Consider the following 144,179-nt stretch of genomic DNA (forward strand, 5'->3'; position numbering starts at 1 on the left):
GGACTCCACAGTAAAGTGGCAGCTTCCTCACACTCACCAGAGAGTTTTATGCTAAAGGGGCTTGGCTCAAATATCTAAGCCAGCTAAGGCTTTCCAATGTAAATCCTCAAAGAAGGGATCATTTAATCATTACCATCTTCATTTAGATTCCTGTTAGTCTTCTGCCTTGTACATTGGAACTCTGACTTGTCAGTTCCCTGAGCAATTTTCTCATGTTGAATTTGTTATTCCAAGTGCAGGAGAACTGTATTCATTAGTTAAACTTCTGTATAGCAGAAAGAACGATGCCAATGACAACTGATAGGGCTTTACTCTTCAAGACTGCACTTAGAATCTTCGCTGTCATTTGAGCACTAAATCACTTAAAAAGAAACAGAAAACTGGTTCCTAATTAAAGAAATGATAAATAAAAAGGTGATGATATCTTGCCTCTTCAAGCTAGAAAACTGAAAATAGAGACAGTCTAATAGGTTTGAAAGATGCAAACAGCTGGCTTTGATGTGCAGTGCAGGAGTATTTCCTCTCCTGATGTAGATTACACATGCATGTATTTCTAAACCTTCCCTCTTTCCTCTCAAGACAAATTCTGTTTCATCTTTTGGAAGTCCAGCAGTTCTTCCCAAAGCCTTAAACCAAAACATAGTAATCTGGAATATAATTTGCATTTTGTGAGGCAAAATAAGAATCCTCACTTTTTAGAGTCTCTTGAAATTCTGAAGTTCAGCTCAAAAAAATGCTATATATTGAGCTTTCACATCCCTAGGCAGTGTCCAGTTGTGTGGTTTTTTATTCCCCCCCCCCCCAATATTTTCTAAGCTTTCTTTCATATTGGCATCTCTTTTCCTGTGTCTTCCAGTTTCTCTAATAAACAAATGCCTGTCTGTTGCTTCTTTTATTCTGATTCTTGTGAGGGGTCTCCTAAACAGGTGATTACTCTGCAGAGGAAGAGGTAGCAAATTTCTCAAAGATTTTTGGAATGTAAGGATGTCAGCCAAGTCTCGGGGAACTTGCTGGGAGTTAAGGACAGCTCTAGCTTTGTTTTCTGATAAGATCTGTTTTAGAGGGATTTCCCTTCTAGAGACCTAAACAGTTGCTCATTAATCAGACCCATCAGGAAAACAAGAGAAATTAGCACTCCTCAGTCCAATCTCAAGACTAAACAAACTTACAAGGGGAGGCCAGTGTTACAAACAAATGCCAGCAGTTCACATGCTTATAATGGTTCAAGAATGGAAAACTAAGGCAGAAGAGACATCAGTCTCCAAAGCAAGTTGCGAAAATCTTTCACGTCTTCTAGAGAAAGGCAAAAATAATAACAAGACTGAAATTGGATTTGGTTTAACTCAAGGAAAGCGAGACAGTGATGCTTCACTGTCTGACCATCTTTGAAAGGACAGGAATGGACAAGGGAATCGCAAAAAACTACTGGCTTTTTAAAAGATACTATAACTAGTTGATTGAATTGCACATTGTTCAGTGGTAAGTTCCTTCAGGCAATCAATACTTAAAATTTTAGGAAGTGTCTGAGATTCTCCTTTTCAGCAAAAACATACGTGTTTGTAAATTAAATGCAAGTACAGAAATAACCAGGCTTAAAAGTTAGCAGAGGTGTGGAAGTTGATGAGGTTACCTTTCCATTTCTCTTAGAAAAAATAGGAGGTAATTAGTGAAATTGCATACAATTGCTAAGAAGGGAAAAATGCTATCTCTGAAAAAAATTGCTTGATTTTTTTTTCAAAAGATGAAAAAAGACATGGAACAGTCTCAGTTTTAAAAAAGGATGCTGCTTATATTTATTTCTTCCACTACTGAAAAAGCAGTGAGGAAGGCTGTATTTGTCAGTCCATGTGAAAAAAGACACAAAACATAATGTGATTTCTGTCAGACGTGCATGTGGGTTTGGCAGATGAATAGTCACGTATTATACAAATCTCTCTGGCAAATAATGAGAAGAAGAAAAGTCCTCATGTTGCATCCGCATTAAATTATTTCTGTTCTGGTTTACATGCCAAAAGTTTATGCTGCATTTAGATATTATTTCTTCTCTGTGTACTTCTGACCTCATCACTCTGAAGAGCCAGAAAATAACTTCCCTTTCCAGACTATAGCAATAACTCAGGTTGGAGTAGAAGAAGCTGTTTTAAATGGCTGATCTTCATTATGCATAATTCAAAACTGACCTCACCTAGACTGGTTGGTTCAAATGATCTTAGCTTTCCTTCTAATATTAATTTATACTCCAGAGGTGTTATGTTTGGTTAGACGTTTAGATGAGCCCCCAGTCCAGCTGGCACCCCTGGTGTGTGCCCTAACTCACTCCCTTTGGGCTCTCATAACACTCTCCCTCGCCATGTGTGCTTGGAACCTTGTCCCACCACAGGGTTACAAAGTGGCTGGTGGATGCACCTCTGCAGAAGAGCAGAGAAGCATTCTGGGTCATACAACACTGTCACTGCCTCCAGAGGCTCCAGCAACAGGACTATGCTGCAACAAAAATCCAATGTCCCTGTTTGAAACCTCACTCTTAAGAATGAAAACCAAAAGCAGTCATTTGTATAAATGCTTGGGTTTCCCCTCAGAAAATATTGTGTTGCAATCCTTTCTAACCCTGCTACTATCACAGAATGGCAGAATTTTGGCCTAGTTTTAGTTCTACTAAACTACTAAAGTATTAATCAAAGGGGTGTCTCTCCTTTTTTTTCTTCTTAAAATAAATTTTCCTTCTAAGAACCAACACTCAACTTTATCCTAAATAAATCCTGTTGAAAATGCAGCAGTATGAAGTATTTCAATATATCTTTTGAAGCAGTCATTTAACCATTGTGCCTCAATCTTCAGTACGTAAACAAGATATCAGCAATATGGAAAAAGAAATGGCTTTCTGAAGAATTTTGTGATATCTTATTATTAACCAACCCCTTTTCAAGGCCAGTATTGCAAGTTGCAAGCAGAGTGTTGCCCTTGATTTTAACAAATTTTACATTAATCAAATCACAACTTCTGTTTACCCAATTATCGCTTGCACAGATGTAGCCACCTTCCTCAATTCCTTGTATGTTCCCTGGAGAAACTGACTTTCATATCCCCTCTTTTAGAAGCCCTGTTATTACTGAGTGCCTGGTTTAGTCAGATAATTCTGGTTGCTTGTTACTGTCTTGGAAAGCTGGCAGGTAATTAATAGATTACACAAGTGTTGCATCATATGTTTTACCTTCCATATTTATATAAATTAATTTCTATTCCTTACATATATATTACTAGGGGTACTAGAAGCAACAGCTCATTTGGGCATTAAAGTTGCCTGGTGCTGTGTTTATTCCAGCCATGGAGGGCTGTAGGTGACTTCAATCTTAGAAGCTCTCTTCTGTTTCTTTGGTGTGCTTTAATATACATGACTTAGTTGAGTATATGTAAGGATAAAATTTAAATAGGCTCTCCTATTTAAGCAATAACCGAGGGAATTAAATAAACAATTTCTGTGATTATGACTGATGGTCTGTTGCATTGCAATTCAACTTCTTATACTGAGGTTCTGTTATCACAGTGGTTAGTTGCCGGCTTCCTTGAAGTGGAGAGTTTATGTTTTGGCTTTTAAGATACCACAGTTATCTACGTAATTATATTACTACAAAAGTCAAAACAGCATAACTTCCAGGGTCTTCTCCCTATTATCTCGGGGGTGGGGGGGTGGGCAGTATCCAAATAAGGGGGTTTTGTGGCTTTGACTGGATTTAGAGAAGCTAAACTAGTAAACTGATCAAACCCCCTTATGAAATATCTCCTCCAAATTCCAGTGAAGTTAGCTAGGAAAAAATGACCGTGTGCCTCCTGAGGATAGCAGCTGCTGGCATTCACAAGCAATACTAGCTAGATATCAGGTTTAATGTCATGCCTGCTGGGTTTTAACCATCACTATAAATGCCCTGTGAAACCTTGGTGGCTTTTCTGAACAAAGCCCTAGCTGCCTTCTGCCATTCACTCTGAATCCTGCGTTGCCACAGATGTTAGGGCAACATCCTTTCCCCTTCAAATTACTACGATTACAGGCTGAAGACTCTTATCTTTTCATTCACCTCTGCAGATTATCTATGCTAGACAATGCTCAAGGAAAATAGTCTAATGATCAGCTGATCCGTTTTTTGAAGTCACATTCATTTTTAGAAAAAAAAATACAGTGATTATGAGGTGACAGGGGCACATTCAACAGATCGTTCGTGCTAAAGTCACATGCTGAGGGCTTATGCACAATGCAAATATAAAGCCTGGGGACTTGCAAGAGCCTGTACTCACATGTGTGCTCAGCATTTCTTAAAACAAGGGTGAGTGTACACATAAAAAGATGGAACACATGGTCAACAGCTGGAATTTATGAGGATCTCTAATAAAACAGTAGTAACCACTTTGTGCTGCTGCTGCATTCTTTTCTTGGTGACAAAATGGTGGCACACCAGAAAAGCTGCGGTCTTAAGTAGAAAAAACATTTCCCAGGGGCTAAGGGGGTGGAGAGAACAATGCATGGTGTCTGATGAAAGTGCTCTTTTAAGTTGTTGGGTGGTGTTTCGTCTTTTTCTTTGTTTTCTTAAGTCTTGTGGGTGATAGCTCCTGTTGTCATATGTGGATGCTCAGACAGGACTTGAACTTACCTTTTTCTGAGGCTGACAAGGCTTGGTTGGAAAAAGCCATGGCTGACTCAATTTAAGGTTGTCTTGAGTCCTGTGTTGGACAGGTTGGAGTAGATGATTCATTAATTCTGTGCTAGATTTGAAAATTTGTATCAAGTAATAAGCAACTTCTCAATATAAAAATTGTCATGAGACCTTCAGCCACAGGAAAAAAAAAAGTATTCTCCGTTTTAAGTAAAACTAGGTAAGCTGTGCATTTTTCCAGATGTTGTTGAGGCTGCCTTCAAAATCACAGTCTTTCTCAATTAATTTCTTAAAAAATAATATGGGAAAGAATTTGTTTCAAATTTTACTCCTGCTTGCACCCAGTACAAACCAAAAACATCCATTTGGAGCTGGAGTCAGACCACTTTCAAAATTATGTAAGCAATGCCAGCTTTTGTTTGCAACAGGCATTTATAAACAGTTTGAAAGACAATTGTCATTCTTTCAGTATTGGCCTCATACTAAAGACCAGTAAACTTTTAAAGTGATGTGTGAGAGCTGTTCAGGGAGGCATTTTCTGATAGTGCAGCAAAGAGGAAAATAAGGTCTCTGTTCGAGTCTCACACAAACAGAAAAATCCGTGTTTGAAATAATACATAGATTTATATTGGAATATGAGAAGGCAATATTGAAAAATCCCTCATTACCTAATCCCAGTATTATTTTCAGCATATCACATTTTCTTTATCTACATGATCATGTGCAGCAGAATAAACATTGTATAAGTTTTAAACAGTAAAACGAAAATATAATTCCAGGTTCTCAAAGTATAAACATTAAAAACAATGTCATGGATCCAGAAGAATAATAATAAAAATTACTGAATAGGGGAGAAATAACGTAGAGCCAACAGTAGTCAATCTGAGAACGCCTCTGGAAATTAAAGATATAAAGGTGTGTTTTAAAAGTTAGGAGGGAATAAATAAAATCCAGGGATTGTAGTGCCCCCCACAGTTAAAAATACAGTCACTTGCCAATTTCTGAAGTGATAGCAGATTCTTGAAAGAGCAGGTGTCATGTTACTGTGTGTCTAAAATTCAGCCAGGCCCAACACCTTAACGACTTTCCAAATTAATAATCCCAATTTAAAGCCAACCAGCCACATTATAGTCAGTTGATGGAAAGAATGTAAGTGGAGCCTAATGTGATTTCAACAGCTCAGAGCATTATTTGTCCACATTAATTGCATTCTGGGCAAGCCCCAGTCACTGTCATATCCCCACCAAAGATTTGGAAAGAGGAAAAATTCCCTCAAACAGTACATTATCAAAAAAAACCAACCAACAACCAAGAGGAGTAGAGTAAATCCACAAATCTTTACTAAGTACATTTCTTACAATTTTCCACTGCGGGAATAGCCTCCCTGTGATGCTATTGCTGGTGTATTTTTCATCCCTACTGTGTTGAGTAGGATGTTCTGTTTTGTTGTTGTTTTTAGCTAAGATGTGACAAATTTGTGTAGCAGTGATACAGATTGTGCCTTCTGATTGCTTACTGTTAGTGAGAACTGATTACTTTAATGACATGAAGTGATATTTCCAATCTGCATTACCAAGGACTTTTGCTGGAAATAGCTTTCATGGGAGAAACCCTATCCTGTGATTCAAATATACTTGGCAATTCAGAGTTAAGTTGGTTGACTAAAGTTATGGAAATACTGAAAAAATGTTGCAATATTTAGTCAACCTCTTCATTCTATTGTACTCCGTTTCATGTCTGTTTCCCATTAATACAATAAAGAGAGAATTTTGAGTCAGAAATTATCACAGAAGCAATTCCACCAAATACTGGAGAATTCATATAGGATGCAATTTCTGCATTTGTGAATTAGTGTTCACAATTAATTTCTCACTTGAGTTTCATATCCACACTGCAGTGACAGAACTGACTTCCAGTAATACCTACTGTATCCTGTGTATATTTCTATAAAAATAGATATGCATGTATGTAGAGTGTAAGTTGAATATAGAAATCTATGTATACTCTGTAAGCAAATGCAACTGTTTTCTGAGATGAAAGCAAGCAGAAGCAGAATTGCCTGTGATAGTTATGTTTGCCAGGCCCATGAACTGTTTGACATTTCTCCAATGAAAAATCATAGCCAGACACCACACCAACAGGGCAGAGCATTAAAGGCCACCACCAAGTCAATTGTCCAATATACATTGCTTCTTTTCAGTAACATGTCACAGCTTGTGCATTCTGTTTAAAATGTAACTGGTGAGTTAAATGGAAATGGTATTAATTATATGCTAAAACTATGTCAACCTTCAAAACAGCTGTAGGCTTTTAGTCCAAGAGCAAAAAACCATAAAAGCGTTGTAAGCTTTTTTCCAAAGGGATGGGGTTAAGATATGACCACAAGACCTTTCGTTATCTCATGAGAAAATCTTCCAAGGAGTCCGTATTCACCCTTTTTTTCACCTCTCTTCTCATAGGCCTCAGTTCCCCCCTCCAGCAGAGAAAACTGCACATGCCCGGGAAGAAAAGGGACACAGGGAGTGAATTCGGGTCCAGATCCTTTTCCTTGTCTGCCCTGTGCTTTTTTTTTTTTTTTTTTTTTTTCTCTTTTTCCTCTCATCATATAAAGTCAGAAAAAAGCTGCCAAGTTTCTCATGATCTTTTAATTCTGGCTGTGTGCAGCTATATGAGCTTCACCTGCTGGTAGACTTGTCTGAAGCATGTGTGCACGCCCTGACCAAAAAGGAGTCTGTATGGCCTATGTTTAGATTTTGTGTTCTCTCTGGGTTTATCCTCTGATATAACGAGGCTCTTGAGGCCACTGGCACTAGCAGATCCCTGTTTTTCTAATAATCTTTCAACTGGGAAGGAAAGTGTTGACAGGCAGGGACATAACCACAAAGACACTGCATTTGAGGAATGGACAGGGCTTTTTTCTCCCCTTCCTTTATTTTATATCACTGATTGGCTGTTTTGTTCAAGCCCAGGCACATATTTTGATGATGACTGCATGATAATGAAAAACTTGTAAATATTTTACAGGCAACTTCATTGTTTTAGACCAACACACTTGGTTTCTTGTCTGCTATTTTGTTATTTTTAAGTCAGCAACATTTGGTCTGGCATTCAGATATCACCCAGAGTTTAGTTCTGTCCTGACACAGTTTTGAAGAGCAGTTGTTAGCACTTGGCTTTTTATTAAGCTCCCAGCCTCATCTTGTTGCTGCTAAGTGAGACATCATGAAAAGGGGATTTATGCACTCCTTGTGTGATGTAGGGATCCAGAGGAGCTACCAGCCTATTGAATGTGGTGAATCCAAACGCAGTGCAAGATCTAAGCCATTATCTAATTACATTTGACATTTCCAATTGAGAGGCCTCTGCAGTAATAACAATGTATTAATTCCTTACATTTCTCTCCCAGTCACTGCAGGTGTTTCTCGTTCTGCCTTCTACCCTCATTCTCTACACATCCAAATAGCTCTGAGTGTGCAACTCTATGTGCATGCATGGCATTGCTGACACAACACAAAGACTTTTTTGTGGATGTTCACTCTAACCAAATATGAGCAGCGTGGCCAATCACACAGTCGACATCTGCTACAGATAATACATGGAAGTCTAGAGATGAGTTTTCTGAAATAAGAATCAATATTTTATATTTTACTTTAAGGCAGACATGGTTTGGTTCAATTATCTGTAAAGATAAATGGGTTTTAATTTTTCAAAGTGCTGGAGTATTTTTGCCTAACTTCTTTATAAAAGTTTTATAAATCCCACACATCTTGGCCACATGCTTATTAACCCCCTTTGTGTGATGTTTCTTCAAAATAATATTACTGTGTTTCCTGCTGTTGGAAGATGTTAGTACTGTCCCAGATGTATCCATTTCACTATTTATCATTTCACAAAAGAAACCTTTCCCCAGCCTTGATCTATGGTCAAGCCGCTCAAGATTTGCACAAAAAATAATTCAAAGATTGCTCCTGTTGCTCAGAGGAACTACTAGTTTCAAAGGATTTTGTAGCAGTCTATCAATTGACTCATTTAGAAGATGATAAAATTCAGCAGTTTTTTTTCAGGGGAGCTGTTCTTACCTTCCATAAGTTGTGAAAAAGGAAGATTTTTGTTATTTTCAGTTTCCCATAAGCTTGACTTATAATAAACAGGAAGATATACTAGAATTAATGTGTAATTAAGATTTGGTTTTGAGCTGGAGGGGGGAAACCTTTTAGAAACAGTTTCTACCTGTGAAAAATATTTGCCCTTAGAATCAATCTGGAGTGTTGGATCCCAGTGCTGCCTCCTAATGGAAGATTCCTAATGCTGAATCACAACATCAGTCTTTGGAATCTTGAAACTAAGGAGGGGGCATTAGATCCTTCTCTAGATCAGATTTTTTGACCTTATCTCCACACTTCTTTTTTGCCACATTCTGCAGTAGAAATTTTGCAGGATATCCCATATGTAGCAGTTACAAACCAGCAATTGTTAGTTTGGCTGAGTACTGTGTTAACTCAGCTGTGCTATCCACATTAAGTTGATTTGTTCAGAGAGAGATCTCTGCTGTCACTAAGGGACAATCCACTACAGTGTGTAGCCAGACCCTGAGCAATGTCTGCAATGGAAAAAGAATGAAAACTTGTGGGACGTGTACTTTAAACTTACAAAACATGCTGAATGGTGCCTGTTGTAGTTTCTGAAGGTAGTAATAGATATATCATGCAATATGATGTATAAGCTATAGTGGAAAATAGTATATTGGTCCTGATATAATTAGCCAGTAAGGAGACACTCCTGAAAAAACAGTCCTAAAATGGACCATTTCCAGTGCTACTTCTTGTCCTGAACAAAGCTCTTTGGTGAAATCAAATCAATACTGACATTCTTTTTCATTTCAGTGAGGTCTAGTCTGGATGTATTGCATTTTGTTATGGGATATTAAAGGTCAGGACAAGTAGTCTTCCACATCAACAGTGTGCAGTGATGACTAGCTTCTAAAAACTCTTCAGTCATCTGGGTCTGGAGAGCCTCCAGTCACCATCACTCCCTTTGATGGTACTTAGAATTTTTCCTCTTGGTATTACTCTCTTCCTTGGGGAAATGCCCTTGAGAGCACACTAGTTCTCAAGATCAGTGTCTAGGATGCCATTAAGCCTTTCCAAAGAACACTGCCTAGCACAAAATAGCCTAGGTTAGAAGGAAGCTCAGAAGATCATCTGGTTCAAGCTCTTGTGGGAAAGGGAACCTACATGAGTTTATCTAGCGCCCTGTCTGAAGGTGTCTTGAAAACTTCCAGCAAGACTCTGCCATGTCCTTGGAGAGGTTGTTCCAGCAAATGATTGTTCTTACTGTAAAAAACTTCTTTTTTATGACTAGATGAAAAACCTCTCCCCAGACTTGTGCCTGTTGCGTTTTGTTTTCTACATGTGGCAACTTGTGAAGAAACCACTTCCATCCTCTTTGTAGCTGCAAACCTACATTAGGTCTGCCTGGCTTCTAGTGAAAACTCTTTATGGACAACTTGGCTGGAATGAAATAAGACTTAGGACAGAAAGTTTTTAGCCCCCAAAATATAAGTTTTAAAAACATGAGTTTCTTACCAATGCAAAGCAAGACCAAAATATCCTCCCTTCTGTGATATCAAGCTGGTTTGGACTTCTAAGAGAAGTAATTAAAGTAATGTCTTTCCTCTCTCATTGTTTGGAAAGGATTTATTAGGATGAACTAGTAAACTACTTTAAAAGCAATGACACCTGTCTAGGATCTCACCCAGCTCTTCATGTTTAGAGAGGTTTCAAGCATTTTTTTCTGTATCCTTCCGGAGAGCCTCATACTGTGTTATCTCTTCATATGTAACCTTGTCTTGGTCCCATAGCCAGCCCAAAGTAACCTTCTGATTTATACAGGTACATGCATAACATGTAAAATGCTAAATCCATTTTCCTTCTACATCTTAAGAATTATCAGCAACTGCAGACAAACACAGGTAGCAGGTCTTGTATTCCCTGAATTCTAAGTAAACCACAATTATTTATACTCTGCACATTCAATAATTTACATTACTGTGCAGATTTAAAGCCAGAAATTCAGAAAAGTATGCGTAGAGTCTATTTCCATTTTACTTCTCTGATCTGCTCTTTCTCATTGAAAAATTCCCAGAGGTGGTGACTTTTTTCCTCTCACTGTAATTCACAGATGATAGGGTTTGAAGTTGACATGTACACAGCCTTTGATCGTGGCTATTTAAAAAAAAAGAAATAAAGAATATAAAATGAGAGAGTACTTTTCTCTGTGGAGGATAACTGCCATTTGAGGCTTTAACTGTTAGTAATTATAACATGGTTTAGTTATGATATCAAATAATAGCTTTCTAATGCCCTTAATGTAGCATAAGTTATTTCTTTTTCTTTTTTCCAAAGCTTATTTCTTATTTGTTATGCATTTGGATCATGAGTTGACGACTGTATCATTTACATGATCTTACAGAAGTCTACAGCAAACAAAAACTTGGACAAATATAGCCTTATTTGATTAATAGTTTTGGTTCTTTCTTGTTGTGTTGTTTTGTTTGTTTGTTTTGGTTTTGGTTTGTGGTTTTATTTGTTGTTGGTTTGTTGTTGTTTTTTCCCCTCTTCTATATTTTTCCTTCATTGTTGCTTTACAATAAAAGAGAATGGCTTGCGAAGCTGAGCTTGAGAGATTAAGAAAAAGAAATTAAACCTGATGAGATGCAGTTCAGTAATTTGCATTGATACAAATGGCGTCTGACTTTGAGACTCCATTTCTACCAAGGGAGAGAGATTTGTATTCCTCTTTCTTTTTTGAATGTGCTGCATTAAAAAGCAACTGAACCAATTCAAACAGGAACAAGAATTCTGGTACACACAATTTAACAAAGAAAAGGGGAATTTTTGAGTTTTGGGTTGTTTTGGGGTTTGTTTTTTTTTACTACTGAGTAGGAATGAGCAAAAGCCATAAGCTGTTTATTCTGCCGTCAGCACTTGAAATTGGTGTTCAAATGAAACAAAACTCAGATGGAATTACTCTCTGATCTCGATTTGCAAAATTCAAATCCAATCAAGAAATATTATAAACTCCAGATTACTTCTTTGCTATTAGGCTGCTACTTTTCAGCATATGTATATGTTCTAACTTTTTTAGATATGTGGCAGGAGTAAGTCAACTGGTTAAGATCAGAATCAGCTTGAACCTTTGTATGCTTTATGAATAGACTGTATTGTAGACAGCAGTTAAAAACTTCAGTTTAAAACCGGGAAAAGTGAGTGCTTTTAATCTCTCTCTTCAGCTGTCTCAAGAAAGAGGAAATGATGAAATAACTTGGAAAGGTTCTCCTTACGTAATTCCTGATATGGATGAGGCTGGGAAGTGCTGTAGGTAAAACTCTTGTGTTGGTAAAGTGAATGTAAACTGGATTTTCCTATGTAACTTCTTAAAATGGAATTACAGCATTACAAATTAAGAAGAAAATCTGCTAGGCATATTCCATTTACTTGGGTCTCCAGTCAAACAGATCCATCTGAAGGACTGAAGAACTATTCAAACCAAGGTAGACAACTTCTATCTAAATGTTTCTCTGGTCATTTTAACTGGTGAATACAAGAATGAGAGAAGAAGCTATAGAAGGGGATATGGCTACATTTCTATTTTAAGAACAAGAGCCCAGTGATACTTTACAGTCTCCCCCTTGTGTAAAACTTTGTTCATCTTCCCTGCAGGAGGGAAAGAAAAAAAAATTCTTGTGATTTTGTAATCCAAACTGTTTTGATCTCAGTGATTGTGAACTCTGCTAGGAATCTTTTTGTGGCTTTTCAGTACAACCATCAGTAGCTTTTATGTTTCACCATCTTTTCCTTTCCACACAGAGCAGAAAGAAAAGGGAGTAAAAGAGAGAAGGGGATCTGCTATCCAAGGATTTCATTGAATTCTCTTTTATTTCATTGTATTTGTAGCAAGTATTAATCAGGATATATGTATGTGAAATGAAATTTTTGTGGGAGAAACAGATTTGATAGATATGGTATCAGATGGTAACAGCAAGATCTCTCCCTTCAAGCAGAGTGATACAATGTCATCAAGTTCTGGAGAAGGTGATGTTTAGAAATTGAAACCCATACCTGTGAACTGTTAGCTGGGCTGAAGACATTTGTCATTCCTATGCATGAAAAGGAAAAAGCAGAGATTTTCAATTTTTTTAGGTTCCATGGTTTGGCCTAACGGCAATTCAGACTCTAGAGATTATACCAGTGTGAAACCACCATTCTCAGACAGGATACCTGAGGCATCATTAAGCATTCAAAGCACTGTGGGAGCCTGCTCCTGCTCAGAAACCTGATCTTTCAAAGACATCCTGAGAGCCATTTCTCAGTTTGGCTGCACCTGCAAAACAAATGGAAACTACATCTGTAGGTCTGGTAGTATCAAGCATGAGGCAAACAGCCGTGCCAAGATGACATGTTTCTGTGCCTTGTCTGTGTTCTCAGTGTGTTACTGCTATGTGGGCACTGATCTGTTGGCAGTACATAATTTAACTACAACATGATGTTTGGCATGTGAGAGACAGGTCTAGAACTTCTTGGATGACACCTGTCTTGGAAGGCTGGGTTTGGTTTTGGTTAAAGGAAAATATGAAGAAATTATTCTTTTTTAAATGAACCAAAGAAAAAAATTGTGAAGAAAATTTCCAAATTAATTTAAACCTTGAAGCTCAGGCTCTGGGGTCCTATGCCAAAAATGCTCTAGTAAAGCTACCAAGGCGTAGCGAAGGTAACAAATATGACCAAAGACCAAAAGTGTCATCCATGGAAGAAAGTCCATAGGGAAGATACATTGTATATAAAATAGGTGAAATGCAGAGGAAACAAATTAAATGGAATTCAGCTAAGAAAAGAAAAAAAAAGGGGGGGTAGGGGGGGAGATGGATGATAGACATCTACACTAGGCAAGCTCAGTGCAGGCTTTTTTAAAGTCCTCTTTTAATTGCAGTCTGTGTGTTAGGGAACAGGGCATAAACCTGGGCTCCCCAGCAGCTTCCCACTCAAACCTTGTTTGAAACAGTTTGAGCTTTCTACTACTTCAGGTTGATACATTTGCTCAGATGGGACTGTATTTTCTGATGGAAATTTTTCCCAATTTTTTCCATTGTAAGCTAAGTGAGTGCATGTTGCTTTTCCTTTACCCGTGTCTTTTCCCATTACCTGCTGACCCATTACCTGAGCTGATGGTTGTCATCTGTTGAGGCAGCAGAAAGCATCCCTTCAGTGGAGACTAGTATCTCTGCTAAGTTCTTATTACTTGCAAGACCTCTGTATATCCTACACACTTGTCAGGGAATTAATTGTTTTCCATGAAAAACTTCACAGCTTTTGTCATCATGATTCCCCGAAGTCCCTGTTAGCATAGCAGGGGTTGTAGGGGTTTCTTTTCTTCACTTTCCTTTTGAAAATAAGGCACTATGGGAATTGTCTCATTTTTAATTGAAGTAGAGCATCAAATGCTGCAGGATGAGAAAAATATACACGTGGTATATAGCAAAGCAACATTAGAGGACATCAGTTTAATCCTATGCAGTAGTGTTGGTTGATTTAACTGTGTTTAAATGAGTGACTGTAGTGGCTGCCATGAGGCAGCCACAGAATGCTCGACAGGGGAATTGGAGGAAACTCCGTATTTCTTTAATTTATATTCCAAGCAGCTCTTAGCTATTGAGCTTTTCCAGGCAAAACCATTTTGTACAAAAACAAAAGATCAGGAATATTTTTTGAGCATAATTCCATCTAATTATGTCAGCGATATGCTAATTAAAATTGGAGTCCCTGAATGATAGACACATTAAATCACATGAGACAAAGCACAATGAAATAAGCTGATTTACCCAGAAATACATGCTAATCTTTATATTCAATGCTTATTTGAGTTCTGACACTGGTTGCTTTGGGTTTTTTTTTTTGTTTGTTTGTTTGGTTTTTTTTCCCCTTCTTTTATATAAGTCATCCAGAAATACTGGACACCTTACCTAAAAGTCAGTTATGCCCATTTAGATACATATGTTCTCCCTCTCTTTTTATTGCGCTATGAGAAAACAAACTTGTTCTTGGTCTAAAGAAATGACACCTTACAAGTCAAAACCTAGAAATAAGGAAATTAATTTGTGTCTCTTTAGAAAGGCTTATCTTTTCCATTATTTTTGTGTCCATAACAACATCATCTACCAACAAAGATGACTAGACATATATCAATAGCAGCCAAAGGAACTGCCACAAATATTAATTAAATAACTGCCAAGTGTTAAAACCCTCCAAAATAAATCCAAATCAGTATTGCCAAGGACATTTGGTGGGGTTTGGATTAATTCCATAGTTGATTATACACCTGAGATAATGGTCTGCAGAGAAAGTAAAATAATGCTCATCTATGAAAAAGATGCAGAATTATTGAAAACAATGAAAAGAAATACTCAAAAGCCTGAGAAGATACACACAATATCACAATATTGCTGGTTCTGTTTAGTCTGCAGCCTTAATAGTTGTTGGCTTCCACAAATACAAACACATGGTGGAGGAGCCCCTCATTTCATGGGGAAATGAAGCCTTCAGGAGCATCCTGTTTGTCTGCCTTGTCACTATTACCTAATTTTAACCAAATGTGATTAAATGTGATGAATAGTGCTCTCCAAGATATTCTACTTCTATAAATGTCATAGTCATAGGCAGCTGAGCAGAGGAGATGGATGCTTTGTTGAGAGTGTCTCCTCAGAGAGCAAGGATCCATTGTGGGCAACCACATATTTGGTACCAAGGAATAATGTGCAGAGAGCTCATCTTTATGATACATGTCAGGCAAACTAAGCGCTCAGAACAGCTTGTTTCTGCCAGGCAAAATATGTTGATTTAGGTTTTCAGCACATCTTCAAGCACATCTATCCTACTCTTGATCAACTTTTAACAGTATGCATGATTTTTGACAATGGAGTTTTATGTGCTGAGATACTGTTGGGACAGGCCTATATACAGAGCAGAAACTGTTCTGTTTTGTACAGAAACAAAATAAGAGTTCAAGGGACTAGGTAATTTCTATCTACAGTGAAAAAAATGCAGAAAATAAAAAGAGGAAGAAAAATCAAATAATTTTTAAGGGTTTCAGACTCATGTGTGCTTCAATCAACATCACCTGCCACAGGTTTCCATGCAGTCAAGGTCCCTACTTTGTGAAAAGCAAATCTTCATAGTATTCCCCCTGTAAAACATAGCTCAATAGCTTATGTACAGAATTTCTAGGGAAATGCTCAAGTGTTTAAAAGCCTCTGAGCAAGTTGATAGATTTATACTGTAGCTTGAGTGCGATCTGAAATCCACACTTCCTTCACTGTCAGACTGTTTGGATTAGAGCTTTTAGATGTGTTCTAGACCATACCAGAGGAGAAGGCGTTGGCATGTGCCAGCCCTAAGCATGGTTCTTCAAATGTTTATTCCCCATGGGACAAAAAAATCTGAAGAAACCAGGTCTTCGCTATGTATCTCACATTGCCACGTGATTATGTCATTTGACCAACCTCCAGCAGGTAGGTCAGCAAGATACCTTCTCACCCTTCCACCCAAGGCAGGAAAGCATGTGGTAGCTGCTGCAGTAAAGACATTTCATAACCACATTTGTGCACATACACTGTGCTTCAGTTTGCTTCCTGACCAGTACACCAACAGACAACAGGGATACCATCTCTGCTGGGGCTCTCTGCATACAGATTGATCCAAGGTTCCCCACTGAAACCCAGCTGGATATCAGATGCTGGAGGATTTGTGGTCATGGATTGTAAACTGCAACATGATCAACAGCCTGCCTCTTCACACAGTTTCTGTTGGCATTGGAGAGAAAGTAAGCAGCAAAAACATTGCCATGTGCTGTCACATTGCCATTACTAATCAAGCAGTGAAGTTAAAGAGGTACTTCTAAAGAACATTTTGAGTCAATTTAAAAGGAAAGTATGCCTATATGGATGTATGTATTACTTTAACTACAAATAGATGGTTAGCATTGTTTTAAACAGTACTATAGGAGACATCTCACCTGGATAGAGTGGAGCAGCTGCCTCATTCAGCAGTGGTGTCACAGGCAGAATTATGCTTTTGACTGTAGTGTTTATTCATTCTTATCAGATTTAATGCCACATTTGGGACTTTTTTTATTTAGATGGACAGCTGTGATGTTCACTGTACATTCCAGTGAAAATGAAAACTGTCCCATTTGTGGGTCACTCAGATTTTCTCTTTCTTCTTTGATCTGATTTCACAGGCTCCCTGTTGTTGCTCTTCCCTTGCAAGGCTCTCCACAGTTCTTCACTTCTTTAGCAATGATCTTATTTTTCCCTCTTTACTTTGCTGTGAGTACATACTCAATCTCCTCATCATCCTTTTGATTACTTTTTTTTTAATTATTTTTTTTTCCTTCTTTCCCTGTGGTAATTGTTCTAACTTTTTTCCAGTGGGATTTCAAAATTAGAAAGAAAGGGTGATGGTTTTGGCTGTCTCAGCAGTCTATATTCTTTCCTGTCCACATCAACCCAAGCCAGGTGTAGAAGACAAGGAAGCACTGTTACAGAAATACCAGTTCTGGCTGAAGTCTAAGAAAGATTGATTTCCATTTGTGAGCAGAATTCAGGCACAACGACAATAGAACAAATGCTAATATCTGTCCTGTCTTTTGCCTGGAATTGTATTCACTGCACACTGAAACTTCCAAAAAAAAAGAGGAAGATTTGCACAAAGGGATACAGGATAGCCAATCTCTTTCTACTGAACTGTCAATTTGAAGACAGTGAACTCCAGAAGTAACAGAAGAGTATTGCAAGTTCCCCAGAACAGTTTTAGAGGAATTGAAAACAAGAAAAAAAATCAGCAATTGATACATTAGAGCACTAACCAAGTTGTCAACAAATAATAATTATGAACACAGTTGAATAGAAACATGCTAGAAATGTCTTCAAGTAATGCAGTGTTCTCAGTTGCTAACCTTTATTTGGTTAATATTTTAGCATATTTATAGTAGTGTTTTGAAAGTTTGAAAGGGCTTTTCACTTACTATTCACTTGCAATATTTTTACAGATGTAAGATTTTCTTTACAGATCACAAAACAGCAGCATAATTTGAGGGTTTATGATCAAGAACATTACTACAGGAGATTGAGTAGAAAAATAACTAGTGAGATATTTGAATTAATAATCAACTATAAAACATATGCTTAATGCATGCACAAGAAAAACGTGCTGAATTCTAGAAGGAATATGTTCTGTGGTCTTAAGGAATTTTGTTAAACTCCTGTACTTTTATGTATGGCCTAATCTTTTCCCCAACAAAGTTTATGTCAACATTTCTGTTGACGTCAGCAGGAAGTGATCAGAACAAATTAGTAAAGTTGATGATTTGTGCATCTTTAAATTGGCAGCTGTTAAAGTATATGAGATTGTAATATTATTAGCTTCCTGTTTTTCCTCTCAAAATTACATTTAATACATAATCCAATGAATACAAGTAACATTTTAAAAGGGTTTATATTTCAATGATCAGCTTTTCTGTAATTTTAATTTTAAAGGCTTTAAAGCTTTTTTATTTCATTTACATTTTCAAAGTATTCAGTCTCACCCTCTATTTTACAATTTTCCGTAGAAAGTTTCTCTCAAACTCCAACTGCAATGAAGACTATTCAGAGAAATGCTCATTCTAAAGAGTTTTTTAGCTGTTTAGCCAGTATTATTGTATAGTTCGAATAGACAGCAAACACTAAAAAATACAGGTAAAGTTGGAAAGGTCTGCTTCTTCTGGGATTAGAAAGTTGTGATCTTTCCAAGTTCCAGTATGCACATTAGAATCTCTAAAATATTTCTATTTCCAGTCATGGGAATGAAATTTTTCTCCATAAGTGTGTTTGCTTTGTACTTCACTCAGGTCTTGCTTACTTTCTCCTCTACCTTCCGAAATACACATAAGCTATGTGTAAGCTTCTGGCTGCGTGGCTAGTGCCACTATGGAATGGAATTATACTTTTAAGGTATAAAATAAAAATAGCCTAAGTTAAAACATATTTCCTTTGAACATTTTGGAAATGGTCCAGGGTTCAAAGGGGCTATTTTGAATGGCACCATCCACATAAGGCTGGTTATCACATTGACACTCTTATCCGTGATTAGTAACTCATGTATGAGTGCATACTCCAACCAATATAGAGAGCATATTATGGACTCCAGTGATTTCATTCCCAGAAAAATAAACTGTTAGATCTTTGTTTTCATTTGTATGTTTTTTTTTTTCCCTAGCTCTTTTTTGTCCTGTGTGATCTCCAAAAAGACTGTGCATATGGGAGGTGTACACTCCTGCTGCTTTACAGCAAGGCTTCCCACTGGCATAGACAGCAGTAATTAGCCAGAGAAACAATGGCCACATTTTAACACAGATGTGTTTGTGAGGAGGGCTTTTGCAGTTTAAAGGCTCAGTTAGAGCTGTTTGTTACACATGCTGCTTTATCAAATAGTTTGTTTGGACTCTGCAATCTGCCTTAATTTTAAACAGTTACTCAGAGCAATTGGGAAATATTGCGTGTTTGATAAATAGGATCATTTTTTGCATTTTTACAACATGCGTTACATTCTTTAACCCTTGAAAATAAACTTGAAATTGAAAGAATTTTTGAGATTAATAATCCAGTTCAGCCTCTTGTTTTACAATGGAGTGAACTCACCCTTCAAATAATGAACAAATTAACCTATGCAAGCCATAAAATTCCTACAAACTTAACAATGCCCATCAAAATTCTTCCAAACGTTCATGATTTGTATTCTAATGGATTTCAAACTCTGTTTAACGTTAGGCTTCTCTTTTCTCCTTTCCTTCTCTCTCGTCTCTTCTCTGCTCTTTCTGTTCCCAGAGCAGTGTTAGAACAAAATGCCTCTTAATTTTTCCTGACCTAACTTAGGTTTGAGTAGCATGTAGCAAATATTAGGAAACATTCAAATATTTAAATGTCAACTTTTCTTAAAATAGTCTGACTATGGTGACTAAGTCACCATAGGTGACTTAAATTGACTTCTTTTCCCTGAAACTCCAAGTAAAAGAGACTAAATTGATTATGATTATGACAAACTACTAACTTTTATTAAACTCTCTTTCTCTTTTTCCTGAGTAGATGTATATATCAGAGTTGTTTCCAAGTTTTGGCAGTTTCGTTTTGCTGAGGTTTGTGCCAATATTTCCTTCAGTTTTAGTCCAGATGGGTTCACACCCCTAAATGTAACTCCGACTTTCAGGATTGAGCAAACTCAGACTCTCAACTGAAATTTAAGGAAAATGACCTGCACTTGAGAGACATATGAAACCACTTACATGCAAAGCTTGAGTTGCCTCAGATTTGTTTGAAATTTAGGCCAAAGTTACTTACAAAGCCACAAAGCTTACCTGTCTTTTGTCAGATTGACCCAACTTTCAACTAAAACCCTGATGCTTTTTCTTAGTGAGTATTGAAATTGTTGCTTGTGGTAGCATCAGAGCCCATACCTGTTCTTTAGCACCGTGTAGAAGCAATTTAAATCCCTTGTTTGCTGAATAGCCAAAGGAACAATTTTGAGGGGAGGTTGCTGTCAGCTTCCTGTTGAAGATTATGAAATGAAAACTCGGCACAAATCAGAAAATGTTAACTGAAACAATAGGCTTAAGCCATACTGAAAGAAAAATCATGTAATGTTTTTTTTCCCCAGGTTGCTATCTTAACTCTGAACAGTTAGTTGACTCATTTGGAATGACATGTGGATAATGAAAATATATACTGAATTTATATTGAGGACAAATCTCATTATCAAGCAGTTTTCCTGTGGTACCTCTTGTCTTTCCCAAGTTTGGCTATAGAGAGTCTTAGAACCACCCTCTTTTCTTTCTTTCTTTCTTCAGTGTAACTGAGTGAACAGGGGAAGCACTAACGAGTGCATCTGGCAGACAACACTGTGAGCTTCATTCTACAATCAGTATTCCTTCCCAGACAAGGCGTGTGTTTTCTTGAGTAATTGCTGGACAAACCCTTTGTAGCCTTTTCTGACATTTGGGTTAATATCTTTCTTTAGCAGAGAATCCACTAGTAGCATGTATTCACCTTAGGACAGATGAGAAAGTCTGTCTTGAGAAGCTCTAACTCAGAACGTCTCCAGGTAAGGATTAGCTAACTACCCCATGGGGCACACATTTATCTTGCAGAAATCCCCAGAAGTGAATTGTCATGCACTTTGAAAGATTGCTTCATGAGAAATGGGAACCCTCCCACTTTCCTCAAGATATGGACCTTGACCTAGAAAACTCTATGACTTTATAGAATAAATTATAGGTAGGAACTGCTGCTTTTATTTCAGCAAATAATTCTCACATCTCTCTCTTGCTCCTGGTACATTGGAGCCCAACAGATCAAGTTTGTGTTTCCTCAACTCCACTCCTGAGTCGTAGCATCATTTGCTTTGTCTTTGCTTCAGTTCTTAGCTACCAGCTTGGAAAAGTAAATCTTCCCAAATGTGCACAATGAGCAGCCAGAAAAAAATTAATTCATGTTCCTCTAGAGGAGCAGAGCCCTGTGCACACACACATCTTGGCGCACACCCACACACAGAGGGAGGAGGTGGAACCTTTGGGAGAAACAAGAAACCTCTTGCTGCTCTCTTCTGATCCCCTTCTGATCCCATCACATGCATTAGAGAGGAGAAAACGGGTTTCCCCATCTCTAATTACCTCATACATCCATCTCCCACCACACACACTGCAGCCACTGATGTTGTATGTGTCCAAGAATATATTGGAAGAAACATATTCTGTCAATCAAATTAAGTCAAGGCTAGATGCCTGAAAAAATTGGATTTTTCTGGTGGATGCTTGGATAATACTCAGGGAGTCAGTGCATAAATCACATGTGAGACTTTGCAGGACTGACAGGTAATGTACACTTAAATTTCCTTATGTAGATGGTTTTGCGTGGCTGTTTTGGTATGTGTCTCATTTCCCAGTTAAATGATGTTTCCTAAGAGCAAAAAGAGCAGTATGGAGAATTGGGGGATGGCTGGAGTTAGTATCTTATTAAGTGCTGTTTAGCTTCTGCTTTAAGACTGACTACCACTAGCTATTGAGGAGTTTGGCCTATTTATGTTCATGCTAGGGAGCTGAAGTAAAAGATAGCCCATGAGTTTTCATAAATATCAAGGGACACCTATGTTGTACAGTAGTTTGTTAACAAACTCTGTGTTGATGAATGAGGCATGCCAGTCAGTGTTTAAAAAGGCAACTCCATGAACTTCACTGAAAAACAATCAGAATTTCTCACTCATTCATTCCTTAAGCTGCATTTGTGCAGCTGCATCTTCATTATGAACTGTCTCTTTGCAATTCTAAAACCACGAAAAGTATGGCTCATCCTCTGGCTGATTTTTTTGCAGCCATTACCAGGTCAGCTCTTAATGTGATAGCTATTTGTAGCTTGTTGCTGGTGGAGTTTCAGACTGGCTTCCTGTGTGTCTGAAGGGGCAGCTATTCAGCATGAGCAATCAATCCATGCTGAAGCTGGCGAGCCTTTACTGTACTGGCTGGCCCCAGAGTGAAGTACTGTATCTATTAAATGTTTTCAAGATCAAGATGAAGATAATGGTTCTACTACATCAATGGCAAATTTCTCAGTTCATTTGTGGGGCCAGGACTCCACACCTTCAGTTTTCCACAGAACATTCAGACTGGCTCATGTAAGATTTGAGTAGTGTTTAAGATGAAATAAGATCTGCCTGTGACAGCTTTAATGCATGTAATAGCATGGTATCTTGCTGCCTAATTCTGGTTATTATATAAAGTTTGTGAACAGATAATCTGCAACCACTATATTCTGCATTCCAACCACTGAATTCTGCATTCCTGGTTTGGTGCACCCTTGGACTTTGCATTAAATTGATTGCTCTGGGACCAAGAGAGATTCCATGTTGTACCTGTATGAGCTGTGTTCTAATTAGAGATTAGCAAACCTCCCTGGCAATTCCTTTCATTGTTGGAAAAGTTGTTTTTGCATCGTCAGAGAGCCACAGAACTGTTCTGAAAACTATCTTGTGAGAGGCTGAATAGCTTTTAGGACACTGCAAAAATCAGTTGGCTTCAGGCCCTAGAACAACTACAATAATGTTCCAAAACTCTTCATTGCTTTTTTCCCCTTTGAAAGCTTGAAAACGGACAGATTCAGTCTGAAAGTACATTCTCAGGTCTAACTGCATGTGAGCTATGTTTGTATGGATAAACTGTACAGTTCTCAAACTCCTTTTTGGTTTTTGAGCGTCTTTCACTTACATCTACAACATCCTGTATAAACTCCAGGCAATTTTCTAGTGTTGACAGCAGTTTTGCACCTAGTCTGCATGCTTAGGGGTCCTTCATGGCATGTCCTTCAAGGAGTTAGTTATTGGAATTGTTTTTGGCTTAAGTTTACGTAAAATGAACCTTTCTCCTTTTTTTTTTTTTTCTCCAAAATGTTTTATCCTTTTTAAGGTGAGGTCTTGGGGCACACTAGTGAATATACAGTATGAGAAACTGGTAAGACTTCTGCTGGCAACCTGGCTAGTTTATGAAGGCTGGAAGATTTTTTGCAGATTTTTTTTTTTTTTTTAGCAGTCTAACAAGAATGAACAGCAAGTTTTTATTCTTTATTGAAAACCTAACACATTTGGACAGGGAGAAGAAAGGTTTAGAAAGCTGGTAACTTAGGTTAACTGAATGCACTCCATTTCTAAGTTACTTTTCCACCTGGTGTAAGGTTGTTTAAGACACTTCTTCCAGTTTGGAAATAAGGTACCGTGCCATCCAAGTTCTGGTTAGTGATACACAGGAGCAGCAATAGCCACAATGGCTAAAAGGGCTAACAGAGTTAGGCTGTAAACTAATACGTTTGCTTCCAAGAGTATTTGAATACCAGAAGGGCCCGCTGATAGGAGCTTCAGAAAAAAAATGCCATCAGTATTATTTGATTATCCAAATATGTCTATTTTAGCTGTATGCCTCCAGTTACTGCAGTCTCACAACCTCAGTGCTTTTCTCTGACATACACATGAGAAAGAAAGAAAGAAGTAAAACAGCTTATGGTAGATCGGAGGTGATTACTTCTTCATCCACTTGTATAAGGCCAACTTTACCATGACTACAGTGCTGAAGTGCATGTTCACATGGTCTAAACTCAGCTAAATGCTCCAGGCTTTCTTTATCTGTTGGCTTTCTGAGGGAAGGAAGTATCAAAGAACAAGATTAATCAGACCTGGGTTCAATTCCTTGTTCTACTAATGAGCCCTACCCTTAGGATATGTCATCAGTGCATGACTCATTGATGTGAAAAGGTCATCTTCTAGTCCTGAAGATACAGCACACATGTCCTATGGCAGAGCAGTCTCTTGTGTCCTGAGGCAGTATGACCACTTGTTCTCTGTGAAGTTTGACTTGTAAATGGTGTGATGTAATTAGTTTCATTTTTCTAACCCAGCATGTTACTGAACTGTAAAACCATCCTCATTATCATGCTCAGTATTAGTTAACTTATTCTTCCCACAGCAGTGTGTTCTGTAAGACTCCAAAGGTGCTCTTTGTCAACAGGAAACAAAAATCCAGATGCTCCAGGCACACATTCAGTTCCACAGAGTGGGTTGTGTACCTGCAGGGTTAGTTGAGAGCCAGTTCCTAGTGGCTTCAAGGCTTACCTAAAATTTTTGTGACTGCCCTTGTGACAGTTTGAAAAAATCTTGTGTTATTGGTAAGTGCATTATTTATTCATCACCCCAATTCTCCAGCTTATCCACTGAGCTAAAGTAATACATTATAAGATTATCTACATTACTTTTACCCCAAAAGATTAGAGTTCTTTGAGTGAAGAAAGGTTTGGAAAGGCTATTTTTTATAATACCCATGTAGTGAAATTCTTATTAATGCTAAAGAAATTTTTCCTCTATATAATCCAAGAAGAAAAAAATAATTTTACAGCTGTATGAGACAAGAAATATGACTTAAAAGACTTTTCTGAGTGTTACAAGAACTTCTGGAGAAGTTAAAAAAAAGACAGAGAAATGTGTCTTAAGGGTCCTTCACATAAATGTTTTGCCTTAAATTTCACTCCTAAGATTAATCGTCTCCAGTCTCCAGCTTTACTTCCACTGCATCAGAGAACAGTCCAGAAGCAAACTCAGCATTTTTTTGCCTTCTTAGTGGAGCATTAATCTGTAATTTTTGTGATTTAATAACATACTTACAAAAGCTTTCTTGGCTAAAATCTGATACATAGTGCTGGTGACCTGCAGTGCCCTTCCCTTCTCTGAACCAAAGGCTTAACTGTTTGTCCTCTAATATGTACAGAGGGGCAACTCAGAAGGATGAAATCCAATATAAATAAATGACATTTGGTGATGAGGTCAACTTTCAATTTAAGATTTATTTTACCCAGATGCCTGAAATGAGTGGCTAGACTACATATCAAGATTCAGGAAAAACTTAATAGGTATTTATCAGTGAATTGAAAGAGTGACATGTAGAAGCATCTGTACTACACTACATTTTAGGGAGGCTACTCAGTCTTCAAACTCTTCAGGTCTTATGACATCGTCTTTCATGTAGAGAATTTCAAGTCTGAGAAGGTGGCTATCTGATAACTGAAAAGTAGATAATGATAAACAAGATCGAAGCCATAAATGTGTATTTGGATTCTGTAAGATGCTAGGCCTGCCAGATCATTTATCTGCTCCTACTATTGCCAAATGGATGCATGCTGACAGTTTTGGTGGCAATGGGCTGAGATTTCCACTGAATCTACCCTTAGGTAAACTCATTTAGCATGGAGATCACATTCATTATATGACTTTGAATCCTCCTCCCTCACACCCTTTACATAGCGTATAATTAAACTAACTTCAGATGTCCTGAAGACCTCTACAAAACGTAAAACCAACTGACTGTCCAGCTGTGTAAGAGTTAAATGCCAGTCAAACTAAATTTGTATAGTGCTTGAGGTTTTTGGTCTTAATTTTGCCATTAGTTTTCCTTGTAGTTCTGGTAAACATAGAAATCCATTCTTGTTCATAAACTATATAAGAAATCCTATTAAAATCTAATTTACTTCATGCTACTTATGACATGTTTATTTTCTCTAATTCACTTGGCTTTAGTGCCCAGGAAAGTACTCTAGTAAGTTCATTTTGGTTTATTTTCAGTTCTCACTGTAGAAATTTCATTGCAAAATGTCAGTAAAATGTTTATAGAAAATGTAAAAGAAAACAACTTTCCTTTTAAATGCTGAATATATCTTTATGTATAAAATACAATGCATAATTATAGGTATGCAGGTAATACCCCTTTACAAATCCATCTCTTCATTGTAGTCCTGTATTATGACTGAGAATACAGGTTTTGGTGGCTGGGATGCTACATCTTCATAAATGGCATATTTAAGCATTTAATCATCTTCAGGAAACAGTGCTTACTCAGGACTGTTCTTCCCCATCAGCTGGAGCTGACCTCTGTGGTATCTCCCAAGGCAAACAGGACTTTTTTCTCACCATATCCATATCACAGTTTGCTTTAGGAGGAGCTGCAAATGCTCAGACATCTGTCATGTATCCAGCAAATACCTTGCTTGGTATTTATCAGGCAGAACATTTTGACAGATAGATGACTAAGTGAAATGCATTTTAATTGTTAGACAAGTACACTAAAGAGTCAAAACATTTTCCACAAGAGGAGAAAATGAGTCAGAATTATTGCTGAGAATACTTGAGGTTTTTCTGTAATCACAGTGCTTTATTCTTCTTAAAGAATTACTGTCTGTATAAGGACATATTTACAAGGTGTCTGGTACTATAGATCTGTTTGCACGAAACTTACATTTATGCCACTTCACTCATAGGAGAGGCTGTAAAGTTAATTAAGAATAACACAAACTGCTGAACTCTATCCTACTTTGACTAACTGGCTTCAAGTATGATATTATTTCAACTGAGCTCAGATATTTCACAGCGTATGATGTTGGTGTGCACAGTATTAGGGACCCTATTCATCTGAAATCACTAGACCTTTAAAACTGATTTTCTTTTGCCATGTGGTGTTGACGTCTAATAATCAGGGTCTTGATATATCAGAATAGGTATTTCAGAGCATACGCCCTAAATTATCCCCTCTGATATTCTTACTTCTGTGTGTTCAGCTTCTGAGAGCATATGGAGAATAATGGGTCCTGGGAGAATAAATACACTGTGAAGCAATGACTGGTGCCATGATATAAATTCTGGGAAAATAAAGTGTTCTCTTAGCTGTGTTTAAACAGGGTAAGGGATGGGGGGGGGACGGGACGACAACACATTAAACAAAGTCAATGCAGTGAAATACTGAACAACTGCTTGCTAATCTGCCAGAGTTCCTGTGATTCAGTGAGGTCTGAGGAAAAAGAAAAATAATTCAGTAACCAACAGAACTAGACAAGGGGTCTGAAGTGAAATTACACCGAGAATCTCCCTTCTGGCATTTCCCATATTCTGAGTGCTTGGCTTGGACTGCTATTGTTCTTTTAACTTTGTTTAAAAAAGCAGTGTATCCACACGTCCTGTGTATAAAGCATTACTGCACACAGAGGGCTCTTTTAGCAGAGCTTTCTCGTGAGAACAGCTCCTCTTATTGCCGTGTGGAGAACTAGATGAGAAATCCCAATGCTCTTAAAGTCATTTCAGGTTTGCCACTGATTTCTACAGAATTTTACCTCTAGTATCGCTAAGGGTCAAAATACAGCTGAAGGAAATGAAAGCAAACGGTAGTAAAACATGAGCAGTAAACCTGTCCCACAAATTTCTTGTGGTTTTACAAGGATGTAGTTAATACATTAAGTTGTTGTTACCTAATTAGGTGACTTTTATTGTGTCATCAAACAGAAAACTGATACCAAATGGCATGTGCGTATGAAGGCATGAGAGAATGGAGACAATGTTAGCAGAGCACAAAATAGCCACTGCCTGAAGCATGACTTCCGTGTAGGAGCAGAGGCTTTCTGAAGGAGAACTTACTTATCTGGAGGAAATAATTAGTGAACAATAATTAGTAGAAAGTTACTGGGGTTTTGTCTTTATAGAAATCACAATCAAACTCATACTTGAAATACTGTTCTAAATAATGCCTGCATCAGTACTGTGGTTTATGTCTCCACTTTCTTCAAGAGTCACACGAAAAGCACCATGAACCATTCTTTGAGGTTTCTTCATCTCTCACTCTTTTTCATAGCTCAGCACCTGGGGTGACTCTCTTCGGGGGGAGGTGTCCTGTCGTTGTCCCTGTTCCCGTTGCAGGCTCCAGGACATCGCCAGAGTGGCAGGACAGCCTGTTTATATACACATACCTGCACTAACGGGCTGTTGAGGGAGAGGCTTCAGCTTTGTGCCTTGGCCGATTAACTCTGCTTATAGGTAGCTGCAACAAATCACAGGAAGGGATTTTTGATGTCATAACAGCCCTGGAAGTAGCAGCTATTTCCCACTGGCAGTGTGGCTGCATGGGATAGGACAGGGGGAAGCTCAGGAACAGCTGTGCAAGCACAACATCCTGAGCTGGCATTTCCCAAGCCTTTCTGGTAGCTTTGGGGAAGCTCTTTGAATGAAAATTTCACAATATCACCTGATTAGAAATGCTATAGGCGGTTGCTCTAGTGTTTTGAACCACTTATTTGCACAGGCTGTTTTTACTGTAAAACCTCTGTGTTTTTCTTTTGGCACTGAGCTTTTTCTAAAATGGAGAAAATTCTCAGTAGTTCCTTACTGTAACAGCAGAAAACAGCAAAAAATGGCCACTTGATTTTTCAGAAAAAAGAAAATAATTAAAAAAATCAATGAAAAACATGAAAGGAAGCTTTCCATATGGAGGCTACTGAAAAGTTGGACGAGAAGTCTTCATTCTATATTGTACTTTATAAGAATCAGATATAAACTACTACATATTCTGTAGTGATCTTTCTAGGAGACATTTACAAGGAGGAATAAAGCCAAACTCTCAAATAAAAAAAATTTACTTAGAGCAATTTATCAATCTCTAATAGCTTCCCTGCTACTTAATATCATGTTCTAGGAGACTCACCATGGGGTTGTGGACAAACATTTGTTAAACAACACAGACTGCTGCTTCTTTTAAACAATCAGGTTTCAAATACACCCAGAGTGTTTCATTTTCCAAGAAGCATTTCCAGTTGTTCTTAGAATTATTCACTTCTCTATCCCTATTTCTGTATATTGTAAAATGTAAAATGTGGTAGTTTAGGAATGACATTATGTAGAAGGGAACAGTGGTAACTAGTTATCTCTGATTATAGTATGTTACATGCTTCACCCTTTCATCTTTTATTTCCTAATGACAGAAATAGACCCCAAGCATTATGTCATACAAATAAGCAGAGGGACCATAATAACCCATTAACAGTTTGTGTGATCAAATTTTTAATTCAGTTACTGCTCTTTACAGGTGCTTGTTTAAAAAAAAACCACAACAAACTGGTACAAAGAAAATAGTAATATCATATTTAAATAATGTTGTTCAGAGAAGTACAAAAGAGCTTAGATGGGAAAAGAGAGTAGCTGATATGAGATGATCTAACACACATTTGAAAAGAGGGACAAGCAGCTGGATGATGCTGATTTTACTCTTGACATACATAAATAATTATAATTTTTAAGATTTTTTTTTTTTAATCTTTTATTACAGCTGTCTTCAGGAGCAGAGACAGGAAAGATCCTTTACCCCTCAATTAAACTGTAAATGTAATGCTGGATGTACACTTTATTAGGAAGGAGTGAACAGTTGCGTACATGAAAGCTGTTGTTGAAAAAGGCAGTAAGTCTAGCAGTACATGTTTATTTCTGAATTTCCTTGAGCACAGATGAAACTTCTTCTCAAAGCAAAATGATCTGTAATTCCTATTGGGTATGGGATTTATTTGAGGGGTTACATAAAGGGCAAGTGCATTAGTTTGTAAATGTCACACCACAGCAGACTTGGAAAAAGAGAATTAATGTCTAAGAAGAAAGCTTTCCTAATGCCACATGACACAAAGCTCAACAAAGTATCTTGACAGGTAGGGGGTGGAGGAGGAAAAAAATCCCATAGCCTGTCTGTCTCAGCAGGGGCATACAAGTAATGTGGTATGAGGCTTACAGGGAAAAATACTGAAAGATTGAAAAACGTGCACTACACAAACTATTCTGCTTTCTAGCACATGTTGTTCATGCTCATTCTTTAGCTCCTTTGGTGCAGTATCTTGCATAAGTGATAGCATGAGAAATATTTGCTAGTTTACAATGGTATCTGACATGCAGAAGTGCTAGGCTGCATGAAGATAATTCGATCAGTCAGCAAATCCTGTTGCCGCTCAGTTTGTAAATTCAAGTGATAATTCTGCTTTCAGCTAATTTCAGTCTGTGGCAAATGGCCCAAAATAAGGATTATAGCAAAGAAATTTTGTGTGTAAGAGGAGAGCAATTTTTGCTTTGCAAAGACTCCTCTCAGAATTGTGTTTAGGGAAAAAAATATGCATTAGCTTCTCCTCTCTAATACTTTTAACAATCCAATTTTTTTGTATGTGTTTAAAATAAAGTCAATGTAGACTTTGCATCAATGGTTGCTTTAGAGAGTCTTATCCTTCTGTCATCTCAGACTGCACAAAGCTGTAGCACTTTGTTAATATAACCTTTGCTAACCAAAGATTATATGTACTCATTGGGTTATCTACTCCTAATGCTCAGGCATTCTGCTCTTTTAAGCTTAGTTATGTTGGTATAATCAGTTTTAAAATTGTATGAGAGAAACCACCAGGCACTTTCACTGTTATGACTGACTCTGTTGAATTTCAACTACTGTAAGTACTGATGTAAAGAAACCAAAAAAGTTACAACTTTTTGGTTAGTTCAAATGGTAAAGGACTTCTTACATTTTTTACATCTGCCAGTGTCTTTCTATCATTCTCTGCAGAAATATGGGTCATTGTGTTGTGATGATAAAATGCCTCGGGTATATTTGCAGCCTCTTTAAAAAAATTAAATACCCATCAGTACTTTTATCCATGTGCATGCATAAGACGTTTAACGTCAAAACTCCCAGGCATAAGTTTTGCCTTTCCTTCCTCTGTACTCCTGGTTGCACACCAGAAATACAACATTAGTCTTATTGCTAAAAAAAAAGGTATGCATCTTAAACTGGCTAGTGTAAAAATGTGTAAGCAGAGAAAGTGAGTTGCTATGCAGTCTATCTTGAGCTTCAGTGACTAAGAGCTGGAAGGGCCACAACAGTGTTCAGACTTTTTTCACACTTATCAACACAAACTGCTGGAAAACGTGATAATGAACAGATAATCAGCTGCAGCTTTGCAACCCAAAACTTTCCTGTTTCTTAAATATCCCCTTTTTCACTTCCTTATAGAACAAGTCTAGCTTCACAGTCTATAAAAATATTTCTATTTCTTCGTGCAGACTCTGAGCCTGAGCAGCAGGCAGCATGATAGAAAAACAGGGTTAGTACAAAGGTGGTTTTGAGTCTCAGAAGAGCAGTTCACGGCTTGCCCAACTTTCTCTGCTCCTCTTGTCCCACTGCAGAGAGCAGTGGCAGCCGCACAGGTGAGGTCTACTTCCCATTACCACAGTCTGCTTAACTACAGCACAACCCTCGTGAGAAGTCTAAGGTGGTAGATGGCGTCCTGCCACATACATTGCCAACTTCTGCCATCTCAAGTGAAGCCTGTGGGAAACAGAGCATAGTCCAGATGAAATACAGTCAAGGTCTTTCAGCCTAGCTGGCCTAGATCTTGCACTGGGGCACTGGACCTCTGCCCTCCTGCATCTTGCCCCAGGGCAGAGGCCAGGGTGATATTCTTCTCCTGAAGTACCACCAAGAAGCAAATGAACAGGATTTGTGGCCACAGATTTTCATTCTCTCTTGTGCACCAGAGAAGAGGTTGACACATATAAGGCCTTTTTTGGTTTTTAATGCGTAACAGAAATATTGTTTGTCAAATGAGAACTTCTTTCTATAAGAAGAAAACACTGGATTTCCAACATAAATTTAATTCCATTTGAGGAGGAAGAGATGCCCAAATTTTCCTTCTCAAAATGGGACAATAAATATTTTATTTCAAAGTTTTAGGTCTTTCAATCCTAGGTTGCTCTCTAACCCATCATTTTTTTTTTTATTTATTTTTTTTTTTCCCCCCTAATAGCTCCCCAAACATACACAGTGTGCAGGGGAGTTTCTATTACAGTTATTTACAGAAAAATATTGTTTGATTTATGAATTATACAGATTGCTTCATGTGTTTATGGTCATGAAAGAAATTCTTGTTGCTGGCGTGTTATGCAGCTGTAGCTAAATGGTTCTCTGTGCTGCTACTGTTCTCTAGGCAGTGGCGTAGAAATTGAATAGAAGTTGTACAGAGAAGATGAAGTTTAGCATAGTTCTCCTGCAGATACATACTGACAATTTCTCTTTATTTACACAGAATTGCCAGTAGTGGATAGGACAGTTTGTGACCATATGATGTGCTTGAAAGTGTCTGTGCTTCACATCTGTAGCCTTCACTCACACCGCCTTTTGTCCGGGAAGCCTGTGTTTGGTGCATCTCTAAAAGAATAGTTAAAAATTTACATCCTTTTCCTTTGGGAGACTTTTGTGCACAACTGTAATTTTCTAATTGTCTTTGGGCATCTTACAGAGCATGTAGTACTCAAATACAGGAATCATGGTAGTGATTTCACTGAGGGTTGTTAGCACAAGAGCTTATTTTGAACAGAAAGCAGATCGTCATGGCCTTGACACTTAGAAACCAGGGGAAACATCGTCTATATTGAAACTGTTAATAGTGAAATATCTCCCGTTTGTGTGTGTGCATGCACACAGATTTAATTTGCTGTGATTGGATTAGTGGATAATTCCAATTATCTGGTATCCAGGCAAGGACTGACATTGTGCCCACATGTTACCAGTGTTGCAGCTATTTGAAGCAGACATGTTTCCTGACAAAGCACTTCACTTCATTGGAGTTCCTCATGGCTGAAGTGCTTTTCCTAATGAGTCAGTCATTGTGAAATAAGGTCTGTTCAATGTGAGTTGTTTGGACCTTGATACTTTCTGGTTGTGTGTTGCCAGCTTCATTTAGTCAATGTTCCTTTTCTGCCAGCTAAATACCATTTCAGCATAAATAAAATGTCTGAATCAAACCCTAGAAATAAGAAAGAATGTGGTTGTTTTAGCCTAACGTTTCTGAACTTCTCTACCAATCACTGGTGAGTAAGAGGAACTTCAGAAACTAAGATGAGCTGCCCAACAGGAATTTGTTGAATACTCCACCAAGCAAGGCAAGGAATATCTTGTAGATCCTCACTATGTCAGATATTGTAATTTGGGAGATAAATACAGCTAATTTAATGCCATGAACAGCACCACTCTGATTAATCCTAGCTGCATTTGTCACATTAAGCCAATGGAAACAAACATTAAAAATGTAAGTAGAGAGTTTTAAGAGCTCTACTGAAAGTAATAAAGGAAAATAATGTTCTACAAATATGAAAAAAATAATTAAAATCTTAGCCTGCTGCTTGGTACTTCTGGGTGGTGGGTGGTTGGTTTTTGTTTTGTTGGTGTTTTGCAGGTTTTTTATTTCCTTCAAAAATTTTATTCCGAAGCAAAGTGATCCATTAACTAGCAGAGCTTTCCATTAATTACGGTAGCTTTCTTCTCTCGTGCTCTTACAATGCCTGGCTGTACTGAGCTCCTACATCCTCACTTGTGCTGTCAGTGGCACAGATTTGCTCTAGCTCATCCTAGCAGTTTATCATTTCCTGTTGTTGTATTTTAAAAACTCTTATTTGTTATTGTAGTCTCCATGTTCTTAGAACCCACAACAAAGAGGGACATTTGGTGATGTTGGTCTTACTTAGAAAACAGATACAATCTAAAAAAACATAACTCTGGTTTTAAGAAAAAAACAACCCAAGAGTGAACAAAAGCAAACTGCTCATAAAGGAATGCATGACTTCTGGTGATCTTGGGCTTCCTTAGGAATAGAGTGTTACAGTCTGTTTTGAACTCAACATCGAAGGGCTACCACCTCTATACAAAAGCCCAGTTATTACATAGTGACAGAAAAACATTGCTATTTATTTATGTTTCTTGCTTTTCATTGCATTTTTGAAGTGCCCTTTGGAAGGCTGACTGAGAATAGCACTGAGGTCTTCTAACTACATAGTGACAGCCAAAACTTAATTATTCAAATCACATCACTTTTACACAAAATGTTACTCAATAGCAAGCACTGCATATTTCTGAGAATGGAATTATTTTCCATTAATTAAGAGTTCTCAAAAGTGTATCATGAAATACAAAACACATGCCTTTAATATTCACTTGGGGCTGAAGAACAGCTCCGATAATATCTGTACTCATTAAACTTTTCATTCCAACACTATCATACAGAGCTCTTGCATCACGAAATCGCTTGTTTCAGATGAACACACAGAAAACTTCCTTCTCTAAGGAGCAACTCTGCAACTATTACTCCCTTTTTTTTTCATGTAGTGGAGAGATGAAATGGAAAAAACCAAGATGTTCCACGTGCTTGAAGGAAGTTTCTAACATGCAGGGCTGCCAAAAGAAAGTACCTTTTTGAGCAGATGGTAGGAAGAAGTGCAATTGTCTACAGAGGACAATATGAGAAAAACAGCTTTTTTTGTCTTGTAGCTCATGACTGATAGTAATAGGGTCTGTACACAACTAATCTTCTATAATGTGTGTTCTATATTACTTTAAAGCTTTAAGCAAAAAATACTACTCATATGATTAACAAAACGTGATTAGTTTTTTTTAGAATAAACCTTTTCTGTATTACTCTGTTTTTTCTTAGAAGTCAGTTGTAGCAAACAGATGGTGAGTGAGGCCATGATAAGGCTTTCATGACTATTGCATGAGTATTTTCTCTAATCTCTTAAAACAAATAAGTTCCAGTATAAATCCTCAAGGCAATGCACACATATGTCCATACACACACACACGCATACATAAGTATACATAAATGTAAGAGAACAGATACACATTATCAAGAAGATATACATTATCACATATACATACATATATATGTGTGTGTATATATGTATATATAAAAGCAGATATCTGTTATCAAGAAGTTTCTACAGAATGTAATGGGCATGAAGTCTGTAGATTTATATAGAAATCCTGGTAAAATGTGCAAATAGTAATAATGGTGACTATCTTTTCTGTTAATTTTAGAACCATTCTTTAAAGTAGACTTTCTGTAGCTTACTACATTCCAGAAGAGTTTTAATAAAACAAGAGGGGAAAAAAAATCTTCTTTGGTTTGTTTTTGAAGTTGTTTTTTTTTAAGGGGATAGCACTTTCTTACATAGTTCTACTTTTTAATTCACCACTGCTATAATATAATGCACTCTTTTACTAGAATTAGTATATCTAGAATTTGTATTAAATATTTAAATACAGTCTGTAGCACTATTAAAGTAATAAATTTTAAGCAACATAAGAAGCTGGAACTGTCATGACTATAGTGAAGCAAATAATTGGAAAAATTAGCAAAAAAATATTGTTTCAGTAGCTTCTTAAGTGAGTTGTTACAGCCCTTCTTGTAATCATCCATGCTAATTGAGTTGTTGGCATGAACCCTGGAAAATCACTACATTTCGGACAAATCATCCATGGACACAGATCATTTCATCTGCAACTAAATTTTCACCGCTGTTCAGATATTTTCAGAAATCTTTTTGGATCTGCTTGTTCTTTGATTTTAAAGCTTCAGATACCACAATCATACTCCACGACTTGGGAAAACAATCTTGAAACATGAAAAATAAAGAAGAAAGAGTCATGAAATCTTGCAAACATCCCAGTTCATTGCTGAGTTTCTCCCCTCAGTGCTTTATTAAGCATCTCCAGCCAGAGCTGACCTGGCTTTAGGAGGTGCCCACTCACCTGCTTAGAGCTAGAAGTACCTTTGGATGTTGGGATTCATGTGGATTGGATATACCAGTGTTCATCAAACTAGTATTGATGTATTTATGGATAGGGAGCTCCTCAGAGAGTCCTGGCAGACACAGAGGTCTACCTTTTTAGGTACATCAAATAAATGCTTCTGCCTGCATTGCTCCATCTGCTCTGAACTGCTGTAGTTTTTGCTGTGTTTTGAAATTTTTGAAATTACTATAGTCATAGTCCTTTTGGTGGCTATGTTTTTCAGAGCCAGCCATTTAATTAAATTAAGAGCTACATCTTCATGTGCTGTAACACAGTATAGACACTGTTCAGTCAAGGGAAGAGCTGTACCAATTTCTATAAGCACAAGCAAACTGCAGCTTTAGGTTCCAACATCGCTTCCCTGATGCCAACAGGACTGCTTCTCCTTAGCACAGGGTTTTAAAACATCTGATATAAAATCACGACTGTGAAACATCTATTTTTTTAAAAGAATATCCTTTCAAACTTACTACTTTGTTTCTGTTTGGAAAATTGCAAGGGATTTCCTTCAGGATGCAGTTTTATAACTGAAGCACCAGTGTGGCATTAAAGGTACAAGCAAGGATAATTCTGAACCATCTGTCTTTAAAACAGTTCTGCCCTCTTTTGTGTTAATATTGTTGCATAAAGGGTTTGACTAAACCTGTCCTGCCCAAGAATCTGTATTGGTTTTGAGCTGTTTTACTAATTTTTTTTCTAAGAGCAATTATTAATATTGTCCAAAAAACGAGTAAAAAGCTATTAAAAACAACATTTAAATTGTTTGATCATAAAAAAGTTAGAGGCTCCCTGTTTCATTGACTGGGCTGTACTACAACTTTGTACATATTGATATGTTAAACCTGTTCCCAGGCATTGCAGAAGTAGCTGTTGTTCATAGATTATTATTTTTTTTTCCTAACAAAGTCAATATTTTATTGTTTATTGAAGATGCTTTAGTTCAAAATTGTCTTATAAAACTCTGTATTATGGACTCATAAAACAGCAGTAAAACATTCTCTGCAGTGTAACTTGATAAACTGTAAAAAGTTTTAACCTACAGGCAATTTTTAAGGTTTGAGGTAGGGGTCTTAGTGAAAAAACAATAAAAAAATCACAGGCATCTTTTTTTTATAGGATTCTATTAGAACATTCTACTATATTCCTAAGACATATGGTAGCCAAAGGCTAAGCAACACTGGAAGTGTCCTGTGATGAACTATCCTAAGCATTGAACCAGAATGTTTAATCACCCAATGTTTAATTTGATAGACTTTTTTTTCATTTATAGTTTGAATAATTTTTTAACTTCTTTCTCTTTAAAGGGAAGTACAAAGGTTTCTGGTAAATAGTGGTTTCAGGAGTTGTCTGTTTTCATGGCACGTTTTGCTTGCAAATACACCGACCAGGGGTGGGAGGGTGGCAAGTCTTTTTTTAGGGAGTTAGGAAGGCAGACAAACCCACCTGCATAAACAGTATTATTGTACAAATAATAGGATACCCATGAAAATTGTGCAGTTAGTTTATTTTCAAGATTTACACCACTTAATATTGAAATAACTGCTTTAAATAGATTTGAAAGAAACCTGTGCAAATGATCTCCTGCCCCGTGTTTGCAACATTCTCTTTTCAGTCTAAAAAGTAGGTGGCCAAGCTAGCTTTAGGCAATGGCATTTAGGTTTTTCACCTAAGCACAGGCTCTTGTTCTAGATATAGAAAGATTCTTGTAAATAGGATATTGTGCTGTTAGAAATGTTAATACAAAATACTAGTATGAAAATACAAATATCTGGTAAATGTATAACTATGTACATACCTGCATATGACTCTGTGTGTGCATGGTTTGCTACAATAATCTGTACATACCAGAGTTAGAGCAAGATGCTGATAGTTTGTGACTGTTAAATATTGGTTTTTAGTTACAATAATACAGATGAAAATAATTTAAAGAATATTTTAATAATTTAAAAGAGATAATTCAAGACATACCCATAATTTAATACTCTCAAAGACATTATTTATCTCTTTTTTTCCTAGCTTAATGCTTAAATATTGTTTCACAAAATAGATTATACTCCATCTTTGCCCAGATTTGGGGTTTGTTTTTGACAGTGTAATACCACAATTTTTATTTAAAATTTTTTAAAATACATATGTTTCATATGAAAGGATTTTCCCTTTGATTCTTCCCTGTTCCATATAAAGCCTTTTTACAGCTGTGGGAATTACTATCAATAATGGTCACATCTGGGTAAGGACATTGATATTGATAGTAATAACAAGACTAATGAGAGAACGACTAATGAGAGAAAAGAATCACTACTGAGAGAGTATTTATTTTACAGCTTAAAACTATTGTTTAGATGTTGAACGAGTCTCATCTCTGGAATAACTTTTCCATTTCCACTGTTATTACAACAGGGAACTTTATCCCTGGTGCAATCTTTTTATGTCTTAGTTAATAGCACTTCACAGCTTTTATTTTACCTATCCATAGTAACTTCTCCTTCCTACAGACATAAATCATCCCCCACCTTATCTCCACTTCTATTCAGAACTGCAGGAACACTTGTTTTGCAGTGTCACTTCAAATGCTGTGTTGTGGCTTTAAAGGAGCAAGTAGCACTGAAACCTTCCACTCCTGAAAGTCAGGTGTGAAATTGTTCATATAAAAACAACTTGAATCTTTTTTTCTTGCCTCTCACTTACTACTGGTTTCTTAGGAACCATGGATGGAGGGAAGACAAGGGGACAGGTAACGGGGTGGTTTAGAGTTTTATGTGTCACTTGGGACCTTCATAATGCTTGAGCAACTGTCCTAGTGAGACCCATTGGGAGCATGTGGTCCACTGTTTGGCTCCTTAGTGCAGGAGAAAGAAGGATGTACTGGAGCAAGCCCCAGGCAGGTCCACAGAGATGATGGAGGGATGGAAACATCTTCCCTACAAAAGGCTGAGAGCTGGGACTGATCAGCCTGGAGGAGAGAAGGCTCAAGGGGAATCTCATCAATGTGTGTAAATACCTAATGGGGAGGAGTAAAGAAGATAGAGCTGGATCCTTCTCCCTGGGGCCCAGGGACAGGTATAGAGGCAATGGGGACAAATTGAGACTCAGAATGTTCTCCATGAACATAAAAAATAAAATAAAATAATAATGTGAGGGTGCTCAAACAGTAGCACAGGTTTCCCAGTGAGGCTGTAGGATCTTGGCAATATGCAGAACCCACCTGGATGTGGTCCTGAGCAACCTGCTCTCGCTGACACTGCTTGAGCAGGGGCTTGGACTAGACAATCTCCATTGGGGCCTGTCAACCATTTGTGATGCTGCCATTTTGTGAGAGAAAACACTGCCCAGGCTACAAAAATTTTGCAGAGATGCCCCACACAATTTGGATTTGTCAGTGGCCGATCTGATGGGATGGGACCATCTCCAAGAGCAATGGGAGGAAGTCACTTTTCTTCCTTGATCATGACTTCTTGGGCTGTTTTCCCTCAGAGATAACTAGCCAAGGCTGTCATCCTGCAAGTCCTTAGGAGTGTGATAAACTATCAAAGGAGATACTCCATTAAAGCTAGTAACATTACTGATGTGGTTAAAGCTCAAACATATGCAAACATGTGAGGAAGATAAGGCCTCTAAAGAACTTTTTCTTTGAGTTGTGTTGGTGGTTTTGGTGGTAGGAGCATTGACCAATGGAATGCAGAAATTACCATCTCATTTCACTGTGCAGCAGCTGTCAGGTGCTGATAACACTATCACACCAGTGAATCCAGCACCATTTCAACCTTCAGCAACATCAGCTATTTGGAAGCTTTGAGTTTCAGGTCAGCTGTAAATCTCCAGTTGAACAATCACCATCAGGTGATGAAGAAAGAGGAGAAGGTTTCAAAGCCTCTCTGGTGCCAGGGCATCCGGCACACTGAAAGGAAAGGAGAACACAGAAAAGCTCTGGACTTCCTGCCGTTATTTAAAAAAGCCCTTCAACTGTCAAGCATGAAAGAAGTAAGCTATTGTAATAGCCAGCACTTTCACCTCCTGGGGGAAGAAATAGTTCAGAGCTTCATTACATATCCAGATACACAATTAGCTGAGCCTCTACTAAAATACCTGCCTGTTTTAATCCTTAGAAGCAGTCAAAGCTGAAAATTATGCCAATGCTTCTTGCAAAAAAATTAAAAAATAAAATAATCTGAGTCCCTTCAACTGTAAAATAATGTATTACTTTCTGATTATTGAAAGAGAGTTATCATTATAAAATGGGTGGATGTGCTGTTTCGGGAGATGGTTTAGTGGTTAGGGGTTGTAGGGTGAGTGGTTGAACTTGATGGTCTTGAAGGTTTTTTCCAGTCTTGATGATTCTATGATTGTAAATGAACTTTCACGAGAGCACCTATGATCATAGGATCCCCAAGCAGGGAAGCAGGTAGCCTATCCTGCCTATTGCTCTGTTTCACTACTTACATGTACTTCAAATAGGAGGTGAATCTGATATTTCATATTCCTTACATATTTGTATCTCAGTTATTAAGATATGTAACAAATGTAAGTAACATATAACTTAAGGAAAATTCATGTCATTTCCTTGAAAACAAGGAAGGCTTCTCCAGCCACAGCAGGTTGAGTGGTAGTAGCTCCTCTTAGATACTACTCACATGTTTACAGTTTTCTATTTGGTAGGACAGAAAGCTAGACTGAAGGCTTTTCCAATACAGCATAACAACTGCATATAAAGAAATAGCTATTGGGCACAAGCCAAGACCAAACAATAAATTGTGGGCAACACTAGATATAACACCCAAATATGATTCCTTTTCATAACTGGCTCACGAAGAAAGGCTGGCTAGGAAGCATGCAGAGCTCTTACTAGACAGCTGAGTAATTCTTGATCTTGTGTGTCACTCTGGGCAACTTTTAGAAAATACAGTGAGATCAATATTTAGCTGATTTAGCTTTTTATGTATTTGGATATAAATATCTCACTATTATGTCACTTTTTTTTTTTAAAGTTTCCATTTTTGTCATATCTCATTGGTTTACAGTGTGTGGTAGGGAAGCTAAAAGGATGAAAGTATTTTTTCTCTTCATTAGCTTTTTTAACCCAAATATTTGTTCTTTACAGAAAATAAATAACATGTAAGAAGAGCCATGCCAATTATCAAGACAAATATGTCTTACAGAAGATTTATTTTTTCCTGTACAGTTGTGAGCTTTAGCTGAATTTCTTGCATGAAAAAATATGTCAGTTTAAGTTTCAGAGCAAGAAGAAAATTACTGGCTAGGTCAATCTCCTCCAGAGATCTCCTGTTAGAAAAGATTTTCATGAACAAACAAAAAAGAGAGTGTGAGGCTGTAATGAAGTCAGTAAAAGCTACCTGAATATGAAGTAATCACCTGTTACTTGATTATTTAAAAGATCCACCAGCTAAAGTTATTTTATTTGCAGTTGTCCAAATTTTCCTTCAGCCACTTGCGGCTAAAAAAACGGTGAATGTTTGGCATATAAGTTCGAAACATTTTGGCTCTTTAGTTTTTTTAAAGAAACCCCTCCACTGAAATTTTGCTGATTAATGATTCATGAATTACTCATAAGTTAAATCATGTCACCTGTATTTAGCTGCAAATCCTAAATTAATTGGAAAAACTCCACAAGAGTGCCTGATACTCTGCTGTGCTGCTTAGCAGTGATGCTAGACTAATTCAAAAGCTCCTTTAAAAGAATTGTGGCACTCTTCCAAGGGAAAAAAAAAAAAAAAAAGGAGTAAAAGAAAAGCAGCCTGCTAGCTGTATGATGTTAAGAGTTAAGCCACTGTTAAAGAGAATTAAAATCATGGACTCTAGTTCTACAAACAATGAAACCCACTTGTTTTACTTGCAGTAGTTCTGTTGACTTCGGTGAGCCTCCTTGCACCCATTGCTTAAAGGTACTGAAATACTATATACAAGCCACAGGCAGTGTCTTACTGTGCTTTTTCTTTAAGTCCTCTCATCTCTGCTGTGCTCATGCAACAAAATCTGGGCAATTAATAATGGGAGGCATTGCTAAAAATCCTCACTGCCAGCTGAAAGCAGGGAACACCCACTCTATTATTATTTTTTTATTTTTTTTTCTACTTAAACAGAAATTATGTTATAGTAGACAGGAGCATGTACTTCCAAAATGACTTTTTCTACCCAGAAGGCTAGAGAGATGAGTAAAGAATATCCCAGCCTTTAATTCCACATACACTTTCCATTAGTTCTGATCCTAATTCATTGTGATGTTTCATATTAATGCAAGCGTATTACTTTCTATGTGTATAAAAGAGTCAGAAATATTTGTATACAAATTTATAGATATGAAACATCTTGTAGGTAAGAGGTATTCCTTTCCTTATGTCAAAATGGCACACAAATGCTCCCCTCTATTTCTTTTTTTTATCAAGTTAATATGAAAATATTGGGCAATTTAACTGACTGAAACAATTTCAGTCATGTCTGAGTGAATGACTGCCCACCTCTTCATGTGGAAATAAATGCTTTTATTAAAGTACAGATGAATTACTTAATTTAAACTCTGGGGGCGGAAATATTTTGGCTGTGCATTTGTTCATTAGATCCAGATGCACACGATCAACTGCCCATAGCTGGTTTTACTAATAAGTCATGCCTGACAGATTTTGATTTGCTAGATGACAGGAGAGGAGTGCTTTTGCTTGGTTTTTTGTTGTTGTTTTGTATCACAGTTGATTTACTTGGTTTGGTTTGGTTTCTACGTGGAACCTTCTGGCAATAATAGTACAATATTTGCTTTTCAGAACAGAAATGTATGTTGTGCTGAGAACCTACAGCTTACAGAACACAATGGGGATGGGAAAACTAAAAATGGACAAACCCAATGTCATAAATTGTCCAGCTCTTTTGTTACCACCTACCTAGTATCTGAGGCAAATATGTACATAGATGTACATACGTTATTTAATGCACATGCAAGAGCAGTCATTCTCCAGCCAGCCTGCAACTGCATTTAGTAGACAAGCCAAATGTCATCTCCTCCTCCCTCTTCTATGCAAGATGGGACAGAGGGATCCCCATCATCATTTTACATAATTTTTTTTCTAGCTGGGTGATGTATAAAGGGAACTCATCTATCCTGCTGTTCCACATAAATCCCAAACAGCATTTAGCTGAGTTGTCTGAGCCATCTGTCCATGGAAATACAGACTCATTTTTCCTTCTGAAACTGTTAAGGATGTAAAGAACTCTTATCTCCTATAAAAGCACTTATATGGAGGAATTTGCAGCCCTAGTGATAGCAGTAAGAGAGGAAGCTCTGCAACATCTTGCAGAATTGGACTTCACATCAGTCTATGCACATTCACTGTAATCTTGTCTTTTCAAAGACAAAATACTTCAGAGGATGGAGTGGATTTCTCATAGAGGATACTGTAACAGAAAATCCTTATGTTTACAGCATTTTTAACATGTTTAGTAATATTACACATACATCATGTGGTTATACAGTGTATTTATTACCCCAGTTTATTAAATAAAACCTGCCAGTTGGGATGCTTAGAAGGTATTGGACAGACCTATTCTTACTCTGCAAGAGACAACACTGTGGTTTTTCCTAATATACACAAATTTTATGACAACCACCTGTGTCCTAACTGAATTATTTTCCAGAGCTAAAGTCATAATTTTAATGAAACCTTCTGTTCACCTGCAAATATACATTTTTGAAACTTTTAAGACATATTTATTGCTTTGGTGGTGTTTATTTTCCTCTGCTTTGTTGACTGTATGAACAGACTATTAGTTTTTCACTCTCTTGCCTCTGCTACACTGGCACCAGTAATTAATAGACCACTTAATGAATTCTCAAGGTATATGGAACATATTGACTAAGACAACTGTTTCTACTCCCCTCAATTTCTAAGCTCCCAACACCCCCCCTGCACACACTCTGCTTTAAGACCCCTCTAATATGAAAACAGAATCAGAACAAAGGTGCTTTAGTTTCCATTTTCCTTTGTTGAAGGCTGTTTTACTTTGACACTACCTTTTCTATAGCATTAAAGCCATCCTTACCAGCAGTATTTGCCTTGCAGCACAGCCAGGCTGCATTTCTGTCATAACAAAATATGAAGTTCTGTTGCTAGAGCTGAAATTTGGCCTCATAGTCATGTGTAAAAAAAAATAATAAAAAAAACTAAGCAGCATCAGCAATGCTGAAGATCTCCATGGCCTATGTAGGTCCTGGATGCCCCTGCTTGAATCAGCTGGCTGAATGCTTCCTCCAGCTGCTGTGACACGTTTACACTGTAAAAAGCTGAAAGCTGCTGTCATGTTGTTTCATGGATAGAAGGAACAGTTGAAGTCTTCCATGTCAGTGAGAAAGACTTATTTTTCAGTCACAATGGCTCTTCTTTCATGCTTTTTAATAAGAATCCATGCCAGAGAGGATGGAGCTGCTTTAGCTGTAATTTAGAAGCTTTGAGAAGGCATAAATTATGGCTAATTCAAGTAGTTCAAAGAGAAAAGCTCTTATCCAGAATTGCCAAAGGACCATATGCACTGGCTTCACTCCTCTCCATGCCTTTCCTGGCAGTAGGATTGTGCGTATGCCAAGGAGAAAGGGCTCTTCTGAAAGAAGCCTTACAAAAGTAGCCTCAACTCTCCTTCCCCAAGAGCCCTCTCATGACTTCTGTATTGTCTCTTTTCCAAACCCATCATGGTGGGGATTAGCTGCACACAGGCAGGTATGAGGGAAAGGATGCCGAGCCGCTTAGGCTGCAAGTGCAACTTGCAGAAAGTGAGCAGCATCAACCCAGCCTGCCTTGTTATTTAAAACAAAAAAACCCACAACAAACCAAACAGAACAACAAAAAAGTGTGCTACAACACTTCCTTGTAATCTAGATTGTCCATGAAGGAATGAGCAGAGAGGTATGTCAAATTAAACATAATATAGAGAGGAGAACATTCTGCTTTGCAAAAATTGGCTAAGGCTAGGAATACTCATCTACCAGTGATATTTTCAGATGGAAAATTCTTTTGTCTTATCTTTTTCTGAACTCTTTGATTAAACCAGTAAAAAGCAATAGCAGCGAGTGTGTTAACTTGCTGAGATCATTGGAAACTTACTATTTTTCATTAGAAAAATAACATACTCCTTGTATGTATTTGCATTTTAGAATCTCTTAACTGTCTTTCGCAAAACAATAAGCATTGACTACTCCTGCAGCCTCTGTCAAATACTCAGATAGGTATAAGGTATTAACAGGTCCCCAGGTTGTTCAGAGAGCATGGTTGATGTATCAAGAAGTAATTAGTTTCACCCTTTAGAAACAAAAACATTTTTAAAAGGGCAAAGAAAATAAGACCTGCTAGATGTGATGTGTTTTATCTTTCACCACTTGCTGAATTCTTTAGCTCTGCTGTCCATGCATGGACAGTTGTGTTTGGCTGTCTTACCTCAAGCTGTAGTTTGGCCTCGATCTTGATTTTGAGGGATTTTGACATGTCACTGTTTATCACCCTACTTTACGCAGCAAGGAAACGTATTTACAGCCTCCTGACCCTTTGCATTGTCTCTCTAAATACAACATATAAATTTATGTGCATTCCAGGAATCCCTATGCATCTAGTGAAATCCACATGTAACTTTCTGTGCACATATTCCCTTGTATTTTCACATGAACACATGGCTTTTATAAGAGACCCTGCTCGTAATTTGAGGCCCTCCTTTTTCTGTGATCCAGGAATGGGACAGATTTTTCATTAACACGGCCCTTAGACTTTACACTTGACTCTGGAAAAAGAGCAGGCACTGATCCCAAGTTCTGAACTCTGCACTTATTATCATGCAGTCTGTTGTGTCACCCACATTCAAAAAATATAATTCTGGGAGAAACCAGAGTCCAGATCCTCCAATGGACCTTGGTGGGCAACAGGGATTGCTGTGCATTTGATGGCAGCAATCCTGGGCATGGTGCTGGGGATAACTGATGGCTCAGAGCAGATCTGTCAGTGTGCAAGAAGGGCATCTTGGGGGATTTTCTTCATCTAAATAAGTAGTGTGCAAAAAATTTTGTCAAAGTGCCTAAGTTTTAATCATTTAGCACAAAGGACATCCTTTTTGTGTCAATCCTTACTTCTTATTTCAAATAGACCTGTATGTGCTGTAATTCAAAGAAATCAGGGAAATGGGCAATACTGCCGACTGACTATCAATAATACCTTGAGTTGTCATAACACCTTCCATCACAGGGTCTTTTGACCTCTGGAGAAACATCAGTAAAGACTGTTTTCAAGTGCATCACATTTTCTTGAAGCACCTGTCTTCATCTTCAGCATTAAGTAGGTGTTGATAAACCTTTGTGGAATCCCTGTCATCTGTAGTTTCAGAATAAGCAACAGACACATGTTCTTACAGAGGAGACTTGAACTATGCAGAGTTAAGAAAAAGACAGGAAATCTACTGGCACCACTGAGGTAATTCTTACCCAGCCTACAGACACACTGCATTGCTGTTGCTTTAGATTAAACTGGTTTATATAATTGAATAGAGTTAAACAGATTTTACAGCTAGCTCTGATCTTAGAGAATGGTCTGTGCAGTGCCTGAGATGTGGGACATCATGAGATTAATAAACAAGTTGATGATAAATTAGGAGGAAGGCCTGTATCTCCTTCTAGGTACCTAATAAAGTTGTGCCTGGGTTTTGCGTTGGAACTGGCCGTCTTTCTGCAATTATCTTGTGAGAAAGCCATTTAAAAAGCACTTTATATTCTGGAAAAAGGGCTGAACTGACAGCTCCCAAAGTTGAAATTAATTGGCAAGTCATTGATAGTTTGGGCATTACGCATTAAGGCTTTACTGCACCAACCTGTCAGTGCTTCAAATGCTGCCCAGAGAGACCATTCGCAGAAGTGAGAGAATCAACATCTTTGATCTCCTTGGACGTAGTAGAGTGCCAATCAATGCTAACTCTGGTGATGGTTTATTTCACATACACTCCCTAACTGCCAGTCAGCAACAGGGCCAAAACCAACAACTTTTATTATCTGTTTATCATTATATGCATTTACAAGGTATGCATCATTGCAGCATCTGGACACACTTCGCAATTACATGGACCAGAACTGAATCCACTGGCCCTGTTAATATTGTGAAACATTTATTATATTCCAGCATTATTTCTATTGTCCCGTACACAGTGTGAAACTGCTGGACAGACAGACTTTGTCCTAGGGAGCTTGAAGTACAGGAAAGCTCATTTTTCCAAATAGCAGAGCAACGACATTATGGGGCTCAGTCCTAACTTTTAGTATTAATAAAACCACAATTCAAATTAATTTACTTTACTCTGTGAAAGCCAAGTCCAAAAAAAGACTCTGCCTTTTATCTAAATTTGAGAATGGAACATTTAATACTTAGCACAGATTCCCTGACATAAGACCATATATCAGGTATCAGAAGTATCTCTCTGTGATTTGTATTCTTTTAGAGAAGACAAACTTTGATACATACAACTAATAGATATTTCACTTTATCTCCAGGAGTTGCAGTGTATGTTTCTGAGTAGCTCCTGGGTTTCACATAGTCTGAGAACTATTATACTGCACGTAGCCATGGCATTATGGAGCTATTAACTCAAATATGCACTGTTCCTAGCTAGACAGCACCTAATTTCAGCATGTTATAGAAAATTTACATCAGGACTTGCATCGCTTTCTGGTATTTCCCAGGGAATATGGGAAAGAAATAAATGTAATAAATATTTCAGTGTGTCAGTATGGCTGAGGCATGTGGGTGCAGGCTGGGAAGGCAAAGCAAGGATGCTGGTCTGTGTGGTAGAGAGAAGTAAAAAAGAATCGAACACCTGTCAAATTTAGGATTGAAAGGCTGAAGTCAGGCAGCACTGATGAGGTAATATCTTTCTGGACATACTTTAAAATTTCTTTTGAAGTGTACAAGCTTTACTAGATTTTATTGTTTCATGGTGTGTGATATCACAAGAAATCTTGGATGGGAGTACATAAACTGATTCCTTTGCATTTTGAGAATGATTTTTTCCTTATGTATTTGTCATTTTTGACTGGATATCATCTTGGATTACACACATTTGGACATGTAACTGATTTTGCACCCCTATACTTACATCCCAGTAAAGCCCTTGAACATGTCAATTTTAGAGCCTCACATACAGCAGGATCTCACTGCTAAGGTTGCTTTGCTGTCCTCAGAAATCATTTAAGTGTGTTCTCTTTAAGTATATCAGTATTTCTCACAATGCACTTTAAGCCAAAACAAATAATATCTTTAGATTAAAAAGAAAAACAAAATTCAAACCTGCATTGGGTTTTGTTAAATTACAAGAATCTAAAATAAGGACAGTGGAATTAAGCCAATCCATAGAATGTGTTTTTGCCCTGTGAAATTTTCAGTTATCATCATGAATTGTAAATGGAAAGCTAATATTTGAGGCTGAAGTGTGTTCTATTATTATCTTGTAACATCCCAAAAGAGAGAACTAACAATAATGTGGAAAAGACAAGAATATCTGAAAAAATGCTGGGTCCAGATTCCCAGGTCTCTGTTAACAGAAACTCTGAAAGTGGATGAGTTGAAGCAGCTAGACTGAGACTCTGCAGCTAACCAGCAGGGCTTCTGTGTCCACCATAGGTTGACTGTGCCCATGTGTACAAGAACAGGGGTCAGCTCTTCTGAGCCCCATGTCCAGACATCTCCCACTGCCAGTAAAGGCTTCTGGTGCATGGCATCAAAAAGCAGGTCCAAAATAGGACCCACCACTCAACTTTTAAGCCCTGAAGTTGCATTTCTCCTGGGTATAGACTACTAGCTTGGATACTAGAGATGCATAGAAGTAACGTAGCAGCCACTGTGCCCCAAGATCCCTCTATCCTGTACACTGGCCTGCACTGTGAAATAAAACTTACAATAGTGTAGCAATTATAAAATTCAGAGGCTTGGGGCTGCTGCTTCATTGTTAGATGCAGAAGAAGCTCCCATTTATCTCCTATTGAAAACAAATTTCTAAACATCTCTACAAGGAAAGACATGAGTTATCTTACCTGTTGTAGTACTTCTTTGTTACAGGTTCGGGTTCTTGATATGCTTTTAAAAATGTAAGAAATAGCTGATTTGCCCAATTTACACTGTCACTTGACTCACAAGATATAATTTGTAAAGAGGGTGAGAATGTTGCTCCTTTTTGTATAGCTCTTCTCTCATGCCAAACAAGACACATGGCTGAATCTCTCCAAAATCTGCTTAAAGAAAAAAAAAAGTGTGTAAGTTACATTAGTTATATAAAATTGATGTACACAATAGAAATACTTATGCATATTTATGATTAAGATAAATCTTATCAGCAGCATCCACCCAAGATAACAGGAGTAAAGTTAAATGGATGTGCAAATCCAAGTGTTTTGCATTACATAATATGAATAGATAAGTCACACACAGGTACACAAACACACACACAAACACACACCTTTACGTCCATATGAGACTTTCAAAGGCCCAGTTAAACAAGTATCATTCTGCATAACCTAGCAAAACTTCTGGACACATTCTGTTTTCCAGAATTCCAGCTGACTGATATTTTGTTAGTGGGAAGTGACTGCAAGTAGGGGATTTGAATAAACATTTATTTATGTACAATTATGTCATCTGCTGGATGCTCTGTTATTTTTCTGGCAAAAGGACAGCTTAGATGGAAAGAGTAAAAATGCATGAATGAATGTATGACCTGTCACTGTTTTGTTTTTCTTACAGTGAAGCAAGAAGGCAGTGGCACAGAAACCCTCACCCACATCACTGGAGTGTCCTGCAGGACCTTGGTCTTACCACTGCCAACTGTATGTCCCACACATTTTTTTTTCCTCAAAAAGGGATTAAGCTGAAATAGTTCATTTTATAGATGATAATTGTTTGCAATTGCAACCTTTCCATATTACATGTACTCCAAGAATTAGGGACAATGTGTTGTTTATTAAACCCGTATTTTGCTAATAACTTTTGGCAAGAGTTCAGATGACACAGATCACGATTCTTTACTCCTTTTTAAGGAGGTGCTGTAATTTTGGAAAGCAACATATTCAAAGCAACACTTGAAGCCTGGGTTGCTATGGCAAATTCACATTTCAATTCAATTATATAGTAAATAATAACGTAAAATTGTTTGTAAATAGCCAGAGTGAAGGTTAAATAAGCCTCCCAGGCTGGAGGCAAGGTACTTCTTTCCTGTCAAACCTTACAATTCCTGTGACTCTCTCCCATACATGCATATCACATGCACTTCTAACTGCATTTTCATACTCTTGGTTGTTCTGAACTTCTTGGCTCACGGACAGTTTCTGGATAAGCTTCAAAGGAAGATCCTTGGGCCCTGATAAAGATGAATTTTATTAAGCAGTAGACTCCAGAACTGTCCAAACCAGCTGTATACTTTCAGGTACTACCTAATATCTCTCTGCATAGTCAAGTAATTGTTCTCCCCTGATACATGACATAGATGAGTGCTGTGGGGTAGAAGAAATCACTCGAAAACCCATCAGCTCTAGTAAAACCAGAGCTGCTAACACCACAGCCAGCCCACTCCACCTCTTCAAAATTTGTCATTTGGGACAAGCACTTGGACTTGCCCCCAATCTAATGTGACACTGGAGAATTCTTTGGCTTCCACAACCGAGAAGAGACTTGTGGTATTTTAAAAACAATTAGTAACAATATAAGAGATCTCCAAGGATGTTAGCTGATTACTCTTCTTGTACCATAGGTCAGCTTGCTTTGACATGCATTGTTTCTTTGTCAATGTTTAGCACATAACAGACAGTACAAGGATGGACTGAAGATACTGTCATATTCATAGAAGAATACAAAAATGTGTATTATTGTATGGTAAATATAAATACACTCTGAAGAGGGAACAGATCCTACTAATCACTATTGCCTTGCCTGCAAGGATGACAGAGATGAGAAGGCAGAAATGGGACTGTGAAAAAATGTGGCCCCATGTCTCCAGTATATCCAACCCTGTGGGCTTTTGTGCTTCTTTCATAAACACAGTTATTTTATACTAAGAGTTCAAAGGGAGAAAAGGAGGAAATATTTTTTCAAAAAACATAAAGGAAATAAGTTACCAACAGGTCATAGGAATAAAAACAGAAAACTAGACATCAGCAAAAAGTTCACAGAGAAATTAATTGGCTTGTCTAATTTACTGGTTTCCAAGGCTGAGATCACCTCATACACCTCTGTGCAGCCAAAAGATGGAGGCTGAAGGGCTCTTTCCAGGAGACAAAGCCAGGAAACACTAGGTTACATCCTTTGCTCCCTCTGCTTGTCTTTTTCTGGTCTCTCTTTCTGTCTTTTGGGTTTCTCTTCCCAGCAGGCACCTGGAGCTGCAGGGGCTGTTTCCTTGGCTGCAGACACAAGAGCCATCCCCTGGTGAAAGCCACAAGGGACAAGCTGGGTGAAGGGCTGCACGGCTCGACCTCCCACCTCCTCCCAGCTGGTCCTGTCCACATTGCCCTGTCATCCTGCTCCTTCAGAGAGGTTACCCAGGCCAAATAAATAATGCAGATATTGGCCACAGAAATGCAGAGATGGTGGTAGCCCAGAATTTCTGTCTTCTGGGAATGGCAATATTTTGAGACCTGTGTTTATGGTGTGCTGGAATGAAGCATTTTATTTAACTTCCATAAATACATCCTGAATCATGTTTTTAAAGTTGGATTTCTGGAAGAACAAAATGTTATATCAAAATTAAACTATCATTAGATCATCTTGCCACAGTTTTAATCTTCTTTCATTTTTCTTTTTTCTGCCACTGATAACCTGTATTAGCAAAGGGGCGGAAAAAATTACTAAAAATAATTGTAATTATTTTAATGATTTAAATTTATTCAAGTAATTTCATGTGGCATGTGATTTAGAACAGCATAACATACACTATCTCTCTTATTTTTTTCAATTGAAGTGCAGTTATAATGTTACTTAAGAAGACTGAAATTTGAGAGGATTCCAGCCTCTGTTGTAACAGTTTAAATATGAAAAAAATACACAGAAATAAGAAAAAACAAATTATAATAATGCAGTCAATTTTCACAGTACAGATGGCTCTTGAAAGTGATTTTCCACATAATTTTTTTTCTCAGAAACTGGGGGTGTTTCCCCATAAAAAATTAGAAACTACTACTTTCCCTATCCCTCCTGCCCCACACTTTTGACAACACCCATTTATACAAGGAAGGAAAACTGCAACTGATCTGAGCATTGCCTTGAGAAAAGAGAAAAAATGTTGGGTCATTGCCAGTTCTACTGTCTTGGAACAACCCTTGCTATAAAAGCTCACACCACTATTATTGCTATAAAAATTCTCTTAATATTGTCAAGACCTTTTCTCAGACCTTACTGATTTCAGTCTTTTCTTTAATAACCATGGGTTTTAAATCTCTGCAGGTCTGACCACCTGCAGAAGCTGTGCTAGCCATTGAAGCTGGGAAAAAAGAACAACAAGTAGACTTTATTTCCCATGATTTAATTCCAAAAATCTTGCACATGTGCTTAATTTAAAGTATGTGTGTATTCTCACTGGAATCAATGGGAATATGCAGATGACTAAAGGTAAGCAGATGTGTAAGTCGTCAGATCTGGGTCTGAAATTAAGACAAGCTTCAACAAGTGAAAGCTGCAACAGAAAGGGAAATCAAAGATGACAGAAGCAATAAACAGTAATAATGCTGTGGAGTCAGCCTAAGACATGTGTGCATCACGACTATCATCACACCATATTTCAAATTTAAAAAATAAATGTAAAGACTAATTCCCAATCACAAATCATTTTCTCTTCTTGAAGGGAGATACCTAAAGGCCTAGGAGCTAAGTCTTGAGGATGGAGCCAAATGAGGAGAAAGCAGGTTTGCAGGCTGGAGAAAAACGGCGTTTCAAATAGCATGTTAACTATACAACGTAGGAAAAAAGGCCTCAAAATGACACAGACCTCTATCTCCATAGCAAAGATGTTATGAAAGCAAAGAGTGGTTGGTTGAGAGTTGACCAAAGAAATCAAGAAAAGGTGAAGTTGATTTAGTCTTTTGACACTGAGGCGAAGAAGCAAGCTCCTCTAGTGCTGCAAATGATGAGTCAGTGGAAGGGTTCAGTGAAAGGGTGACCCCAATTGTAGGGGAAAGGAAGGAAGGTCATCTATGGCAGCTGTATTTGAGTGTTAGATAAGTCAGAGAAGAGACGACCATTGTCAAAGACAGAGATGATAAGGGCTTAGGTGAAGATCTCAGCTCTCTCAGCAGGGAAGCATTAATCTCAAAAAGATTTTAAAAATAATACAGCAGTATTTGACTAAGCATCAATAGAATAAGAAATCACCAAAACATTTTCTTCTACTTTGATTGATTTGAAAATTCCTCCTTGCCACTTATCTACTCAGTAGTTTCAGTCTACATTTAACATACACCCTGAAGAAGGGGGGAAGAAAAAACAAAAGTAGTACTGGAAATGTCATTACAGTATTTCCTGATCCACAGCTTCATTTTGGATGATGATACTGACCTGAGTGTTTTACATAAGCATCCCTGGTATCATGCTGATGTGTCAGAGCCGATGATGCACCTCCTGTTGATTCCTTCACAGCAGAATTCCTTCCCTCAAGTGTCCAATTTCCATCTCTCTATGGAGTCATCCCTCTGTTATTATATACCTAGCCAAGATTCAGGCATTTAGTAGGAAGTAAACACATAGCTGTCAATATTAATTGTATTCTAATTATAGTAATTGTATCTTTGACATCAAGTACCTTAAAGTGGTTGGGTTTTTTTTGGCTTAGAACCTATGCTCTTAGAATAATACCGAGAATGACAGGTGACCTCTAAAGGCCATGGGGTGAGTGGCTTGTGGGTGGTAACTGCAGGAGGTCTGGAAGGGGAAGGAGAAGGATATAGGAGCTTTGTAAGATTTTCAAAGGAAAAACCTCTTAAAAGCTAAATTTTCAGCTCAGATTTCTGATGTACACTACCTGTGTCTTGGAAGTTTTATGCTGACCTAGTCAGAGTGATTTCTCATGTCTAGCACTCAGTGGGACCTCACAGTAAAACTGACTGAGGCTTTTGTCCTTAATATTCATTTTGACAGTTACTGCAGTGGAGATGGGGCTGAGTCACAGCTTTCAGAGTCCTCACCACATTAGAAAACCCCTAAAGTTTGAGGGCACTTAAAATGATAGTTTTGGCTCAAATAATCTCTGATCATCCTGTAAACATTTTGACCTCCTTCCCATTTGTACTTACGCAGCAAATTATGTGAACCAGCAAAGAAAATAAGTATGCTAAAACAATCCTTCTTCCCCTGCCCCTTCCCCTCCCCAATGTGCATGTGACTGAAACTGAGTCCATCAGAAAGAAGGATATCTGCCAGTGTTTACAGGGACATTAATGTCTATGTTGTCTGCTAAGAAAATCCCAGTTAAGAGCCATTGTGGTGATATTCAGGGTTGTGGAAGGATGCCTTTCCACCATAGACCACCTGACTTTGTACCCACCTGACTTTTTCATTTGCTGGGTCTCTAAAACCATCCTACATGAAGAGCAGTAGCACCCCTGGAAAGACTAATTGGAACCACACTTGGCTTCATCATGACAGGACAGCATTCTTCTGGCACCGACGCTGCCAAGCAGATGCCAGCCTGATGCACTCACAAGCAGGACCGACCTCCGTGACATGGTTGTTGCTGATACCAAAGGTCTGGGCTGGATGACCCAGAACTGTCCTTTCAGTCGGCCTCTTTTCTGTCTCTGTGTTGCATCTATGTTCTCTTTCCACAAGTCTCCACCTGTAAAAAGGACAAGAAAAAAACAAAAGGAAGCCATGCTCTGTGTGTTTTCTCAACTGCCCAATGCCTCACATTTAGCAAATGGCCAACAGGTGAGAAAGAGGGAGGGAGCCAGAAGGCATGTATTTGTGTCCATGCCTGTTTATTCACATCTGCTCCCAAACTCCTGCTTTTGATTTCATATGAGCACAAACCACAAGCAACTGCTGAGGGCTAGAGGAGGAGCAGCATGAAATTAGTGCAGAGGAAATCAAGATCAGTCCTTAATATGGGACAGAGCAGCAGGATTCACAAACTCACAAGGAACAGCTTGCAAAAGGGAGGGGGGGGGAAAAGTCAATAATGACAACATTTTTTTTAAAAAAAAAGAAAGAGCAGGATCCCAAAATAAGAACCACGGCATTGGTGGTCACTAGTGCTGTGCTTAAGCTGTCATCTGTTGAATCTGGCAGTCTGCACGTCATTGAACAGATAAATGCCTTTACCAGAACCCTCTAGACAAGGAGAATATACAGCACACACATTTAAACAGACTGCTGAGGCTGGGGGAAACTCTGTTGGTGGTCACAGACACCAAAGAATCAGGTATAGGAAACTCTGAGTAAAGCAGACATACACTCAAGAGGAAAAAATGATGAGAGGCAAACCTTTTTTCCCCCCCCTCTCCTTATCCAACATTTTGGTAATCCAGGCTAATTGCCCAGTAATGTAGCCACTCATAAATTTAAGAATACACAGAGATTATGTTTGTGTGTCTAAAATGGAAGTGGTCTTTCCTTTCAGGTAGCTACAGAGCCATACAATTTGCTCTGGGAAAGCAGGACATATTTTATCTGCTCTCATCCCAGTTTCTGTAAGGAAGTACATATGCTTGAGATACTGCCTCTTCTGCAACCTATTAAAGATGCCACAGGAAAGTGGTTTCAACCATTCGCCATGTGGTGAGTCGCAGCAAAGCAAGAAATGGTGGGATTTTTTTTTTTCCAGATTATTATATGGGCTCAGAAATCCTGAGCCTGTGCAAACATTAAAAAAATACTCAAAATATTTGAACTGGAAAACACACTCGTTTGCTGTAATGCCTGTGGATTTCTTAAAAAAATACAGGATCTTCTTTTCCAGACATCCTCTCAAATGTGAAGTGGGATAATGAAGAAGAATTCTAAACAATTTTACTGTAGCATGTTTTCATAGGCTATTTACAGCCATTTCAGTTTATTCATTTATGTACATTTTGTCTCAGTTTTCAAACAAAACCAACCCTTTCCTGGGGGGTAGCTTCATCCAAGTTTTGTCCTCTGTTCCATTGTTCTTTGACATACTCCATGGAAACAGGCATATTGCTCGAACATCCTCTGTTGACATCAGGGCTGGCATGAAGTTTCAAGAGTAAGCAATTATGCCTGGGGCTTTTGAAGGGCATTTCTGGGGCGCTGCAGCCCCTGGCACTCCAGCAGGAATGCTCAGTTTTGTAACAAATCCACTGATTGTGTTAAGTTTTGAAGACTCGTCTGTGTGATATAGTAAGGCTTGAACATTCTCTCTCCCGTGTGTTTTCTGCCATCCCTGTGCCAATGCTCCTTGGGTATATTATCCAGATTTTTTACTTAAGTCTTGCTTTTTATCTTTCCTTCTCAACAGGCTATGACTGGGATTAGCATTTTCTATGTTATCTGCTACATACACTTGTAAAGGGACAAGAAAACTAAGCTTTTAATAATTAAGGGCAAAGAAACCTCTGCAGACTATTCACTCTTCACAAGATATTTTCCATCATATGAAGCAGAAGCAAAGTTATTAAAATGTTACTTCTACAGAATTTTCCAGTTCCTTTTGTTTATTCCTAATCTACATCACCCGGGCTTCCTGTGCTTTTGGGTGAGCAGTTGGTTTGTAGGCCAACGTATGAATTATCTTCACATGCCAAAGAAAGCTTCAGAATTGCCCAGTCTGTTTCAAAACCTAGAAAAAGTAGGAGGTTGTATCTGGCAGCAGCAATATGCATTAAACCTTCTCAAAGAAAGCTTTGTTATTAAGGAGAGGCAACTCGTTTGGACCAAGTGGGATCAACATAAATCTTCATTCAAGGCTTTAACCACACCAGGAACTATGCTGAAAATAAACAAGATTTTTTTTCTTTCTTCTTTTTCTTTTCATCCATAACCATTGTTTTTTCTGTATCTCTTCTTCACTTCTAGATTTTAACCCCTTAGGAAATCAAACACCTCTCTGATTATCCTTTGGAATTTACATACTGAATAAAGCAGAATCAAATGAAAACCCATTTTAGTTATGCATGAGATTGTTCCTAAAACCAGTGCACGCTTCAAGAGGTACTTTGGGTTGACTTTCCTGAAGAGGACAAACTCTGTGCCCCTGCAGGCAAAGGCAACAGAACAACTTCTGTTCTTGCTACACTAATTTATCCAATGGGAGGCCATTAGCCTCAGCCACCTTCCCTCTGTTGAATGGCCAGGACACAGTTACAAACCGCAATAATGAATCAGACCAGACCTCACTGGACCTTCGAGACATGAAAAGAATTGCTGTTTCTCATTGTTTCTCCACTTCTGTTTACATCCACTCTTGCCATAGAGGAGGTTTGGATGCTGTGTTGGAAAGCTTAGCCTTACGATGTATTGTTGAAAATTCTCTGGCTAGTTTTGCAAGAAGCTGCCCATCACAAAGTGTTCCTCCCAGAGAGAAGTGATGCAATGCTTTCAAAGAAATCTCTGGTTCCCAGAAGAGAAAACATAAACAACCCAGATGAACGAGTGTGTTAGAGAGCTGCCAGTTCTTCTGCTCCAACCTAGAGTACCCCAGTACTTCGGTGGTGTTAAGGTCCGGCTCTTAGAATTGTATACGATGTGGGAAACTATTTATAAATAATTAACTTCTAACCCTTGGGACAGCAGAGAAAAAAAAACAACAACACAACAACCAACAACAATACAAAAACCCCAAGGACTAGAATAATAGCACAGTAGAGGGGCAAACAAAATCCCCCCCCTGCATTCTTAATTGTAGCATGATTTTTGGAACAGTGTGACTTATTAAGGAGTTTCTGACTCATGATCTTGAACCACTTAGTGGTGGCAATGTGTATGTGACATGGATCCCCCCAGACACAGCAAGTGCCCTATGTTTGCTCAGCCAGGCCTGGGAGGGAGCAAAATGCCACCCTGCAGCCCCACACTGGGGAGGAACTGCAGCTGTCTGATGCTGTGTGTGCCACGTGGCTGCAGAACAACCACTGACAAGGATGCATTAAAAGTTCTGCTTAGGTAGGTAGGGCTTGGAGTATTTTATATTTTCTTTTACTTTCTTTTAATTCAGAATCTGAATAGCATCATTTAAAAAGAAAAAAAAAAAGTTTTGTTTTGTTCTGCCTGTTCTTCCAGCTGTATCAGTTTGGTCCTATGCATGCCTGGACTACTCTGGGGAAGCCCTTAGGCTGTGGCAGCACATCCAGCAACAGGCCACAGATGGTGAATAACTAATTCTCCTGCCCAAAAGGCCAATCTTGAAAATATTTTGGGTAGTAATCTGCTTATTTGCTGCATGGAAAGATGAGGGAAGGAAGATAAGCAGGAATTTGGAGATGGTGCCTCACATCTGCCTAAGAATCTAAAATCTATGGAATACTTTGAATTTCTGTGTTTGAAAGGGTCTAGAATGTGATGAAAATAATATGAAAATTTAAAAATAATGCTGAAGTGTTTGACTGAATGCACCTTCACTGAGCTGAGGCCAGCTGGGAATTTCCTTAAGCCCCAGAATGAAGTGAGGTTTCAGCTGCAGATAGCCCACAGTAGAGCAACAATGCTACTTGGATTTTATGAGTTTCAATAATTCTACTTTAATCAGAAAATTAGAAGCAACCAAGAAAACACCCCCAAGGCTCAATTTGCTACTCTATTAAACCAGTATAGCACCAGAGCAATATCATGGTTTTCAATGGAGTTATGCTGGCATAAAATTGATGTCAGAGGCGGGTGAATCAAGCCCCTAGACAGCTGTGAATTATTTTCTTTCTATCTGACATTTTAAAGTTCAAGTGAAAAAACATGGTGGAGTTGGGAATGAATCCCAAATGCAGTCAACCTGAAAGGCTTGATAGAGAAAAATGTGGTTTTACTGCTAGTTTAATCAGTCAAATACAGAGAATATAACTCTTCTTAACAGAAAGCACCACCTAAACAACCTGGCTGCCACAGTTCTTAATAAATTAGCAACCTGCATTTATGCACTGACATTAGTAAAACTTTGTAGGGTGTTACAATGGACAAATTCAAATGTTTGGATAAGACTTACTGATTATTATTTCATTTTTTCTGAACACAAAGCTAAAATATTTGCCCTCCAGTATTAGGAATAATCTTGTAAACTGTAAAGTGAGCTATGAATTTAGCAGTAGTTTTTCTGTGCTATGTATCTATATGAATATACATAACTGCATTAAATTGAAGAATGCTACACTAATACAAAACAATAAAAAGAATAGCCTTTACAGTGCAGTAAGATATTAAGTGAGCCAGTTCAGTTTTGCAGCATTTGAAAAATCACAGTATTTACTAAATATCTGCAAAATTACATGGAATTGCTTAAAAATGGAAATCTGCTAAATAAGCAGAAGGATAACATCTGTGAGTAATGTAATATCTGAACATAAAAATATTAACCAGGAGACAAATGTTGCCAAACATATACATAATTATTGTACTTCATTGGACCCAAGCCTGATGAATGTCAGTTAAACTTGCAAACAAATTTGAGATTCAATCCACTGTCACACCACTTTCACATCAAGGGAATCCTATTAACTGTAAGCCAGTGGAGACCTTCTGTCGGTGTATGAGAAAGGGGAAATCAGGCATCAGCTTTATAGTTCACCAGGAGAGACATAACCATTTATGATTGCAGTGTCTTAAGTAGAATGAATACAAAAACCCCGAAGTGCAATTTTTCCCGCCAGGAATTGTTCAACTCAAGCATGCAAAATGAAGCAATACGGTATTGTAGTGCCAAAGTAAGTTCACTTCAAATTTCTGAAAAACCACAGTTTGCCAACTCAATGTCTGCTGTGAACAACCGGGCAGTACTGAGGGATAAATCCAGGAAGGTAAATGGCCAGCTTCCTCTACAAATACTTGACTTCATCTGGAATATTCAGCTGAAATCCCCTCCCAGCCTTAATTCAAAACTGAATCTATTACTTTTTTTGCTCCATGGTTACATGGGGCTTTAGCATTTGTGCAACAGCTGGTATCACAGAAGGAGCTGAGGTCAGAATTGATCCTCTGCAACCATCAACATGTCTTAGGGAAGTCCAGAATGGTAGGACTTTTGTGCTCCATACCAGTGCCAGAACAGTTCATGCTCTTCTCCTTACTTTAGATTTGGGTGCTTACTTTGAGCTGGGGACAAAGCACCTAAGTTTGTTGGTGATGTACTTATCTGTGTGGTTCAGTAAATGTAGTATGGAGCAGAACTTCCTTTGTGTGTCACATACAAAGCATTTGGGACCTCCAGTGGCTTTGGGACTGCTCTAGGAAAAATATTCTGTGAAGTGTACACTGGTAGATGAATGTGGCTCTAAGTTTAATGTATTAAGTAGCTACCTGGGAAGAAAACTTGGGGTTACCTGCCCGTCACTTCATTTTGGCCTGTGCTGTCCATGTATTTCACAGATCAGTTAGTAATTCTTCAAAGCTGCAGCTCTTCCACTAAATTGCTGTTGTACCTAAATGAATAAGAAGAGCAACCAGCCAATCAGAATTAAAAAGACAAGCTCAAATGTTTCTCTGACACTCTCTTCCTCATCCCTTTGTTCATCACCATCTGCTGCCTCCCATCCCACCACACATACCAGCCATGAAGGTCTGGTTCCCAGTCTAGAGGAACCTCCAAGGGTCAGCAGAGACACGTTCACCTCAGGAAGAAAAATAAATCCACTTGATTTGGAACTATGTGGCACACTTCCAAGGAGAAATTCATGCTCACATAGCTGACCACCTAACAGGCACAAAGTGCTCAGCACTTTTCAAGCTGTTGCTGCCAGGAGATTCAGTCAGACTACTACTGATTGCTGTGACCAATGCTGGGGAAAAAAGCAAACAACTAAAAAGCCCCCATGAAACATCCAACTAGAATTGCCACATGCAAAAAAAAACCCCAACATGCACTTACTAATACCTAATTAGACAATAATGGAAAGTGTGTAGCACTGGTTGTGTGTTGTTGACACTGGAAATAGGAGCAAAGAGAAAAAGTACTATATCTTAAAAACATCACATGAAATACAGAAACAGGTTTTAAGGAAATTTCCTAAAGCAAATTTTGGCAGCACATCGCTGAAACAAAGTGTCCTTCCCTTTCTTTACAGTAATTTTGCTGACAGACAACTCTAAGCAAGGACTTACAGTCAGAAAAACAAATAAAAGGCAAGACAAAGCTGCAATCTTTTCAAAATTCCATGGGAATAGTTACTTAAAGACAAAGGAGAAAGACCCACACATCAAAGATGCTTTATATATAGTACTAAACTCTCTTTAGAGCTAGGCAACAAACTTGCTTGAAAAAAGAAGCAGAAAAGAAACTGCAGGAACAGGTTTCTGATTCTACCAAACAGATTGTGCACTAGCATGTATCTCTACAGTTTTCTACTATTGATGTTTCTACATGCAAGATATAGTTCAAAATTATTGGAGAGGGAAGCATTTAAAGGAGAGAGGAAGGAAGGGGGGAAGAATAAAAATTCAACGTTACCTAATAATGTCAATAATCAACTGGTTCACATAGGAATATATTCAGCAACATTTCAGCTATAATATTATAGCTATGTAGAAAGGAGACTACTGTTGCAGAAACCACGTCTGCCTTCTTAAAATGGATACTTAGATCAACCATCAGATCTCTGCTGTTCTTACTGAAAAAAAAACCCTCTTGCTCCATTGATAATAAACTGTAAATTGCTTTATCGTACTGTCATCAGCAAAGAATAAGAATGATGAGTGATGTTTACAATTAACTGTGCCATTTTCCTGACTTCAATCCCAGTATCTTGTGGAAAAAGGCCTTCACTAGAAGTTTCAGTGCCACAGGAAGTGATATCTCATTCTTAATCTAGTTGTCACTGAGTGGATCATTTTCCAAATCTCTGTGTTAATTTCCTTGATTTAGTAATTTAGCCCACTGGTTAAATCCATTAGTTCTCCAGTTACACAGTTTGGGTACGTAATGGTAAAGGAAGTTATCTCTAACTTTTTTAGAACATCCTTTATGTCCTTTGTTCAGGGGGATCGAAGATATTTTAACTTTCTTTTCCTTAATCTCCTGCCAAATTCTACAGCTTTCCTTTCCGTTCTCTACGCTTTCCTTGAAAACGATACAATGAACTAACATGTCACATCCCTGTGACACCTGACCTGTATAGACAGGATGATGCTACCAAGTTTTGCTGTACCCAGTTCCCTATCACTATTACTTGACATAGAAAGCTGTTGGCTGGTGAGAGGAAACCACTCTTTGCCTGCTTTTCTTGCTTTAGTGTCCAAAAAGGAAAGAAATGTTCCTTTTACAGCCTTATGAACCATTAAACAAATATGCCTTGATTAATGTATATATGCTAAGTGGTTCATGTTTTTGGAACAGATCGAGGCAGCAGCCAACTGGTCCTGTCAAGCCAGATACCTGAACTGGAAACAAAATCTCTTTCAATGGTTTAAATCCACAGGTCTTTCAGTTTGTCCAGAAAACTCATGTTGAGTCCTCTGGAAACCATTTCCTTTGCCTCAGAAATGTTTACAGTAAATAGATCACGTGCTGGATTAACAGAAAACCCATGTTAAGTTTTAGCTTGAGTCTTTAAGCTTGAGAGGTTACAAAGAGATTCAGCTAACTTTTTTTTTTTTTCATTGCTACCTAAGACCAAGTGAGAGAAATCAAGTCTCCAACAAAGACATGAGGGGTAATTTGATTTCATCACATGAGGAACCCTCCCCAAAATACTCTAAGAATCTTCACTTCACCAATTATACAGGAGACACAAGACCTCAAGTTTTTTGACTTCAGCTCTAATTCAGCAAAGGATGTTTCTTATCTTAATAATTTTGAGTATCCTTGTGTATGAGTTTCAGTACTATTAAGAGTATTGCTTCAATAATATGTTGACAAGACTCATTTCTCACAGAACCAGATGATACATACATCTCTGTATCACAACCCTTCCTCCCCAAGAGCTTTTATACCTTGTCCAATAACAACATGAAGACCTCTTGTGAAGAATACTTTGACAAGCCCCTGTGTCTAGAGTTTATTGAGCATAGTTTAGCTGACCTGGCAGTAAGTATTAATGCAAACAGTATCCTTAGGGCATGTGCAATTGTGATAACAATTACCAACTTCTTCCAGCTTAAAAGGATCAGTTGCTTTTGGAATCTCACAGCTCTTCCTATAGCTGACTTCTTTAGTTATTGAAGTTGCACAAGTTTGCCATAGATTCATCACCAGGTCAGTGAGAAAATACACTGGAGATAGTATAAAATACGTAGTAACTCAAAAAATTCTAACTATATACTAACTTTATCTGGATCTATTTTGACTTGCAGTATTCAGCCATTTAAAAAATTTAAAATGCTGAGTTATTGAAATTGACATTAGCCATACTGCTAAAGTAAACTTCCATTCCACACAATAAAATTGAAGCATCATTTTGAAATTCCAAAACAAAGTCTAATATATGTTATCAAAAGCTAATAAGCAATAAAGCTGGTTTTCTTTCCATCACTGTAAACTTAGACTGAAATTAAATACAGGCTGTATTTTTCTTTGTTTAATTATATATTATTTCTCACATACGTAAATTCAGGTTTTTCATCTTTTTGCTGCTACTATGTTATCACTAATCTAGTATAAGATTAGTAGCTGCTCTACCAAAGGTAAATATAATTTCATTTGACATAGAATACACAATTTGTTGTTTATTTAAAGCCTCTTTCTATATTGAGGGCTTATTGGTCTCAGACATTATCTGGCTTCTTGGATTTTTTTAGTCTTAAGCATGACATAAAACACCACCAAATACAGCTAAATATTTCTCAGTCTTTCTGTGAGGCATAGGACAGGTCTCTATCCTACTACCTCAAAATCTTATCCAATGACATTCTTGCATAGCTTTCTTTCACTTGGTCTTTTTTTTTTTTTTTTTTTAACTGTAGAATCTCCAGTCTTGCCCTGACATCCACAGCAATGCCAAAGTGGTCAGCATAAAGCTTTGCCACTTCTGAGCTGTTGGCTGTATCTCTGCTTGTGTCTGGGCACCTGTATAAATAATTTCCCTGTATTTTGTGCATGTTTAGAACAGACAGCATGCAACTTTGAGCAGGAATTAGATATTCATTGCAGTAGAGGGCAGCAGTATTCATCCACAAGCCAGACAGTGCTGTGCACAGTACATATAAATACCAGCGCAGATATTAGATAATTTAGGCAGATGGAGTGATGTGAAGGAAAAATAGTTCTTCCTTGGAAATGAATTGCATTTCTAAGACCTCGCTCAGAGTGCATAATGAACTCACATCACACTCTATACAGACAGAGATAGGTAATCAGATTGTGTAATCCCAATATTAAAATCATCCTACACGTGTTAAAATTAGTAACCTCTTAGGAAATCAGTCCAAATTTATGAGTGAGCAGAGTCTGCAACCACTTGTACTTCATGCAACAATATGTGTAATTTAAAAATCTGCAGTATTGAACTTGAGGCCATGCCTACCCCATTAAAAATAAAGGTCTCCTCCAAGCCAGTGGAAACTGGCAATCCTCACTGAGTAGCAACAGCTTACAGAAATATATCTACATTTGTAATCATTTCAGTGTATGGATGATGACATTTGGAAACATCTGGATCTGATGATGTCCATGGGAGATTCCAAAATGGTAGTGTCTAAATGTGATGATACAATAAATACAAGGTGTTTTATTTTAGATTGAAACAGCAGAATAAAGACAAGGGCAGATTTAGATAGAGCATTCAAGCATGGGACTTCAGGTGGCAGCGTGTGTGCCTCTTAACTCTCGAAAACATCTCCAACATCAGCCACCTTCTGTGATCTCGAAGCAGCTCTGCAGCTGCTCTCCAGCCAAAATTCTTAACAGGCTTGTGCTCACCAAACTATGTGGTCGTAATTCAAACCATGCACTGCTCTGCATAATTAAGAACCAATCTCTGAGTCCAGAACAATAGTCTGCTCAAGCACTAGCACATGGGAACGAAATAAGACTTTATGTCTTGGCTCATGTTCACTTTCATCGTGGTTTCTTTCCCCCCCTCTTCCAAACAAAATCTTAGCTTCCCTTCTCCTCCCTGAAGCACATCCGTGGGCAGTTTTCAGGTTACCATAGACTCCTTTAGACTTTCCTCACCACAGAAATGGAGCCACAAAATTATCCCAAATGTATTGTCATGCACGAGCGCTAAAGCAATACATTTAGGATCTCTGACTGGGAGATTGCTCACTTGGAGATGAGACACTGAAAACCAACAGGGCACTGTTATTTCTGGTCCACACCAGCTACTTTTGGTGTGGAACAGGAGGGGAAACAGTGGGCTTTACACAAATGTTGCTGTTGCTCAAACCCCTGATGACTGAAGAACTGCTTTATGCCTCAGCCTGACCAAGGGCAGCCTCGGGGACATCTCTGACAGCCAAGAACAGCTCGTATGGAGCAGCCCTAGGCGATTTCTGGTTTCCCACTACATTCCCTGCTCCACCATGCAAAGGCTGAGATAGCTGAGAGAAATTAAACGAGTTTTATGATACGGTTTTCCTCTCTCAGGCAAATTTCCTGCTAGACTGAGTGGGCGCTGCTCAACTCTGCAGCCGGGAGGTTTCCAGTGGCCAAAGGAAAGCACTCTCTCTGCTGGCAGAGGGTCTTCCTCATCCCTGAAGTGTCAGACACCACCAACCATGTCTGCACCAAGTCTTGGATTATGTACTCCTAATGACTCACGCCTTCCATGTACATTGAGGGTTTAAACGAAGAATGCAGAAAACAATTAACAGTGACAAAAGGGTAAGACTTTCTGAGCCACAAGCAGAAGGAAGAGCCACCCTGTAGTGGAAAAGAAGCAGAAATGAGCTCCTTTTCCTATTAGCATTGGGGCTTTTTAAAAAGGGCTTTTCCTACTTCAAGCTACTGACAAAGATAAAAGACCAGGAAATATTTTCTGTTTTGCAAAACAAAGTCCTGCAAAGGAGGCCAGGGAAGGAACATAAAATATATTTTGAGGATCTGAAATCAAAACCATGTGAAGACTTGAGGAAAAATACAGCAGAGAGGGGTTAACAAAGAGGAAACCTCAGCAAGGTTCATGTCATACTTTTTTGCTATTTATTCCTTACAAATGAAACACTGTCCTTCCCCACGGAAAGGCCACCGTAAGTCTCCACAGGTCTGGAATTTGCACAAAATAGAGGGATCAGCTGAAAAACTAAACAGCCTATGAGGGAGCCCTCACTGCTAATGATGTCTCCAGTTTCCCCAAGAAATGTGAGGTGTGGCAGCTCAGCTGAAGTCCCAAGGGATTAGAGATTGCTAAAATGCCTGAGGTTTTGGAGGTGGGAAGGGGGGAATTCCCCTGTAAGAATCTTGGGACCATAAACCCCCTCCAAACTTTGTGAAAGAAGGATATTGCTGCCAACATGCTAAACTTAGTGCATTTTGTGAGTGGGAAGGGAAGAACCACCATATGAGCTCCTCAGCGTGCTCCAGCTGGGCATGTTAGGGGGACCATGAGTTGGAGAAGCCAAAAATAATTGTTCTTGCATTTACAAATCCTTTACCCTCATCATGGGACACCACTCATATTTGCTTTCTCTCTAACTCCAGCTAATTATATTGAAACACAAAAGCATAATAGGTAGATTAAGTTTCAGCAGGGCCTTTCTATCCCCTAATTAACCCTTGCTATCGTTAAATTAGAAGTTTTTGAGATTGTCCTTGTAAGACATACACACTGAAGTGAAGCAGTCCCCATAGTTGCTTACTTAGATATTAAAAAACAGGATACATGCACAGTTTATGTCATCTTTCCATGGATGGCTCAGAAGGAATCACAGCCATCCACTTACCAGTCCATGGCTCATTTCTACTTGGGAAGCAAGGATTTGCTGCCAGAAGCGTTGATAGGAGCTTAGACACTGGTTTTATTCATTAAACTTGTTCCTAGACTTCCCCACTGCTCTGTGGTGTGTGATGGGATGTGCATGCTGCTGGCTTCTGCACATGGCCTGACACTTCTGCATATGGCTTAGCATGCAAAAGGAGGGAGAAAATCATAACTGTTAATGTCAATATTATTTCCTATTGGCACCACAACTGCTTCTCCTTAAAGTTAACATTTGCCTGCTGAAGGTATCCACACTCATCATGTGCCACAGCAAAGAAGCATTTCAAAGTCCAGACCCATCAGGCCAGCTTTTATTTTGTTGCAAACCTTGAAATCAATGGGTGATCATTGCCTAATGAATGCTTCTGTGTGTTTGAGCCAGAGGAACCACATTCAAATACTTCTTAGGTGTTAGAGCACAGAGTTCTTTGCTCACAGGTCCCCTTTTGCCTTCAGAATGCATACCTTTCAGAAATGCATCATTCTCCTCTTTTCCTTCAAAATCCAAATTTTAAACATCATATATTTACCCCAGATTCCATGCATTATATATGTTTTTGCACAGATGGTCTGAGTGAGAAAGCTAGTGTATGACATCAGAGTTTATCCTGCAACAATTTGTCTTTCTGCATAAACTATGGAAGAAAGAGGGGCCTCCTTTCCAGTTCTCTTATCTGGGGACTGTCATAAATATTATCAGGAAACTGGTGACCCACTTCCTTTGGTTTCTCATGGTAACTTTATTGGATTTGTTTAAACAAACTTGTGTCCCAGTCCTCTGATACACAAAGGTATTTGTTGTGGGATCACTGCAGCTGTTGGTAAATCATTTATCTTACAAGATGACGTTTAAGGTCAGATATGGCTTTGTGTCCTTGTCAGACTGAGCAGTGATTACAATGCCATCCTAATGAAAAAGGGCAAAATTCAGAGCAGGGAACAAAGGTCTTGTGTGTGTGTCTTTGCAAGAGAAGGGAAAAGAAAGAAGTGACAACACGAGCTTCATTAGAACACACCTAGATTTGACCTGACTGGGGTTGTACTTGTTTTTATCAACATAAAATGCAGTGGTCTCTTTTCTATTGTCTTAACTTATATATACATCCACCCCTCTTTTATTTGAGGTGGGTCACTTTATGCTCCTGCATTTTGATCAAAACAAAGCTGTTTAAATTAGTAAACATAACGCTGCTTAAGTGCTTCAAGTGAACACACTGCCTTAAATATATTTCTAATATATACTATTTCAGCAATTTTCCACTGTAGATCTCAGAACTTCAGCCTTGTGAATCTATATGGTCCATCTCACACTTTTTTAGCAAACAAGTCCCCTACTGCATTAAGCACTGTCCACGCTCAATAGCCCTCTTTGCTCCAAACGTGCAACCTGACCCACCCCAAAACTCTCTTGGCTTTTTGCTGAACAATTAACAATTCACACCATAGACTGTGGAAGTGCACATTGTCTTCCTCAGCCTGCCAGCACTCCACCACTGTTCTCCCTTGTTCCATGCTCACCCTAGGAAGCTAGTCCATGGACCCGATACCAGCCAGAAGCTCTGACAAAATTATGTGTGTCAGGCTTTGTAACCATGCTCTTATTTCTCAGTCATCTAACATCATGAGGTGTCTGCTGTGAGGAACATTCTCTTTTAAAAAAAAAGCTGGCCTCACAGTGCCCTGGCTGGGACAAATATCCGTACCCATTGTGCTGGGAATCACAGGTCAGCCAAGGATACTGCAGCTGCTGTGGGGCTCTTGGATGGGCAGCACCTTGTGCCGGGCACAGCATGTATTAAAGGTCTCCATCCAGGATGGGGAGAGATGCACTACGCCTTAGTGGCCCTGCTGGTAAGCCTAGGAGAAGGGATTTCTACTTTTCTCAACATGCTGTTTTTTTGCAGGTGAAAGTGACCAACCCTACTCCTCCTTTCCCTTTTCCTCCCCAGACTCCAAGGCGGTATTTCCCTTGCTGCTCTTATCAGTTCCCAGGCTCCACCCTGCTGAGTTGGAGGGACACTTCTTAGAAACCCTTTGCAACAGGAAAATTCCCTTGCAGCTCCCGATGATGCACAGAAGGTGCCTCCTTGGGGCTTAGGCCTGGGTTCTCCAGAGAAGGGTGATGGAAATACACTTTTCCGAAAGGCAGCTCATTTTACAGCCCATGCTTTCCTGCTTCTGATACCCATCAGTCCTGCTAAAGTTACTTGTGTGACATTTCCCTGGAGAAAGCAACCATACTTCTTTCCCATGGGATTTGCTAAACGGTTTAAAAAAGAAAACCCTGCAAATACCTAAAAAGCCTTTGCCAGGGCATTCTTGACCTAAATTATTTCATTGGAAAAGGATCGTGTTAATGAAGCAACAAATAGAAACTTAAAGAAAACAATAAATTTGGAAAAAGCAAACACTGCACATGAATTAGCTGGCAGTCAAGTAAATGTTTTAAGTTTCTGTTATGCTCACAGGCAGTTTTAATTCCAATTTTCTGCACTTAGCCATATACTAAATCTAGGTACCCTGTCAATCTCCTTTTTTAAAATTCTGGCTAATTTGCAGTTTCTGACTGAATATTTTGTAAATAATATATGCTGATTTATTTTTCTAAAGCTGTGAAAAGCTAATTCCTGCATCTCCTTTGGTATGTGGTATGGAAACTGAGAAGAGGGAGGAGTGCTGAAATGAGTACAGAAAATAAAAATTCACAAACGCCCTTCCTCTCAAGACAACAAACGGGAAGTGGAGAGACCTTTTCCACTATCTTAACTTGGGAGCTAGGAGGTATTCAGATAGCTGTAATTTTCTACAGAAATTGAGCTCAGACCTTTCCCAGGGCAAGGTGATTCTGTGCTTCTCGGCTAAACCTGGTTGGTTCTTCCTACGCAAGTGAACAGGACACCTTGCCCACTGCTGGTATAGAACATACACTCCCTGCCAACACCATAAGCTGTGAAAAGTGGACAATGGCTGAAATGTGTGAGGCTTTGCCTTTTTAAAAAAAATTGGTTGTGTGTGCTGTACACCTGCGGCGTAATGGAACATTTTACCGGCGATGGAAGGCATTCATACGGATTCCTGCAAACAGAGTAGCATATAACAAAAATTAAGACTCTCCTGGGCTTTTGCCAAAATAATTGGAAATCTCCATTTATAAGAGTCTTAAAACCCAGAACCAGCTGGCAGCTACTGTTTGTAGGGGATTAATTTGGGTTATGGTAACAAATAATTACATTTATTTTAAGGCAATAACAAACAGTAGTTTCAAGCTGAAATCCAGTAAGGCAAAACAACCTTGCACCAAAATACCTGTTACTACAGTATCTTGTGAAGAAAGATCACTGCTCCCACACAGCTGGTCCTAAGCAGACACCATGGAAGGGACAAGCATGCCTGGAGTTTGCAACTTTTAAAGTTAAATATCATTAAGAATAAGTACAATTATCTTCTAAATCCATCAGAGTGTTCTGTATACTCTGTCAGAGCTTTACATTTAAAATTAAACTCTAACTCTTGTCTGTCAATGCCAATGGCAGAGATTAATATCCTGTGCAGAAGGAAATTTGCATAAAGAAAACACTGTTCCAAGATCACTGGATACTCCTCTTCAGCTCCAGAAATAAACTGCGAAAGCGTGAAATTAAGAACTAAGAATATGGGATGTAACATTAAATGCCAAATCAGCATTTTTCAGAGACAGCTCCGCACCGTCTAGCTGGGTTGAAATCTCCTCCTCTCTGCTGCCTGAGTCACTTGGTCCTGACCCCCCCACCACTGAGCATATACTTGGGGAATTGTGTTTTCAAGTGAAACCACCGTCTGGATGGCCAGCACAAAACCTTCAGCAGGGTTATGTCTGGTTCACCTTTCATTGTTTTAGTCAGCACCTCTGAAAGTAGCAGTACAGCAAGGGCAAAGGCTTTTGAATCCTCCAAGAAAGCTGCCCTTGAAGGGGTCTTCAAGCAAGACTACCAACAGAACACGCCAGCTCTGAGCTTCATTACTGGCAACACAGTAGGAGAAAACCATCGTGTCAGTTCACCATCAAACCTCCTGAAGTCACTAAACTTTTTTTCTTTGTGGCTTGGCATCAGCTATATAGAATATCCTGGGAGATGTAAAAAATAATACCCAGTTTTCTGCAGAGACAGTGATTCTGAGGTACCAGAAGAAAAAGTGAAGCTCCTTTCTGAACTGCAAGATGATGGATCAGTCTGACTGGTGAGCAAAAAAGAGTATTTTGAATTGAACAAGAGGCAGCATGCTCAACAGTTCTGGCAGACAAGCCATTTTACCCAGATGGTGAAGTAAGCACTTTTTACCAGGGTGTGTAGTGATAGGACAAGGGGTAATGATTTTAAGCTGAAAGAGGATAGATTTAGGGTAGACATTAGGAAGAAATTCTTCAGTGTGAGGGTGGTGAGACAGTAGCACAGGTTGCCCAGGGAAGTTGTGGATGCCCCCTCCCTAGATGCCTTCAAGGATGGAGTTAGGACTTTGATCAGCCTGGTCTAGTGGGAGGTGTCCCTATCCACGCAGGGATGTTGGAACTAGTTTATCTTTAAGGTCCCTTCCAACCCTAGCCATTCTGTGAAGGATAAGAAAGGAAACTTTTGACACATTCAGGAAACAAATGGGTAATAAACAGCAGGAGAATTAGAAGGCTGAAGTAAAAAGAAGACACTATTAGACAGGAAGGATTCGTACATGTTAAGAATAAACCATCTTGTGGCTATTTGGTTGTAGACATTCGGTTGAACTACTGTGTATTTTCCGAACAGGATAATATACCAAAATCAGCCAGTGAATTACACTAACTACGCACTGCAAGACAACTTGGTAGAGTCTGTTTCAATTATTTTGATGTAGAAAAGGTAACTTTGTTTTTCAAAGACTTTTTCAAATTCCACTGACATACCAACCAACATAGATTTGTAAGCTAAAGGCACAGATGAAACATGATGGCTTGCACTCAGCTTCTTATCCTAGAGAAGTTTAGAGTTAGAGGCAACTAGGGAGCCTGAAGGAGGTAAAGTATTGGTGAGCAGATCACCTGCCCTTCATTAGGTGGGCTGGACATGAGCCTGATGAGAAACAGAGGGCAACAGTCCCAAGGTACTCAGCACAGATGGTTGCAAAAGATGTCAGTCTGAGAAATGGGGGGCAGTGAATACAAATGACAGGAATTACATCAGCTAAAAGCATGTGGAGGAATGGAAAAAAAAATATGGCAGCTGCCTGGTCTTGTAATTTAGACCAAGAGATGGGAAGAGGAAAATGCCACTGAAGGTACAGCTGCCACAGTAGCAGCTACTGGTCAGCAAAACAGGGAAAATAGGATATGAGCTCTGAAGAAGGAAGTGTGTATATGCTACAGAGGTTTTTTAAAGGGGAGTTTAATGTCTGAAAAGACTTTCAGGGCCCAGTACAGGGAAACTAAGTTTCATAGAAGAACTTAGTTAGAACTTGCTTTAAAATTTGTCACTCTCATTGGCTTTTATCCTACCCATCTGTAGGCAATCTCTTGCAGGCTGTGAAGAGTTTTTTGTCATCCCAGTTAAAATTATCTCCTACAGTGGATTTTATGCACTACTTTAGGGTCATAATTAATCACTCACTTGGACCAAAGTCTTGATGTTTCGCTAAATATATGCCCTGGAACTTGGAAACAATAGCACTAACAAACTTTGGGCACTGAGATAAATATTTCATCAACTACATCAAAGATTCAAGACCTTTTCAGAGTATTTGCCTGTCTCTCTAATAAATCAAAATAGACACATTGCATAGGCATGTGTATCTCTGAATCAAAACTGAGTTTTAAAAGTTTGTAAGCACATACTCCAATTGTTGAAACTTCAAGGGACCTCACAGTCAGCAAAGAAACACTTTATTTCAACTCTTTTGTGATGGAGCAGGTATTTTCCACATGAGAAAGGGTCATAAGCCACTGTTATGCTAAATAATGTTGCTGATGCAGTAGGAAATCTAGGAAACTATTGGGAAACAGATTGCAAGGAAAGCTTTCACAGCAGAGGACTGAGAGCTCGGCTGAGTGTTGTCTCCCTGAGATTTCATTATCATAACGTCAAACCTTTCAGTTTTTGTTGCAGTGAATGGGCTACACCTGCCAGCCAAAATAAATTCGGACCAGAAGACATGATGTGGAGAAATGCATTTTCAGTTGTCATTGATGTTTTAATAGAACCAGTTCTGTCCGCTTTACAAAGATCACATGTTGAGATACAGACAGTACATCATGATAAGACCCTGAAAGCTATTGTTTATTATCTCTCCATACTAAAACAAAGTTTTCAATGCTCCTCAAGCTGTTTCTATCTTTCCCTTGTTTGGCTTTGTATTTTGAGTGCCTTATCTGAGACTTGCCTTTTAACTTTCCTCAGGGAAATAAATATTGTGGAGTAGAGCTTTCACAAAAGCATTGCAACTGAACTCAAAATCTTCTACAAAGCACCTACATGAAATTTTCAACTGAAAGCATGAAATGAAGCTAAAGTTACTGTAATATTTTCTGAACCATAAGAGTCATACAGTCACTAAAAAAATGCCTAGCACCAGGTGTATCAGCAAACCTGGAAGAGTTAGCAGGTCTCTGGGGGTGGGCTGACGCTGGGCAGAGCTGTGTGTCCAAGGGGAGACAAAGAAACACAGCAATGGAAGAGGAAGGAGCCTTGCTGACAGAAGCAGCAATGAAGATCCTTGTCTCATTTTCTTTTTCTTTGTATTTGCATTTACCCCAAGCTAATGTCATAATGTGTTTTTAAAATAAAGAGATTAGCCTATGGTCTCGGGTCTACTCCCCATCCTGGGGCTAAATGGTCTTGTACTCAATGATCCGGGGACTCTTCTCAAGAAGAGGCAGTACACACACTGGCATCACTGGGATAACTTGCTGGTAGCTGGTAGTCTGAGTGACATCACACAGGGTCCTAAGTCTGTACTGGCAAATGTATGTGTGTGTGCCAGAACTTTCAGCCAGGTCTTTTGTCTCAGATTTGGAGCAAAGAGAAAAAAAAAGATTTTGTGGCATTCCAGGGATGTGACCAACAAAACTGTAATTTTTGTCTTAATTAGGAAACCAGAAAAGTTATTGTAATGAACTGAACATCTGAAAGAGAAGGGGAAAATTAAATCTGAATGTCCTTGATATAAGTCCTTTGATGTAAGGTTTAGTTCAGCTGAGAGATGTGATGTAAGTGTAGAAATGAGGGGTAGGATGGCTTATGTCTGTCAAGTCTTCTACCATAGCCGAAAAGAATGATCTGAACAGTCTGTTGTTAAAATGTCTGAGGCAGATGTTACTTTTACCACCACAGTCAAAGTAAGGGTCCTCAGTGTTTGACTTTTTAAATCCCCTCTAAGTTCCTTACAGAGATGTAAAATGGTTTGTTTATTAAATCTGTAATTTTACAAAACTTGTGAGGTCCAGAATGAAATGCCTGATTCTCTGCAATCTCTGGTGGGACATACATTTCCTTAATCTCTGTAAGAACACACCTCCTACAGTCCAGCACCAAGTGCTATATTTATAATCTAAGAAGACAGTAAAGATTCTTTTTTCCTTTCATTGTCATTTTTACTATACTCATCTTAAATAGTTACCAATATAGGCATTTTATTCTTGTGAATACATGGAATCAGTAGTGATATTCCACTTAGCATCATGTTTCTTTTTGAATGCCTGAATATATTGAAACTCACTTGCTGCTCTCTTTGTCTCAAAATATTTCAAAGGTGTTTTCAAATCTCATATACAAAAGACTCACTTTACCAGCCACAAAAGACTGACTCTCACTCAGTGGCAGAATGCAGTAAAACTAAACACTGCAGAACAGTTTGCGTCAAGAAATACAAGTAGAGGCTTCCCTGAAATCCATGTTCAGTTAGTAGATTTTTGTTTCCTCAGTGGTCTCAGTCACATCTTTATAAACCACAAATCAAAAATGGAATAAAAGCCCAGTGGCAACATCAGGAAACAATGCAGTTAAATGGAATTATTTTCTGTATTTAAATTTCTCAGTAGGAGAAGTAGTCATGAAGGAGAGACTCTGAACCCACTGAAGCTGAATAGAGCTTTAGCTCCCAAAGTCAATGGTAAAACTTCAGTGAAGCATAATTTAGTTTTAAGTATTTAAAAATACATTTTAAAGTGTGTTAATACCAGATTAAGTGGATCTGCCTCTCTTACGCCATGTCAGTATTTAACAAATTGACTCGTTCAAAATTTGAAAGAATTTCAAATAAAATTTTTTCTTTGCAATGTGCTGCATTGCACTCACCCACTGTTCCATGCCTGATGTCAAACAGGAGTTTAAAGATGCATACAGCAGCCTCTCAAGACCCCAACTCTCACCCAGGAGCTGCCCCTATCCCTGATACCGCACGAATCATCAGCCAGTTCTGAATGTTTAGAATCACTGCGACTAATTGAGATCGGGACCTGAACTCTGAAGAATGGTCTGAGAGGATCAACAGATGGGAAACACGTTAGCTAGTCACCATCAATCTGCAAACACCCCCACAATGTCACATGCTGATTGCCCAAACCAAATTGCCCAGAGTCAAACGCATGGCAGACTGTGATGGAAGGTGGGCTTAGAAAGGCAGAAGAAAGGGAACACAAAGTAGGGATCAGGAGGCATCTCACCTAGTCATGGTGGGCCTTGTATTGTCCCCAAAAAGGGGAAAAAGAAGACAATTAAAATAAAGCAAGAACCAGAACACGTGGGAAAGACAGGAAAAACTGGTTGGGTAAACTTCAAAATGTTTCCTACATGACCCTGAGACACTGAGTACAACCTGTAGAGAGTAAAGCAGGTCTGGAGTTTTCCCTGCTGTTACTCCAGCAAAAAGGAAAAAGTAACAGACCTGCTCAGGATGGGAGTTTTGTTGCTTTCTAAACATTGTACAGTTTTTTGTATGTCCTGGTAGAATCTGTACATAACTGTGCAAAAAAGTGAGCAGACAGATGCACAAGATAACATTCTTTTACATATTTATACAGCAATAAGCACACTCAGACACATAAAGAGGAGATATAGTGGCTCCTCAATATCAAGGCTTCCTCAAAATTCTCTCACTATTGGTAATTTGCCATATAATTTATGTTCATAAAAAATAGGAATACCTGTTATGCAGTGCACCGTACCTTTCTCAGTTCTTAGAAACCAATACAGAAGGAAAGCTTCTCCACTGATTCTAGGAAAAGGAAAATATTTGTTTAAAAAATTTCTAAGAACAGAAATTCTGTAGACGTGTAAGTTAAAACTACGTTTAATTAAAAGGATCAGTAAGGTCCTAATTTTCCTTGTTGCTGGGATCCATCCTGAAGGCTCTAAGAAGTGGTTAGCATTGAGTTTATGTTCCCTGGCAAAACGAAAGGAGTTTCCTGAAAATCTGTTCATAGAGTTACTACTGTGTTATCTGTTTCTGTCACTATGTCTGAAGAATATCAGTACTTGAAAACACCAATGCATTGTTCATCTCTCTCTCTCTGTCTTATTAACATCTGGCCAGAAAACATTGTACTTCCACAAGTCAATATTACATCCCTCTTCATAAAATATATTTGAGATGTATGAGAAGTACAACTTGTCCCTGATAGTGCCCAACGCCATATACTTACAAAAGAGTATGCAGAGAAGTCAAGTTCCCAGTTCCACGTTCCATCCTCTAGTCCTTGTATCTCCTGTACTTTGCAGAGAGTGATGTCACTGCTGAAGTCAGGACATAATTCACAGTGGTGACCTCTAAACATTCATAGAGACAGGGAGATAACAGCAGTAAATGCAATTCTTCAAAACACTGCTTTGGCGTTCAACGTTATTATGTGCTTAGACACATTGCAGTGCTCATCCTCCCTAACTGGCAGAATTTCAGCAAAAGCCTAATGCAATATATCACATTAAGCAAGAGGAAAGCCCAAACCAGTGTATTTCTCTGTACCTCTAACCAAAGCATTTGAAACCTGTGGGTTTTTTGAAAAAGAACATGACTTCTCAGTAGTTGTGATCTCTTTCAGTAGACTAGAAGCAAAGCATATTTTAATAATCTTTACATTCAGGTCTAACCATGACAATTTTTGGTCCCGTTCCAAATAATTTTACTTTTCTAGATGTGAAAAACTTCATTTCTACTAGGTTCGGCAAACAGAGGAGTTCAGAAAACATCACAGAGGAACCTCCTGTTGACAGAATCACAGCAGTTTTTATAGGCGAGCTTACATTTACAAGCAGGAGGATCACTGGGGTCACAGCCCTGCTTCGTGTCATGTGGCAACTGAACAAAGTTGAACACACACAGGCAGACATTGAGGTGGCCAGCTGGCATGGGAGGTAAGCGCTGCAAGATCATTTTGCCCACCCACATAGTCAGTGTTTTAAAACCAGTAAATAGAAATACAACAGTAGCTTTATAGAAAGGCCAGACCATAAATAACTAATCCATTGGATAAATATGTTTACATCAGACAGAAATGCAGAGCTCATCAGCCAAACTTTACCTTATATAAAATTTTTTTGAGCATGTGCTGTTGCCAAATGTCAGTAATAGAGAAAAATACACTCTGAAATTAGCCAAATTTTTTGTTGCCTCATGCAACCAACTCCAGAAATAGAAGCCCTTCTCAGGAGACATGCTATATTTTAATACGCAACTATCTTTGCACCATGAAAACAACTATGATATTGGTCACATAGAGTTTCCCTCAGGATTCAACTCATTCTGCAGTTTTCTTATTAATGTGATCATGATAATGATTGTATTAGCAAATATGAAAGCTGCCTGTGTTAGCAAGTTCACTTTGGTAACTGTATTTGAACATTAAAGGGAATTACGTTAAGATATTAGGAAGTGTGTTCTTATCTCTTTTATTCCCAACAATGTATCTGTGTAACTGTATCACAGTTGGAGAAAGCCATAGAATTCTTCATTATTAAATGAAAAATAATTTTAATTTTACACTTCAAAAGTAATATACTTTCATCATTTGCATTAACCTAACTGTGAGCTAGACAAGCACCCTTAGGGATATCAGAGCTCTAAGTAAATAGCAGTTAATAAAAATTATACTGAAAGTGGGTTTTGCCACTCAATTATAAAAATAATGCTTCAGTTTAATATTATTGAGGACAATTATTCTTTAAAATGTAGGAAAACTATTGAATAATACATTCACTTTTTTTTAAGAAGATGACATAAGCTCAATAATTTGAACTTTATATATTGAGTACAAACTATGTTTCCCTTTCCTATGCAACTGTTAGGTTTCAGCCACATTTCACTATGGTGACAGAAAAGATAAGGAAGGGGGCCAAGAGGTGGTCATCTTTCCCCTATACTGATCTGCTCTGAGATGAAATAGCAAAAAGTTTAAGTAAATTGTTCCTCATAAACCAGAGGAAGGAAATCAAAGCTAATACTGCATTGCTCTTCTAATCCCTGTCCAAGGACATTATATGGGTCACAAATCAAGTTTCTGGGGCAGCATGGGCCCCAGGAGGTGACACACAAAGAAACAAACTAGAATTAGAGTCAAATATCAACACCTACAAAAAAAATCCATTTTTTTCAGTGCTTTGAGGTTGATACAGTAAAAATATGGTTAATGGTGTAGAATTTCCTAAGCAACTGCCCTATGTGTTTCCACAACTTCTTTCTAAGCTATTTTCCTACAAGCTGTAAAAGAGGAAAACCAACCAAAACTTAATAACAACAATTAAAAAAAAAATAAATCAAGCTATTTTGGAGAGAAAACTTTATTACCCTTTCCTTATTATGTAGCTTTACAGGCAAAAGTAAACCATTCTTAATGAAGTGCACAACTAGCTTTTCCTTTGCAGCAAGATAGCATCAAAGCTAAGACTTTATTTGCATTCAAGAAAAGACTGGACAATTATAAGACAGCAAGAAGAGTCACCATCATATTGAAAGGGAAAAACATATTTTGCTCGAGTTATAAAAGAAAACTATATGTCTCAGAACATAATCTGGCCTGTACCAAGTCAGGGAATTACAAAAATCTTAGTCTCACTTGAGAGTTAATACTGAGTTTTACAGAGTATTTTTTCCCCCTGACACAAGGCAGTGGGCAGTATTTGATCCAGGTACCACAGAGCTGATTTGATTATAAAATGAGGTCTGCATTTGGCAAGTCCTGGAGAAACCAGGCCCACAGAGCCTGCAGTGCAGTGTTTTCTGCAGCTGCTCAGTAAATCCTGCTTGTCAGATTTGCTGCATATTTCTTACCCAGAGCCTCCCTGGTTTTTAAAATAACTCCACACCAAGAACTGAAGTTTGACTCTCTCAGTTCCCAGGTTGAGTCAGGAAGACTGCCAGTTACTTGTAACTCTGATTAGAAAATAATAGAGCTAGTAAGAGGGAAGCCACACAGGGTTCATCTGCATACCTCTGTATTTGAGAGAGAACAAACACATTTTCAGGTTCTGTTTGAGGTTTAGGCACAATTTCCCATCAATCCTAATTTCATGCTTTCTTAGTTTTCACCTGGTTTTACCAGAATTCCTAAAGTCTTACTTCATACATTTGCTCACTTACACTTTTATCTCCTTCAGCTGGCAGGTAGGGTTTTGTTCTCAGCAGGCCACGCATAGCTACTGAAGCATGTTAACAATTGGGGGAGTCCACGATCTGGCTGCAAGAAACAAAAGTTGCAGAGCTTTGCATGGGATGAAGATGGATCACAAGTGTAGCAGACAAGTGGCTCTCCAGAAACATTTTCCCACTGGGTATTTTATCAGAGCACATTGCTAAGGAAGAAAATAATCTACAGAAGCACGAGACTGCCATTGATGGCAGTCACCAGTCCCTCATGAAAAATCAGCATAGAGTTTAAAAAGGGCTTTGAAGTAAAAGGACATGCACACTAACAATAATCGGGTCTTAGCTTTCACTTTCCCTTCCTTGGACCTTTCCCTCACCTTTTTCCTCTGTCTCTCACTCCATTCTTCACTGAAGCCTCAGATTTTGACCACTGCCCCCATCTCCTCTCTATTTTATGCCACAAGTGAAAAAACGCCATGGCTTGACCTGCCTTACAGCTAGAACCAACATTTATTTCTTATTAGCACATATCAGATATAACTAAAATTTTCAGCGGTATGGGAAAATAATGTGAATGGGACCCATATGGCCAAAATAAAACTCAGTGTTTTGTTTACATACTTCCTGAATTAAGGCACTGGTTTTTTCTTAGCTTCTAGTAGGTTATCTTGGTTATCATGCACAATAGCTACTATTTGTCACTATGTAAAATTAAATTATCACATTTGGGGATTTTCTCTGTAGGAGAGTCACATCACAGGAAAATAATATGTATAAAAAAATCTCTTTGCTTTTTCATGAAGGAAATAAAAGTACCTGACTATAATTTTACCTGTATTACTATTGAATTCAAAATGAATAATAAAAACAATTTCCGAAACAAATCTTCACAGAAGCATGGTAGGATAAGTAACACAAGAGGACCATTAGGAATAGAAAAATCTATAAGGGAACTAATAATGAGATGGTTACAATTTGTATTTCAATATGAGTAGAAATGTCACCAAATAACTTTAATTACTGTAACAAGGTATTCAGTTTTCTTCTTTGAATGCAGAAGTTTGATTCTTAAAACAAATACCTGTTTGTTACCTACTTAAACATCTGAAAAGTCAAAAAGAATTATTAGATCATGTAGTTAAACTAGCGATGCAAATTATTTTTCTCTACTTTTGCTGAATTGTTCATAATAATTAATTTTCCTGGTTTTTGTCCTGATGGTGAAGTACATTTTAAATTAGTCATCTGGTGTTAAATAAGGGCTATTATAACCTGCACAGTAAAAGATTTATTTGGTGGTAATGTATTTTCTATTTTAGTAGTTAAAATGCAACTTTATATCTGGGTTGACTTGTACACCATGTCATCCAAAATTATTTCAGGTTCAACACCTCCATTGTTTGCAGTAATCCTTTTAATATTTAGCCTGGAGAGAGCCAACAGGTCACAAAAGTGACTTGCTCTTGTGCTGTGAAATTTCTTTTGGATTTGAAAAAAACCCTGAGCTCATGGGGCCATGACCTCAGTCAGGAAGTCTGTAATTTCTAGTGTTCATTGGCAGGGGGGCGACAAGCTCCTTCATCTCATGACCAACCTCAGAAACAGCCACATCCTCTGAGACCTGAGTTTTAGAAAGAGCAGCTTTGCAGCTCAGATGGTTAACATCTATGTAAAAAACTCTTCGTAGCCAAATCCCTAATAGTCCTGCACAGTGAGGTGGTTATATTTGCACATAATGGCAAATATGTTGTTCATATTGAGTTGCCTTTTGTCCATTAAAAAATAAGCACCTCTAAATGGAAGATGTTTTAACCCAGGGAATGAAGATGAGTTCTGAATTTATGATACCCTGCCCTCTAAGCCTCATTTTCTGTAGCAGTTTACATTTCCTTCATATCATTTGAAACAGCTCTCTCCCCCTCTTTAAGTTCTTTCTCTTTAAGATGGAAATAAGAGCCCTGTATGTGAAAAGGAGATAAATCTCCTAATGTTCTCCAGGTACCTAGCTGGTACATTGATGAATGTCTTAAATGAGACCAAAAGCAAACATAGAATTCCACATTTAACTCAAGCCTAGAAGATGTGAAAGTGCTCTGCAGTGAATAATGAAAAGAAAGAAGAAATAGTAGGAAACTGCCTAGAGTATGTGCAAACATGTAATTAAGGACTGTGCCTTAATGCAAAAGGCAGATGAATTAGAACTGCAAATCCACTTACACTTAGCACTCCTTGCTTCAGAGAACTTCACGGATTAATGTTCTTTTAATGTATTTCTGAGTAATAAGGTACAAGCCTACATATATATATTTAAGCATTGAATGAGCAATGGATCAAGTCTTTGATTCATGAGAGATTTCCTGTATAACAATTACATTAAATAAAATCTGGCTAAGAAATGTCTTTTGTACCAAAAATTAATTTCAAAAAAGTCATCAATTTATTAATAAATCTCTAACAAACAGGTCAGATATTGCTTTCCAAGTTAAAATTAAAACAGTCATCATTAAAAAGAACTCACACCATTATCCTAACCCCATTTTAACAAACTCAGTCAAAACCTGTGTTTAGTACAAACTGCAACTTTGCAGTCATATTATCTTTATTTCCCCACTGTTGTGGTGATTTACTCAACTGTCACCCTGCACCATACGTTCCCTCAGGGTGCATCTCCCCTACCCTTTTGGTGATCCCTGATGGCACCTGGTCCACCCACACTGCAAACCCCATGGTGCACATTTAAGCCCTGCTCCCAAGTTCGCCATGGACAGGGTTGAGGACAGGCTGGAAAACACACATAGATGGGGGAAACACCCAGTTTCAGTGTGGATTTGACCCCACCATACCTGCTGTTCCCTTATTTGATGGCTCACTTGACTTTCCTGAAGGTCTGGTGCCCTCGTGCAGCCCTCTGTACCCACACCTACAGGGACACTCTCCACTGAAGTTACCTGTGTTGGGGAAAAAAAAAGGCAAAATGGAGAAAAAAACCAAAATGAGAGTATGCACTTAAGCACAACTATAGTCTAGGGAGATAGTGACTCTTTTCCCACAAAGGCCTCCTCAGAAGCTACCCACTCTGCCCCTTCTCTCTCCTTACTCTAATGTGCATCCTGTTAGGATTGCACATTCGGATTAGCTATTCAGCTGATGTTAATTCAGCTCAGTTAATTCCAATTGCCAACAAAGGGAAGGAACAAAGGGTAAAATAAATAAAAATAATGAACCAATTGCTCAGTGAGTGTAATTGCATAGGCTTCAATAGAACTACACTAATTTCCAGCAGCTGGATTTCTGGCTCTTTATTTACTTTACCTCCTGTTCTTAATTTCCTACCCTCCTATTTGTTAGTTATTTTCATGTTCTATGGTGGCTTCATTTGGAGTGTAAATTCCTTGAGGAACCACATTTATTTTTTTAAACAACCACACAAGCCTAGGATGCAAAGTAAATGCACTCCACTATATGATAGGTTGTAGAGATGTGGTAGGTACAGAGACAGTGTAGAACTGGAATAAAAAATATGCCCACATATATTTTCGTCCTTGGACAAGATCTTATTACATAGACCATGTTCATCATTGCATTTTACAATCCATGACTTAGGAATAATTTTTTTGGTCAGGTTTTTGTATAAAATAGCCTTCATATGTTTCTAGGCCGACTTGCTCTCGTCCCTTGAAAACATAACAACTTAATAGACATGTTTCTTAATGACTATAATTTACATTGACTGAACAACAACCCCCTCCCCCACCAACTATTTGAGTAAGATTGGGGTGGACAACATGCAAAGGGCTGTTTGGAAAGTATCACAATACTCTCTGTTGCCTAAAGCTACTGCTGGTGAGTGGACATACTTAAAACCCCAACAATTTGACATTCTCTTCCACTTTTTAGACCTATTTCCTACTTCTCCAAAGACGGAGCTTTGAGAGAGCTGATAGCTATTTTTTAGCTGGTGGACGTTTTTTCATGATCTTTTCTTCTTTTATTTGTATCCCTAGCAAAGCAACCAACAGGCTAAATTAGCCAAGCAGCGTGATTTGATGAAAACTTTTTAAAGAGACCATCCTAATAACTCTTAAAAGTTTAAATCTGTTGAACCACAAAGCAATCAAAATACATAAAGATTAATGCCACAAACAGATACAGAGATACACTGAAATACACTACAATACTTCTGCAAGAGTTCCCTGGAGGCCTTGCTACTTGTTGACAACCAAAAAATATATTGCTAAGGATTATTATGACCAAGATCTTCAGAGCTCCTAAAAAAATATAAGTTAATAAATCAACCTCTGCTTGCAAGTTCTTTCCGAATAGCTGAGGAATATATTTAATAAAAATATTTTTGTGTTCTCATTTTTTCTCAGGAATTGTATTCTCTTAGACACTAGAGAATCAGGTATCAGGAAGTATTGTATGACTATCATTGCAAATTGCCATCTTATTTAACCCACTTGCATGTGAAATTAGTTTTATCTTTTTTTGGGGAAAAAAAAAAATCTATAAAGTAGTAACAATTACTAGTCAAATAGTTCTCTCAGTACCAGTTGCACAAAATACTTAGGACTAAGACTTTGCAATCTTATAGTGAAAACATTAGAGCTTGACAGGTCCCATGGGAAGGAAAGGCTTTTCTAATACAAAGTATGCCTGTAGCTGGCTGGCCAGTACACCTGCAGCCAGAGGGCTGGGCTTCAGCATGCAGCATCCCAGCACAGAAGTATGAAGTTTAATTTTTTTCCTCCAAATAACTCTGTATTATCTTTATACAGATAGAGATATAGGTTACAAAGGCTGTGATGGCTTTTTATTCTCAGTCTCTCTAGCAATTTTCAATGCTATTCCTCAGATCCATCTATCAGTAGCTAATACTGACATATGTTAAGTTATGACACAAAACAGTGTTTTACTTTCCCCTTACTTCCATCCTCTCTGTTTGTATTGCACTTCCATAGGGAAAGCAGAAACTTCAGGCTGCAATCTGTCAAGGTATTTTTAACATACAAGTTTTAACCTTGGAGTTGTATTATGTAGCCAGCATAATGATAAAATATCGTATCTTTATTTTCTAACAATGGGCACAGATGATGTCTTGAACACTGATTCAGGTCAAAGTAATCTTGTTTCACGATTTCTGTAGCAGAAGTTACCATCTGCCTCTATAAGCCAAACTCATTATCAAAGCAGAGGTATTCAGTACTGTAAAATGAAATTTTAAATACAAAGAAGAAATCATTTCTACATTTCAGTCCTAAAGCCAGACATGTTAGGCAAACCCGCTCATAATTTTCAAAATAACGTATTTGCAGTTAATTGGAAATATCAATGGATCTCTTCACAAAACCCCCAAACAAACACAGATTCAAATAGACTCTAAATTATTGTGTCACTCACACTTAAAGATTTTGCTTATAGTTATTTTGGCACATCATCTAAACAAAAATACTCCATAAACATTTTCCTACTAGGTTTCCATTTCCTTATGTACAAATGCTATTCTGAGATAAAACTGACGAAACACCATCCTGCTAAATTATACTGATGTGGCAGCCTAGGTAGAGGAAAGTGTGAAAAAAAATGGTTTGTGGAAGAAAGACTGACTGCCAAGGAATCTGGTGTTACTGTGTTTTAGAAGAGGACTCATATATTAGAAATTAGGTTATTTAAGTGTGAGGTATTGACTAGGTTTTTAACTGAAGGGTGTTACTGTTATTTTCACATTAATCTCGTTTCTAAGGTTTTGCATTAAAACTTGTGTAAGGAGCAAAAAATAATGCAAAACTCACCCCATCTCCCACAGATCAAAAGCCCCAGTATTCCCCCTGAGATTAAGCTAGCACTCATGTAGGATTTACCAAGGACAGTGGGTCAAAGACGGAGTTGAAGACGGAAGTTGAAATGGAAGTTGTAAAATTTGGTCTGGGGACTATTACAGAGCCAGTAGTTAAGGAGTTTAGTCCAGCAGTAAATCAGGAAAGCTTGAACAGCAAAGGGACTAAAGAGCTCAATGTTGTCCATAGTGGTGTTGTTCTATTTCAAGAGCTTTCACTCTCAAAGTCATCAGGGTAGATGAATTTGTTCTTTTGGGATTTGGTCTTTTACTATCAGTCAGGAAGAAGAGTCTTAACTTCTTCAGTGCAGGCTTTATCCAGTTTATGATTCCTCTGAAATGCCTTTGCCTACACATATTTATATATATTTACTGTGAGAACCCTTTCCATGAGAAAATATATAAGCAACTTTTTACCAATAATTCATTAAAATTTACAATAGCTTTATGCTGTAAATATCTCTATGAAAATGTTCCTAAAGAAAAAGTGATTTTATTGCTGACATAAAATGACTATCCATTTTTGAAATTAATTTCTCTTATCTCAACTATTTTGTGTTGGAGAGGTCTGCATGCACTTCTGATGTTAGTACTCATTAAAGTCTTAGTCTTAAATCCCTGGTTGGACAGACTGCTTTCCGGGGATGAAGTCCACCTAGATGAGAACAGACAGATCTGGTGAAACAGGAGACAGGGAACGTAGGAGTTCAGGGGTTTTTAGGTTTGTTTTGATCTTGTCTTCTGCTCTTGTACTAAACCTTTCAAAAATTTCATCTTCATGATCATCATAAAAAGCTCAGCCAAAAGTTTATCTTGGTACAACCTATGCAAGACCTCTAAATATACAAGTCTTATCATATTTCCTACTTAGTCTTAGTTTTCATCAGACAAAATACAAATCATAAAGAAAACTAAAAAGCCTATAAAACCCCAAAATACGCAGGGTTTTTTCTTCTTTTCAAATTAACAACTTGGCTTTTACATCACTAATAAACTGTACTGTGTTGAACAATGTTTAAAGATGACTCTTCAGCTTAAGGACAGGTTATGGAGTGTTTACTCAATTTATAGTTATAAAATTACAAGTTTAATTATAAATTTTCATATTCTAGTATCTCTGTAACTACCTTCAAAACCAGTCCAATTCAACTTGAGGATTAAGAGTTTATTCATAAATTGTTAATCCCATTGTCAGAAGCATTTTTCCTATAATGTATTTATTTTTACTGTTCTTGAAATCTGTGAAGTAAAAATATAATAAAAGCTTAAAAACAATTTCTCCTAGATAGTTTATCATGCTATAGATTCCTATCATACACACAACCCCCTGAAAGTATATTTTATAATGTGTATTTCCCAATTATTAATGATCGCTGTCATTATTAATTATTTTGTGCTGTCAGATAAGAACTGAAGTTATCAATTAAAGTAAAATGAGAACTCATCCCATTTAACTCAACCTGGTCACATAACTAGCACTCATTTATAGACTCCTCCATTAATGGTGTCACTCCATTTGCAGACTATCATAGCGAGGGGAAATAAATGTCCCAAATTGTTTCAGGCCTATATAATGTGTAAATTGCAATGTCAGGTAAAGCACTAATGCCATTCATAGCACAGTTCTATGGGGAAAAAAATGAATTCATTATAACTACACCATATATTTTTATTAAGTACTCCAGCTGAGGTACTGATGCCTATGCATCTTTAACAGTAAAGGCAGGAGACTCTGGATACTGATGTTTTTATATTATTATTTTTTAAAAAAATTTTAGGAAAGAAAATGAATTCTTTTCCAGCAACAGTAAAATTGGAGAAGCCCAGAGTGCAATTTTATAACCAGTTGACTGTAAGTGCCTCCAGTGCCACAAAATACAATGTTATCTGTTCCTGTAAAGTAAACATTATGTTACTGTAGCACACACCATTTTCCTTGTCCTGCTTGTCATTTAAAATAGATTCCTCACAAGTAGATAGGAGTCTTCATTCTTACTGCTCAATGACACTGACTAAAGAAAGATGGAAACCCTAAAATTTTTTCGTCTGATTTTTGCCTTTCCCAAAGGTAAAGCCATTTTCCATGGCACATATTATTTACTCGCTCACAAACTTTGGCTCGATCTAGGGGTTGAAGACAGTATAAACGGCTGTAACTAACAGTTTGCCTTGGAATGTCTTTTGCCCAGACTGTATTACTTGGAGGAAGAAGTCATACCTGCAAGTCACTCCTGTGCAAATGCTACGGACACTTACATTCCATTTAGTTTTTTCAGAGGGTGGAAAAGGAACAGAAGTAGGTTGCTGAACATCAAGGGTAGATTTTGTGGTATGTTAGCATTGCAAAGAAAAGAACTGTTAATGTATTCTGTTAAAATCGGAATAAATATTTAAAACTCCAGAAATTTGAAACTCAAGCCCATAATCCTAACATTTCTAGATTGCACAAGCATTAGCTGAATTTTATCAATTTACCTTTGAAAAGGGATAAATTATGCAAATGAAATATATATTTACAAACTGTGTTTTTTTGAAGTTCAGAATTTTAAAACTGAATATTAAGACTATGCTACAATTTTTAAAGACAAACAGGGAAACATCAGAAGGTATGGTTTTTTTCTCCTCTTTCAGATGGTGTGTGAAAACCCTTCAATAAATTTGTGCCTCTGCATTTGTACAACAGTTTCAAATTACAAACTGCATTCCCTAACTATTACAGAAAACCATTGTATTTGGTGGCAGTATTAAATTATTTTTCTGTTGGCCTAGGATGTGTACTAGTCAAGGCAGAACTATTTGGTCAACCACACATACAGGATTGTTTACCCATTATTAATACAGCACATATTAATCATGCACGAGCATATGTGTAGACAGATAAGGGGCTGACTGCAAGCCCCAAGTTTACCTCCACCATCTGTAAATTGTCTCCAGTCAACCATACAAATGTTTCCTCCAAGCACAAGGAGGTGGAAAGACAGATCGACTCTGAATAGGAAACAACTCAAGTTCTGAAAGAAGCTTCCCATATTTAAGGCTATTTTTGCCACCTTCTTCTCCCCAGCTTTCACAGCTTTGTCGACCTTACTGCTGCTTGACTTGGCCAGAGGAGGCAAACTTTCTTGTCTTTGTTTAGTGACTACATAAAGCAGAAGAAACCAGGGACCATAATTTTCAAGTACTCTGGAAACAGTACCAGTTACATTTTGTTCTAAATCAATAGAACTACAAAATTATTGTTGAAAACCCCTGAAATCCACAAAATCCACTTATGAAATTGGAAAAAAGGTAGGCAGAGGCATAATATACCCCAATATCCCTTTTCTCCTCCTGTCAGCGTCTACAGCAGAGTCAGAAGCTGGATGGAAATGAGTCTACAGTGCCAGAGAAAGAAACCCTCCACTGACTGAAATAACTGCTGCAAGGTGAACGGTGGCAAGATCTGCATGGACCTGAGAACACATTTGCCTTGAGTTTTGCAGGCACCATCATTCTATCACTGTTATTCTTCTCCACATAAAAAGAATGTAAAGGCTTTCCATGCTCAGCCTGACCTTATATGAATTTTGTAAAATGTTTGTCCTTGTGTTCTCTCAGACAGTAGTTAATACAAATCTAGAGGTCATACTCAAGAGATAAAATCATGTAAATAGCAGCAGAGTTTATTCATTAAAACTGTCTCCATCAATACAGCTCTTGCTGATTTTCAGATAAAGCAGAATCTGTGACTCAAAATATTTTAGACTTTGAATTTGGTGTAGTCATAAAATAACCCAAACCAAGGGAAATACTGTGTTATCTGACAGCAATTAAAGAATGTGTAAATGGTTTGTGTATCTTATAAGGCTGACACCTCCCAGAAGGCTGCCTGTAACACCTTCAGTGTTTTAATCCTAGGTCAAATCTAGTTTGCATTTCTCACATGAATATCCACTACATTTTAGGAAGCCTTTTATGCTGTTTCCCAACTTCGCTTCTAGTGGCAGAGAGAAAGGGACAAGCAAATTTTTCAAAACACCCTGTATGTGAGATTCTAGATGTGGTACTTGGAAATACCTCTAAAAAAGACATTTCATTAAAAATTCAAAATGTAAAAGCATTATGCTTCCATTTCTGCAGTGTCTGGGAAACTGTCCAAATAAAACCAAGGGTTGTACTATGCACATTTTGCAAATCTTTCCCAATGTTCTATGCTTTTTTCCACAAGTATTGTGGAAGCCAAACAATTTCTATCCAAATTAGCAACAGTCACTCAGCCAAAAAACAAAACAAAACAGAAAGTTAACATTTTGGAGCAGAAGAGTGTGAGGAAGAGAGAGATCTTTCTGTCCAATACCTACTTTTCTTGTGGATTATGTAGATGCTGGTTTCACCAACTCACAGTTGAAGCTCCACTGACACTGTAATAATAAAACTCTGTGCCTTTGTGCACCTTTAAGTAGGTGAGCCATTAAACAGAGAAATATACACATTCCTTCTAAGTCATATGAAACTGTTTGACTATAAAACACCAGCATTCCCCCTCTTTAGCATCAGACATAATCCCTTCTTTTTAGCGTGAAGCTTGGATAATTTCTGATTTTTTTTATCCCAGTTCCTTTTCCTCTAACATACCACCCAGAGAGGCTTTTGGTAGATCTTGTGTTTGGGTCACAGAAAAAGAAAATTAGTCCCTCTGCTTTTCATGTTATTGAGAGTTTCAGACCGCAGTGGATACCATTAATACTGACATTCCAGGATGTACAATTATTCTTCTTTGAATTTTGTTACTTATTACTAGTCAGGGCAACTAGAATTTGGACTTCTTCATGGACTTTAAAAAAGAATAATGGCAGGCTTGTTCCTGTTACCACTTAAGATAGCAAAACTTTTGCCATGACTTCAGCAGAGTCCCAGGCCCTCGAGGAGGACTTTTACAACATTCAGCTTCAGCTTTTGAAGTTCCACATGGTTCAACTCAAAAGTTGAGCCACTTAGGAGGAGCAATTTTTCAGATTCTTCTTTGCACACCAAAATTCACATTCAAAAAATTGTAGAGGACAGTTTAAAACAAAAATAATTTTACCAAACATGCCACTCTTACCAAACACACACACACACCCACACACCCATTTTTACATGGTACCTGCTGTTTACTGGGACCTTGGCAAGTTCACGTCACTTGCTGTGATTTCTGTGATTTCAAAAGGAGGCAGTCACTGTAAGAAAGAAGCAGCAATAATATGTTCTGTGTTACTGAGCAACAGCTGATATAAAAAATACAGGAGCTGGGGATCACTTTTATCTCCTTACAGTCTCACTATACTCTGGTTAAAATGTTATCTGAAAGTGAACTCCTTCCAGAACAAAAATATTCATGTTTGACTGGACCACCTTCTGTGCACATCATCTACCCACCGGTTGTACCCAGCTAGTGGAAAGCTCTTCTATTTAACCACCGGAATGTAGAATTACTACACCTTTGCTCTAGAGTGATCACATGCATCTTGTGACCCACACTTCCATTCAAAAAGAATTAAATAATATCATACTTAAAAGAAGTGTGAATAGTTATTTATACCATCTGAAGAAGTCACTTGCACATGAAAATCGTTTGTGCAATCATTTCCACTTCAGTGCAGGAACAGGATGATGTTCTCCCATGATGCCAAGCAAAACAGTGTGGCTGCTGTGGCAAGGGCAAAACAGCTTTCATTGGGGAAGCTGACATGTTATTCCTTTTGCAAAAGCTTTTAGAACTTTCTGAAAAGGGACTCAGTATTTGGTGAAGCATTAAGGACTTTTTGGAAAATGTGCTTCACTTCATAAGAAGTTGCTCAGAATGTGGTTCAAAATGTGTTTTTCTAACTAAAGAGAAACGTTTGGTGCATATGAAAAAATACAGAAACCCATGAAAGATATCTTTGTTAAATGTCAGTGATATGTGTCTGTTATTTTTCTGTCTAGCAAGCTAATAAACTTAAGACCAGTTGCTTTACAGACAGGGTAGTTATTAGCTCTCAGTAGAAAATAATGTACCACAGGGAATTTACAGTATAAGAAAAATGCTCTTAAATTTTTGGGGCCATCTGAGCCACCCAGGCTAAGTGTTTTCTGGCAGTAGAGGTGTTATTGTTGCCATATCCCTGCCACATGATGTTATTGTCCTTTGTAAAAAGTAGTTTTCCTATTAACAAGCTCTGCTTAAGCCCAACAGCAAGTAGATGATTTCATTCTCGTACCCTGGATGGAAGAGATGGTTTTGAGGATTGTGCAGCAGTGGTAAAGAAAAAGAGCAAAATTGCAATCTGTGGTTTAAATAAGCAGGTGGACTACAGTAGAAATGCACTTCATTTCTGATTATGCTCACAGAAAAAAAGAATAGCTGAAGGACTAGTTGATTATAGTGTAAAAGGCAAACTTGTTGCTTCTGCCGTTCAGAAAGAACAGAAGATTCCCAAACACAAAAAATAAGACACTACAAAACCAAATCTACATAAATCAACTGGAGTTTTTATTTTCATGGAATCTCCTTTTTGCTATTAGGTGTCTTCTGTTTTTTCTTAATTGTAATCTGAATCTAGTTATTGAACATCCAGACTGGTAGTAACAGCAGCTACCGTTAAAAGCCCAACAACCAGACTATGTGGTGATTGTCAGGATTTAGCAACCACCTTCCAGACAGAAAAATAAACATGAAATTATGTTTGCAAACCCCCAAACAATGTCTGGCTATACACATTCTTGGCCTTAAATTCTGCTCTTTAATAAAGCAAATATAAAACGATTCTGCATTGAAACTTGACAAAATTGCTTCATCCCTTATTTCAGGGTACCCATATGGAAGTTGAGGGTTTATGAGTGTAAGTAGATTAGACCTGCAATGTTATTTTCAATCATGTACTTATTAATGAGCAAAGGTCTTTTTAGATACAAACCAGATGCAGACCAGCTGCTTTGTGTATCTGCAAAAGTGGCCCCAAAGTGAACAAAAAAACTGCAGATACCTATCTTTGAATAATAGCATTTCTGTGTCATACAATTCCTCCACATTATTCTTGTGCAACATTTTTCCACAACTAAACAACTGGTGGGCTCCTCAGCTAAGGTCAAAACCCTGCGATACGATCTGCCTGAACACGTTGTTCCATAGTCAACAACAGGGCTGAACCTGCTCGTTCCCAGGTCCCTGGGCTGTCCCTGGGCAGCACAGGCACAGGGCTTCCCTTCTACCAGTGCCATCATGGGGACTAGGGTGGAGCACTGGGAAGAGGTGAGTCAGCCCCCCTGCCTGTCCCCTGCTTATTGCCACGTTCACCCGCAGCCAGGACGTGCTGACAGGGCTGTACAATAGCGGCCCAGATCGAAAAACAACAGATCATGCCAAACAAAACAGGCTGTTCGAGACAAGGACTGTAAATCCCAGAGGAGGTCAGTGTCTCCTTGACCATAAACAAATGATAATGATTAAAATTAACACATAAATTTGTGTATGGGGAGGGGAAGAGACGCCTTAAGGAAAGCTATGATACTTAGTAATAACCTAAACTCCACTGCATGTACCTCACAGTGATCTGCAAGTGGTAGCTTCTGAATAAGGGCCGGAAGCAGTATCTGATTGGAAAAATATTATGCCACCAGAAAGCAAGAACTGCAAGAAAAGAACCCACAGCACTTGAGACTAACGGCTGAAAGTTTAATCTGATAGAAAAATGAGTGCCTGTTGATCTGGGGAAAACATAATGTGAAACATGTTTGCTGAGTGAGAAAAATGTTGATTGGGCAAAATTAAAAGCAGCTGTGGTGTGACAGTGGAAAACCAATTAAATAAATGTGACATGGCAGCAAAGTAGTCCATGTGGATTGGGGTCTGTGATGTTAATAGAGGGGACAGTGATGTAAAAGTTACTTGCTAAGCTGTAACTGTGATAACAGGATCAGCGACCTGCCAAGGTGGGGGTAATAGGTGTATTACTCAGTGTTTCTACATATCTTACTCTTATAATTATGGTCCAACTCTCAGCTTCCCAGTTGACACTGCTTCTGATGAATCTTGATGGGATGTCACAGGCTATGGTGAAGAGAAGTGACCAACACATGTAGCCTTTGTCACCTAGCAGCTCCCTAATATTCTCCATTCCCTGGACTTCTCTTCATGTTGTTCGACACCAATCTTGAAAAAGCAAAGAAACAAACATCATAACACAAAAAGCCCAATTAAGCAGTGTGTTCTGCCCAACAAGAAGTGTTAAATTGACCATTTTGTGACTGTCAAGTCAATAAGAATATAATAAATAAGTACCAATAACCTATACTATCAAAAGCAGATCTTCTATAGCTGTCACTACTCTCCTTTGAAAGAACATGCAGTGTCTGTAATGGGATGGGGTTAATTTATTTTTGAGCTATTTCTACAACATAAATTGTTGTCCTGGCTGTAAAGACAGAAGATGACACATTGTATCACAGGCTGGAAGGGTGAGACACACTGGCCATAAATGTTTTGTAAAGGGGCATAGGATGAGAAACTGCTTTGCGTACTGGAAAATGCTGGAAAGCTGAAATCCAAACGCAGAGAGCAAGGCTTATGTAATTTTTTAACTTTTTTTTTTTTTTTGTGGGCTTCTTGAACAAAGAAACCAGTATTCAATTTTTCTGTTTATTTGAATCACTTAAAACATTTTGCCAATGAGTCACTGTCAAAAGACTAGATGAAAAGGCTTTATCATAAAGAGATAATGTGAGAAAGCAATGCAAGTTAGTGTTCCAGATTATTACACACTTTTAACCAGACTCCTCATTTTCCATGTATGCTTGGAACAGTTTGGTCAAACACAGGGTTTTTACGCCCTAGAAGGTGTCAACAGTTCTGGTTCCTAAAGCTTTCTACATTTCCATAGAAAGGGAGCAACTTTCATTCAAGCTTCCCTAACACTCTCCCACCTTTTCCTTAAGGGACCACTTCAGGATGAATGCATGGTTTAGTCTCCATGACCCACTCACTTGTTGGTGCCACTGTGCCTGCCAATAAGTGACTGAAATTAGCTTTAACTGCAAGGCGAACACTACAAGTAGTTAGACAGACACCAGTAATTCATCCTTCACTTAATGCATATTTCTGATACTGTTAATCTGCTTGAATCAGTGACCTACAGCTAATGGATTCAAAAGGCTTTTTGCTTAAGTCTGATCAAGCTATTACTAATACAGCTGGGCAAAATGTACAAAAACCCCCTTTGAATTTAAATATAATTTTCTTAATGACCTTCTCTAATGCCTACAAGTCCACTTGCTTCCAGGTCAGGCTAATGTCTAAAACAATCATCCCAAGCAGCAAAGGGTTATCTTTGGTGCCCACAAACCATTTCATTTGGTGTGCTTTCCTTTTTTTCAACAGCAGCTGGGAAAGTAATTGCTGGTGGAAACACATGGACACAGTGAGCTCTACCATTGCCAGGACTGCATTAGACCATGTGGTTAACTTGAATTGCATGTGTTTGGATTCTGTCTTAACTCTGAACCTACAACATAAGGGGAGCATATTTCCCTGCTCCCACATCATTAATTGCAATCACTGTTATCCAAATAATCTGGTTCATAGATAAAAATTGTTTAAAAAAAAAAAAATTGGGAAAGAGGCAATAGACCAGCTAACAATAGACCAGCTGATCATTTAGGAAAACTAATAAAAAATGTGACATATTAATAAACCATTCCAACTCCTGGCTTGTCAAGTATTTGGCCTATGAAGTAAAACAAATCCAAAATCCATCCGCTAAACTCTACTGACACCAAAATCTATAGGAACTCTGATTCTTGAGTAGGGTGACGGGTCAGTTCAGTGAGTTCAGCCAAGCACTAAGGCCTGAAATTTGGCTTCAGAACTTCTGACATTCCCCACCTCCGAGCAATCCCAAAGGTTTACCAAATGCTGTAAATAAGCCAAGCACAAGTCTCCGAACAAGCAAACGACACAAGAAGTAGCTACATTAGGTTTTAGCAATAAAAATGTTGTTACCTTCTGCCTTACACAGATTTCCTACGTGACAAACATCAGAATTAAACAGTTGCAATATTCAGCACATTTTTATCCAGATAAATATTAGAAACATATTTAATGCAATATTGAAGGGATTACTGAATTCAGAAAAGGGAAAGTCTGACTAATGCTGCAGCTGTGCAGCATTCCAGTGAATCCAAGCCATTGCCAGCATTTATTAGCCACTCAGCCTTTGACAATAAACAATCTTCAGCTCATGATCACATATCCAGACAGAGAGATGTACAGTATTGCTTACACAGACACATTAACACTGTCCTGTCTGTGTGCCATGAACACTCTCAACCATCAACTTTAATTCAGTGAGACTGTTAGAAGAGGTGTAGTCCAATTTTAATTTAATATTCTTTGATGATTATAGATAAATACAGTACTGTATGTTTCATTGTACATTTACTTTTGTTTTCTGGAAGAATTTATTTGGGCTGAAATTTGTGAAGACTATTTATTGCTGACATTAAAGACTTTAGTCATTTTACAAATATCAAACATTAAGTTGGAAAAGATATTTTTCCCCATAGGATTTGGAATCAAACTTCTTAAAGTAATGATAGTAATCTCAATAGGGAGCAGGTTTTCATCCATTGTGGTAAGCATGCTTTGAAAAATAAAATATCAGTCCATATGACTATTTTTGTGTTCCTCCAGAGAAAAAAAGTACAATATTAGGAGTATCAAAGAAATTATCATGATGCTATCCAATTAAATCAGATTAATAAAAAACTTGGGGATCTTTTTCAATAATTCTGTGGAATGAGTGACACAATTTCTGTGAAGTCTTTTCCACTTAAGCATGCACTCTCATTGCATTGAGATCACCATCAGTTATGAGCCTTCTTTATATTTGGTGTCTGGTGAAGGTTCAGAAGAGGAAGTAAAGAAAGAATTGCTAATAACCGCAAAAAACTGCTCAGTGTGAAAGCATTCTGGTTTCTTGAAATACCTGGTTTGCCAAGGACATGCTCGAGGGTTTATAAGAAGCAAGCCAGGACACTTGCTTTGACATACAGCATTAAAACTCAAATAACACCAGCCAACATGAATCTCAGCTCAGCCATTCTAAGAATGGTCTAAATAAGACAATAAGAACGTTTTGCAAAGGAAAAGACAGTGAAATGCTTCAATGCTTCTGATAATACAAAGCAGAAAGTCACACAAGGGAGCCTCTCATTTAAAAATAAATATTTTTTCAATACAGAAGATAAAGTAATTATTTGGCCCCCTTTCTCTTATGTTTTTTTTGTATATGAAGAACGAAATGTCACCCCTATTATCCAGTTATATTCTTGTAAAAGTTCAGCATATCAGAGAAAATCTTAAATAATACTGAGAAAGAGATTATTGTCAGCTGGAGAGTGTTTTATCATGGTACTTTGTTAAGATAGTTTTATAAATACAATCCAAGAACAAGTGGAAAAAGCAACAGAATCCTTGTAATATATGGAAGGATTAGGGTAAGAGTAATATATCTATTTTCATTTTTACTCCAGCACTGGATGTTCCAACGTTATATACAACAGGAAAGTATTTTAAAAGCATATTTTTTTATTAACATCAAATCTTCCCTTCAGTGCAACCATCTTTGGGACATCCAGACTCCTGAAAATGATGATTCTCAAAGTATCCTTGGGTGGCAAGGAGGCAAGCCAGCAACAGTGGAACCAAGCACTCACGTGGGGACCCAACTAACACCAACTCTGACCTGACCACACCACACAGGTGTCTGAGCTGCCAGATGTGCCTGCTGTGAATTGCTGCAGTTTGTACTGCATTTTAAGACAAATATTTTGAGGCAAAGCACATCTTAGAGAAGGATTAGACAAGCAGCCCAAACAGATTTAACACATGAGCAGGTCCAACTAATACATACATTGGTCATCCCAAATTGCCTGTACTTGTTACTAATTCATTTTTCAAAACATTTCACGTGGGAGTGTTTTTGCTAAAAGATGGGCCCATAAATATATGCCCATGTCCAGGAGTTACAAAGAGTTGCAGTTGTATTGAATTTGATCCTTTCACCACTATGACACAGAGCAGGGATGTCACAGAACAGCTACAGGGAGGTGAGAGACATCTCTCATCACCCTGAGCCATTGCTGAATCACACTTGAAGCTGAGCTATGGAGGAAGAATTCTTAGTTCAGAACTGAATACACCTGGGATGAGACAAGTAAACAGTGTTGTGCTTACACTGTTCTCAGATACTTGAGAACCTGAACCTACTCAGTGGCACAAAGTTGTCAGGTGGTCTACCAAAAATGCTCAACACTATAGTGTCATAAAAAAATCAAAATGTTGATAGCACTTGCATCCTCCTCCATTGATGACTGAAGAGTGCAGGAAATTTAAAAATGTGAACATTAGCACTGAAAGTCCCAACATGGTTAATAACTCACATTTACTAGAATTTCACTATTTCAAACAGAATTCCACCTTGAAGAAGCAGGATATCACCTCTGGATTCACGCTGAGTTCAACAAGAAAAGCACAGCAGTACAGTATGTGCCACTGGATATAAAAAAATAAAGAAAATTACTACAGCTAAACTGAGATTATCAAACCTGAGCAAGTTACTGGAATCAATGATCTTCAACTGAAAGTCTACCATGGTGGTCTGATCCACAGGACATTAATTACTGTATAAGGAAGACCAGACTCAATAAATACATTTTTCATTTATGAGTGCAGTGATAACCTGGACAATCAACTAAGATCTTTTAACAAAAACAAAAAAATCATTCATTCCTTTGGCCTTCTGTTAAATCTTTTTGATGCTTCACAGACATTTAGGAGAAGCTGCGGTCAGCGATCAGGAGCTCAGATGCAAGTGTCTGCAGGTGATAGTCACATAAAAGATAAAAGGGCCATGATATCCTATGACATCCAAGCAACCAAGAAGAGCATTGGCAGAAAAGAAAAATAAGGAAAAAAAATAGCCTAAGGTACACAATTCAAGTTGTATGTTTCCTTTAAAAAGAGATACAGAATAAATCCTACTATTTTACCATTACAAATTACTCTTCTTTCTAAACACAAAAAGATGAGAATTAGGGTAACATCTAGAGGTCAACGTAAAAAAGCAACAGCTTCTAGCTTGTCTTTTCTAGGAATAGAGGATAATATTTCCAACTAAGATTTTTAGCACTACCCGCCTAAAAATTTGCATCCTAAATAAAATACATTATTTCCAAATAAGCAACACTACTGGGTTCTTTCCACTCTTGAAAGCTATCCAAATCTGTATGTATATAATATGGTTTTATCACAACCATTATAAAAAACCAATTATTTGCATTAGGCCTTTCCTAAGGACATGCTGCTGAGATTCTCAGCTTAATCTTCTAATTATTTGGTTGTGACCAGAGTTCATTGTGGTTTTGAAGATCAATACTACTTTAATTTAGAACTCACATTCTCAGGATAATCTTTAATAGCTTAAGGAAAAAATCAAAGATAAGGTTGAATAGAACTGTTGTAAGGAGCTGATATTTTGCCATGTATTGGAAGACAAGTCACTCCAAGCACCCTCTTATGGTGATTCAGGCAACTCATATTTCAAGACCTTTAAAGAATCCTGCATCTTTTCACTTCACAGACCCCCAGCTTCCTGGTGAATCCTGTCACTAAAACCAGGTGGAATGAAACAAGCCAGAGGGTAGACTTCAGACTAGACTTGCTTTTATTTCAAAAGTAGCTTAGAATTACAAACCTCTTTCCCGCTTCTTCCTCGCTAATTTAGAAGATGATAATTCTCCAGCTAGCATAAGTAATTCTTAGGACAACTTCTTTAGCAATTTAAAACTGTACATTTCAGTAAGCAAGCAGGGAGACAGGACTATGTTAGGCAACTTATCAGTTGGTATTTTCTGTGAAACTCAGTTCACTGAATGCTTCACAGGATTTGGAGCAAGTTTGAAGGTCAAAAGCAAGACACAAATAAAAATGAACCTGTGCTAATTTCTTATGAAATTAAAAATACTTTGCCCTGCTACAGTACTTTGTGTATATTCTGAACACAGAAGTCTTCCTAGATTGGAAGGGCGGAAAAAAAAACCCCAAACTAAACACAAAACCAACCAAAACCCAAAAGGCTCAGTCACAGAAGTTTGTTTCCTAACATAACCAGAGGAACATGAAATATATATATCTGTATTTGGTGATTCAGGAAAACTTAAAGAACATTCCTTTTTGCATTGTTTTATGTGTCTCCTTGTAGCTCCGATGGGAGCTAGAAATGCTACTATGGGTCAAACAAAATAATATTACATGCACATTTTTGAACTTATGAAAAGGATTTAATTCTGATGGACTTGGAAATTTTTCTTTAATTTATCCATTAGTTTCCTTATTAAATAAAAGCTAAGCACACTTTCACAGTCAAAAGTATATTTAATTAGAAAAAGCTTCCTGTAATTCTCTTTTGATGTCAGCAATGCAGACTGCTAAAGTGACTCTACCTGTTCTGACACCTTCCCCTCACACTTGCCTTTGACTAACACTTCTATGGCACATATAAGTAATCATCCACTTGGGAAAGTAGCATTAAGTATTATTTAATGTTATTCCTTCAATATGCCTTTATGTGATTTAGCAAGTGGCAAAAAGAAGGAAAAATAGCGTTATATACAATCAACTGACTTCCCACAAACCACTTACAGACCATCAGCAAGGGTGACCATGGTATTTTGACACTTTATCCACTAGCACACTAATCCCAGTCAGAAGCCCTGCGAAGCATGGCTTGAGAAGAAATGTTAACTGTGAGTAGACATATCACAAATGCCTATGAGAGTGAGCTACACTAATAAGTCCAGGGACAATAATTTCTTAAACTTTTAAATACTGCCCCTTTGTATTCTGCTGCTCTGGACAATCTGTCCATAGGTTAACTGGTTAACTCCACAGCAAGCACTCATCTCAACATAATATGTGAATCTCAGAATTAAATCATGTCCATGGTATTCATTCTTTAGAAAAAAAAATAACTACTTTGCCTGCAAAGTAAAGTACTGAACCATGCTGAAGAGTTGCATCAAATACAAGCAGTTTCTGGTGAGTTAAACACTGAGGCAGACATTTTCAAAGCCATGTAGGAACCATGGAAAACCTCTTCCCATTATCATTAATTGGCTATTAGGCATCCAGAGCCTATGTCAGCTTTGAAAGTTTCAGAGGTGATGAGGGACGTTTGTTCAAATTCCTATTTCATATTTGGAGGGTCTACCCTGCTATAGCTGAGTAAAAACAGATTTTGTGCTCACTTCAGTAGGATCAGTCTACTTCATGAGAGGGGACTAGCTAGGATTCATGTCTTCCTATTGTTCTCTGTACAACCTTTAGATAAAAGTGCAACCCTGGAGTACCGATGCCTAAGGTACTCAAAACAGGGAGATATACTGTGTTGCTCTGACCTCACCATATCCTGCAGAGAACCACTGGGTTAATCCAGGGTAAGTGAGAGTCTGACGTTTAGAGCAGGTCTGGTTTACAGCAGAATATTTGTCTCTCAATAGGGATGGGAAGAAGCGTCCAGAAGCATTATTTATAAATGAAGATAAGTGTTGGCTAACTTTCCTGCCTTATGCTTGTATCATCTAATTACTTTGGCATGGTGCTTCACTCTTTCATGTTCCAAGTCTGCTTTGTGCTCAAGCAATTAATATCATTCTCCTTCCTATCTCTTACATTTTCATTCCCCTCCCTTTAGATACACCATTAACAATCCTAAGTAAACTTAGTTTCAGGGGTTTATATATATGCTCGGTGTTACATAATTTCTGCTCCCTGTTTCCCACCAACACTACATTTTTTTTTTGGCCATAAGACAATGCAGTACAATGGGCACACTTTTACCGGGATGGCCCAGACTCCCATGTCAATCTCTGAGCACCCCAAAAATAGTAAGAGCTATGAATCCCACTGGCTGGTCTCGTAACTGGGGAGGCTGAAGTCTAGAACTACGAAATTTTTAAAACAACAGTAAAAACTGAGTGAGGCAAAAATACTAGACACAAAACTTACCTGGCTGTATTAGCTGTCTCTTTACAGAACAGGGTCTTTCCTCCAGTATTTAGTTCAGCAATCTTTAAACTTCCCAGATTGTTTAACATCCTAAGAGGAATGGCTTTCCCACCCTTCAGCTCTGGCTGTGGGATTCTTCCCATACCCATCTTGGTCACTCCCAGCACTGCACCACTCTTCAGCAGGGGCTTCAGGACCTATCTTCCTGTCTTCCCTCTGTCCTGGGGGTTTTGTCCAACAACTGCCTGCAGATGAGACAAGGCAAAGAGCCAGCTTTTCTAGGGAACACAACACAAGGTAAACCACAAAGAAATAAAATGGATGTCATTCTGAACAAACTGGGATGTTATTTCCAAAATTGTATTCTTTGGTATTCTCTAATAAAGGAATTTGCAAGAAATTTTTCTTACCAGCTCTGAAACAGAAAAAGACAGAGACAGCTCCAGGAGAAAATACACATCTGGTTGGAGCCATTACAAGGTTGCAGGTACCCTCACAAAGGGAAACCTTTGTGGTGGGGGAAGGTTAATGTTAGGACTAAAACGAGATATAAGAAAAGGCAGAAGATCATATTTAGCTTCCTAACATGCACAGGGCAAAATTTTGCCCTGCTTGATGCTAGAACATGCTTTTTGTGTGTATGCTGAGCCTCCACAGCAGGGTCCAGCTCTACCGCCAATCTGGCTTTTGCTGCTGGAGCAGGTGGACTGGAACGGTGTCACAGGGCAAAAGCAGCTTAGACCTCACTAGGGGGTCAGGGAGGAGCCTCAGCTTCATCCAGCCATGCATGAGGCCAAGCAGAGATGCTTTCAACTTGAGCAGTAGATATAATGGTTTTGCAGAGGAAGCCAATGTGTCCAAGTGTGAATTTATGCATGTCTAAGTGTTATCTTCTATAGCACATTAAGTTAAATGTTCAGGCTGCAACATGGTTTATGGCTTGTATGTGCTATTGAAAATGTTTATACATGATATAATTCTTCCAGTCTCAACATCTGCAAACCCCTGAAGCCTAACAGAATTTTTAAATGTTTCATCTGTTTGATCTTCTTAACACTAGCAAACAATTCTCTCAACCTCACTACCTGTCTCCACTTTTTTTTGAGTTAGCTGAATTTTAATACCCTAGTAAAGTTTCATAAATGCATCCTACGTAAATTTCCTAATCCTAAATTGAGGTAATGCCATATAATTCCTCACCCAAATTGTCTAATTACAGTGAATTAGAAAATGACAAATCTCTCTCTTCAAGAATAAAAAAAAAATCAGCAGGTAGCTGGCAGAATAGATGATGTTTAATTTTAAATATTTTCACAACACTGTTAATAAAATGATTTAGGAAAAAGATTAAAAAGATAATGTAAATCCTTTCTGAATCCATTTTTAAACAGGTCTTTAGCTCTTCTATACACAAATGTGTATCCAGCTCTACCATTAATTTGTTGAAACTAGATCAATATCAGGGGAATCCTTGATCTGTACAGTTATCAGTTAGATGATTAAAATCAGAAGGGTGAAAACACTTTGAAGATTTATTAGTAATTTATTCTCAGTTATTAATTTTCATTGCATAAAATTGAAAAACATGAAACAGCAAAGCATGCATACTGGCTCTGTAGTGGTCTTTGAACTAGTAAGTCTCTTATGAGTTTCAGGATGTATATTCTGGGTTATTTAATCATATACTACATGTATTCCTAAGAAAATACAGGCATAGTCTGTGAAGCATAGATTTGTGGTTAATATATATAGTTATATTTAGGATTTTATGAAAAAAACAGGTATGTTTTGAGTGTTTAATTACATTTTCTCTTCAAATTTACTATAAAAATGCCTTTGCCCTGGAATAAGAACACAGGAGCTGCTATCATTCCAGTTCATCCTTTTTTCTTCACTATTATCTATTGCATTGATGTAAATTAAATGTTAAACATCGGGCAAATCAGATCATCTTATGATGACACACAATAGACTACAGCTTAAGATGAAATAATGGAACCTCATCCTTGCTTACACGGATTAAAGAAAAGATTTCAAACTTATGCAGTCTACTTGTATTCAACCAAAGATGCTGCATATTGCCATTGTACTTTCATATGCAAAGGCACGCATGCCATGTCATTTTAGCTTCTTCAGTTAGGTGCAGTGATTACCCGAAAATTACTCTTTCTGTGAAGCTGAGTATAATTAAGTAATCCAAGTGGTTACTTGGAAACTTAAAGGACAGAAAAAAAATCTCTGGCTAGCTGACAGAGTGGAATGATAGGGGAAAAAAGAAAACACAGGTGGTAAAAAAGCATTTATATTGTTTATGGAGCACTTGAAACAGCGACAAGCTGCAAAAGAAAGTCTTAGCCTACTTTAGGCACTTAGACACATGAAAGACACACAGGGCATGAATATTACCAAAATCCCCGGTGTTTTAAGTTTTTGAGGGTGAAGAGTTGTTTAAAAAACAGCATGCAAATAAAAACAATGGAGATAGATATTACATCTACAGATGAAAAACTTCGGAAGGAGTTAAAAAAAATTTGTTTCAGAAATATTTTTCTGGACTTTATAAGAAACCAAAGAATCTGAAGGAGTCTGAGAAAAAAAAAACAACAAAACATTTCTTGAAGAATTAGAAACACTGAGAGCCCTGGGGTCTTTCTGTTACAAGGCCTTTCCAAAACCAAGGTCCTTTCCAGAAGAATGCTCAGAGGCAGTACTTGTGATCTGTCTTAGAAAAAAAGAAGCGTGTCAGAGCATTTTAGCGGCAAGCCACCAGCCTGTCACCACAAAGACTGAGTTTAGTCATTTAAATATCATAGAAAATTGCCAAAAATGAAGCTATGTAACCTAAAAACCACAGAAGACTACCTCCTTGAGGAAGAATTTCCAGAGCTCTATCACTCTAGATCTGCTTGTGAGCCTGATTTTGAAGGCTCATGTGAAGTATATTCGGTTCACTCACCTCAGGTTCTCAAACAAGATTACATTTGTTAATGTTATGCAAAATGAAAAAAAAGGAACAGAATCTTCTCTGAGTAACAGAAGTTCAGAGAACAAGTATTCTGCCTGGCAGCCTACAGTTTTTGTGTAGTTTTTCTATGGGTATAAAGGGTGAATAACTGAAGATTCAAATTGCACTGCAGGTGAAATCCCAAAAGTTGCTCTGCTCACTCACATAGACCTACAGGGATATGTTCTAGGAATCAAGCTTTCCACCACCATCTCATACATGTGGTATTTTTAGAATGTCCTGGTTTCAGTTAGGAGAGAAATCACAAAAAGATGGATTTTCTTATGTATATTTCTATGTATTTCTACTGCCATTGTACCTCAAAAGGAAACCATGGCAAAGAAACAAAGCACAGTAGGATAATAAACATCTGGACCATAACCTAGGGTGAGTTACCTCTTCCATTCAGATGAGTATTTAGGTAAATGTTACCTTAGTCAGAAGTGATCAAGATGCCTTGAAGCTAAATGCAAAAACCTGGCCCAGTGAACTATTATTACAAATAAGAAATAGAAGTTTTGGCTATTTGTCAGATAAAAATAATCATTTTCTAATGTCATGATGCTAAGCAAAGACAGAGTTGCAACTTCTACTTAAAGCTCTCTGATACAAATAATAAGTGGAATGACAGTCTCTGGCATTCACTAGCAAAAAACAACCCACATTTTGCTGCTAAGTTAATTAAATGTTTTTACCACACTATGGACAGCTTATTGTTCAGTGTGGTCAGACATTATGCCAAGCAAGCATCATCATAAACTATCCCTCTCTTCCCTAATTTGCTACAACCAAGTCTACAGCATTCTCCTTTTTATTCCTTTAATTACCATCCTGAAAGCCTGTTCACGATGCTCTGTTCTTCCTCGGGAGGAAGCTGGGGAAGATCCTGGCAGCATCAGCTGCCTCTGCCCCTAGTGCATGGCTGATCACTGGCTTGACCACTACAACTGCAGACCAAGCAAAAAGCAGAGCTTCCTCTCATGCTCATGTACTACACAGTGCAGCTCGTTCAGACATTTCCCATACGGACAGTAATTGAGCCAGCAAGTTCTCAACAAACAAATTCTTATGATAAATGAAATGTCATTGCTTTAAAGATAAATAATTTAATTTGATAAAATGTTTGCTTCAGAATTTACAAAATTTTCACTCCAATATACTTTTACCTTTCAAAACATAGTTTGATCATTTAAAAAAAAATGCTGGAGATGTGTCTCAAATTTGAATACAGTTACACTGCACTTCTTTCCAGTAATTCAGAATGCAAAGCAGCATTTCCAGTGATGTGTGCCATTATGATAACTTGGAATAGTCAGGAACTGAGTTCACGGCTGCTTTGCATTCCCAAAGTGACACAAAACAAATGGATGATTGTACTAGGGAATCCATCCTTTCTTAAGTTCTCCTTCCTTCTTTCACCAATGTTATATCAAGTAACTAATGCACTGAAAACAACCCAAAAACTTTTACTGAAGAAATGTCACACATAAAAGTTGTGATGTCGCTTCAGTGGAAAAATCTTCATAGTCATTTTTTTTCTTTCTTTGAACACTCTGTCTGATGATCCATAACAAATGCATTCAACCAGAAAGACTTGCTGAGTGCTCTGTAATGCACAGCAAACAACACTGTGGTGTCTCCGTCCAGAACACACCCTGCATGCACACACCCACACACAGTTTCAGCAATCGGGTCAGTAGGTATATGGCTGGCAGGACACTCCCTTTGGGTGCAAAAACCTAACAGAAGAAGGAAAGAGGAGGCTGTAGTTTGTTCGACTGTCTGCCCACAACATGCTTCAGTGCAAACCAACAAGCATACTGCTCCTCTCCTCTGCCTCCCATGTCCTCTGGGGCAGAGAGGTTCACACAGAGCATCACTTAGGGGGATGCTCTGTGTTTTGGCTGTCAAAACTGCCAATGGAAGTGCACACAAGTCCTACTCGAGCCATTAGCACATGTTACAGATATGTCCATAGAGCAGTTTTGTTGTTACTTTTTTCAGAGGGTTAATGCTCATATGGGTTCCTTGTTGGACCAAGGAGAAAACTTCACTATCTGATACATACATCTACTGACACAGAAGCTCAGCGAAGAGGGTATAGAGTTCTGAGCACTAGGAGAGAAAATGGGAGCAACAGTTTCCTGAGGACTGCTAAGCCAACACACTATTAAATGTACCGTCTAACATTGTTCTGTTCTTCCACTCTTGCAGCTACCACATGTGATGGACAAATTCCAAGTTAAACACTCTCACCATAGCATGCTCCAAGAGAGACGAGTGGGCCTCAGGCTTCACCAATACAATGCAGTTCTATTCTCTATTTATTTTTGTAGTTCAAAGACCTGGCAGTAGCCCATCTGATGCCTGCCATAAGGACTAGTGCACTCCTGATTACTGCCATGAGATTTCCAAGCCCACAGACTGCAAGTCCCAGCCTATGCCAGTCACCAAGATAGACTTCATACGAACAGAAGTGGGATTCTCTGAAAGAAAGAAAAAAGCCAGCTCCCGTTTCCACTTTGAACCCCCCCATGATAGGCTGCCAACTTGAGGACCTTGCTTTAATCACAGCAACCACATGAAAGGGTTTATTCTGTTTATCTTGGTTCATTTAGGAAACCAGTGATAAGTCTGCCATGAAAAATTCCATCTTCTCCTGGAAGCTGGCATGCTTGTCCCAAGATACAGACTTGGATTTAAGTGCAGTTATTTACAGTCACATCACAGAGTGCATGAGTTTGCTAATTCCACCAGATGACTTCTTTTCCCTAATAAGCAAGCTGTGAATACTCCAAAAATCCTCTCAAGTACAAAGGCATCTCTGAGTGGAAGTGGTGGGAAAAGGGCAGCAGGTCCTTTTAAAGCTGCAGCTCAAGGGTGCTGGCTGCATCCTTGATGTCTACACCCAGCCAGGCAGCAAGAGGTGCTGGAAGAAGAGTTGTGGCCCACACATAGGAGGGGACAAGATGTGTGATACCACCAACCTTTCTTTCTCCCACTGGGCTTTCTGAAGCAAACAGAACAAGTGCAATATTAAATAAAGATATGAGACTGGCATCCAACTACTAAAGATGAAGATGGGGTATTACTTTGCCATGGAACAGCAAAGACAGAGAAAAACAAAAATGTGGACTAATTGCAGATAAAAATCATATAACCCTCTTCTACATGAGCTAGCAGTGTTGTTATTTTTTGCTATGGAGCACTGTGCATAACCAAACCTGTACTCTTGTCCCTGTAAATCAGAGCAGTATATATACTTTTGAACTTTGCTAGCATCTACAGACTCCTTGTTGTACCCAGTGCTGTTTGGTGTAGCCAGATTCTGTAGTGCTGCTCATTAGCTTTCTGGGCTCACTGGGTACCTCATAGGGTTCAAGTGTCAATAAATGCAGTTTTCTCTCTGCCAGTAGGAAGTTTTAGATGATGTGGAATGGCCGACAGGTTGAATCCAATGGTAGTGGCTGTGGTGATGACAGAGTACATGCTGGAGATGCACAGGTTGCTAAAGGACTTTAGAAGCATATGGTAGCAGTCTGCTGCAACAAGTGAAAGACACATTTATGGACATACTTGATTCTTGGAAGCTGCATGAAGTCTTAACTTCTGGCAAAGACATAAATGGGAACAGAGAGTAAAACTCTTCTCATATTTGCAGAAAGATGCATAATTTTTAAATTCTGAAGGATCATTATCTTCATCACAACCATTTTTCCTCTTGAAATGTAGGTTATATTACTACATTTCTGATTCCTGAGCCCCTGGCACCCATAATTCAATTTTCCCATATAAAAAATTGCTGAGGTCTCTATGCTGATATCTCACCAAACACAGTATTTCATCTCTAACTGTATCCTGTTTAGTCTGGATTTGTTCATTTTCACAAGCAGTAGATTTGAAATACAGCCTTGCAGAATAATCTGTAATAAATACACAAAAAACGACAGGCCATAATTTCATAGTTTTCATGGGAGATGTAAGATATTTTGCAAAACTTTGCCATATGGTGTGATTGTGTCAATTTACCTCTCACGGTAAGACAGAGTTATTCGTATTGAGAGATATTAGGAGATGTTACTATAAATCTTGCAGTATCTTATGAATGTGCAATTACTCTTCACAAGTGCCCAGATGGGGATTGTATCTCATTATATCAAGTGCTATGAAAAAAACAAATGTCTGGCTGTAATTAATGGAGTTGGAAACTTCAAGAAGAACAGATCTGCTGATGAAAAAAACACAAACAGTCTGAGTTTCAGCTTAAATAACAACTCAGATGACTGGATGTTTATGCTAACCTTGTCCAAAGTATGTAGCCATGCTCAGAATGCAAAACTGGACTGAATCACAGGAGTGACCTTCCTTGCAAGGTTTCCACTATGTCCTCTTGTCTGTGCGTCTGTGAATAGGAAATATGTCCAAAAATTTTCACTTCTCATGCTGCAGTAACATTTAGATTTCTGACCTTTTTTAGAAACAGAAAGAACAGATAAACAGGGAAAAAAAAAAAAAAAAAAAAAGAGTGAAGCCATTTTACACAGCATTAAGTTTATAAAAAGGTCCCTTTTGGTGGAAGCTTAAATGAGTTCCTGTTTTAGGTGTGAACCAATTCACTCGAACACCTAGACGTGTTGTTTTCTCATATAGGCGTAACATGGTGTTGCCAAATTCCCAACTAAAAGCCTTAACCAAATTTTCCAGAACAAAACTTTCCCATTCCCTCTGGAACCTTAAAACACGTCAGGGAGTCATCAGTTCCTTTCATGTAGCACTGTTGCACTCTGCAAACTGACATCACCCCAGGATTATCCTGTTTAAGAACTGCCTGTGGCCAATCCACACACTTTGCAGTATTACAATTGCATTTTCCCCAATAACAGATTTCCCCAAAGAACCATCTTTGAATGATCTCAAGTGCGTGCCAGAGATTGCCAGCTATACAGGCTTGAGTTTTTCCCTGAAGTTTTCTGTAACATTATTAGTTGAACAGGCTCAGCTGAGTATGTATTTAGATATGCTTAAATTGACTTTTAATATTAGTCATGAACAGATCTTCAAACTTCTAAACATTTTTTCTCTTAGTGCCAACAAAGCTGAAGAAAACTGCATCTGAATACAATTATTCTCATTGTTCATTAAACATTTTGATTAAACACACTAAGTCTTGATCCATCTAAATATTTTCAAATGCTTTGAGATGCAAGTTTTCAGCCTTCTCTAAAAATTACATATTACATCTATTCCAAAGGAAGTACGGGACAAGTCAGATCAGATTTTTAAGGTTTAAATTGAAAAAAAGTTGAAATTTTCCTTTAAGAAAAATGACCTTTTATGAAAAGAAGGCTTACAATTCTACCAGTTTCTCTCTTATTCTTATAAGTGTTGAGAAGTAAATCCAAAAGCAATTCTTTTTCCTTTCTATTGGAAAAGGAGCAAAAAAACAGAGGTGGGGGTAAATTCCACTTACCTGCCTTTAATTTCAGCCTCAGCAGGGTCATTTGTCAGTCAGAACCAATGTCAGGATTGCACACTTAATAAATTAGTTTCTTCTATGGAATCCTTTGTAACTCTTCCTAACATGGAAGCTATAAAGTATGAAAATACACATTCATTTTTAGTTCAGTTTGTAGAAAAAGTGACCAGGAAAACCACTGCTCTGCCTCCCATTCCCTCCAGCTCCCAAAACCTGTCTTGACAATGCTTAATGACTCCAACCCTGCAAAACCAGTGTGCAAATGGATGCCACTTCTTGAACAGACTCATAAACACATGATGAACAAGCAGAGCTGTAATGGCTGTTTTTAGATGGAAGGCACCAGGTTGGTGTGTTTTGTTTTGGGTTTTTTTTGTGTTTTTTTTTTTTTTGGTGTGGTTTTGTTTTGGTTTTGTTTGTTTGTTTTTAATGATTTTTAACCACCCCTGCATCAATCTACTTCAACTTTCTCTACAATAAAAAACGAGTATGAAATGTCCAGCAACATGCCTGGGCTTTCTGCTAGACAAAGAGGAAAGGTCCTACTGGCTCCCTGGACCACCAGCTGCCACTTAGCAATGAGTTGGCTGACTATGGGAAACTGCAACATACATATTTATTCTCCTGACTTCCTAGTTTGCTCTGCTGACTTTTCCTTCAAGTTTCTTCCACTCAGTCTGTGCATAATCAACTTCTCTCTCTAAGTAGTGTTTGGGACATGGACCTCAGGGTTTGTTTTTTTTGCTAGAATTCTTGTCTACTTAGTCCCACTCACTCTAATTTTGTACTTGTTATTTCTGTCTAACACTATGCTCTTACTAGAGAATTGAAATGCTTGCAGTAATTGGCCCTAATAGTTGCCCTTGAAAGATTACTGCTGTTTTACGTTTGGGAATACAAACTCTGACAAGATATGCCAACACTTCATTTGTACTTGGACTATTTAGGAGGTGAGTTGACTTTGATCACCTCAGCACTTTAAAAAAAAAAAGCCAAATAAAAAAAACCCTAACAAAAATTATAGAACAAATTATATTAATTAATATGCTGAAATATTCTCTGCATTCTTGACCTCTCCGAGTCTCTTTTTTGATGTGTGCAACTCCAAACAGGATAAGAGGCATTTTGTGCTATTTATATGAAGTCTGTTCAGGAGAATCTCCCTACAGCTGGGAGAACATGACAGTGTACACTTAACAAGAAATACATAATACTGAAATGCTGCTCTGAATTTTCATGGGTAGGGAGTTAACAAGATGGAGCTCTGCCTACAGATTAACTAAGAAAGTATTACCTGGATCTAATGATATGCTCTTGCTTTCACTAAAATAGTATAATGTAAACCAGAGTAAAATTCTGGCTGTATACCCACAAAATATAATTTTTTCCACCAGAAAGTAGAATAGTTTAATATGTTGATTTCTACATCCTGCTGCAGTTCTCTCATAAAATCAGCCTGGAGTTTGCAGGGTTCAGCTATTGTATTTAAAAGGCCTTAGTGTCTAGATTGTAAATTTGACCATTTCTCCCTCTCTCCAGCCCTTAACAACCATATTGCAACAGAAAGAACCAAACTATGCTTGTTAGCATACTTACAAAATTTTCAATCTAAAAAAAAAGCACTTTTATAAGTTCTACTCATTTTTCTAACAAAACCAGCAGTATACACTTCAATCAGTTGACTGAGTCTTCTAAATCCAACAAAGCATTTAAATATTTATTTAATTTTCCAAATACATACTTAATCTTCCAAGTTGATGTCTTGACATCAACCGAAATACCCAAGAGCAGAAGTGGGTAGAAATAGTAATAATACCTGCCTAAAAATCCCAAACAAACAAACAAACCAAACCCCCAGAAAACATTCTAAGAAATTAATCCTAAATCTGTACCCCCAAAACCCCCTAAATGTATTTACTTTTTTCATAGTAATTAGAAACAAACAAAGTTCTGGCCTCCTGAATGTGTGCCAGGAAAGCTCCTGTCATCTGCCAGAAAGTGAACTTACAGCAGAGAAAAAGGTGGCTTCAATAAGCCCAAGAAGAGAGCAATAAAAGCAACAAAATTATTATGAACAGCCTGGTAGGTAGTAATTGCAGCCATAAAACTGTTGCTATTTACTCACTCGTTTCTTTATAGTTATCATAGCAAAAGAAATGGGAAAAGGATGATGAGATGGTTTTGAGAAGTTGTAATTGTTTGAGAAGCTCATCGAATTCAAGAGAGCTGTTAAGAATGAAAGCATGGAAGGGCTCACTGGGAAATGTGATATATGGGCAGTCTGCTCTGCTTTTTGAGGAAACTTGATAAAGACAACTTTATGTGCTGTGTGGGGGGGGGCGGAAAAAAAGTCAGTATAGCGTTTTCTGAGTGATGAATTTAGAAAAGCATCTTGAATGAATAAAACCATGGGTAACTATGGGAGAGTTATGTAATGGAACTCGATATTTCTACTAACTTCACACTTTAGACATGTCTTTGGTAAGTCCTGATAATTGCTCTGCGGCAAGGAATTTCACTGGGTCAGGGTAGAGAGTGTATCTTAAAATCTATGATGGAAAGATAACCATGAATTTTGTTTGATGCTGTGTTACAGAAACCGTAAAACTAAAGATCAGGATTGTAAATTTAAGTTTTGAAATCCAAACAAGGCCGAAGTGTAAAAATGTAAAAAATATTCTCTAATCTATGAAAATACATACTTGGAAGATGAAAAAACTCCACTGAATGTCTGAAAATTGAGTATTTTTTATGATGTGAAAGACACAGACTTAATAGGAATTTTACGCTCAAACTAATTACGATATTGCGGAGAAATTTTTCAAAATGAAAAATTCTTCATAGAATACAAATTGTGAAAGTTTACACTGAAACAATGAAAAGGTATAATTAAAAAAAATGAAATACCTTATTAAAATAAATATATTTATTGCTAAACCTAAAAATAAAATTTTAAAAGGAATTTATTTCATAAAATAAGAACATTTTTGTATAACTGAAACAAATTAAGACAAAAAAACAAGTTATTCAAATGTTATTGTATTGAAAAATGTTAAAATTAATACCTTCCTGTAATACCTTGTATTCTATGAGAGTCCTTGTTTAGATAAAAATTTGTTTTAGAATTTTGTTTCATCTGCACTGCAGTTTAATAAACATTACAGAAGGAATTTATTACAAAAAAGAACAGATAGAAATTTTAACACATTCTTATGATGGGTTATAGCAACAACTAGACATACAATTTGAAAATCAGGTGTCTTCAGAAGATTAAAAATTCTATACCTATGTTAACTTCTCAGAGCTAGGATTTTCAGAGACTAATTTTCACTATAAAATGGGTGTCTAACTTTCTGAGATGAGCTTGTGAAAATTACAAGTGTGTAAGCAAGGAACTGATGAAAGTTTTTATTTGAATAGTCTCAATGGAGATGAGCCAACCCATTCATACACATATTACAGCACAGTGTGTCAAATGTATTACGGTTAGATGTTTCAGCAGATTGCTGAACCTTTCACTTCTATAGCTCAGTTTCAAACAGTAAAAAGTAAATGAAGTTTCAAGGTTTAAAAAAATAAAATTAAAAAAGGAAAAATGCATACCTAACCATCTGATTAGATACAAATAACCCATACATTGTGACTGTCCTAATGCCACTTTAGAGTTCAATGCCACAATTGAAAAATGATTTAATGTTAGAACCACATCCATAGCTGGGAGTTCGCCACCCCATAGTAGAAGGGTGAGCTGTGCTTGAATGCTTTGCTACTAGGAGTAGAGACCAAGAGATCAAGGAATATGGTGCCTTCAAAGTCTACGTTGAAGAATTCTTTTAGTATTTTTCCTATGTTTTTGCTCAACATCAGTTAGATAGTGACAAGATAAATTATTCCTAATTACTTGAAGTAGGAATTAGTCTAGAAACCAAGCCAGTCTAGTTCAGTAATGACATTAATATCCAATAACTAGGTCACATTATCCCCAATTAGTGTAGAGACTATAGAGTTCCTTATGGAAAACAACTTTCTATATTATCACAGGGCATGAATAAAATCTGGGATCTACGTAGTTCAAAAACGGATTCAGTCAAGCAGAAAATTAACCAATGCACAGTCTAGCCACTAATCCAGTAATTCTAAAATTCCTGCAGTAGGTCAGGTATCTGTTTCAATCAAACCAGCAGGGAGAAAGAAATTCCAGAGTTGTCTCAAAGAGTGTTTGGAGAAAATAATTTCACTCAGCAGTGAAAGACTAGATACTTTCATCTTCTGCTCAGTGCTCAGCCAAGCAGCTAGGCAGGAAGGAGACCAGGGGCACTCTCTTGGCTATAATGATCCTTCAGGTAAGACTGGACTTGCTATGTGCACCTCCTATCCATTTGCTGGGTGTATCCTCCAGCCTATTTCCTAAACCTGCTATGGGAAGAGTCTTGTCAATTAGCAAGGGAGCTCCCTCTGGCAATGAATTCTGCATGTGGGCTAAGCAAATTTAAGAAAATCCAGATTGCAGAAGTCCTTATTATTTCAAATGTCTTCCAGCTATTTTCTGTCAATCACAGTACTTTAGTACACCGTGAAAGTACCATGTTGCTGAGAACCTCTGATGCTGCAAAATATTTTCAGATGATGAAGAGCAAGAATTTCTCTGAAAGGATGTACTCATACCCCCTGAGGAAAACTTGAAGCAAAGGCTACACCTGATCTGTCTAATCTGCACATAAAGGGTATTAAGGTCCCGATCTCACAAATTTCCAACACATGCCAAGCTACACACTACAGCCTCCAGGACTGTTTTGCTTTGCATGGCAACATGCAAATAATGAGAAGAAGGGAGAAAGCTAACATTTGTTTGTTCCCCATCTGCTGTTGTAAGTACCCAGAGTCCCACAGCTTAGATATAGCTAAGGATGACTTGTAATGAAGTTATGGGCAAGTATAGGTTCATCTAAGAAGCTGACAAAAGAATCTCATAAGCATGTCAGGTACCATACCCTTTAATTCCAGCTATGTATATAATAACAGAGAGAGAAGCTTAAAGATTTTTTCCAGTTTATCAAGATTGGATACTTTTTTTTCTCACATGAAGAGAAAGAAACTTAAAAAAAGAAAAAAAACCCCAACAAAGTCAGTCACCACTAAATGTAGACAAGATAGCACATTTACTTTCATTGGTTTACACAGTAGATAAGACACCAACTTCTCTCTCAGTGGGAAAGAATTGCTTGCTATTTACACTAAACTGTTTTTCAGGCTTAAGAAATCCTACTTTCCTTTTTTTTTAAAAAAAAAATACATAAATGTTATCTGATTTATGTATTTATTTTCAAGGCCTAGTCTAACTGTGTTGAAATGCCTTACTAAGATATACGCAATCAGACATTGGCATGCCTGTTTTGTACTTCTGGGAAATTCTGTGGTTATCCACTAGACAAATGTCAAGGTCCTTAAATCTTCACTGAGCTGCACACCCTGTGGTTTCATTGCAGAGGTCAAGATTTAAATACCCAGGGCAAATGTATTTTTAAGGTGGGATTGTATATTTATAAGTTTTTTCATTGTGGTTTACTTTTTTTTTTTTCAATCAACATTGTTAAGAGCTCTAGTAATGTGTAATTTATTAAAAAAATAGTCTTTTTCTTCAGTAATTTTTGAAAATGTGTTCTGTTCAGCAACTGTATGTTTTCTTCATAAAGGGGTTACAAGTCAAAATGACATGCATCAGCAACCTTCAGAAATAAAAATAAAGCTGTTTTCAAAACTGCTCCCCTCATACTAAAATGCAGTTTGAGAGAAGTGTAGTTTTCAATTTGCATGGTAGAGATGCAGTAACCAATTGGAACGCAGTTGCTGCCAGGAACATTTGGTGTCAATTACAGCAGGGCTGGAGAAAAAAATGTTAAATACATATATGTTTAATTTTTTGAAAGAAACTTGTGAAATCTCACGTTTTTCTTGGGTTTGTCAGAAGTGAGGACTTCCTGCATTTTCTGTTCTCTCAAAAGGCAGTTTGTCCCAGCAAAACGTCAAAATGTCTTTAAGTAATTGCCCCACTTGCATTCTCAGCAGACCAGAAAGTTGTACTACTTTCATGAGTAATAATGAGAATACTAGAATGTGATTATTAAACGCAGACAACTGAGAGACAGAAATTGTAAAAATGGAGGAAAATTTTCCACTTACTTAAATGGTTGCCACTATTATTCCTGGAACTGTCCCATGACTGCTGCTATTGGTGACCACGTACCTCAGGGTCCAGGTCTGTCTTTATGCCATGAGTTACTTACCCTGTGAGTAGTCCCACTGATTTCAATCCCCACCCTTCCAACTACCCTGTCCCAACATGGAACAGAATCAGGCCCTTATGATATAACAGAAAAGCTCTCACAGTGGGTAAGTAGAGGTGCTACAATTTTCTTAAAAATATTTTTAAGTTATAATAAAATATACATGGTCTGTAGTTTTCAGTTCATAAAGGAAACTAGTGATTTCTGGGTTGAAAAAATGTTCTTCAGTGAATAATGTCCTCACTTGTTGCATCACAGCTTAAACCCCACGGGTTTTCACATTTTTCAATCTCATAGAGAAATTCCTTTTACCATAAACTAAAGCTCCTGCCCACATTAGTTTTATTACATGCCTTTAAAATGTCATTTTAGGCTAAAAATGTGCTAAATTAATTTTAAGTATGTTCTACTGATCATAAAAAGAAAACTACATATAGACCTGCACAGACAATGTAGAATACAGAAATTGTGTCATGTTGGGAAAGAAAACAACCATAGCTGGTCATAGACTGCTGGTGAACCAGCAGTGAGTCAATCAGCCTGCTCTTGGTTCCTCCAAAGAAAGTCAGAGTTTTTCCTTTCACTCTCTCTGTCTTTGTGCCCCTGGCACACGGAGGCTGCACTGCTGTTTGTGCAGCCAAAACAATCACACTTGACTACTAAGCACGCTGGGTCTCCCATTATACAACTGGAAAGGTACCTCCTGGATTGAACTGGGGAATGAGAGTGTCACTGGGAATTCCTAGGGAAGCACAGGTTTCCTGGCAAATGATGAAGGTAAACGGGCCTGAAATTAGCAAACTCCAAGTAGACAACTCCTCAGTGAAAAACAAAAAACACCAAAATAAAACCCAAACCAAAACAAAAAAACCCCACCATCCACAACAACACAAAAGCAGCTTTCTTGGGCTGGCACAGTCCCTTGTGTAAGATTTGCAATCTTGTATCTCACCAGCGCTATAAAAGGAGGCAGAGAATGTGATCTCATTTCCACCACATGTGGAATGATTCCACTGGAGTCACTAAAACCCCTCTCTTGAGCCTCCAGAACAACAAGCTGCAATTACTTCAAAAACTGTTAGCCCCCAGATAGGGTGGTAGGACTTTGCCTTTTTTAGGGGCACATTTGCTAAAACATGCAAACCCATGTCCCACACATCAGACAGACTTCTACCTACTGGAGCAGGGCACTCGCTTTTGGAGTTGCTATAGATCCCTATTTCACTCCATTGAAATTTAGACCATTTCATTTTTAGATGCCTCATGAGTTGATTGCAAAGAACAAAGTTGCTTAAGTTTTTAGTTCTTGCTTGTAGACATAAGGTGCTCTAATGTTAATATGAACACATGAAAAGCTAATGAAAGTAACTTGTATGTTTTTCTTCCCTCACAGACAATACATTTAGGTCCCCTAGCAATGAGAATAACTTGACTTTATATGTGGTTTGTTTTATCATGTTTTTTTCAAGGTACATCTATTGAAAAATTCCCTATATTTTTCTTAGAAGAAAACACAATTTTCTGTTATTCTGCATTAGCTCTGATTATCAGGATTTCCACTGCTTCCAAAAGTGACTGCTGCTTTCATTTGGGAGGACAGCTGATGGGATACATTCTCTCTCAGTAAAATTAGCATTAAAATTAAAGTGGTGCTCCAGTCTGGTCTCTTACTGGCACAAATTAAGCACAACCAGTAAAACTGATAAAACCATCTCAAACTAAAGGCCAATAATACACCACAGTTTATTCACACTTAGTTATGCATGCATGTTTCTAGGAAAACTTCACCTATTTCTCTGCACAGGACACATTTATAGGTGTAATTAATATCCCTTTAATTTTCTTGTTCAGTATTTTATTAGAAGATGTGTGACAAAAACTTATTCTTGGCTTTAAAAGCTTAATTAATTTAAAGGTATTAATTCCATTTCTAGACAATAATATTAAAACTGAAGGGAACTGACACGACAATTTCTCTGATCACCCACTGCCAAGATTGTTTCTAATTTTACTTGGGTGAAACCTGGGAAATATATTGTTAGCACTTCTCTGTTTCCTTCTCCTAGCATTATAAGACAAGAGTTGGCATAGTCTCATTTTATTTGTTTCATTCAGAGACCTCCTCACCTTCCCTTTGCCTTATTTTTTCTTCTCTCTTTCCCCTCCCACCTATTCCAAGCCATAAAGCTTTCTGTAAATTATGGTAAGCTTCACAGCTCTGTGGGTTTAAAAAAACCAATCTCATAAAATAAAATTGGTGTGGGTTTTTTTTTTTTTTTTTTTTTTCTTTTTCAAGCAGAACACATGCAGGGTGCTTAAGAAAGATGTGAAAATGCTTTCATTTGACTACCCTCATTTGAGGGCAATTTTTGGCAACAGATGAAATTCATGAAGAACACAAGGAATAAATTAGCAGGTCATCAGCATCTTTGCAGCCACAGAATATAAGGAGAAAAATGATGATGAATAGTTAGGCTAGGTGAATCAATAGATAAGTTATACATTCAAACAAACAAACAAGCAAAACACCACAAAAAACCCCAAGAAACAAAAGCCAAAACCAAACCAAAACCAAATGTGACATGAAGGTCACTGTTTCTTTGACACCCCTGAAATTACTAAGTCAATTTGTGGTTGTTTTGGGTTTTTTTGTTTGCTTGTTTGTTTTCTACATCTCCTAACTTTCAATGCATCATTGCTGTGTCTGCCTCAGGTCTTCCACAGACTGCTCTCAAGAGTTCAATAGTTACAGTTCCAAATAGAGTGCTAAAGCAGAGTCTCACAGCCAAATTTTATATACGTCAAACAGTTCCCTCAAGCATGTCACCCAACACTAGTGGAAACATTTGGAAATAATGGTCTAGTACAGTACACTGTGTGAAAGAAAAAATAATAGGAAATTTTTACCTTGAGATGACTGTATGTGTAAAATAAGGATTTTTAAAGCCTTGTTATAGGAGATTATATAGAAATGTGAGGGATTTGTGCTTCCTTTGAGTAGAAAGTTGTTTACCACTTTCCACTGTCTTATTGGTACCAGATCTATTGCTGCTGCTGCAAAGTGAATATGTCAACAAATCAACAAGGAAAGATTTGTTTCTCTTAATAAGTTAAATTAATAGAAAATAACCCATCTACAGCAGTCTCAGGCCAAAACTGGGAGCTAAAAGCAACTAAATAATAGGAATATAACACCTTGCTGCTACATTTAAGCATTCAGAAATTCACCATATGCTTTATGTATGCTCAAGGTCACAGGCAGCCAATGGCAAAACATAAGAGCGTTTTTAAATGTTATAAACTACCATCTTCCAGCTAAAAAGGCACTGAACCCAACACATAATAGACTTTAACACTGGAAGGACCTAAACTATTATTATCTTCTAGTCTGATCTTCTGCAGTATTTGGAATTGTTGTAACCAATAAAGGTTACAAATTACTCTGTTTTCCATGTATAATCCACCCTCAGATAAATCAGCACCCCCTCAAAGAACAGTGTGCAGATAACCCTCAGATAATGTACAAGTTAATGCATAAAGAATCTGGGTCCAGGCAGTAGGCAAGACCTAGGGCAGATTCCCTCCCTGTCAGCACTCTCCATAGGACCTTCTTCTCCACCCCACCATCCCATCGCCCACACACTCTTAGCACTTCTGACACTTAGAGGTCAATAAATCAGTTCAGCATAGAGCTGTGATGGCTGCCAAAGGTGTGAGGAAAGCACGAGCATGGAAAGAGGGAGGAAAGCCATAGAGAGGCTGGGAGGAGGAAGCACCAAACACCAACTGGAATAGCAGGATATAGATAGGGAAAAGCCTTGTACTCATATGGCAACACATGACACATGGGAAAAATCCCACAAACCTTTATTTTTATGGTTTAACAGCTCACTCTCCTTGGTGGTGTCAGACTGGCATGTAAAGGAAAATTCTGGAATTGAAAATCTCAAAGCCTCCTTGCTATCTTCATGTACATAATAACTTGTAATTCCTATATATGTTAAATACATAGGTATGTGTGACCAAGTTTATTAATGTAAGTAAATGTCTATAAATATTGGAATTTCAAATAAAATGTCAAAAGTTCACACTTCCATAATAAAGTAATTCCAAAATGAGCCTTGATTTACTGTGCTTTTGTGTATAATAGTCTTCAGCAGTTGACCCCATGTTCTCTCTGAGCTCATTTTTTCCACAGTACTTCTAGTTCACTGCATTTTCTAATGTTATCCTTTCCATACCCAAAGATTCTTCTCTTTATTAATTATAAACTGGATCAGAGTTAATTTATACTAGTTGGCTGGATGGTATGGCATTTTGACTGATCAGACCATGAGCCAAGTCAGACATGACAGCTGCTGAGCTCAAGACTTTAGGGAAGAGGAAGAAGAAAAGGCACGGGACACCAACTTGAAGCTCTCTCTTCTCTACCTATTGCTCAACTTGTAAAAAGTTATTTTTTCCCCGAGAACTTTCTACCAATTTAAAATGTTCTTGAAATTGCCAAACAGGTCATATATAGGTGAAGATAGAGAGCCCAACAGCATGGTAACATAACCTTTGTTTCCCCTAGCTCTCAGTATTTGCTCAATGCAAAAGTACCACATTTTTCTGGTTGTAATCTTTACAAGTCATATCATCCTCCTAGTCAGGAAAAAATCCCCACTTTTTGGCATTTGCTTTGTTCTTTATTTTGATTTAGCTCACCCTCATTTGATGCAACACCAGTCTACTCCTGAAGTTATATTACAGCTACAGGATATGACTCCTTGTGCAAATAAAGGTTAGATCTCATGAAAGGGGACTAACTGCATTAGAAAAGGGTATGTATGCATACCACAAAATATTTTTCTGCAGGCTATATTATGCTTTATGAAAGCAAGAGGTAGGAACAAAAATTACAAAAAAATTAAGTCTGACTTTGGCAACCGAATCAGGAAAGTCAAATTTAGGAAGAGATACGTAAATGTTATAGCTATTGAAGATTAGCTTCATACACTATGAGGAAAGAAACCTGGTGAGTCTTTGACATGAAAGTCATTCACTGTGTTGGTTCCAGCTCCTCAATATACTGTCAGGAACGTTGTTCATTTTATGGATTAACAGATTATTGTGAGATTAGTACAGACCTGACCTTGGGCTGATATAACAATGCATATTATTGCCTTTCTTGCAATTCTTGTTACTCCCTAAGCCAAGAGACTTCTCTTTGGTGGCAATGGTTACCAATAGATAACATTTTCCTCTTTCAGCCTTTGGCAGTTATAGCCAAAATACTGCTGGATAGAGCAGTGCACACAAGGTTGTTGTGCTGCTTTGAGGAAAAAAAATAAGACCTGCCCATCTGAATTCCTTATGAGTATGCAAATGCTTGTCTCTCACTTCAGGATGTACGTTCTCTAAATGAACTATTTCAGTGGTAGATGAATCTGTCACCTTCAGTTTTCCATTTTGGCGGAAGACACCTTTGTTACATTAAACAGGAGGCTTATATAAAAGCTTTCAAATAGTTTTTTGCTTGTGGCTTTTTTGTGTTACTTTTTTGTTTGGGTTTTTTGTTTGTTTGTTTGTTTTTCCACAGAAAAAAAAAAGCTAGTTAACAAATTTGAAAATTGTATGGGTATTTATTGATTTTGAAGCTATTTCACCTATTTTTAAGTTTGAAAAAGAATCTCCTATGCTTAAGGGGAGTGCATTTTCTCACATCTTACTTTTCAGTAAGGAAGAGGAAAGAAGAATAAGATGAAAACACAAAACATTTAGCTTTGCTAAAAATTTGTATGAAGTTCGGTTAACTATATCTTAGTATTATTTCCTAAGGCCATATTTTTATCCTTGCACCCAAATTTTAGGTGAGATAGTATCTAAGATATCCTAGAATTATAAATAAAAGGTTTTCAAAAGAGATTGCTCATCTGCAGTTCAATTGTCTTTAACTATACCCCGAGTAAGAGATAACAATTTCTTGCAACCCCCTTTTATTGGAAGGGGAACTGAACTGCTTACAGTTATGCTCAGCGAAATAATTGGGTCATTACAGCAGAATTAGGCCATCTGCATACAAACACAGAGATGAACAATAACAATACAGAACCAAACCATACACATTTGGCTGCCATCTAGCACTGAAAATGTCTGTGCACCCACTCATAGCCATGTTTGACCAGAAAGAACTGTAAAAGCTTGACACCTTCCCAACCTTTATCCATTAGATATCCAACACATACACAGAAGGCACTTTTCAAAGTATAATGACAGGACAAAACCATATACAAATATAACTTCTTGCTGATACTGCTACCCTGCAAGTCTTATGCCATGGACTGAAAAGGGGGATGTCTCAGCTTGCAGTTTCAGAGCCATTGCAGACTCAGGACAGAAAGGAAGGATTGAGAGGGCAAGAGTGAAGGGATGCAAAGGGGTATGTCTGGGTATTCTTGTTGATGATTTACTCTGTTGAGGCAAATCACTAAGAAAAGGAAAGCATACAGCTGGGATGGGGAAGACCAGGCAACAGGTCAAAGCCTATTTTTATATCCTATCTAAAATCAGTTGGATGCTAATCTCAGAAATAGAACAAGAACAGAAACATAACCTTCCCATCCCAAAGTAGATGCCGAAGCCACCAGGCTGCAGAACTACGCTCCCTATCAAAGGCACTTGCAAATAGATGCATACATTTCTATGCTCCAACAAAAAAACCGGGACCAACAGGGAGCTGAGTATTTTAAAATTAAGTAAATACACAAAACCACATTTGACAGAATTCTAACTTTTGACAGAGTTCTAGGTGTCTGAACCTTAAGCAAAAGACTGGGAGTCTAAGTTAAATGAAATACCTTCATGTAGTCCAGACACCAAAGAAGAAAACACAGGGATATCTGCCTAATTATGCAGCAATCCCACCGTCTGGATGAGGTGATACAGCTCTCAGGGCCTCACATGCTCTCTCCAGAGTACACTCTCAGGCCCCTGCTCTGGCATCAGCCAGAGAGCTGCCCCCTGCAATGACACCCTGTGCACCAAGCACCTCCTTGTACAGATCTAAAGTCCTTTGTCAGAGTCAGCTTTCAATTAACATGCGTGGGGCTCCCAGCCAGTTGCTTTGGCTGGTGAATAGGTGAAGAGGGCTTATGAATCCCCAGCCATCTCTCCTTTCCCTTCAGCTACTAACTCTGCCATTCATCTGGGAAAGAAATAAATAAGGTACTCTCTGTCATCCAGTAAGATACAAGCTACTTTTCAAAACATAAAACCTTTGTTTAAAAGAGAGCCATGTTAGACCTCCCTCCCCAGAGTGTGTCACAGCTGCATTCCACATTACAGGAAAAATGTTTCCTCTTTATTTCGCTACAAGTGCATTTACCAAACTGCCCAAGAGGACCAACTCTCTCACATGTCCACTAGGATAACTACTTTCATGTGGCTTTCTGACAATTTCAGTGAGGCATTTTGCAGGATCATGGTTTAGGGATTAAAATTTTTTTTTACTTGATATTGTTGCATTAATTTAACCAAGTTAGGAATTTAACATAACAAGCAGTACCTAATCAGACTCTTTAGCTGATTCTTGATCTATTTAAAGAACAGTGTTACATTGTTTTACTATAAGTAAACATGCCCCCCTCCCCCTAATTCTGATTTTACTTCTCAAAAATAAATTAAAAGAAAGTAATTCAACATTTCTTGGTGGTCTTCCAGAATATGAGCATCTTTTCATCAACCAAAATGAAAAAGCAAAAAATAGCTTGTTTAGTTTTCTTTTGAGTGCCTTCCCCTCCTGCCCCATTCTGGTTTTTAGGTGGAATTTTTATAGCTCCTATTTTCTACAAATTGAAATAAGTGCTTTAGCATCACAATCAACTTAATGTACTATGGAAAGTGGCCTGGAATACTGCCAAATTGATACTTCATTATAAAAGCAAAGAGACTTGTACACATACTAACTCCTCATGAAATCTGTAAATTAAAACCCGCATCATGCCTTTAATACTGAATCCTATTTATTTTTCAGTGTAACTTGTTTAAGCTGAACAAAGATTGCATTTTGGCACTGTTTTTCTATTTTGTTTCATTTCATGGCATATATCACAATTAATCATCCAAAGCTATGAAATGGTCAAAGACAGATTACTGGAGGTTTTAAACAGTGGCTTTTAATACTGAGAGAAATCGAGCTTCCTTGTAAAACATGACATTCAGTGAAGAATTGCATGGGAGAAATTCCAGCAGGGAATAAACTGCAATGAAATTAAAATCTACTGGAAAGGTACCACTCCCTTTTTGATCTTATGTTTTCAATCTAACTACCATGTGCAGCACTATGGGTACACTACCATGGATTAGTTAGCACTCTGCCTGCTCTTCACACAAAGGAATTGTTTGGCATTTTTCAGGGTAAAAAAAGTGGTTATATGTAATCTGTTCTTTTTCATATGTGCAATTGCATTTTTTTCTCAAGTTAAAAATGCTGTCAGGTGAAGTCAAATTTGTAATGGTGCTCTTCAAAGAAAAAATGTCATTGCCTTAACTTTGTCCACCAAGGAGGCTTTCTGTCCCACTAAGATCTTCCTAATTAAGTCCCTTTTAGGCTGCCAATTACAGCATGGCTACTTCCTGAAAATAATTGCTCAAAGTACAAAATCTTCATTAAGGACTGTAAGAGTTCTTCAAATTTGCACGGGAAATGTCTGCAGCTGCAAGGCTCAGGTAATTGCACTATTGTCTCCTGAATACAGATAAAACACAGCTTTATTTTTTAGTTAAATTCATACGACCCTTTTTAAAAAAATGGCTGTATTCAGTCACACAGGAGCTGCACCCTCTCTATAGTGCTCTCTCCAACAGTTCACTGAAGTATAAAAATTGGAGTAGAGACATTACGAGAAACAATACTGTACAAGTCCTTTTGCAAAAGTAAATGTATATTTAATATTTCAGATTCTCTCTCCACTACTCAACACTCATTATATTACAATCTATTCACCCTCACGATTATCCAAACTAATTTCTTACAAAAACGTGGATATTACAGGTATTGCAAATAGATGACTCAATATATTAGATTTGTTGTGTTTTTTTTTTAAAAGGGAAGATATTGTTTTCTCCATTATGTGTGTATTCTAATAATGTATGCTCAAAGACATTACTTCAGATGTTTGCTTGGTTGCCACTGATGTAAATCACTATTTGTACTTATTTCAGAAAGCTGCTTACACGTTTTTGATCTTCAGAAATCCTCTTGCCAGCAATGATACGATATAGGCAACCATAAGGATCTCTGTTTTCCACACAGCAATTAAGTGATTCAGCTTGGAGAAGGATATTCTTATTCTATTTAAGAAGAAAGAGAATAAAAACCAAAAGTATCAGTATACCATGGCCCAGTGGGATAGTGTTGTTTATATAGCTTAATAAGATTCAAATCCATAATGTATCAGTATCTCTTTTTTCTTATACCCAGAGGTAACTCAGTTCCACTGAGGCTGTGGGAATCATCCTTCATGTGCAGCACCATCACAACAGTGCTGCTCTAATCCTGCATTATCTGTGAGATTTGTTAGCAATACAATTTATTCCCCAATCTCTTCAAACACTTCACAATCATTAAGTCTGTTTTCTACTCAACTAACTCTGCAAGAAAGTCTGAAAGTGCCAGGAGTCAGATTTTCAGCTAGTACGAATGAAAGCAAATCTGCTGAAGCATCAGGGAGCCACATCTACTTACACAACTTAAGATGTGCCTTCTTCGTGGCTCCTCTCATTTTCCTGACATGCTCTCTGTCACTTGAATTGCGAAAGCATTTAAAGCCTCATAAAAAGATATCATGCTTTCACTTAGCACTTTCAAATTACACTCATTATCTAGTTCTACTACTACTTTTTCTTTAGACAACCTTGCCAGATGGATATTTTGGAGGAGGCACTCTATCAGAAATCTGTGTGGTTTTCTGTTTCCTAAACTACATATTTATTACCTGTGAGCAGTTGACTCTGCATCGTTGATTCATGCTCCATTTGTTTCTCGCATTTGTTACCATGATCATTCTTAACTCTTCTTCGAGTTCTGTGTTTTTATTTGGGAAGACTACTAAACTAGTAATCTAATCTAGGTTTGTTTTATTTCCGTCTCTATATACTTTCTTCTGTTGTTTAAATACAGAGACATTCTTAGGAAAAAAGTTTTAGGAGTTTTATCCTTATGATACCTAGCTTATCAAAGTCAGTGCTGGTTGATAACCAGCTCTTCAAACAGTTAGTTCCCCTTTGCCCCACCACAACTATTATAAAAACACTTACCACTTTATAAATTCAACTAAAACATTTTACTGCTGAACAGCTGGTTTAGAATCTAACTCTTTTACAAAGTGAATGGTGATTCATGTTATTTAGCATTAAACAATAGGCTTACGTTATATCAAATGCATAGATTAAAAACCTGAGTACAAAGAATTTATTTGATGTGCAAGAAATCTAGGAAATCGTACATAAGGCAAAGGATGCTTGGTACTAGTTGAGAAGGCTTCAAATATGAAGTGATATGCTAACTTTCACAATGCTCTTAGCATCTGATCTTTACAATAAGCAGCACGCCATATATACAAAGAATGTAAACATTAAACTGCAGCTACAAATATTTACTGTAGATTAGATATGTAACTAGAATGATCTAGACACTCTTTTACAAATCCCTCTGTTTGTACAGCCAGTAATAACAGAGGGTACAAGAATGTCCACGAGCAATGTCACAGTTGCTGCCACTGCTTCTTCATTACTGCAACACAGTAGCTTCCTACTGACACCACATACTTGCATATAATACAGCCCAGCAAGAGAAATCTGCAGCTTTTCTTGACCATACCTTTATGCTAGCATACAACAGCAGTAACTACACATGGTGTGATTCTTACCTCAGTTGCACTGTGCTTTGGAGGGAGTAACTCCCAATACCGTTATGCTGGCACATCAGGTGACTTGCTGAAGCAGGGAAGTAGAAAGATACCCATAGCAGTGTGAGAAATGTGCCTATGAAACAGAAATAGAAATCATCATGTGGATCTTGGATAAATAAGAGGAAAGCAGGAATACGGCATCACAGCTAGTAGAAATGGTGAGGCAGTGTGGCGCTCTATCCTATAAAACACGATATTGTTTCCTCAATTACTGTGGTGGGATAAGGCTCTGGGAATAAACACACCATGTTCAGCCGGTCCATAAGCCCTGCCATCTTGGATCAAAGATTACTTGGGTCAGGGACCTTGTGCAAACTTTCATGACTTCTCACCTTCCCTGGCACCTTTTGCTTCCACTGAAAAGCTTCAGCTGTAGTGAAATAAAAGCTTCAAGCTCAAGAAAAATGATGCTCTTCTTGCAAGTTCTACGGGCCAAGTATGAACTGTAGTAAAACAGGAAATGGGAAGACAGGAGCAGGAAAATTTATACAGTATTGTAGAAATTATCTTATTAATAGGATTGTCCCTGCCAAATAACACCCCCCTCCTTTTCAAAAGCTGTTTACAGCCTTTTCCAAGGCTGCTTAATGGATTTTTTTATCATGTCTACAATTACACTGCTCTTACTAAATGGAAAGTTTGATTTTAAAGATCTCCCACTTTCATTTAGTGGAATGTCTCATTTGTATAATCCAACTGCTTCTGTTCCTTGGAAAGTATCCTGTTGGTTTTTTAATTAAATATCTCTAAGTTTCACCACATTTTAGCTGGGACAAAAACTTGCAGCTGCATTTGAAATTAAGAAAGAAAAAGTAAAAGCCAATACATGTTAAAATAATTGTGGTACAGAGGTGTTTCATCTTGTTTCTAGATTCTGCTCAAGACATTGACAGAGATTGTCATATCATGACACAGACCTGCTCAGAGAAACTGTAATCACTAGCAGCCAAAAAAAACAAATCATGGACCACTCTGTGGCTTTCATTATGTCTGATCTCACACTCTGACAATTCAAGTCAGACCAAAAATTAGACCCATAGGCCATAAGGGATTCACAGGCATATATAAACGGTTAATAAAGATTTATCCAGAGATAAGGAACTCATCATGCAAATAGATGAGGGTTGGTTTTTTAAAATTTTGTGATATTCATTCTTGTACATGTGAGAAAGCATAGAAACGAGTCCCCCTATTTCTGTGCTTAAGGATGGGTTTATCTTTCTGACTGCTTCTAGGTCTCTACTGTATCAGGGAAGGCTGGGTGGAAGGCAGGATGGGAAGAGGAACCTCCAAAGGCAGTTGATCCCTTTTAAAAATGTTTTCTGGGTTAAGACCTCTAAAAGGTACCTATCTCTTGCTTACATAAAGAGCAAGCTTTGATAAATATGTCAAATGAAATATCCCAGTTCAGATGGCTGAAAATATGTGAAATGCACCACAAACTAAAGCAATACTATGGTTCTCTACATCTAGGATGAGATTAATCCTTGTGAAACAAATATAGCTCTTAAATCTTATTTGCACCCTAATGATTGAGGATTTAGTATGGGCTGTATTTCCCTCGGTGATAATTTTTTCTTATTCTACAACCTCATACTACACCATTTCTTACCTTGACATACTGAAATATATATTTCTTACGATACAAATATCTGCTCATCAAAGTTTTCCAGCAGAATTTATAGAATGGAGAGATACTTAGACATAAAATCGAAGTTTCCTTTTACCAATGGAATAATGACTGTTCTCTAAATTACTTCAGTCCAATGGCAGTGCAACAGTTTTACTCCACAGCTAATGCAGTGGGACATACTTGTTTTAAAAGCCCAGTGAAGCTTTTTATCTTGCATTCTAAAAATACACTGACTGCTTCCATAGACAGGAAAACAAAAGTACTCCCTTCAAATTCCAACCACAATTTAGAAGGGTGCAAAAGAGCAAAATGGAGCCCTATTTAAAAAAGCACGTCTTTGAAGTCTGTGAAGAATTTCCTTCTATTTAGAGATTTTAAATGCAGTGCCAGCAGTCATCCCTTGTACAGCTACTTCTCTGAAGTAGCTCCAGTTCCAGTAGATGTAACTTCCTCCATATATCTCTGCCTGGAAAGCCTGACAAGGCTACTGCCAGAAAACCTCAGGAACCAAGGGTCCAGATCCTCAAAGATGGATCAGAGTAAGACATCTTAATAGGAATTGGGTGCTTTTGCTTTTTGCTCTGTCTATACTGTTTATCATTCATAGTAACCACTTCCTGTGAAAACGTTCAAGAGATTGTAAAGGAAAACCATCACACTGATTTGAAAACTTCCTTTTTGGCATCACATTTTATGGTACTCTGTGCTCATATTAGGCAAAAACCTTTGTGGAGCATGACTAAAATAGTCTGTTAAATCAGGTTTGGTGATTTCAGTGTTTTTAGCATTGGATCCATTCATCAAATAAAAGGTTCAGGTTTAAATTCTTGTATATGAGTGCAAGGCTAAATTTCTCAACTCTGGTAGCTGGTCATGGCATTAAGCAGGTAGAAGACAGGTAGAATTAATTCAGCTAAGGAGTTCGTACTGTGTATATATAAAAATGCCTGGAGAGGAGAGAGGAGCTCAGCTGCAGCTGTAGAAGAGAAAATACTGTCCCACCTTATATCCCACTTAAATAAACTGCATTGCTTCCTATGGACAAGATTCCATATCTATCTTGCCACCATTTAGTACCTGAATAGCATGCTGGTTTTAAAAAATTCTGGCATCTCCAGTAGCGATAGGGATTTCTAAACAATTTAAATTCCACCATACTAGAGAAGACATTTAAAAAACCACAGCAGACAGTAAAAAAAAAAAACAGAGGGCTGTACTGGTGGCAGGTGTGTTGCTTGTCAGGCTTTCTTTACAGGCTTTTGCATATCTGTGTAGAAAAGACTATTACAATGTCTCCCATCATCTCAGACAACAAGCACAAGCCTCTCCAGGAACAGATGGAATAGACCAAACAAGTACAGAGGAAGCCTCTAAAACACTCTCCCAGCTCCCATTCTTTTTGGAAGGGCTAAAAAGACAACTTCTGCCTCCCACCCTTTTAATTAACAAGTTAATTTCAGGGAAAAAAAGGGATTCTGAGGGCCTTCCCATCTGCCTTGTGTAATTTAATTTCCACTTCAGATGTAAAGTACCTATGGCCAAACTCCACACTTGTTTGCAGCAGTACATTCCTATGTTTACTTGGGTATAAGTAAATCACAGTTTTCTGCCACAGCATTCTGTTTACTTGACTCACTTGGCTTTCTTTACAGTGCCTTTAGTGACACATCCAAACGTTTTATGGTTGGTAGCTGTTGTCTCCTAATCTTTAGTGACAGCTCAGCTTGATCTCTGGTGTCTTCCAGGCTTGGAGAAAAGACAGAAAATACAATAACTTTTTTCTCATTCTCATTGACATTTTTCCTCATTTTTTTTTATTGAAGGCTCTTTTCAACAGAGGTTTTCTGGTTTTCACTTTTAACGACTGAGTTTTCAAACTGACTTTTAATTACCCTTTTCTGTGGCGTGAAATGTTTCTCACCATTTACACAAGCTTAGGAAAAAGATTTCTAGTGAAAAAGACTTTAAAGAAATTACTAATTTATTTGATGTCTGCCATGGTAAAACTGCTGTAAAAAGAAACAACTTATTTCCCCTCATTTTGCCACACCTCCTTTGCTTTCTATTTTTGAAGGGAATGACAGCTAAACATGAGGGAGCAACACTCAAAGAAAAACATGATGAAGAATGCTCTGTAAGACAGACCCCCAGCAGTTTTGAATAGCTCTGGTCACTTGTACTCATATAACCAAGAAGAAAGGAAGAATTTATCAAGCCAACACTAGCCTCCTTGCTCTGAGTGCAGAGACCTATTCATTTCTGTCTGTTGGCTAGTCTTTGTAATAAATATAGGCTTGGTGTGTAATGAAAACCAGCTGAGTGTTTCTCAAGGTACAGATGCTTTCTTTTCTTCTGATTCCAGCTAAGATTGTTCTTACTCTTCATAATCTCTCACAGATGCCAAAAATCCATCTTATCATTGCATGAGGTGAAGTTTCCATTAACAGCTATTATGGTAGCAGAGGTCAGGCGTCCAGTGTCAAATGAGCTGCTAAAGAACTAGCAATGTGCTAGAAAATGCTGTACTAGGGAGAAAACCTCAACTGAGGTGTGTTTTATTATTAATTTGTATCATTTTTATGTGCACATTTGGCTGTGCTGTGCTGCTGACAGACCAGTTTCTGCTGTCCTGGAAAAAGAGAGGGAAATTTGGGGTGTGGAGGAATTGGAGAATATACATCCACGTGGCTGACAGAAGAGAAATTTTCATAGTTCGGATGATGCTCAGTTTTCAGAGTGGCTGCCCCTTCAGGTTGGAGGCCTGTAATGAAGGAAGCTCTGACCACAAACATCACTTGCAATTTCAACAGTCACATTGCTGTAGATGAGGTTCCTGACTTCATATTATCACAGGGGGAAAAAATAAAAGCAATAAGATAATAGTCCTTAGTTTCCAACCACTTAATGGCAAATGAGAATTTTATCCCAAAAAGAAACAACTCCATCTCAAAGATTCTCGTTTAAAAAAAAATCTTCCTCCAGTAAACACATCTGGATTAAACACATTATTAGTTAACAGTGAATAACACTATTTTAATACCTTCTAGTATGACAATGGCATAATTTTATTTTGGAATTACCTACCTGGAAGTGCCCATTACCTGGAAGACATCTGGAATACTAACACTGTGTATGTGTCTTTATAACTCTACCTATATGATAAGTGTACCAATGCTATAATCAAATGGGCATATGCACTGTGCAGGTGTGAAATGTTGTCAGTGTGCTCCACTCTGAACAAAGACAGAAGTAAGCACATAAAAAAATTAAGTTCAATAAATCTAGGATTTGTTTTACAAACTTGTTTTAAAGTAACAAAATCCATAATTATTTGGAAAGCCACTGCAAGAATAGTGACTATCATTATATATCTAAAAGATTTTGACATTTAAAAACATAAGGGAATTCAATATTTGCAGAAAACACTGACTATTTTTCAAAGTATCACAACATTATTCTTTCTACAACGCTTCAACATCACAGGTGCTTGATGTGCTCCAGCATGCAAAGATTCCTAAAAGCCCCTTATCATCCACACTCAAGGTGCTTAAATATAGACAAAATAGATCCTAAACTGGCAAACTCTCCTCAGGATTCAGGGACAGAGCATAGAGAAAGTTATGACTTAACGTTAACTTTCTTCTTCATTGGAGTGGATAGAGCAGAGATGTGGGCACTTTGCTTAAGAGTACTTTCCCATATATGCATCCTGCACAGGCACAATGTAGCACATGGAGTCATTTCCCACCTGGGCTGTATTTCTAAATACACAATCTACCAAACAACGCCAAAACTATCAGACACCAACACTACTGTAACATCTTGCTGAGCCAAGGGCACCCTTCTTCTACCAGAAAGCTACCTTGCAAGTTCATACGTCAGGCTCTATGGGGAATGCAAATATCGTTGTTAATTACTGGCATTTTTATGTGGCACAGAAAATATTCTCCCACACAGGATGTGAAGACCCTGCACTGAATTCAGTCCCATGTTATGAAGCTTAAAAAAATCCTCCTATGTTTAAACCATTTCAAAACTTTTACAGAATTACTCACAAGGAAGCACACTAAGACACATCATTGCTGACTGCATCTGCACCTGAGTGGAATTTCTGTAGTATCTTTCCAGAGGCCCACAAACCTAACTTTTATTCTGTACCTTCTACAATTAAGAAACTCTGAAATAATAGAGGAGCAGAAGATCCAGTATTAAGTAGCCTCCTACCACAGAGGCTATTATGATGGAAGCAGACGTGGACATTTCAGCTACGAAGACAAATTACCTCTGAAGTGGTATGCAGCCACTCCTTAGCACAGAGATAAAATGTCTTTCTTAGTGCTAAAATTTCAAGAAAGGGATTAAGCTGTAGATTTGATTCAAAAGGATGCTGATTAAAGATCCACTATCTTTTAAATGGGTTAATGAAAAGGTTTTGCATTTGTCTCAACTACAGAAAATCTTGTTTTTTAGAATGCATGGTTGACCTATAGACACCAAAGTGGTTTTAGTTTGGGTTGGTTTTTTTTCTTTGCCTAAGTGGGAGAAAATTTACATACATGTCAGGATTTCTGGTGGAAATCTGCTCTCTTTCAATGTATACTGATAATGGGAATACCAGATTAATGAGCATCTCAGTTGAATTTATGGAAACAAGGCATGAAAATAAAACTGCAGAGTACTGGACACAAGAAGATATATTTTGCTATTTAAAATTGCACTTTGAGTAACTGTGAGTGAGCAATAGATTATTAAGAACATTTCTCAATATGTTTTTACATTAAAACCAAACTTTTGTAACCTGTGCTGTGTTCCTTATTGTTGGGGTCCTCCTTAAATGTAAAACTGAGATTACACAAGGACAAAACACCAGAAGTTCTGCTGTCCTCTCAAAATTACAGGCAAAAAAGCAGTACGTATGCATGTATCTGACAAAATAATTTTCAAGGCTCCTGCAATGTAGCCCATTTCTCTCTTCCAAGTAAAAATGGGAAGCCAAACACAGCTGAAGGCAGAACAAGATGGGACAAAAATGCTTTTACCAGGGTTGGGTGAGCAAGACTGCCACAGCCTTTGCCAGCCAGTCACAGCTTCATTTAATGCTGGCAATCTTAAACATTTCCCTTGCTTTTGGCCAAGGTGAACTTTCTTCTCCCCCTGTCTCTCACACCCTTCTTCATACAGAAGGGAAGATTTTATCACCCTGCTTGCAAATAGATGCAGATAAACATTTAGGAAATGGCGTCCAAGGTGGAGAGTGCCCCTGAGAAACTGTCATTCTAAACAGTGATGGATTAGGAACAGGTTACCTAGGGAGGTTGTGGGAAGCCCCCTCCCTGGAGGTGTTCAAGACCAGGTTGGATGAGGCTTTGTGCAGCCTGATCGAGTGTGAGGGGTCTCTGCTCATAGCACAGAGGTTGGAATCTGATGATTCTTAAGGTCCCTTCCAGCCTTAGCCATTCTATGATTCTATACCAAACAGCAACGATATGATTAATTTGAGATAGTAACTGAAATAAAAAATAATGGGGAAAACCAAAGTAAAAAATATTGCCACCATCAAGATGTAAGACAATAGTGACACAGGAAGCTGTGGAGACAAAAACTGAAATTAAACAAATATTATGCAAAATATATTAACATCAAAAATACAGAGTTGAAGTCAATGTAAAAATGTATGGCTTTTATCAGCATCACACTTGATGTGGCTCATGACTCTTTTGCTTACATAGTATTACACATTTCTTTGGGGACTACCACCAAACACGAGCAGCTGTAGATGACAGACTTTGTGTCTGATTTAGTGTGGCAGCTCCTATATTCCCTCTAGTTTCTACCTCCCTTACAGTATGAATCCATCACATTCATATGCACCAGAGCAGAAATAACATTACTTCAAGTTAAAACAGTTACACAAATTAAGTTTTGCTTTCTTGGTTACTATTATGTCAGAATTTTTTTTTTTTCCTGAGAATTTTTGAAGTAAAGTAAGATCTTTCTATCCATGTTTCTTAGCCAAGGTTTTGATTTGATTAAAAAAATTAAAAGCATTAAGTGTGTAGAAAAAAAAATTAATTGAAAAAATATTACCACAGTTGTACAGATGCCTTATCAGCATATTTTCCTCTCTTGATTAGGGTCCTTGACCAAGCAACCTCTCTTTTGATACCTTGCAATCCATTCTCTTGTAGAGCCACCTGGTGCTTCATAAGACCTAGCTGGGCTCTGGCCTGCAAGGGAATAAGGGTGAAACAGTCAATGTCATTTTCACTACCCATCATATCCATGTTTCCTGACAGATTTTTCACTGGAGTATCTTTGGGTTTCTTTCAATAGATAATTGAATTTCCAAGTAAAACATGAAATGCACAAGTTTTACATAAAGGAAAGAAAAAAAAAACAAACAGCTTTCATATATAATTTCAACCTGTCCTACTAATTATTATACACTTAGCATTTCCATGTGTGCTGAGGAGATGATATTGTACCTGGGTTAATCACATATACTCTGAAATACATAACTTCATCTCAAGCATCTGCAAGATAGTTCTTACAGGCCTGGCAAACAACCTGGGACCTGTACCAGACCTTGTTTCCAAGTTTAGTAACTGGAAAATAAAAGCATCTGATGCATCAGGGCAGTTTAGCAAAACTGTATGTACTGACAGTGGCTGAGCTGGTTTTATTCTTTATGTAAGCAGAAAGTTGCATGGCTTATTTTTCTGTCAGTGAGCCAGAAGTTCATAGGTAGTGGGGCTAAGTCGATCCAGAGGTTACTGGAAGGGAATTTCACTCACACGGCAGCTTGTCCTCTCAGCACAATGCTGGCTCCTTCTAGCAACTACTTTCTTCTCTCCTCCACCTCCTCTACGCTTTTCATTATTATTGCTACATTCAATAAGGTAGCAACATGTGTTATTTTTTCCCAGTCCAGCAACAGTAAGTGTTAAGTAGACTACAGTTCCAAAATGCAACGTGTATATCATACTTTGTGACTAACACAATCTCCCAATCAAGACATTTTGATCTTCCAGTTATAGCTAGGGACTTTTTCAGGAAATGATATTTTTACACGCTCTCATAAACTCGCAGAATGTCTGGTTTTGTTTCACTCTCTCTGCTAAAGAACACCAATAGTTTCTCTTTGGTTTTCCAGTGTATGTTTATTGAGCTGATAAAGACTGCAAGATCTATTGAAAGAAACACTTGGTTTATTTTACTTTATTTTGGCAGTGATAAGAGAATTGAATCCATTTTAAAACCAGAAGAAAAATAATTGGTCTGTCCCATTTATGTTGTATTTTATACATATGCGTACATACAGGAATGCACACACAGATATTTTTGTTTTTAATTTTCTTTTTTTTTTATGGGTACCTTCCTGACTTGCAGCCAAGCCATGTAAAACCTAGCCAGCTCGTGCATTTAATTGTATCAGCATATAATGGTAGACAGATTTTCTTCCTTTCCATGCTGCTGCATGAGAGGAAGCTTTCATAGGAAAGAGGAGAGCACAAGGTGAGGAGAGCAAAACACCAAACTTCCATCATACAATGGAGATAGATTAAAATGCATATGCATCTAGATGATACACTGAGACATGGTGTTACGCCCTCTGTATAATTTATAGAATACATGCCTTAACTAATAAATGCCTTAGGGAATAGTTCATGGTGAGTGGAAGCCTTGCTTATGTGCAGTGGTTACATTAAAATCAGTAATATTCTGGTTTAGGTACAGGCAACAAAACAGAAGCTGCAGTCAAAACCTCAGGAAATCTGCCGAACTTTCAGCCCTCTGTCTATCTCTTCTCCCTTTTCACATGTATGAACGCACACCCCTTCCTAAATTCCAATCAGGAAATAAAGAAAATTGCTTAAAGAAACAAGTATTACTGTATTGTTTTTATGGTCAACATTCAGCAGGGCATGCAAACAAATACTCTTTATGCACCTTTTAGGCTTAAAATTAGAGTTAAAGAACAAAAAAGACTACAAGTTCTTCACCCAGTACACTGAGTTGAAGGCAAGGTCATTGCTTGCCAGCAGGCTATGACTGACTCTAATTAAACATTTTTATACCGCTCATCTGCTGCTGGGGAACATGTCATTAAAACCCAGGAAACATTAATCTACAGATTAATGCTATAAAAAGAAAACTTTTACACAGTCTTCACCTCCAACTAAAAGAAGCTTACAAAACATTAACCCTTAGAATACAATACTACCACCTAACAAAAGCTCCAGGTGGATGTTTGCCTCACTCTGCTAACTGCGTATTTCTTCATCTACTCACACACAGTTTTGCCTTAGTATAAGTGTACTTATCTGAGCTACATTCACTCACAGCATGGACACTGGCCTAGTCTTCTGCATACATCACCACAGCTGTTAAATTAAGGAATTGGTTATGTGTATTTACTGCATTTTGACTATTTGAAACAGATTTCAAATACTCTTCAGAAAAATGATGGGTGATGTCTCTATAAATCCCTATGTTAGAGGCTAGTATACTATTATTTAGTCATTATTTATTTTTATCAACCACTGTGGTCCATCTTGAAGCAATTGCATTTCTTTGTGAAGGCACCTTTATGCTAGCTCCACCTGCTTATAACACCAAAAAAAGTTCTGGACTCAGGGGCGAAGAAGCAAAGGAAGACATAACAATGGACACAGATTTCTGTGCTCTTGTCTACTTAGAAGAAGTATGCCATTTGCTATGGGCTGTGAGGTGCTATTTAGTCTCTTGAACCTCTAGTTCTCTTACTGAATCCCCCCATTTATTCTTCTTTTTTTTTTTTTTTTCTGTAAGGAGCTATGTCTTCTTTCAAACCCTTTACAAAGCATTTTATAGCCACTGAGATTAGCAAAACTTGATTGAGAAGGTGTATCTACTAACATTCATTTTGCCCTAGATTTTATGAATCTATATACATATATAGAGAGCACATTCAGTATGTATTTTATTCAGTTTTTATTAGTATCCTACTCAATTTGAGGACTCCCTTAAATTTTTAGGCTATTTGCTTCCTATTGGTATATATTAATACATACAAATGAAGAAACAAAATATTTATAGGTAACATCTCATTTAGAACACGGTTTCAACAGGAGGATATTATCACTGCTTTTACTTGTATTTTCTTTTCAATGAAAAAGTCTGTCATCCAGGCCTCAATGTTACACAAGCATTTAGTTAAACTAGTTAAACAAGATCATATTTTTGCTGGAACCACATTGGAAATATTTACAGTAAAACTCACCTGGCTTCAAGTATTGTTCCAAAGTTGAAATTCAGCCCAGTCTTGAAACTTCACAAATGTTCATTAGCTTATTTGAGCAAAACCTAGGCTCATTTTCAAGTAAACTTTGGCTGATATTTAGTTTTAGATAAAGGTCACAATATGATAGTGATATGATTAAAATGTCTTAAATGCAAAACCTCTATTCACTCTTGTGAAGTGGAAGAGAAACACTGTTTTGGTTATCCATTTGACACAAAATTGGTCACTAACTTTCAGAGGGAGGTTTACTCCTTATGCTCACAAATTCTCACCATGCAGCTAAAGGATTTACAGTCAGCTAATAAGAAAGTACTTAACACGGGCAAGTGAAAGCATCATTGGTTCTTAAAGGAATTAAAATGTCTCCTACACTGCAATGAACAAAGTATATTCTACCTTAACAAGAGACAAAAAGGGAAAACAGCATCATCTAAATCCTTATAGACGTAAAAATCTATTCCATATAATTACTTAATAGATTTATAATTTAATTGTTTCTTATCGTCCATTAACCCAGTGACCTGATTTTACCACAGTTCAGATCCAAACAAAAATCTTTCTAATCATATGGGAATAGAAGACCCTTAATGAAGTTTAGAGATACCCTGTAAACCTGGTTTGTCCAACCATGCCAGATTGCATGTTACTAATCCGCAGAGAGTTATGGCTAGTTTGTCAAGATTAAACAGGGGGGGAATGAGAAAGTATTATTACCTCCTCTGAGGCTTCAAATCAGTTTTCAGTCTGCTGTGATGACCCTGGCCACCTCCAAGGTTCCCTGGAGAAAAGCAGGAAAGAAAATTAATAAATAGGGATTCATAAAGAACGCTGTGGCTCTAAACAGCATCCACTGCTCTCTTTTTTCACTCCTTAGTATATTGTGAAGAAAGAATGCCTCACCCATATGAAAATATAATAAAATGCATATGTTTCTTTTATATACGGAGAAAGTATGTAATTAGTTCTAGCTTAAAATTAAAAAAAATGAAGACTGGATGAACGTAGGTTCACAATAAAAGAAAAAAAAACAGAGCACTTTTTTTTTTTAAAGGCTCTTTTAAAAAATCTTAGTAAAACCAGCAGACGGATTAATTTCGTTTAAGCTAAAAATAGTACACACCCAGAGAAAGCTAAACCTGAGTCTTGCTTTGTAGGGAGTATCAACTATTTAGAGGGATCCACCTTTCCCTTGGCCACTTGGGATGGTGCATCATGCCAGACAGATCACTTCACATCACAGCAATGCACTTTTTCATCCCACTTTCCTTTGGCATCTTTGCCTAGGAATCAAACAACACATCTTTACTGCCTAACAAATCATTATCTTTACTGCTTAAGAAAAGAAGACCAGAAGTTTCATTTGAGTAATGAACCTTCTGTTTATCCACATAATTTTTAGTTCACTCCCTGGCTCCACTTTGGACTCTCCCAGCCAGGTCTCTTCAAGACAAATGTGGAATAGAGGTTTTTAATCCTAAAGCAATGTGGATGCAAGGAATCACTGCTCCATGACTCTGGATACTGTCAGGTAAACTGAGAAAAGGACTGACCTTCTATTTAAAGCACAGATCTGCTCTAAAAAAGCAGAAACCACCAGTTTTGTATGTTAGTCCTACTCAGCTATATGTAATTTTTCTACTTTCTTTCAGCTCGGTCTGGAAACTGTCTTTGGTTCATCACAGAGCAACTGTAGCATTTTAAATGTGTAATGAAGGTGCAGCTGAAGAATATACAATTCGTTATGCCACTCTGCAGATACAGTTGCAACATATCTTAGCTAAAAAAAAAGTGCCAGCACTCACATAGGACCAGAAAAAAAGCCAAATAAGAAGACACAAAAGTAATGTCCTGTCCTTTCCTCCTTTCCCAAGAGAAGACAATACAAACCAACCAACCAGGAAGGTGAAGAGAAAGGAAAGGGAAGGGCAAAGTGAGAAGTGGGAAAGGAGATGGACCGTTTTGAGAAGTGGTAAAAAAATTATTAAATTAATTTTGCTTATAAAAGATAAACCAAAATTAAAACAAGCTCAAAAATATAGATATTTCATATTTGTATCAGGTTTCCCTTTAGAATACAATTATATTTTAAATCATGACTAAGCAGAATAAATAGTATTAGGTAGTCTAATTTGAATTTATGATTTAAAGTATTGCTGAAGAATCACCAAGTGAAGAAGGAATGTAAACTCAGAATATGTGCTCAGCAACATTTCCTCAAGTGAGGGGAGGAGGGAAGAAAACACTGTAGAGTTGCTACTGTTGCTCAATATTAAATCTGAGCAGCTGGGTCTGAATTATTTATGTGCTGAGTTATTAAAAGTAAATCAAATAAACACATGGGAACACTAGTCATTCCATTTGCTTTCATTAAATCCCCCTCAGGTTATTTCTTTTATATATCAGCAATTTGACCAAGCAGACTGCAGGACTGTTCCAGTGTCACACTAATATTTTGGCATGTCCCACAAGCAGTCATAGAGAGCAGGACTTTTTTTGCCACTCTCACAAATTGTTTTTGAAGTGTTTATCCATATAATTATGACAAGTTGCCTTAATTAATACTGAAGGACCCTTCTAATTACCCTAAAATTACAGTAATCTCAATGTCTTGAACATTCACAGCACACATTTCTGAGACGCTATAAAATATGTTCATGTACAGGCAACTTAAAATACAATCTCAGAGTTGCAATCATGTAGTCTTACTATATTTTCTGCTTCCAAGTTTCACAGTGATTAAATTTCAAAATCAGTTATGTTAATGAGACATAGTATCTGAGAATGATTTTAGTATAATTCAAGTTAAACAAATCTAAAATGTATCTTCAATCAAAAATACTTGCAGACATTGTCTCAGGCTTTTTCCCAATATGTTTTGTTTGGGTTTTTTTATTACAGAATATTGCAAACCATACATAAATTCCATTCATTTTTAAAGGATATCTTCTGGGTTATGTTCTCTGTTGTGCAAACTTTCCCATACACAAAAAAGGATTTCATTATATTTTTCTTTGTTCTAGTCCCAGTTATGCTTCCCAGGATTCATGAAAGCTCAGTGCTCTCATTCAAATTGTGAGAACAGATTTTGGAGGACTATGCCTTTTGGACTGCACTTCTTTCAGGTCTTTCTATGATGAAATAAATAGTCTGGGCCCATGTTGCATCTCAGCAAGGATTATAAAGAAATTGTCCATATGTAGAATCTAAGTCAGAGAAACAATTTCCCTTTCATATTCTTTCTTACCAGTATGGAAACTTCATCATGTTCACTGAAAGTTTATAGGAAGAAAACATAACTTTCATGTATGTGTATGCTTCCTGATTGATCAATCAACCAGTTCTCATGACTGTCACATACACATATAAATTTATTACTGGTTTCAAACACCAGATATTTGTTATGTCCTGTAAAATTAGCACACTTTTTGAACTGGGGATGTATCCGTGAAAATGGAGATCCTTTGAAGGAGACACATTCATTGCTTCTTGAGAGATGTCATACTGATTTGCTTTGTGACCTATTATCATGTAGGATTTGAATAAATAAGGAATTAAAATACATTCTTTGGACATTATATTCCCACTCCTACCACCATTTTACTTTTAATTCACAGCTAACCTGCATACCCCAAATCAGCCTATGAAGTTGCATAGAGAACTAGCATTTACAAGCATTTATAATATTTCTCATCATTTACTGATAAAAACAGGATCTTCACATAAAATAATATTAGCACGCAGTGTCTTCTTTCCATGTAAAATGTTGGCTTACTTAAAAAAACCCAAAACCCAAGAATATGACATCATTTCCTTTCCAAACAACCCTTCCTGGTGTCCCATGTAGGCTAAGTTGGTTGGTTTGCTTTCCCAAGGATTGGGCTCTTACCTAGACTACAAAATACAAGTTACTGGGAACCTCTATGAGGTATCACCATCCTTCTCTGAAGGCAAAAGCATGGCAGATTAAAATGGCAGTACATGTATGCCAGTACATGTAGCACAGACAATCCTCTTAAGGAATCATCACATAAATGGCAGCCCAACTAGAGATTTCAACCAAATTTTTTAGTATTTGAATTGCTCCTAAATCAACAGACAATGTAGTGGAAACATTTCTTCTCATTGTCCTAGAAAAAGATACTTATTTTTAAATAGCTTTCCTATTCATATCAAACAGAATAGCACTGCCATAAAATAAAATATTCACATTGAGCTTTCTCTGCTGACTAACAGGGAAGGAGAAAGCAATCAAAGATGAGATTATTCTTATTCCATTACATCTAAGGAACAGTCTGTAGATACCATCTATACATAAATCTTGCAATTAAATTGACACAAACTGCAGCCCAAGACCACTTCTGAGTTTAAAATTAGGTTAATCCATTCCAATCTCTCCAAGCCATTTTCAAATTCCTAAGAAGAAATTTTAGAACTCTCAAAAAAATTCAGTATTATGATGGTGAATAACAAAGTATAATTTACTACTGCTACACCTCATTGCAGGTGAAAAAAGCTGACTTTAACCAGAGGAAACAGGAATTTTTACAACAAATAAAAGTTTCTTTTGGAAGTTTTAAAGAAAAATATAAGGTTTTTTGCCTCTGTAGTACAAAGTGTGTGCTGTCTTTTCCCCTCCCCCTAACTAGAAAAGGTTAAGCTCTGTTCTCAGCAACTTATTCTCAGGTCAGCAAAATAAAAGCCCTGCTATAATGTCAGGTTTCATCTTTCAAGAGGAAATGTCTGCCTGCTGTAAGATTTACTTTCATGGCAATCCTGAGTTTATGATAGCAACCCCTTAGACTACAGGAAAAGTCTAGCAAATAAACTGTGTACTATATGCAAAACTGGAAGAAAAGCACTGCACATTTTACACTTAAATAATGAGCAAAAAAAGTAAATAGTTTCCATCAAGAAAGGAAAGTGATGGGGGAGTTAGGTGTTCTCTGTTGTGGCCTTATTTATTTACAGAAATTTATAAGGTGCTCTCTTCCTGAGCACAAGTAAAATAAAATAGCAAGAGACAGTTTTCTTGCACATTTTTCCAAACTTCTGCTAGCCAAAATGCTCTCCCATCAGCTGTTTCTCTGGGGACGTGTTCTCCCTGTTAGACTAAGGTGTGTCTCCTGTCCCCTTACCAGCTCCTACATCAGATTTTTTCCGCTTTTCCTCGTCTCTCCCACAGACACATGAACAATCAGGAAAACAGTGGCTGGGAATACTGTTATTGCTTCCAGTTGCCTTGAGTGAGCTGAGATTTGTTAGAGTATTTTGGGTGGCAGCTACTAACAGTGGCAGCTACTACAGTTTTACAACAGAATGTAATTTCCTTTAAGGCCCTAAAATTACAGCGGTCTGCTAGGTCCCTCAGGTTATAGGGAAACTTAGTTTCAGCTATAGATTTTTTTTTCTTTTATATTTAAATAATCTTTATTATATTCATTGTTATAATGCATTTTAAAGCACTGATAAGCAATAAAAGAGGGTATTCCACAGAAAACAGGACTATATTAAGTAAGCATAATACTTAGAAAGCAACATTAGATTAATCACTTGCTAAGAGGAAAAAAAGTGAACTGGAAAGGAATGCTGTTAACTGAAAATTCAGATGACTAACTAGGAAAAGCCAAGAACCTTCTCCGGGTCACCAAGATGAACTGTAAATTACTGAGGATCTGCCACATTATTCATCAGTTTAGTGGTTTTTCATGCTAACAAACCTAACAGCATGACAGGTAAGACTCCCACTTAATCATTCATCTCCAAAGCATAAGTACCACTGGTGTTTGTATGGGCATGTAAGAAAATTTTAAAACTCCAATATGTACCTGACCATCTAGCTGCCTCCTACTATGTTTATGCTGAAACACCTGATTAATACATGCAGATTGGGTAACTGTATATGTAAACAATACATGTCATTTAATCTTACCTTTTTTTTTTTTTTCCATTTCAGTAGAACTGCACCACAGGTATATTTTGTGAAGTATGACACGATCACTGTTTACACTTCAACATCCTGCTCTGAAAAGCATACCTTGTAAAACTACACCACAAGACTTTCATGGGGCAATATTACTTTATCTTCTTTGACCCCTGAAAAGAACCAGTAGTCTGAACTTCATATGTATATCTCTAAGTTACAACAGCAACAATATTGTTAGATAATTCTGATGTAAGAAAAAAGGTTGTTAGTCGAGGTGGAGTTACCTCTGCTTTAAGGATGGAGGTCTTGTATAAGCCCAGTTAGACTACCAACTAATTTCAAGACTGCTTCTGAATTTCTGTCGAGTGTTAATGATTTCCAGCTAATTCTAAATTGGAGTTAAAAGCTTACAACAGA

General features: G+C 37.8%; 1 long non-coding RNA gene across 1 annotated transcript; it reads right to left on the reverse strand.

Moving 5' to 3' along the window:
* Nucleotides 1-30,551: 30,551 nt before the first annotated feature.
* Nucleotides 30,552-108,610, reverse strand: LOC127384363 (uncharacterized). Its single transcript, XR_007889410.1, has 12 exons — nt 108,513-108,610; nt 101,208-101,452; nt 93,121-93,296; nt 90,270-90,342; nt 82,152-82,256; nt 79,303-79,399; nt 76,373-76,496; nt 75,896-75,945; nt 54,264-54,554; nt 53,279-53,426; nt 48,778-48,972; nt 30,552-31,427 (listed from the first exon to the last, which is right to left on the reverse strand). It is a non-coding gene; the product is annotated as an uncharacterized LOC127384363 (long non-coding RNA).
* Between the last annotated feature and the right edge of the window lie 35,569 nt (nt 108,611-144,179).

This window comes from Apus apus, chromosome 4, assembly GCF_020740795.1.
Source record: "Apus apus isolate bApuApu2 chromosome 4, bApuApu2.pri.cur, whole genome shotgun sequence".
Taxonomy (NCBI): Eukaryota; Metazoa; Chordata; class Aves; order Apodiformes; family Apodidae; genus Apus; species Apus apus.